We start from the raw sequence: 124,940 nt of genomic DNA on the forward strand, positions 1-124,940 counted from the left end.
TCGCAAAAGCATTGGAACGCTCCTTCAGGCAGTTATGGCCGCGAGAAAGTACACATTTTTCGGAAAATATCGATAAATTACACTGTGCTACAAAATTTAACTCAAAGTCAGTGGGTGGAAATTTCCTTTTAGAGATGAAAGCCCTTGGTGATTGTACTAAGAACGCAAAAGGAAATTTTCAGGATAGGTCAAGTTTCTGAGATATGGTTTGGCCAAAATATCCTTGAAAAAAAATTCAAGTCAAAATCCGGGGGCTCGATTTTCACCGCAGACATATGGTCTGGTGGACTTTTTGCTCAGTACAATCCCAAGAATCAGAAACTCCAGGCGCCCACTATCACTTTTTTCCTTTCATACCAATCGCCCCGGCCTAATCTACAGTCTTACGCTCGTTCTGACTGGAATGCGTTAAATGGAATCATACAGTGAGGGTTTCACTGATAAAAGTGCTCGTGGCACCTTTATCGACCTGTATAGCGGCGACGCGTAACTTACCTATCCCAATATTGGCCACCAGACGTTTAGGTTTAATATGTAAGGCGGGGTACTCCCGTCTTCTGCGGACTCGTCTCCCGCGTTTCTCGAACTCCTTCGGCAGCAATGGATGATACATATGGCTCGTTGACCACACTCCCAGCAGAACGAAATAGGATCATTCTGGCAACGGGCGGCCAAATGTACCTGAAGCCAAGATCCTACAAGGTGTAAAGGGAATGATTCCTCCTCGGCAGAAAGATTTCTAATGTGACGTACTACTGTTCTTTTCACCCTGTCAATCATGCCAAACGAGGCTAAGGTTCTGTCTTCCTTTTTCCCAGTGTTCGAGAGTGACATAGCCATTGCCGACAATTCATTTATTTCGACTCCAATGTTGCAACTCTTTAGATGACGTTTGTGCTTACCGACAAATCTGTTAATACGACCAGCAGAAATATAGTGAAGGGGTCAGCAGTGATGATTCTCCGGAACGTCCTTTCTGTTACCCGAAGATTAGAAGCCTTCATGATTGATGAAAATGCTGCTGCATATGGAGAAAATTGTAGGGGATGGTCTGACCCAAGAGAAACGACTTTTTGGGTCCTGAAACTTTTGGTGCAAAAACGCATATCATAACTTTTGAAACATTAGCGGGGTTCGTCAACATGAGGGTGGCTGTATAATATTAAGAAAGATCGTTAAGCAAGTCATGTTAAAGTTGTTTCCTTGCTATCGGGCATGTTCTGGCATTCACCTCTGCACCTCACGTGTATCGAACACACATAAAGCTGTTCTGCAACACACTTTACACCTAGTTGGGCTGCATTCCTCACACTGAAATTTTGATGGCGAGAGCTGAGTGAATCCTCATTTTTTAAAGAAAGTTATTGAAATCTTCTACAAAAAAACTGCATAGGACAAAAATTTTATTTGTTTTCTATGAGCATTTAAAAAAAATATTTAATTTTCTTAACAAAACATGATTTAAAACAAGTAAGAAAAGCGTTAAGTTCGGTCGGGCCGAACTTTTTATACCCTCCACCACAAATTTCAGCCATTTCGGTGGATTAATGTGGCCACAACCTTCAAAATACCGAAAATCGGAAGGTACCGTTCTATGGGGCTATATGATGGCGTGGACTTATACCTATAAATTTCTGGGGGAAAGTTTTATACGCCTAAAGAAGACTAAATACCAAATTTCAGCCATCTCGGTGTGATAATGAGGCTAAAACGTTCAAAATATCGAAAATCGGGAGATATTGTATTATGGGGGCTATATCAACACGTGGACCTATATAAACATTTTATGGTAGAAATGTTTCTTAGCCTCTGGAAACAAAAAATACAAAGTTACAACCGATTCTATGGTCAAATGGGTCTAGTACATTGAAAATATATTAAAATGACGCTTACTTCATAAAGGGGCCTTATGTGGGGCCTATACCAAAACGTGGACCTATATAACCCAACTTTGGTAGGAATGTTTTCTGGCCTCTGAAGACACAAAATACCAAATTACAACCAATTCTGTGGTCAAATGGGTCTAATACATTCAAAATATATTAAAATGACGCGTACTTTATATGGGGCCTTATATGGGGGCTATACCAAAACGTGGACCTATATAACCCAACTTTGGTAGGAATATTTTTTGGCCTCTGGAGACACAAAGTACCAAATTACAACCAATTCGGTGGTAAAATGGGCCAAATATCTTAAAAATTCCTTAAAACGACGACGCGTCACGCGTCATTTTGTATGGGGGCTATACGAAAGCGTGGACCTACATAGCCCGCTTTCAATACCAAAAGTCCTACGTAAATATAACATATTTTCCCAAAATTTCATCAACCTACGTCAATCCGTTCGGACGCTAGAGTGATTTCCACAGACGGACAGACGGACGGACATGGCTATATCGATGTAGAATTGCACGCTGATCAAGAATATATATACTTTGTGGGGTCTACAATGATTATTTCGAGTAGTTACAAACGTAGTGACAAACTTAATATACCCCCATCCTATGGTGGAGGGTATAACAAGGGTAGGCATTGTGACTCACAAGAGAGCCCATGTGCTCTAAGTGAGCGTAAATTTGTTATCGCTCACAGCCTGTGTAGATCAGCCAAGATCACCCATATACGTTAACGTGACTGCAACAACAACATATTTTCTCTTTATTCTCATCTGTCGTGGTTTGGCAAAGGAAAGACTCGCTTAGAGAGACCAATCCACAAACAATTTTGAGCACCACCGGTGTAGATGCTAACACGTTGTGAACAACAACAAATTTACGCTCATTTAGAGCACAAGAGAGACCCAAACATTTTCTCTGCCTCACTCTGATTTAAAAATGTAATTTTTCTTGAAGTACTAAATTCAACATGTACGCGCTCTTGTAAGCAGGCGTGCCAACTTGGTGGTTTTCCCGCTACTTGTGGTGATTTTTGACGTACAAAAACCACTGTTTAAGCAGGAATGTCAACTGTTTTAAGGTAAAAATCGCTACAGACCTATGGTGCGTATGTGGCTGTAGCGATTTTAACCTCGGGGCAGTTGACATCCCTGCTTGTAAGGAGTTCGTTTCTTTGTTTACGTCAGTTTCGTAAACAATCAAACAAATATCAGCCGTTGTTTAACAAAGGGACATTACTCTCCCAACAATTCTTTCTCATTTATTTTGGACACCAATGAAAGCGTACATACCCACACACGCATGTGTATTCGTTGATGCGCCAACACAGACTGATCAAAGTTCTTTCGTGAAATATGAATGCTCTTTTCACGTGAAATACAGAACAGCAATTGCTTTCACATGTGACGTGCATGTGTGATGTGAAATGGATACACGGTGAATTCCAGAACATGCCCGTATATTATTGCCTGCTTCCCTCTTCACACGATCACACTTACTGAGCCCGGTCATGAATATCAACTCCCCGTGAGTTTTGCCTCTCTGCCGTCGCAACTTAAAGGAGAGAGTGAGGAAACTTACGGAGAGAGTATATTCGTGATCGGGCTGACTATTTGGCTTATATTGTACCGCATGCAATATTTCCAAACAATTATTCCTTTTTTCTTTATTTTTACGGATAGATACGTATGTATAGTATATATGTACATTTATACACCTATATATTTTGTTTATGTAATACACTTCCTATACTTTTGTGATATGTTTTTTATTTATATGTATATTTAATCTACATGTTTTAGTATGTATATCTTATGTTTTTACACCTACTAAAGTAAATATTTATGTAATAAAAGCAACAAAAATAATCAAACATTTTTTTAAATATTTAAGAATTATTAAATATATACAAAACAACAATATTTATATAGTTTTTAATGTTATTAGCGTTTAAGTTATATATAATTTACAAATCTTATTTTACTTGGAAAACAATATGACCTCTCTTTTTATTAATAATATAATTATGTAAAAACATATATTTATTAACTATATAAAAAAGAAAAAACAAAATACAATTTCAAGCACAAACTTTAATACCTACATATATACAAAACGCTCAAACTTGAAAAAATCTTATTGAAGAACCTAAAAACACAATAGAAACTCCCATTTTAAGAATTGTAAAAACGAGAAAAACTTCATTTTTGTTAAGAAAAGGTTGAAAGGCAATGAAAATATAAGAATACAAAAAAGGCATAGAGTTTGTTGAACAATTGATTGATAATAAAACATTAAAAATGAATTTTGTTAAAGACCGTCTGTGATGTATTGAAAAATAAAAAAAAAAACAAAACAAATAAGCACATTTTTAATTAATAATAAAAATAAAAAACAACTTTCTTAAAATAAAATAAAAAAACAAACCTACAAACAAAAAATCGATTATATTTATTATTATGCATAAAATATTAGATTGTAAAAATCTCTTTTATTTCTTTAAATAATAAATGTTTAAATGTTTTGAAATTATTAAAATGTAAAACCCCAAAATATCCATATAACACACATAAACATGCGGCGAACATATTAAAAAAGAGGCCTCAAAGAAGAACACGGTTTTATTTCTTTACTTCCTAACAAAACACCAACTCGCTGGGGCAGATTACATGAAAAGTGTCCTGGGAAAAAGAATACAACTAGTTGAGATTACTTCCATAGAAAGGGGTTTGAATTGGAAAACATATTTAAATCCTCTTTGAGGGAATATTGAAAGGGTAACATATATAAAATTGATCGAATAATAATGTAATATAATTGTTTCTTCTTCTTCGTTTTAGATCATTAAATGCAAATAATAAAGAAAAAAACGTAACAAAATACCAGATTACCTTATTTTCGTAAAAACAAGTTTTATAACCTCAAAAAAAAAGAAGAATACAAAAACAAAAACTGCAAACTTTTGGAAAATTGTATTTTTATATTCAAAATTATACCATAAACATGAAGAAATTGTTAAAAAACAACAACAAATATTTGGTACATTTAATTTTTAAATGAAGACAAGAGAAATTTCTCTCTAAAAAACACTACTTAAATGAAAGCACTTACTACAAAGAATATACAATAAGAAAAACAGCAACAACAAAAACATAGTTCCACAAATATTACTCCGCGTCAATGCCACAAATTGAATAAATAAAAATCAACACTTACCTTCTCTTAGTAATAGCTACACATATTCTAAAAAGATATGAAGGGAGTTCCCATGAATTTTTAGCGAAAAATTTACTACCCATGGTATGTATAGCCATTACCAAGAGATTAGAAACAACAAACAAGGCGTTAAATAAAATATAATCAGCTTTTTTAGCTCAATTTTTAAATGTAACCAAAATATATTCAATCTAAAATCTGTAATCAAAACTTACTTAAAATAATTTTAACTTTTTGTTACTTCCTCTTCCTTCCTTACAAATTCTCCACATTTTGCGATAGCCAGCCAATCTCAATCCACAATAAGAAATAAAACAAAAAAACCAGCGTAGTAATAGAACCAAAGGTAAATGTTTTAACAAAAAAAGTTACATAAACAAATCTATAAACAGTAATAAAGAAATAAAGGAAACTATGTTAAAAAATTCATTGCTTTTTAAATTTTTGTAATATGCGGGTCAAGCAAACGGCAATCGAATATATACATAATCAGCCCTATTCTGAACATTCCCATGGGCGCTGTTTCCCACAGGAGCAAAATTTCCCATTCCCACGCTTTCCATATTCTCAACGACGTGGGAACAGCAAAAAACGTGAGAAGAAATTTCGAAATTAGTTACACTAAATTATTATAGCATACTTTTGGGTGGTTGTAATTTTGTTTTATATCGGGTGTTTTTTAGTAATATAAAAAATTGAATTGAAATAAAACACAAGAAAACAGAGCTCCGAAATACTCGCTCGAATTCTACTCGCGAGTGAAATTCGAGCGAGTTCGAGCGGGAGTACTCGCGCGAGTAGAAAAAATAAAACGAGTATACTCTATTTTTACTCGTCACTCGCGAAGCATATTTCAGACTTCCTCGTTTTTACTCGCGAGTGAAAAGTGTTTGCGAGTACGAGTACATGAAGAGTACGAGTTTTGCAAGAAAAAACGAGTGGGAGTGAAAATGCTCGAAATAGAATACGAGTTTACTCGAAGAATAAAATCGAGTAAAAAGGAATTGATAAATTTTTGGAAATATTTTTGTTTAGTGTTGGTGGTAAGTTAATGGGGGGCAAGTTGAGGGTGCGCAAGTTGGGGGGGGCAAGTTGAGGTCGGGGAAGTTGAGGGGGGTTAAGTTGAGGGCGGGGAAGTTGAGGGGGGGCAAGTTGAGGGTGCGCAAGTTGGGGGGGGGGGGGCAAGTTGAGGTCGGGGAAGTTGAGGGGGGCAAGTTGAGGGCGGGGAAGTTGAGGGGGGTTAAGTTGAGGGCGGGGAAGTTGAGGGGGGGCAAGTTGAGGGTGGGGAAGTTGAGGGGGGTTAAGTTGAGGGCGGGGAAGTTGAGGGGGGGCAAGTTGAGGGGGGGACAACTTGCCCCCCCTCAACTTTCCCGCCCTCAACTTGCCCCCCCTCAACTTCCCCGCCCTCAACTTAACCCCCCTCAACTTCCCCGACCGCAACTTAACCTCCCTCAACTTAACCCCCCTCAACTTGCCCACCCTCAACTTCCCCGCCCTCAACTTGCCCACCCTCAACATTCCCCCCCTCAACTTGCCCCCCCTCAACTTCCCCGCCCTCAACTTGCCCCCCCTCAACTTGCCCCCCTAAACTTGCCCCCCCTCAACTTGCCCCCCTCAACTTCCCCGCCTTCAACTTGCCCCCCTCAACTTAACCCCCCTCAACTTTCCCGCCCTCAACTTGCCCCCCCTCAACTTCCCCGCCCTCAACTTAACCCCCCTCAACTTCCCCGACCGCAACTTAACCTCCCTCAACTTAACCCCCCTCAACTTAACCCCCCTCAACTTCCCCGCCCTCAACTTGCCCACCCTCAAATTGCCCCCCCTCAACTTGCCCCCCCTCAACTTCCCCGCCCTCAACTTGCCCCCCCTCAACTTCCCCGCCCTCAACTTGCCCACCCTCAACTTGCCCCCCCCTCAACTTGCCCCCCCTCAACTTGCCCCCCCTCAACTTGCCCCCCCTCAACTTGCCCCCCCCTCAACTTGCCCCCCCTCAACTTGCCCCCCTCAACTTGCCCCCCTAAACTTGCCCCCCCTCAACTTGCCCCCCTCAACTTCCCCGCCTTCAACTTGCCCCCCTCAAATTAACCCCCCTCAACTTGCCCCCCCTCAACTTCCCCGCCCTCAACTTGCCCACCCTCAACTTGCCCCCCCTCAACTTAACCCCCCTCAACTTCCCCGCCCTCAACTTGCCCACCCTCAACTTGCCCCCCCCCCCCCCCCCCTCAACTTGCCCCCCCTCAACTTCCCCGCACTCAACTTCCCCCCATAAATTTCCCACCAGCATTACACAAAAAATTTTTCCAAAAATATATCAATTCATTTTTACTCGATTTTACTCTTCGAGTGAACTCGTACTCTATTCCGTGTATTTTCACTTCCACTCTTATTTTTAAAAACCGAGTACTCGCGAGTGCTCTCAAATAAAACAAAAGAGTGGAGAGTAAACTTCTTTTAAAACTCGCACTCTTCGAGTACTCCCACTCGCTGGTACTTTTCGCTCGCGAGTAAAAACGAGCAAATCGGACTTTTTACTCCCACTCTTCGAGTACTCCCACTCGCGAGTACTTTTCACTCGCGAGTAAAAACGAGCAAATCGGAGCTCTGCAAGAAAATCGTTTTAGTGTCCATCATTTTGGCTTTATTGGAAGAATAATTTTATGCCATTAATGTTTAAATATGATTTCGGGCATGTGGCTCGAATAAAGCCAATTCTAGAGGTCCAATTTTCAACCACTTTTTTCGAGCATATGGGGCCGTATGTCGGCAATAACGCCACGAATGTTGGCTTCCAATCCCCCTAACGTTTCTGATTTGTTGGCGTAGACGAGCGACTTCACATATCCCCAAAGAAAATAATCCAATTGTGTCAAATCACAAATGTCAAAAAAAAAAAAAATCACTCTTGGTGGCCAATTGACAGGTCCATTCCGCGAAATTATGCGCTCATCGAATGTTTCCTTCAATAAATCGATTGTGACGTGCGCTGTGTGGCATGTAGCGCCGTCTTGTTGGAACCGCAACTCATCCACATTCATGCCATCCAATTCGGGAACAAAATAGTCTGTTTTCATGGCTCTATTATTATTACCGGTCTCCATTAACGGTAACTGCCTCTCCAGCATTATTTCGGAAGAAGTATGGCCCAATGACTCCACCAGCCCATAGAGCACACCAAACAGTCAGTTTTTGTGGATGTAATGGTGTCTCAAGGGTCTTATGTGGATTCTCTTCACTCCAAATGCGGCAATTTTGCTTGTTGACGTTGCCCTTCAACCAAAAATGAACCTCATCACTGAACAAAATTTTGCGATGAAAATCAGCATCGAGATCAATCTCATTTTCGGTCCATACACCAAAATCACGACGCATTGCATGGTCTCGCGGCTTTAATTCTTGCACAAGCTGGATCTTGTAATGTCGCAAGCCAAGATCTTTGCGCAAAATCTTCCATAAAGTTGATCGATTCATTCGGGTCCTCTTCAACACTTTGCTCTACAACGGCAATTGTTTCTTCGGTGCGCATATAGAGTAAACGTAGTGCGAAAACGATCCATGGTTAACCGAATTAATTGCTCCGATGGACGATTATGTCGACCATAAAATGGACGGAGCTTGCGATAAACTTCGCGAACTGAACCATTATTTTCGAAATAAATTAATTTGCACGATTTTCAAGCGTTGTTCTTTTGTCAAGCTGTTTATGATGAAATGGCAAACCAAACTGAACATAAATGACATTAGAGTTGCCAGATGTGCCTATTTGCATTGAATTCACTGCTTTTTAATTAGGTAACTAAAAGGACAACGAACCAAATGCTGTGCAGTGTTAGTCCCGGTCCACACTAGAGTGAATTTCATTAAAAATTTTTTGAAATTAGGTGTTCTTAGGTTGAATTTCCCACTACAGTAATTTCATGATTTTACTCTTCTATGGAACTCGATCTATAGACGCATAATTTCATGTCAAAATTTCATTGAAATTACTCTAGTGTGGCCCGGGACTTAATAGAATCAACCATGACTCCTTTTCTCGTATTTCAATACATATGGTCTGTTCCAGAACTGCAAAAATCTACTAATTTTTACTATATTTTTCGATAATATTGTTACGAATGCAACTGATAGGTTTAAGTTAATTTAGTTTAATTTCCGTTAATTTAAAAATTTGAATTGTAACGTAACGTTTTATTACGCAGTCATTTTATTTAAGCAACAACAACTACCATGTAGAACTCTCTTCATCATTCTAGTCGTTACATTACCTTTTGTTAATGTTCTTTTATTTTGTTTTGCCATAATCATGTAATTATTGTTTAGTTTGTTACTTCTTTGCACTTGTTTGTTGTTGTTACGTCATTACTGTGCTTGTCGTCCAATTGTAGCTCTGTTCCTTTACGTGCAAGAATCTTCAAGTTTTACCACTTTTTACTCGAAAAGCGTTCCTTTACTTCAGACACTATACAATTCATATGGGAGCACTTTACAACTTTCACTACTTTTGCCGGTTTTACCATTTTCAAAAGTAAAGGAACAGACCATGTATTTCCCCATGTATGTATGTGAGTATGGTTGTTCGCTTAGTGCGAATGTGCGTCTGTGTGTTCGCTGCACAGATTCGAGGTGTTGCCATATGTGTTCTAGAGGACTCTAGAACAGGGAGATTTTGGGGTATAAATAGCAGTGGGAAAGGCAAAAGGGAGTGAGTTGTGCTTTAAGCGTTGAACTGAACAGATCGGTTAAAGAATTGCTGCGTGCTAACTAGAGACTAGCTGTGTGCTAAGTAATTAAAGTCGGTTCTGAATAAGTGTAATAAAGTAAGTAAAGCATTGTAGAAACGTAATCTAAAACGAACCCTGTTTTATTTGGTACAAATCGTATCGGGGAATAAAACAACGTCTACACGGACATTAGTTAAATCTAATTCCGTAACAATATAAAAAAATAAAAAATTGTAGATTCTTGCGGGTTCTGGAACAGGCATATAATATCGATTTGTCGCATCAAAAAACAAATGCTTTGTTTAACCCAAGAAAAACCGTCCTCGGAATGATGAAATTGTTTTTTCGATATTTTATGGATCAAGACGCTAAAATTACAACTGTTGTCGTAGTATATAATTTTCCATCATATAAGAATATGCAAAATCCGAAGTCTACTAATGACATATTTTACAGTACATTATGTATTTTTTTATTCAGCAAACACATGCCGATTTTTGGGCTGTTCCAGTACTGCAAGAGTCTACTAATTTTTACTATTTTTTCGATAACATAAAGGAAAAAATGTTTTCGTAGTAAAAATTAGTAGCTATTTGCAGGTTCTGGAACAGAGCATGTATGTACATATTTGCAATAATTTTGTCATTTAAAAGCGGGGTACACACGATCAGTTTTGATCGTCGATTTTTCGGAAATATCGATAAATTTCAAACCTTCCAGCAACCACAAAATATTTTGTAGTTGCCTGGTGACTGACAAAAATGAAAGGCCACACTGGCAAGCAACCGATTATTTAAGCAAAAATGACAGTCAAAACTGATCGTGTATACTCCACTTAAGACATCTAAAATATGAAGTTTCTTGAAACTTGTTTTTAAACTCCCACGCTGTTTGCTGGGGAGATTTTTTCCATAAAATAAACAAAATTCTCCCACAATTCAAGATAGAGAATGCATACTTTCCCAATTCGAACTTCACTCAGAATGAGGGGGAATGTTAAAAAAACTCCCACAACATTTTATTCAGAATACGAAAATGGGGGAAAAAATTCCTAACTCCCATGCGTATAGAATAGCGCTGTTGAGGAAAATTAGAAAAAACACATAATAGTACGTTTATATACAACCGGATTTAACAAACCGGCTGGGTTTTAAATGTCAATTCCATTGCTTATATTTCAAACGAATCCTTATAAAGAAGGTTATTGTTTGGATTTAGCGAACAGATTTATAGCGTTCCGGTTAATTTAAAGTTAAAAGTGATGATTGAATTTTAAGGAGGAGCTTCAAGTCATTAACTTTCCATGTGAAAATTATATTTTTAATGCCTCCAAATTAGTTTATTTTGCATTTTCAAATCCATCAGATAGTAAAGGCAGCGGCACATACGAGCCGTTGCGCGTTGCGTTTCAACAACCACATGAAAACTTCAAGAACAAACTTGGCATCACTTACATATTTTTCATGTGGTTGTTGTTTTCAACGCGTCGCACAACGGACCGTACGTATTTAGCCCATAAAAGAACACATGTAATAATGAACCTTAAGCGGGGTACACACGATCAGTTTTGCTCAAATAACCGTTTGCTTGCCAGTGTGGCGGCTAATTTTTTCAGTCATCAATCAACCACAAAATATTTTGTGGTTGCTGGACAGTTTGACATTTATCGATATTTCCGAAAAATCGACAGTCAAAACTGATCCTGTGTACCCCGCTTTATACATACAAGTAACACCACCAACGACATAAACCTGTACTCGGTACAGGTATAAGTCTTGTGCCAGACTATGAAAATTGTCATGAAAATGTTTTGAGGTTATGGGTAAGAAGGGAGAAAGGGAGCTCCTTCACCTCCGCTCTCTCCTAAAAGCTAAAAAATTTGCATGTGTTATTTTCAGTGTCTGGCACAAGAGTAATCCTCGTTCCAGTACTTTTTAATGACAAAAGTGTCAAAAGAGCAAACTGTCAAAAATTAGTTCCACATACACATTTTTCCAAAATGTGCTGGAACGGAAAAATGGCAGAAACGTCAAAAACTGGAACAAATGTCAAAGTCGGCGAATCAACCAATCAGAAGCTGACAAACAAACATTTTTGCTCGTCCAAATTTGTCGTGTAAAAAGTTTCTAAAGAGAAAGCTATTCAGCGCCATTTTTGTTCATAGAGAAGTGAACATTTTGCAACTTTTTGGTGTACTGGAACGTGTACGGGAATGTGTTAAATGTGTAAAAACTTTTTAGTTCTGGAACGAAGCTTGTAGATTGAAAAATATCGGCGCGCGCTTTTTACAGTCAAGTTGTCGGCGGCGAATTTTAGTCGTTTTGAGTCGATGTAATCGGCGGCGGCTGAACCCTTAAGCGGAGTACACACGATCAGTTTTGACTGTCAATTTTTCGCATTTATCGATAACTGTCCAACCGTCCAGCAACCACAAAATATTTTGTGGTTGCCTGATGAATGACAAAAATGAGCGGCCACACTGGCAAGCAACCGATTATTTGAGCAAAACTGACAGTCAAAACTGATCGTGTGTACCACGCTTTAAAAACGAGGAGAGGCAGCGCGTCGTCGATTTTAAAGCTGAGTACACATTGCCAGTTTTGAATGACAGCTTTGTTGGTGCTTGCTAGTGTGGCCGTTCATTTTTGTCATTCATCATGCAACCACAAAATGTTTTGTGGTTGCTGGACGGTTGGACAGTTATCGATAACTGCAAAATATCGACATTCAAAACTGACAATTGGTTTGTTCCAGTACTGCACATTTTTACTATTTTTTCGATAACATAAAGGAAAAATCGGTTATCGGAATAAAAATGTGTAGTACTGGAACAGACCAAATGTGTACTGCACTTAAATCGATCGATTCCACCTCTGAGCGCCAATCGTCAAATTTAACAAATTTAATTAAAAATAAAAATGCTCACCAAGGAAGATGTTGAAGGTTGGAATAAGGTGTTTGCCGATTGCCAGATAAAACAAAGTGATTTGACCCAGCCAACTGAAGGTTTTCTGATAAGGGCTTTGGTATGTTATATACGACGTTTTGGCTACAAAGTGGAACCACCATTTCCACTAAATAAATGTGACACAGTGGAAAATAATCGAGAGAATCGTTTATTTTTGATACGGCTGGCACGACAAATTGATCATTTCTTGAAAATAACCGATAAATCGTATTCCTTTACCTACTATGAGTTAATAAGGCCAAGTAAGTTAAGGTAAAATGTTTCCACTTCAGCACCCTAATCGACACTACTCCTTTCAGCTCCGAAAAAGACCTCTCACACCTTATACATTCTGTTGAATTACTTGTTCTATTACAACATGTATAAGGAGGAAGTGTTCAAGATGGCTCAAGAACCCATACAGAAATTCCACGAATTGAAGTCTTTAATCGAGCGTCAACATCGTGAAAATGAACGTAAGGCTGAGGAAACCGAAAGATTAAAAATGTCCATTGATGAATTGACCAAACAATTACCACACGTGCGTACAGAACATAGGGAGTTGTCTAAACGTAAGGCTAGCCAAGAAGAATCGCTACAAAAGCTAAAGGAGTCATGTGAAGAATTGGGTGAAAAATTAAAACATTTACGTGACCAAAAACGAAAACTGCAAAACAAAGTGGTGGCCGATGAGGAATCACGGGAGCTGCAAAAACAAATTGATAACCTCAAGGCCGATATTGCGAGGCACAAAGAAATGGCCGCTAGCAGTGAAAGTTCTTTGAGAGAACTGTCGAATAATGTTGATTTAATGATGCGTCTGAAACAAGAAATTGAAGTGGCCACAGATATTGTGCCTTTGCGTCTCATTGATCAGCTGAGAGAAAGCAATAAACAGTTGGATAAGGCAAAGGCCGATGAGCATGCAGCCCAAGAAAGGCGCACCATTCTCACAAATCAAGTGGAGGAGGAGCAACAAAACTATGAAGCGCTGGAACAGCAATGCATTACCAAGAAGCAACAATTTGAGGCCAAGGAGAAGTTACACAAAGAGAACCTGCAATCATTGCAGGAAATTTTAAAACAAAAGAATGACCATTTCGCCAAGTTGGACAAAGAGGACCATGCCTTGGACTGTCAAATTGAAGAACAAAAGGATATATCCGACTATCTTAAAGAAAATATTGGGGAGATTTTAGCAACATATGAAGATCGTGGCCATTTATAAGAAAAATGCATTTTGTTTTCTTTTTTGTTTATGTTATTTTTACTTACAAAAGAATCTACTAAAATTAAACTCTTAAAACAAATATGAAAATGTTTTTCTTTTTTTGTTGTGGGAAAATGATAAGCGTTTTACGTTTCCATAGCTTGCTTTTCCAAATGGGCCTTTAATTGTACACTGAAATCATCTTCAACATTATCATCATCCCAGTTGTCTTCCCAGACATTGACTTCATCCTCATCTTCGTTGACGGCATTGAAATCTATGGGACGCAAGTAGAAGTAAATTGGTAAATTGTGCGGTGAGGAACAATAATCGATTGTGTTGTATTTTATTGTCTACTTACCTTCTGCTGGAAACTCCTCAAATTCATCATCTTCTTCCAACAAACCCAAATCTCCTTTGGCGGTTTTCTCTTTATCGGCAGACATATTGTGGGATATTTCGATGAATTTTTTGTTTGTTAAATTGATTTTTGCAAAATGCCTTCCTGAAAGCGTTTTTATTCAGATTGTTTCTATTTTGTGACAGTTGTCAAATTTTGCCGTCTCACTCAGTGTTTTTTTCCTACAGAAATGTCAAATGTGCTGTTATTAGGGACCATGTGGAATGAAACACAATGCAATTAGTTGGGGAACGTAAAGTACGTATTGTGACTCAATGTTTACGTTAGTTTAAACGTTACAAATGGATTGTGAATGATTTTTAATGAGAGAAGCAATAAAAGGGAATTAATTAATCGTATATTTTGCAAAAAATTCAGAACAAAATTAACAAAAATCTTATAAAATGTAATAAATCTGCAGTACACTGTATTTCCCAAGGGGGTTTATATTTGATGATGGATGTGAGAGACGAACTGAAGGAGTCTCTATAGACGAGACGAAGGAATTTTTTTACAAGCCGAGTAGAAGTCAGTCTTTATGACGAGTAGAAGTGAGTCTTTATAGACAAGCTGAAGGAAGTCTTTATATACGAGGTGAAGGGAGTCTTTATAGACGAGTTGAAGGAGGTCTTTATATACGAGGTGAAGGAAGTCTTTATATACGAGGTGAAGGGAGTCTTTATAGACGACCTGAAGGGAGTTTTGGAAGGGAGACTTTATAGACCAGCTGAAGGGAACCTAGTTTTGTTAATGATCAAAAAACGGTCAGAAATATGAGTTGAAACAGTCTGGAAAAATACTTTATAGACGATGGTAAGTGTGTGTTTATAAAAAAACCGAAAGGGAGACTTTATATGTGGCTAGGAGACAGCTAAATTTATATTTGACGATCAGTAAGAAATTTTTATAGACGAGCAGAAGGGGACTTGACAAGATTACCTCAAGAGGGTCCGTATTGACGATCAGAAAGGAATCTTTATAGACCGCCAGAAGAAAGTCATAAAGCCGACAAAAAAAAATGGAGGCCTAAAAGAAGGCAATAAAAGTGTATTTATGGACGAGGTGATATGAGTCTATGTTGATCAACAGTAAGAAAACTTTATAGATGACAAAGAGGGAGTCTTTATACCCGGTATGTGACTAGATAGAAAACTGGGTGACTAGAATGAAAATTTTAAAACACATGAAGAAATTAGACGATTAAAATGATTTTCGTTCACAAGATGTTGTCATAGTAGTTTTTTTATTGACAAACTGAAGTGCTTCTCTATCAGATTGAAGAGTGCCTTTACCAGGATGATGTTTTTAAAACGACTAGAAGGGTAGTTTTAAAGCATCTTAAGAACGTTGTCTTTATAGAAGACGATGATTTCATTATTGTTGTTGTTGTAACAGTGTTTTGTTATTGTGTTTGTATGTTCGTTCTACTGTTCAATCTGGCTCTGGGTCTATCTCCAGTTCAAGAAAAGTGGCTATTTCGATGGGATGTAACCACAGATCCATTGGAGTTAGATGAGTAGGTATAACGGCGCAGTTGAATAGGTGCTTAGTATCGTGCGGGCCCATGCCGCATACTGGGCAGATGTCTTGCACGGTGCGATCATTTCCCGCCCTATAGGAATTTAGGCGACTGCAATATCCCGAGCGTAAATGAGCCAAAACTACTCTGGGTTGGTGGCCAGCAGATGGTGATTGGGATGGCTCTCACTGTAACACCCGAGCAAGTACTGCAACGATAGCATCTCATTATGTTACCGTACTGGAAGAATCTTTGCCTCCTTATATAGATGGTCCGATGAGATGATTTGAGGAGGCACTCTGTAGCTGTTCTCAGGGCGGCGTTCTGAAAAATTTGAATCTTATCCCACTGCGTGTCACATAAATTCGGGGATCAAACTGGCGCCGCATACCACACACCGACCTATCGCTTTATACGTGGTGAAGAAGGTTCTTTATCTGCAAGTGCTGCCGGCTAGGCACTTGAGGACCTTGTTCCTACATTTCAGTTTATCGCAGATAGGTGTGGCATGCGAGGACGACGTGAAAGTGGTGTCGAATGTGACCCCTATAAATTTGGGGCAGTTTGTGGTTGGAATTCTGCTACCATCGACCCTGATATTCAACTCTCTTCTATACTGTGCCGTCCATGTGGTGAACAGAGTGGCCGTCGATTTAGTGGTGGAAAACTGTATATTCCTCGCGTGGAAAGAATAGGGGTTCAGTCTCTCACAGATGTCATCAGGGTAGGTACCTGACGCCAGCATCGTAAAATCATCCGCATACGTTACGATCTCAGTGCCGTCTGGAGGGGGCGGAATACAGGAAAAGTAGAGGTTAGACAGTTCCGGAGATATCACCCCTACTTGGGGAACTCCCTGTTTCACTCTACGGGGCTTGGATTTCTTGGATTTTCTTGGATTTCTTCCTGAATTCCACATTCGACTGGCGACCACACAGCGAACAGCGTGGAGTGCTTGACAGTATCAAAGGCTTTTGATAAGTCAAGCTCCACCATCAATGTTCTATCACACGGCCGCTCCTGGTTGAGACCTCGACAAATATACATATGTGGAGATGGCGTGTAGAGCTGTTGTCGTGAGGTGCTGCTTACGTAATCCATGCTGATGATCGGCAACTTGATAGCCATTTCTAATGCTGGGGAGGACTAAGGCCTCAAGGGTCTTCGCTACAGGTGACAAAAGCGAAATCGGCCTGTACGATTCAACCTTGCTGGCATCCTTGCCTGGCTTCAGTAACGGGACCACCATGCCCATTTTCCAGACTTCGGGAACAATAAGGATGGCTAGCGACAGGTTGAGAACTTTAGTGAGATACTTCACTCCCGGCTCATCCAGCTGTTTCAACATTACCATGGAAATTCCGTCAGGGCCCAACGCTTTGGATGATTTAGCGTTCCTGATGGCATTCGCAACATCATCCATTGTAAACTGTGGTGGTTCATCCTCGGCAGGAAGAGATCTAATGCGACGTAACACTCTTCTCTTCGCCCTGTCACTCGCGGGGTGCTCGACAAACTGTCGTAGAAAAAACTTGCACACTTCTTCCGATCAGTCAGCGTAACGTCGTGACTGAGGTCCTGTCATCCCTCCTTCCGGGGTTCGAGAGTGATTTAACCGTTGCCCACAATTTACTTATACCGGCTCCAATGTTGCAACTCTTCAGATGATATAACCACTTGTTCCGCTTATGTTTGCCGACCAGCCTGTTAACTTCCAGTGTCAGCTCCCTAACTCTGGGGTCGTCGAGGTTGGTTCGACGAAGCTCATCACGCTCATTTGCTAATCCCGTCGCCTCTGCTGGAAAATTTGGTTATACTTCGGGTATTCGACCAGCAGGTATATGGCTAGCGGCTGCAGCATTGATGATGTCTCGGAACGTCATTTCCGCTACCCGAACATCAGAAGGATTGGGCAATTCTCTGAAGCGGTGATTAGTGAACTCTCTGAAACTCGGCCAATCAGCTTTCCCATGATTGACGCATACAGAGGTGATGAAATCGGGTGGTCTGCTGATGGAGACAATTATGGGGAGATGGTCTGATCCTAGGGAAATGACGGGTTGCCAGGTGACGTCATTTGTCGGACCAGGTGACACGATAGTTATGTCTGGCGAACTGTGTGGAATCCATGTTTTTTGTGACAAAAAACATTTTTGAACTATTGTTCTAAAAATAAGTTGAACATATTTCGTACTGTTAGACATCCTATTAAATATTTCGAATTCTAGCGAATTATTACAATTACGTATTCACATGTTGTCTACATGTAATGAAACCGTTGTTTAATTTTATTTTGTTGACAATTCCGTGTTTGTGGGTGTGTGGCGAACAATTGCTTTTAAGTCAATAAAATAATTTAAATTATTTATTAGCGGGTGGTTGATGCTACAGTAATAATTTAGAGCAAATTTTTGTGTTCTCTCTTATATATGTAGGTGTTAGGTTTATCTTTGTGTTTTCAACACATTCATATAAATATTTAGATTAACATAAAGATATGGCTAAGATATGACTCTTTGAAGTAGATTGAGGAAATTGGCTAAAATTGTGCATGGATGCTATTTTATATTGTTTTCTGGAGTTTGTATGATGTGAAAATAGGAATGGCAGCAGTAGTAATAAATTTTTACACCTTTTTATTTTATTTATTTCATATTTATACTTATAACTAAATTTCTAGGAAGTGAATCTATGACTGCAGAGGTCTTTTTATAAAAACTCACATTATATAGATATAAACAAATATATCTTGTCTTTGTTAAGATCCCAAAACTTCTGCAATCAGATGCCGATTGGTACAATTGGTTTAAAACCATTGACATTTTTTTAATAAGCTGCAAAGTTTTTTTAGGTCACTGTACCTTGATCGGAATAATGTGTGATCGTGTGCCCTTATCAATGAGAACGTTTTTATCACCTTAGTAAAGAAATCAATATACATACATTATTTATGTACATATACTCTGTAAATTTTAGCACTTTTGAGTAGCTTTTAATGACTAAGCAAAATCATAGAATTTCATGATATGACAATACTTTTTTCTATTTAAAACTATTGACGTGTGGAATTCCGCACTCCAAAACATAGATTGAAAACATATTCTAAAAGAAATGATAACGAAATGATTAGGCGGTCTGAAGGTCTTCATACACGAGCGAAAGTGATTATTTTTATATGATCAGATAGAAGCCTGTGTAGAGGAAAGAAAACATAAATGGAGTCTTTATACAATGAAAAATATTTTTTTCATCGACTAACTCTAGGCGTGGATTTTATAAAAAATATTTTTTTCATCGACTAGCTCTAGGCGTGGATTTTATAAAAAGTATTTTTTTCATCGACTAACTCCAGGCGTGGATTTTATAAAAAATATTTTTTTCATCGACTAGCTCTAGGCGTGGATTTTATAAAAAGTATTTTTTTCATCGACTAACTCTAGGCGTGGATTTTATAAAAAATATTTTTTTCATCGACTAGCTCTAGGCGTGGATTTTATAAAAAGTATTTTTTTCATCGACTAACTCTAGGCGTGGATTTTATAAAAAATATTTTTTTCATCGACTAACTCTAGGCGTGGATTTTATAAAAAATATTTTTTTTCATCGACTAACTCTAGGCGTGGATTTTATAAAAAATATTTTTTTCATCGACTAACTCTAGGCGTGGATTTTATAAAAAGTATTTTTTTCATCGACTAACTCTAGGCGTGGATTTTATAAAAAATATTTTTTTCATCGACTAGCTCTAGGCGTGGATTTTATAAAAAGTATTTTTTTCATCGACTAACTCTAGGCGTGGATTTTATAAAAAATATTTTTTTCATCGACTAACTCTAGGCGTGGATTTTATAAAAAATATTTTTTTCATCGACTAACTCTAGGCGTGGATTTTATAAAAAGTATTTTTTTCATCTACTAACTCTAGGCGTGGATTTTATAAAAAATATTTTTTTCATCGACTAACTCTAGGCGTGGATTTTATAAAAAAATATTTTTTTCATCGACTAACTCTAGGCGTGGATTTTATAAAAAAATATTTTTTTCATCGACTAACTCTAGGCGTGGATTTTATAAAAAATATTTTTTTCATCGACTAACTCTAGGCGTGGATTTTATAAAAAATATTTTTTTCATCGACTAACTCTAGGCGTGGATTTTATAAAAAATATTTTTTTCATCGACTAACTCTAGGCGTGGATTTTATAAAAAATATTTTTTTCATCGACTAACTCTAGGCGTGGATTTTATAAAAAATATTTTTTTCATCGACTAACTCTAGGCGTGGATTTTATAAAAAATATTTTTTTCATCGACTAACTCTAGGCGTGGATTTTATAAAAAATATTTTTTTCATCGACTAACTCTAGGCGTGGATTTTATAAAAAATATTTTTTTCATCGACTAACTCTAGGCGTGGATTTTATAAAAAATATTTTTTTCATCGACTAACTCTAGGCGTGGATTTTATAAAAAATATTTTTTTCATCGACTAACTCTAGGCGTGGATTTTATAAAAAATATTTTTTTCATCGACTAACTCTAGGCGTGGATTTTATAAAAAATATTTTTTTCATCGACTAACTCTAGGCGTGGATTTTATAAAAAATATTTTTTTCATCGACTAACTCTAGGCGTGGATTTTATAAAAAATATTTTTTTCATCGACTAACTCTAGGCGTGGATTTTATAAAAAATATTTTTTTCATCGACTAACTCTAGGCGTGGATTTTATAAAAAATATTTTTTTCATCGACTAACTCTAGGCGTGGATTTTATAAAAAATATTTTTTTCATCGACTAACTCTAGGCGTGGATTTTATAAAAAATATTTTTTTCATCGACTAACTCTAGGCGTGGATTTTATAAAAAATATTTTTTTCATCGACTAACTCTAGGCGTGGATTTTATAAAAAATATTTTTTTCATCGACTAACTCTAGGCGTGGATTTTATAACAAATATTTTTTTCATCGACTAACTCTAGGCGTGGATTTTATAAAAAATATTTTTTTCATCGACTAACTCTAGGCTTGGATTTTATAACAAATATTTTTTTCATCGACTAACTCTAGGCGTGGATTTTATAAAAAATATTTTTTTCATCGACTAACTCTAGGCTTGGATTTTATAAAAAATATTTTTTTCATCGAGGGATTTTTAGAAGTCAAATATATTTTTTACAAGTCTCTTTAAAGGTCGTTAGCCAGAAGGCGAATTTACGACCGTAATGTATTCTTTATAGACGACCAGACCTTTTGTTTGCGTTAAAAATTACCAATTACATGTGAAAATGGTTTCATATTCGTAAGTCATTTAAATGTAAGTACACTCAATTTTGCATTTCAGTAGTAGGAGGTACATTCAATCTGCAAATTGTTGACAATTCCGTGTTCGTGCATTGTTTTGTATTTGTTTAACAATTGTTTTTGTTAAGTCAATAAAATAAATTAAATTAATATTTATTTCAGCGGGTGGTTGGGTAGGTGCTATAGTAAAAAATTTGAGAAATATTTGTTTTGGTTTTGAAAAAAAAAAACAATAACATTAATATAAGGAGCACGTTTGAATTTTGTCGCTCATAGTATGATGATATTGCGCTCCTAACAAAAGAAATAATTTATTCATGTTTGTCTGTCGCTCATTGACAGCGAGAGTGGCAAAAAGTTGGACAGTTATCAGAAGCAAAACACTATCGCAGACCTTCTTAATCAAACAAAATTTCAAAATTTGCGAGAACACTCAATCTATCTGTAATCTCACAATGTCATTCATTCAGATACGATAAGTGCCTCAAGTGGTTGTAGTGTTGTCAACTTTAAAATTCGAAAAATATAAGAAATCCATGCTTAGAAAAAAATTTTGTTAAGAAATTCACGTTTCGAAAAAATATTTAAGAAATCCGGGCCAAAATACTCCTTAAGAAATCCGCGTTTTGAAAAAAATATTTGTTAACCCATTTCGAACTTGGTGTTCGATTTTTCGAACAGTAAAATCCATTTTTTTAATATTTAAGGATGAAAAAAGTAACATTTAAAAAAATATTTGAGAATATATATTAAAAACAATCTTCCCTGGTAAGCCCCCCCCCTTCCCTCTCGATGGTAGGGGTACATTTTTGAAACCTATATTTTTAAATACTATTTAAATTAATTTTAAAAATTTATAAAAAACATGCAATTTAAAAAGTAACCATTGGAAATTAATGCCAATATATGTAAACTTTTCACAAAGTATAAAGACCATGATTTACATGTGCAAGCGCGACTTTACATATTTGAAAAGTTGACTGTTCGAAATTTCGAACACTAGTTCTTATCCTATATGTCAGTGGCTATATCAAAACGTGGGAATGTACTGACAAATTAGGGGGAAACGTTGTTATAGAAGACTAAATACTAAATTTCAGCCATTTATGTAGGATAGTACGGCTAAAATCCTGAAAATCCCAAAAATCGAGAGGTATCGTTCTACTGAGGCTATATAAAACATGGCGAATGCTGACAAATTTCTGGAGGAAAGTTTAGTAGCCCCAAAGAAGACTAAATACATACAGTATCGGCCAAAACTAAAGCACCCCCTCAGTAAATTTTTTTGAAATGATAAATTTTTTATGAAAACTAAATTATAAATTTATTTTTTATTTTTCTTTTTATTTATTTATATCTTTATAATTGAAAAATACAAAAATAAGGAGATCAGAATTTAATAAACAAAAGTTAAAATTCAAAAAACATTTTAGGTCGCAAATATAAGCGGACAAAACTAAAGTACCCCCCATTTGAGGTACAGCAAAAACTATTGAAATAAATATTTCGTTCCTTATCCTCTACTCTGGATGACACAATCACATCTTTTAGGCATAACGGATACTAAATTATTAATTATTGCAGGCGAAATAATCGGTTTTCGGAAAATTTAGCTTAAATCCTCAAAATACTGAAAATCGGAAGTTACCGTTATATGGGGGCTACGCCCAAACGTGAACTCAGGTCCACGATTTTTGGTGAATATGTTTTGTGACCACTAGGAACCCTAAGTACCAAATTACACCTAATTTAGTAGGAAAATGTGGCTTAAATATCCGAAATACCGAAGATCGGAAGGTACCGCTATAAGGGGGCTATACCAAAACATTAGCCGATATTGTTCATATTCACCCAAAAAGGATGCTACAGCATTCTCTGGTCAAATACTAAATCCCTTAGGTTTAAAAATTAGCAAAAGAACGAATTGCAAAAGAGAGTTAGACGCCGGCTTATTCAGTCGACGACCAGCAAAAAACCTTCCGCCTTCATGTTTTACAGCGTCTTTGCAATATTTAGGATTTGCCCATTTGGTCCAAGCCTTTTTACCATTAGAATACTTTAAATTAAACATAGATTCATCGGAAAACAATTGAAATGGGTCTTGGCGAATGCCAGTCTGGCGCCTTCATTTTTAGTCGATATGAAAGTTTTTTTTTGCTGGTCGTCGACTGAATAAGCCGGCGTCTATCGTTCTTCTGCAATTCGTTCTTTTGCTAATTTTTAAACGTTAGCGTATTGTATTTGACTAGTGGATGCTGTGGCATCATTTTTGGATGAATATGAACAATATCGGCTAATGTTTTGGTATAGTCCCCTTATAGCGGTACCTTCCGATCTTCGGTATTTCGGATATTTAAGCCACATTTTCCAACTAAATTAGCTGTAATTTGGTACTTAGGGTTCTTAGTGGTCACAAAACATATTCACCAAAAATCGTGGACCTGGGTCCACGTTTGGGTATAGCCTCCATATAACGATACATTCCGATTTTCAGTATTTTGAGATTTAAGCTAAATTTTCCCAAAATCAATTATTTCGCCTGCAGTAATTAGTAATTTAGTATCTTCTATACCAAAAAGATGTGATTGTGTCATTCAGAATAGAGGATACGCAATGAAATATTGATTTCAATAGTTTTTGTTGTACCTCAAATTGGGGGGTGCTTTAGTTTTGTCCGCTTATATTTGCGACCTAAAATATTTTTTGAATTTTAACTTTTGTTTATTAAATTCTGAATTCCTTATTTTTGTATTTTCCAATTATAAAGATATAAATAAATAAAAAGAAAAATAAAATATAAATTTATAATTTAGTTTTTATAAAAAAATTATCATTTCAAAAAAATTTACTGGGGGGGTGCTTTAGTTTTGGCCGATACTGTATGTAATAATGAAGGTAAATCCCTGAAAACCCCGTTCTACTGTGGGTAATAAAAAAAATCGTTAAGAAATCCACGCTTCGAAAAAAATATTTTTTAAAAAATGCACGCTTCGAATTTTTTTTAAACAAATCAATGCTTCGAAAAATTATTTTTTAAACAAATCATATATCAAATATTTAAAAAAAAAGCACGCTTCGAAAATATGTTTTTTTAAAAAATCCTCGTTTCGAAAAAATATTTATTAAAAAATCTACGCGTCGAAAATGTGTTTTTTAAAAAATCCTCGTTTCGAAAATATATTTATTAAAAAATCCACGCTTCGAAAATATGTTTTTTAAAAAATCCTCGTTTCGAAAAAATATTTATTAAAAAATCTACGCTTCGAAAATATATTTATTAAAAAATCCACGCTTCGAAAATATGTTTTTTAAAAAATCCTCGTTTCGAAAAAATATTTATTAAAAAATCTACGCTTCGAAAATATATTTATTAAAAAATCCACGCTTCGAAAATATGTTTTTTAAAAAATCCTCGTTTCGAAAAAATATTTATTAAAAAATCCACGCTTCGAAAATATTTTTTTTTTAAAATCCTCGTTTCGAAAAAATATTTATTGAAAAATCCACGCTTCGAAAATATTTTTTTTTTAAAAAATCCAGGCTTCGAAAATATTTTTTTTTAAAAAATCCACGCTTCAAAAAAAAAAATTATAAAAAAATCCACGCTTCAAAAAAAAAAAATTATAAAAAAATCCACGCTTCAAAAAAAAAAAAAAAAAATATTAAAAATTCACGCTTCAAAAAAAAATTATTAAAAAATCCACGCTTTAAAAAAAATTATTAAAAACTCCACCAAAAACAATTATTAAAAAAACCACGCTTCAAAACAAAAAAAAAAAAATTAAAAAATTCACGCTTAAAAAAAATTATTAAAAAATCCAAGCTTCAAAAAAAAAAAAAAAATATAAAAACTCCACCATTGGAAAAAATACTTTTTATAAAATCCAAGCTTCGGAAAAAATACATTTTATAAAATCCACGCTTCAAATAATATTTTTTAAAAAACTTACGCTTCCAAAAATGCTTTTTAAAAACTCCACCCTTGGAAAAAATACTTTGTAAAAACTCAACCCTTAGAAAAAATACTTTTTAAAAAATCCAGGCTTCGGAAAAATACTTTTAAAAAAATTCACGCTTCGGAAAAATACTTTTTAAAAAATCCACGCTTCGAAATATATTTTTTAAAATATCCACGCTTGGAAAAAATACTTTTTAAAAAATCCAGGTTCGAAAAAATATTTTTTAAAAAATCCAAGCTACGAAAAAGTATTTTTTAAAAAATCCAGGCTTCGAAAAAACATTTTTAAAAAATCCACGATTGGAAAAAATATTTTTTAAAAAATCCACGCGTCGAGGAGATATTTTTTTTAAAAATCCACACGTCGAGGAGATAATTTTGTAAAAAATCCACATGTCGAGGATATATTTTTTAAAAAATCCACGCGTCGATGATATATTTTTTAAAAAATCCACGCGTCAAGGATTTATTTTTTAAAAAATCCACATGTCGAGGATATATTTTTTAAAAAATCCACGCGTCGAAGATTTATTTTTTAAAAAATACACACGTCGAGGAGATATTTTTTTTAAAAAATCCAGTCGTCAAGGTTATATTTTTTAAAAAAGCCACGTGTCGAGGCGATATTTTTTAAAAAATCCAAGCGTCGTGGATATATTTTTTAAAAGAGCCACGCGTCGAGGAGTTTTTTTTAAAAAATCCAAGCTTTGAACAAATAGTTTTTAAAAAATCCAAGCTTTGAAAAAATATTTTTTTAAAAAATCCAAGCTTTAAAAAAAATATTTTTTAAAAAATCCACGCTTTGGAAAAATATTTTTTTAAAAAATCCACGATTTGGAAAAATATTTTTTAAAAAATCCACGCTTCGAAAAAATATTTTTTAAAAAATCCACGCTTCGAAAAAATATTTTTTAAAAAATCCACGCTTTAAAGAAATATTTTTTAAAAATTCCACGCTTCCAAAAACTCTTTTTTTAATTCCACGCTTCGAAAAAATATTTTTTTAATTTCACGCTTCGAAAAAATATTTTTTAAATCCACGCTTCCAAAAACAATTTTTAAAAAATCCACGCTTCGAAAAAATATTTTTTAAATCCACGCTTCCAAAAACAATTTTTAAAAAATCCACGCTTCGAAAAAATATTTTTTAAAAAATCCACGCTCCGAAAAAATATTTTTTACAAAATCCACGCTTCGAAAAAATATTTTTTTAAAAAATCTACTTTTTAATAATCCACCCTTCGAAAAAATACTTTGTAAAAAATCTACTTTTTTAATAATCCACGCTTCGAAAAAAATACTTTTAAAAAACGAAAAAATACTTTTTAAAAAATCTACTTTTTTAATAATCCACGCTCCGAAAAAATACTTTTTAAAAAATCTACTTTCTTAATAATCCACCCTTGGAAAAAATGCTTTTAAAAAAATCCACGTTCGGAAAAATATTTTTTAAAAAATCCACGCTTCTAAAAAATATTTTGCAAAAAATCCACGCTCGGAAAAAATATTTTTTAAAAAATCCAGGCTTCGAAAAAATATTTTTTTTAAAAATCGACGCTTCAAAAAATATTTTTTTTTTTTAAAATGCACGCTTTGAAAACTATTTTTTTAAAAAATTCAGGCTTTGAAAAAATATTTTTTTGTTTTTTGAAATTTTGCCTGTTAGGGCGAAGATAATTTTTTTAATGATTTTATTAATTTTCTCGTTTTAGAGTTAAGCTTAATGATCTGAAATTATTTGCAAGTGAAAAAGGAAAGCCATGGACTCGAACCCACATAGTCACCAAATTACGTTACCTGGTTTCATTGGTGGTAAAGCAAATCTTCGGACGTATCGACTATGTAATGGCTTCTCTGTCCTAGAACTTATCGTTTTTCAAATGCAAATGTGTTTTTATACATTAACGGATGTTTGGCCGTTGTTTTTTGTTTTTAAATTCACGCTTTGAAAAATTTTTTTTTTTAAAAATACACGTTAAAAAAGTTTGTTTTTAAATAATCCACGCTTCGAAAAATATTTTTTAAAAAATCCACGCTTCGAAAAATATTTTTTAAAAAATCCACGCTACGAAAAAATATTTTTTAAAAAATCCACACTTCGAAAAATATTTTTTAAAAAATCCACGCTTCGAAAAAATATTTTTTAAAACATCCACGCTTCGAAAAAATATTTTTTAAAAAATCCACGCTTCGAAATATTTTTTTTTTTAAAATCCACGCTTCGAAAAAATATTTTTTAAAAAATCCACGCTTCGAAAAAATACTTTTTAAAAAATCTACTTTTTAATAATCCACCCTTCGAAAAAATACTTTGTAAAAAATCTACTTTTTTAATAATCCACGCTTCGAAAAAAATACTTTTAAAAAACGAAAAAATACTTTTTAAAAAATCTACTTTTTTAATAATCCACGCTCCGAAAAAATACTTTTTAAAAAATCTACTTTTTTAATAATCCACGCTCCGAAAAAATACTTTTTAAAAAATCTACTTTCTTAATAATCCACCCTTGGAAAAAATGCTTTTAAAAAAATCCACGTTTCGGAAAAATATTTTTTAAAAAATCCACGCTTCTAAAAAATATTTTGCAAAAAATCCACGCTCGGAAAAAATATTTTTTAAAAAATCCAGGCTTCGAAAAAATATTTTTTTAAAAATCGACGCTTCAAAAAATATTTTTTTTTTTTTAAATGCACGCTTTGAAAACTATTTTTTTAAAAAATTCAGGCTTTGAAAAAATATTTTTTTGTTTTTAAATTCACGCTTTGAAAAATTTTTTTTTTTTTAAAAATACACGTTAAAAAAGTATGTTTTTAAATAATCCACGCTTCGAAAAATATTTTTTAAAAAATCCACGCTTCGAAAAAATATTTTTTAAAAAATCCAAGTTTCGAAAAAATATTTTTTAAAAAATCCAAGTTTCGAAAAAATATTTTTTAAAAAATCCACGCTTCGAAAAAATATTTTTTAAAAAATCCACGCTTCGAAAAATATTTTTTAAAAAATCCACGCTTCGAAAAAATATTTTTTAAAAAATCCACGCTTCGAAAAAATATTTTTTAAAAAATCCACGCTTCGAAATATTTTTTTTTAAAAATCCACGCTTCGAAATATTTTTTTAAAAATCCACGCTTCGAAAAAATATTCTTAAAAAAATCCACGCTTCGAAAAAATACTCTTTAAAAAATCCACGCTTCGAAAAAAATTTTTTTAAGGAAAGCCGGCTCCAAAAAATTTTTTAAAAATCCACGCTTCAAAAATATACTTTTTTAAGAAACGGCTTCTTTACAAAATATTTTTTAAAAATCCATGCTTAGAGAAAATATTTTTTAAAAAATCCAGGTTAGAAAATTTTTTTTTTAAAAATCCAGGCTTCGAAAAAGTATTTTTTTTAAAAATCCAGGCTTCGAAAAAATATTTTTTAAAAAAATCCACGCTTAAAAGAAATATTTTTTTTTTTAAAAATCCACGCTTAAAAGAAATATTTTTTTAAAAAAATCTACGCTTAAAAGAAATATTTTTTTTAAAAAATTCACGCTTAAAAAATAATTTTTAAAAAATCTACGCTTCAAAACAATTTTTTTAAAGATCAATGCTTAAAAAAAATATTTTTAGACAAATCCACGCTTAGAAAAATATTTTTTTTTATAAATTCAAGTTTTGAAAAAAAACTTAAGAAAATCCAAGCTTCGAAAATATATATTTTTAAAAAATTCACTTGTCGAAAATATATTTTTTTAAAAAATTCACTTGTCGAAAATATATTTTTTAAAAAAAATCACGCTTTGAAAAAGTATTTTTTTAAAAAATCCAAGCATCGAAAAAATATTTTTTTAAAAAAATCCAAGCTTCGAAAAAATGTTGTTTAAAAAATCCACGCTTCGGATTTTTTTTAAAAATCAGAGATTCGGAAAAATATTTTTAAAAAAATCCACGCTTCGGAAAAATATTTTTAAAAAAGTCCACGCTTCGGAAAAATATGTTTAAAAAAGTCCACGCTTCGGAAAAATATTTTTAAAAAAGTCCACGCTTCGGAAAAATATTTTTAAAAAAGTCCACGCTTCGGAAAAATATTTTTTAAAAAATCCACGCTTCAAAAAAATGTTAAGGGTCAACGATTCAAAAAAATGTTAAGGGTCAACGCATCAAAAACTATTTTTTATAAAATTCAAGCTACGAAAAATTATTTTTCGAAAAAAATTTTGTTTAAAAAATCAACGCTTCAAAAAAATATTTTTTAAAAAATCCACGCTTCAAAAAATATTAAGGGTCAACGCTTCAAAAAAATATTTTTTAAAAAATCCACGCTTCAAAAAATATTAAGGGTCAACGCTTCAAAAAAATATTTTTTAAAAAATCCACGCTTCAAAAAAATGTTAAGGGTCAACGATTCAAAAAAATGTTAAGGGTCAACGCTTCAAAAACTATTTTGTATAAAATTCAAGCTACGAAAAATTATTTTTCGAAAAAATGTTTGTTTAACAAATCAACGATTCGGAAATTATTTTTTAAAAAATCCACGCTTCGGAAAATTATTTTTCGAAAAAATGTTTGTTTAAAAAATCCACGCTTCGGAAAAATATTTTTTAAAAATCCACGCTTAGGAAAAATATTTTTTTATAAATCCATGCTTCGAAAAAATAGTTTTTTAAAATACCACGCTTCGAAAAAAACACGCTTTTAAAAAATCCAGGCTTCAAAAAAGTATTTTTTAAAAAATCCACACTTCGAAAAAATATTTTTTAAAAAAATAATATTTTTTAAAAGTTCCACGAATTGAAAAAATTTTTCTTAAAAATCCACGCTTTGAAAAAAATATTCCTTAAAACATCAACGTTTCTAAAAAAAATATTTTTAATCTAATATTAGTGTTTATCTATTAAAACTCATTTTTTTTTTTGTAAAAAACGCTAAATGGACAACATTGAATGAGGTACCTATTTGGTATCCCTCCTATTAGTCTATTAGTGCTGTGCTGCTACTTTCACATAATCAATTTGTTGTTATTTTGTTATTGTTCTCATTTTGAAAAAAAGAGCTTGGTGTTTGATGTTCGTATAGTTAGTTCCACAGTGTGTCATGATCATTGGCCCTTAGCAGAGTAAATTTTTTGATCAAATAAACGTGAGTTAAAAAACGAAAACTGAAACCAAAACCAAAAAATAGAAATTAACGAGGGTGTAAAGTTTAGATTAATTAATTGGGTGGTGTCGTTATGCGTCTTTATTAAACAAATTGAAAACAAACAACAAGTGAATGAAGAACGTTGAAATTATAAAAATACCAACAAGTGGTCAATGGTGGTTAAAATAATAATACACAAATTAAAAAATAAAGCAAACATATTTTATGATTTATGATTCAAATTTGTTTCCATGATAATAGACGACGATTTAAAAACATAGAAAAGTTACATAATTGTGTGATAAAGAAAGTTTTTCAAATCTGTGTTTTAAAATCACCATTCAAAATTTAAAATAGAATTCCCAGCAAACACTTTTGAAAAATAAAACATGACCTTAAATCGATTTTAATAAAGAAAACAAAGACAACAATTTTCGATAAATAAAATATCGTAAGATTGTTGTACCGAAGCCTATATCAGGGAATATACTGTATATATAGTCATAATTTCAGTAACAAACAAATTCTAATTTATCTTCATTACCACTGTTTGTTGATATGTTGATATTGACGATGGAAAAAAATAACGTCAAATCAATTTTTGATTAAATATATGTGAATACGAGCATTTCTTATATGGCAGTTAATGCCATTTTTTAGTTGGTGTGTTATGTTATTGACTATCGTTGATAAATCAATAAAGTATGTACATGAAATGTCAAATACATTCATTTGTATGTATTCCAAATTTGCTAAAGATAACCACAATTCTAAATTAAAGGCGGAAATGTTTATAAATGCCCATAAAACACCTCTAGATATTCTCAATTAATGAACGTGCTTATAATAATTGTATTTTTAAAACTTAAAAAGTGTTAGTGTATTTGTAACAATAGAAAATCTTCCCAACCTGGCTCTGGCTGAAGGTAGTCATTATAAATGAGGAAAAGTAAAGCCTTAGAGACCAGCTGTATCAAGTCCAAAAATTTTACCGAGGAAAATTCTGAACCAGAACCAGGAGATTATATTATCTATCATAAGCAATTTTTTATAACTTATTATAAGGTGCAAACATTTTTCGACCGTAGATACTTCAATATACCGAAAATGGGCCTATACCAAAAAGTTGAACTATATTGAAACATTTTTTTACTGAGAACGTTTTGTGACTTCTGGGAATCTCAAATGCAAAATTACGGGTAGTTCCTTTAAACAATGTAGCTAAAACCCTCAAAATACTGAAAATCGGGAGGTACCGTTTTATGGGAGCTATATCAAAACATGGACCTATGTTCTCAAGTATTTGTGGACAAGTAACGTAACCATTGAGAACCTCAAATTTCAAATTACAGCTGGCTCGGTTAAAAGTTGTAGCTATAATCCTCAAAATACCGAACATCGGGATGTACTGCTATATGGGGCCTATTCCCAACCATGGACTTATCTTGGCGAGTTTTGGTGTACAAATTTCGTGACCACTTACTTACTTACTTAGTTGGCCCATTACAGAACATAGACCGAACTAAGAAAAGATCTCCATTCATCTCTGTTTTTCGCTTGACTTTTTGGAATACCGCGCCTTTTCATTTCTTCATCGACTTGTATGCTCCATTGAAGTTTAGGCCTCCCGATTCTGCGTGCACCGCCGTGTGGCATGTATTCATACGCCTTTTTAGCGGGTTCATCATCGCTCAATCCCATGATATGGCCTAGCTAAAGCAATCGTTGCATCTCGATACGTTTAACTATATTCATGTCTCTGTATAGCTCATATAGCTCGTGGTTCATACGACGTCGATATTCACCGTCAACGCAAATCGACCCGTAGATGTTTCGAAGAATTTTCCTCTCAAACACACCAAGCACTGCCTTATCTGCTTGCGCAAATACCCATGCTTCGGAGCCATACATTAGCACGGGTAGTATCAGCGTTTTGTATAGTGTTATTTTTGTTTGACGAGATGTGGCTTTGTTTTTAAATTGCTTACTTAGACCATAGTAGCATCTGTTGGCCAATACAATTCTTCTTCTTATTTCACAACTGATGTTGTTTGTTGTGTTTACGGAGGTGCCGAGGTAGACGAAGTCTTTTACTACCTCAATATTATAGGAACCAACTTCCACAGTCGGTCCGACCTCAATGGACGCATTGCGCGTCGACACCATCAACTTGGTCTTCTCACCGTTTACCGCCAGACCGGCTTTAGCAGATTCTCCTTCGACCTTTATAAAGGTATCAGTTACTTCTTTTACTGATCGGCCCATGATGTCTATATCATCAGCATAAGCAAGTAACATGTGACTATTGGTGTAGATTGTGCCACTTCTTTTGACGTTTACCTCTCGTATAACCTTTTCTAGCAGGATGTTGAAGAGGTCACACGAAAGGATGTCTCATTGTCTGAAACCTCTTTTGGTACCAAACTCTTCGGAGAGGTTCTTTCCTATTTTAACTGAGGACCTCGTGTCAGTTAAAGTCATTTTACAAAGCCGGAAGAGCTTTGCGGGGATACCAAATTCAGACATGGCTTGGAATACCTTGATCTTGGCCTTGGAATACCTTTGAACGCAGCGGGCTGTCGAAGGCTGCTTTATAATCGACAAAAAGGTGGTAGGTGTCGATCTGCATCTCTTGGGTCTTCTCCAGGATTTGCCGCAGGGTAAATATCTGGTCAATGGTGGACTTGCCATGTCTAAAGCTGCATTGGTATGGTCCAATTATCTCGTTGACCATAGGCTTTAGTCGTTCGCACAATATCCCTGACACGATCTTGTAGGCAATAGGAAGTAGACTTATGCCCCTATAGTTAGAACATACAGTCTTATCCCCTTTCTAATGGACGGGACACAGGATACTCAGGTTCCAATCGTCGGTTACTCGTTCTTCCTGCCAGATGGTGCTAACTAGCTGATGAATACACCTTATCAGCGTTTCGCCTCCGGTTTTGAACTGCTCGGCTGGTAAGCCATCGGCTCTTGCTGCCTTATTATTCTTCAGCCGATTTATTGCTGTCTTTACCTCATCTTGGCTGGGCGGTATACATTCAATACCATCTTCTGGGATTGGGACTGTGGTATCTTCGCCGTCTTCGCTGCTATTGGATACCAACAGCTTTGAAAAATGTTCTTTCCATATCTTAAGTACACTATCTGTATCAGTTACCAAATTACCTTGCTGGTCTCTACAGGAGGATGTGTCTGTACCAAAGTCATCAGTTTGATGCTTGACTCTTTGGTATAATTTTCGGACTTCATTCTGGCTCCTGTACATCTCGATTTTTTCCCACTCCCGCTTTTCCATTTCTATCTTTTTTCTGCGGAAAAGACGTTTCTCCTCTCTCCTTTTCTCCCTGTATTTCTCTCGTGCGCTACGTGTTGCTACGGATTGTAAAGTAGCCCTATATGCCGCATTTTTCTCTTCGGTGGCAGCACGACACTCCTTCCTGATCACACTATGGATTTCTTGGTGGAGGTCTCTGGTATCCAAGTATGGATTTTGCGGCTGTTTGCATGGAGTGGGCAATATTTTGCCATTGCGCTGATATGTTGTCGGGATGAGGAGTGCTTTGATTAAGCAATTGGGCTAGTTGAGTGGAATATGCTGTGGCTATCTGTTGTGATTGCAGCTTACCGATGTCTACCTTTCGTGGGTGCCACCGTGGTGCAATGGTATGCACGCCCGCCTTGCACACAGAAGGTCGGGGGTTCGATTCCCCGGCCAGGCAACATCAAACATTTTTCAACGGTGGCAAAATACCCCTCAGTAATGTTGGCGACATTTCCTGAGTATTTCAGCCTTGAAAAACTTCTCCATAAGTGGCGTCTTAAGACACGCCGTTCGGACTCGGCGATAAACAGTAGGTCCCATATCATTGAGCTAAATATGAATCGGGGTGCACTCATTGATATGAGAGAAGTCTCCCTTTTCCCGTATGGGATGTTGTGGAACAATGTTTTTTTTTAACTTTCGTGTTGTGCCTGTTCGTACCTTGTTTGCTACGTTTAAGCGGGTGCGTACCTTTGCTGCAACAAGGTAGTGGTCCGAATCCATGTTTGCGCCTCGGAACGATCGTACATCCAACACGCTCGATGAATGTGTTCCATCTATCACAACATTATCAATTTGGTTTCTTGTTTTCTGATCTGGAGACAGCCAGGTGCCCTTATGAATATCGAGATGATTAAATCTGGTACTGCTAACTACCATGTTTTTTTGCAGCTGCAAAGTCTATCAGCCTCATACCATTGTCAGATGTTTCACTGTGGAGGCTGAATTTCCCGACTGTTGGGCCAAAGATATTCTCCTTTCCAATTTTGGCATTAAAATCGCCTAGAATGATTTTAATGTCATGGGCAGGGCAACGGTCATATGTTTCTTCTAAGCGCTCGTAAAATATATCTTTGGTCTGTTTGTCCTTTTCTTCAGTGGGAGCATGACCGCAAATAAAGCTGATGTTGAAGAATTTAGCCTTAAATCGAATTGCAGCAAGTCTTTCATTCACATCATGCATTGTAAATTGTGGTGTTTCATCCTTTGATAGGACGTTGTAGTCTTCTCTTCGTCCTGTCACTATCAGGTTGCTCAACAAACTGTCGATAACTAACTTCTTCGGATTAGTGATCATGCGTAACGTCACCAAACATGACTGAGGTGCAATCTTCCTTCTTTCCAGGGTTCGAGAGTGACATAACCGTTGCACACCGTTGCAATTCTTCAGATGATTTAGCCACTTCTTCCGCTTATGCTCCCCGACCAATCTGTTAACTTCTTGTGTCAGCTCCTTGACTCTGGTGTCACTGGGGTTGGCTCGACGAAGCTCATCACGCTCACTTCGGGTATTCGACCAGCAGGTACGGCGAGCGGCTGCAGCAGCGATGATGTCACAGAACGTCCTTTCTGCTACCCGAACATCAGAAGGAATAAGCAGATCTCTGAAGCTTTGATTTTCTTTCTTTAAAATCCGTTCCTGTAGATATTTGGGTGCCAGATAAAATATTCTTTAAAAATCCACGACTGCGTTGTTTGAACACCAGAAAAAATATTCTTTAAAAATCCACGACTGCGTTGTTTGAACACCAGAAAAAATATTCTTTAAAAATCCACGACTGCGGTGTTGAATACCAGGAAAAAATATTCTTTAAAAATCCACGACTGCGGTGTTGAATGCCAGGAAAAAATATTCTTTAAAAATCCACGACTGCGGTGTTGAATACCAGGAAAAAATATTCTTTAAAAATCCACGCCTGTGGGTGCTTTGGCGCCAGGAAAACCATGATTTTATGTGTTTGGGCGCCAGAAAAAACATTCTTTAAAAATTCACGCCTGTGTGTATTTGGGCAGCAGGAAAAATATTTTGTAAAACCCACCAGAAAAAAATCTTCTGTAAAAATCCTCTCCTGTGGGTGTTTGGGCGCCAGAAAAAATATTCTGCAAAATTGCAGGCATGTTGGTGTTTGGGCGCCACAAAAAATATTCTTTAAAAATGCACACCTTCGGGTGTTTGGATACCAGTAAAAAATATTCCTTAAAAATACATGCCTGTGAGTGTTTTGGTTGCATCAAATAAATCTTTAAAAATCGGCGGTTTTGGAATCTCCATGTCACTCCAGGGGTGCTCAGTCAGCTTAACGTCGCCAAACGTGACTGATGTCCTCTCTTCCTTCTTTCAAGGGTTTGAGAGTGACTTTGAGATTTATTTATTCCGGCTGCAGCGTTGCAATTATTCAGATGATTTAGTCGCATGTTTCGCTTATGCTTACCGACAATCCAGTGTCAGCTCATTGACTCTGGGTTTAGTGGGGTTGGCACGACGAAACTCATCACACTAATTTGCTAATCCAGACGCCTCAGCTGGGAAGTTAGACCTCACTTCGGGTATTCGAACAGCAGATATATGGCGAACGGCTGCAATAGTGATGGAGTCTCAAAACGTCCTTTCTGCTACCCGAACATCAGAAGGAATAAGCAGATCTTTGAAGCGTTGATTAGTGAACTCTCTGAAACTAGGTCATTTAGCTTTCCCATGATAGATGAAAGTGCGGCGTTCAGAGGTGATCTGCTGATGTAAACAATTAGGGGGAGATGATCTAAGCCAAGTGAGACGACAGGTTGCCTGGTGGCGTCATTTCTCAGATCAGGTGACACGTTCGTTTTGTCTGGCAAACTGTGACACTCTCCGCTAATTCTGGCAGGGGCTGGGCAGGTCTTGTAATAAGAATGAGCGATGAAGCATCCACTAAAAAAAACCTATAAATACGGACCACATGGCGTTGCACCCAGAATTGGAAGGATAAGGCTTCGATGGAGTAAACGAGAAGAAGACGAATTATTATTATTTATTTTTATTCCGAATTGGGAACGAATATGAGCAAATAGAGGAGTGGAAATCATATCTTAGTTCGGCTTATGTTCTGTGTAGGGTATCGTTAGAAAAACATGTTTTTCTTCCCGGTGATTTCGACGAGTTAGATGTACTCCAATGTCTGCTACAACCACATGTGGGGCGTTATGTACGGCAAGTTGTACCTCTTCCATTGTGGTCACTGCATCGATGTCTTGTACCTCGATCATTGCCTTCGGTTTTCTTTCCTCTACTGTAGCTGCATCCTTTAGAGATAATTTTATTGCCTCATAGAACTTTTCTCGTTCTCCTCCTTTCTCCATCACCATGACGATTGTTCCCGTTTTGGTTTTGCTGATGGATGTTGTTGCAACATGTGCTTCCTCAGGTTTCACATTTTTTCTGATATTTTTTAAAACAGCATCTGGACGGTTCTTTGCGAATTTCTCTTGTGTTTTGACGTTTAAAGTGTTTGTGGGACTAAACACACATCATCAACCGCTTTTTTGGGCTTGCTCGCTTGTCGCTCATTTCGTGGTCATTTAATTGGCCTGGCTACGCACACAAGTGCTCATAAGGTCATGTTTCAACCCTCGCGAGGACCTTACTGCTTGCAAAGGCACCCTTGGGGTCAAAGAAGGGTAAAGATAACGGCTCTGAGTTGGGACCCACCAAGATGATGAACATTGAAACCCCCAAGGAGAACTTGCGTTTCGCAAGGGTTCTAGAACCAGGCGTACACCGGTGAACACGCCTACAGTAGCACCAGAACCAGTGGAATGTTCACAGAGCCACGAACAAACCTCACAACAAAATACAGGAGCACCACCAACAGCAGCACCTTTTAACTCCCCTAGGTCCCGGTCCACACTAGCGTGAATTTCATTAAAACACAAGTGCTCATAAGGTCATGTTTCAGCCCTCGCGAGGACCTTATTGTTTGCAAAGACACCCTCGGGGTCAAAGAAGGGCAACTGCCTAACGAGTAAAGATAACGGCTCTGAGTTGGGACCCACCAAAATGATGAACATTGAAACCCCCAAGGAGAACTTGCTTTTCGCAAGAGTTCTAGAACCAGGCGCACACCGGTGAACTCGCCTACAGTATCACCAGAACCAGTCGAATATTCACTGAGCCACGAACAAACCTCACAACAAAATACAGAAGCACCACCAACAGCAGCACCTTATAACTCCCCGAAGTCCCGGTCCACACTAGCGTGAATTTTATTAAAAAATATCATAAGTTATGCGTTTCTAGATCGAGTTCCATAGTAGAGTAAAATCATGAAATTGCTGCAGTGAGGAATTCGATCTTAGAATGCCTAAAATCATGAAATTTCTTAATAAAATTCACGCCAGTGGACCAGGGCTAAGCAAGAGTTCGTTTTCCAAATGAGCATCGGCGGAGGAAGTCCTCGGAAAGTGCCACATTGTCCTGCGGAAAATTAAAGGGGCAATTAGCAAACAACGGAACATCAGCAGAGACGTCCAAAATGGAGTATAGGAACTAGACGAACCACTAGACGTAATCTATGATTGTCGACGAAATTGGAAAGCAGCTGGAAAGAACGGCAAGATAGCAAGCCCAAAAACGGTTGATGATATGTGTTTGGTCCCACCAACATCTCAAACATCACATCACAAGAAAAGCGCTCCTAGCCCCGTTGAGACTAATCCGGAGAAGAAGCACAAAAAGGAAGCAGCAGAAGTCCGCCAAGAAGTGGTACCGGGTATATCCCAAACAGCAGACAAATCTAAATGACAAACTGTAGTCAAAAAGTAGAAACCGTCCTACTCTGATGTTTTAAAAAATATCAGGCAAAATGTGAAACCTGAGGAAGCAGATGTTGTAATAAGATCCATCACCTGGTGATGGAGAAGGGATGAGAACGATAAAAGTTCTGTGAGGCAATAAAATAACCTCTGAAGGATGCAGCCACTGTAGAAGAAAGACAGACTGATGGCAATGATCTAGGTACAACCTCGCGAAGACCTCACTGCTTGCAAAGGCACCCTCGGGGTCAAAGAAGAGCAACTGTCTCACGAGTAAAGATAATGGCTCTGAGTTGAAACCCTCAAGGAGAACTTGTATTTCGCAAGAGTTCTACAACCAGGCGCACTCCGGTGAACTCGCCTACAGTAGCACCAGAACCAGGGGAATGTTCACAGAGCCATGAACATACTTCAGAAAAAAATACAGGAGCACCACCAACAGCAGCACCTTATAACTCCCCTAAGTCCCGGTCCACACTAGCGTGAATTTTATTAAAAAAATATCATAGTTATCCGTTTCTAGATCGAGTTCCATAGTAGAGTAAAATCATGAAATTGCTGCAGTGGGGCATTCAATCTAAGAACGCCTAAATTCATGGACCGGGACTAAGCAGGAGTTCGTTTTCCAACTGAGAGCATCGGAGGAGGAAGCCCTCGCAAAGTGCCACATTGTCCTACGGAAAATGAGAGAGGCAATTAGCAAACACCGGAACATCAGCAGAGACGTCCAAAATGGAGTATAGGAACTAGACGAACTACTAGACGTAGTCTATGATTATCGGCGAAATTGGAAAGCAGCTGAAAAGAACGGCAAGCTAGCAAGCCCAAAAAACGGTTGATGACGTGAAAACAAGAAAAGCGCGCCTAGCCCCGTTGAGACTAATCCGGAGAAGAAGGACAAAAATAAAATGATCTCTGAAGGATGCAACCACAGTAGAAGAAAGACAGACCGAAGGCAATGATCTAGGTACAAGACATCGATGCAGTGACCACCGTGGAAGAGGTAAACTTGCCGTACATAACGTCACACAAGTGGCTGCTGTAGCAGACATTGGAGTACGTCTAACTCGTCCAAATTACCGGGAACAAAGACGTGCTTTCTTAACGATACCTGTATACGAAGTTAACAAAGGTGGCACTTTACAGAACATAATCGAAACTAAGATACGATTTTCTTATGTGCTCCTTTTCGTTCCCAATTACAAACAACGGAACATCAGCAGAGACGCCCAGAATGGATTATAGGAACTAGACGAACTACTAGACGTAATCTATGATTGTCGGCGAAATTGGAAAGCACCTGAAAAGAACGGCAAGCTAGCAAGTCCAAAAAGCGGTTGATGACGTGTGTTCAGTCCCACCAACATCTCAAACATCACATCACAGGAAAAGCGCGCCTAGCCCCGTTGAAACTAATCCGGAGAAGAAGCACAAAAATAAAGCAGCAGAAGTCCGCCAAGAAGTGGTGTCGGGTATAACCCAAACAGCAGACAAATCTAAATGACAAACTGTAGTTAAAATGTAGAAAAATAGACCAACGAACCGTCCTACTCTGATGTTTTAAAAAATATCAAGCAAAATGTGAAACCTGAGGAAGCAGATGTTGCAATAAGATCCATCAGCAAAACCAAAACCTCCTGGTGATGGAGAAAGGATGAGAACCAGAAAAGTTCTGTGAGACAATAAATTGATCTCTGAAGGATGCAGCCACAGTAGGAGAAAGACAGACTGAAGACAATGATCTAGGTACAACCTCGAGAAGACCTCACTGCTTGCAAAGGCACCCTCGGGGTCAAAGAAGGGCAACTGTCTCACGAGTAAAGATAATGGCTCTGAGTTGAAATCCTCAAGGAGAACTTGTATTTCGCAAGAGTTCTAGAACCAGGCGCACAACGGTGAACTCGCCTACAGTAGCACCAGAACCAGTGGAATGTTCACAGAGCCATGAACAAACCTTAGAACAAAATACAGGAGCACGAACAACAGCAGCACCTTATAACTCCCCTAAGTCCCGGTCCACACTAGCGTGAATTTCATTAGAAAAATATCATAAGTTATGCGTTTCTAGATCGAGTTCCATAGTAGAGTAAAATCATGAAATTGGTGCAGTGGGGCATTCAATCTAAGAACGCCTAAATTCATGGACCGGGACTAAGCAGGAGTTCGTTTTCCAAATGAGAGCATCGGAGGAGGAAGCTCTCGCAAAGTGCCACATTGTCCTACGGAAAATGAGAGAGGCAATTAGCAAACAACGGAACATCAGCAGAGACGTCCAAAATGGAGTATAGGAATAAGACGAACCACTAGACGTAATCTATGATTATGGGCGAAATTGGAAAGCAGCTGAAAAGAACGGCAAGCTAACAAGCCCAAAAAACGGTTGATGACGTGAAAACAAGAAAAGCGCGCCTAACCTTGTTGAGACTAATCCGGAGAAGAAGCACAAAAAGAAAGCATCAGAAGTCCGCCAAGAAGTGGTGCCGGGTATATCCCAAACAGCAGACAAATCTAAATGGCAAACTGTAGTCAAAAAGTAGAAAAAGAGACCAAAGAACCGTCCTTTTCTGATGTTTTAAAAAATATCAGGCAAATTGTGAAACCTGAGGAAGCAGATGTTGCAATAAGATCCATCAGCAAAACCAAAACCTCCTGGTGATGGAGAGAGGATGAGAACGAGAAAAGTTCTGTGAGGCAATAAATTGATCTCTGAAGAATGCAGCCACAGTAGAAGAAAGACAGACCGAAGGCAATGATCTAGGTACAAGACATCGATGCAGTGACCACCGTGGAAGAGGTAAACTTGCCACACATAACGTCACACAAGTGGCTGCTGTAGCAGACATTGGAATACATCTAACTCGTCCAAATCACCGGGAACAAAGACGTGCTTTCTTAACGATACCCGTATACGAAGTTAACAAAGGTGGCACTTTACAGAACATAATCGAAACTAAGATAAGATTTCGTCTATGTGCTCCTTTTCGTTCCCAATTACAAACAACGGAACATCAGCAGAGACGCCCAGAATGGATTATAGGAACTAGACGAACTACTAGACGTAATCTTTGATTGTCGGCGAAATTGGAGAGCACCTGAAAAGAACGGCAAGCTAGCAAGTCCAAAAAGCGGTTGATGACGTGTGTTTAGTCCCACCAATATCTCAAACATCACATCACAAGAAAAGCGCGCCTACCCCCGTTGAGACTGATCCGGAGAAGAAGCACAAAAAGAAAGCAGCAGAAGTCCTCCAAGAAGTGGTGCCGGGTATATCCCAAACAGCAGACAAATCTAAATGGCAAACTGTAGTCAAAAAGTGAAAAAAAGGACCAAAGAACCGTCCTATTCTGATGTTTTAAAAAATATCAGGCAAAATGTGAAACCTGAGGAAGCAGATGTTGCAATAAGATCCATCAGCAAAACCAAAACCTCCTGGTGATGGAGAAAGGATGAGAACGAGAAAAGTTCTGTGAGGCAATAAATTGATCTCTGAAGAATGCAGCCACAGTAGAAGAAAGACAGACCGAAGGCAATGATCTAGGTACAAGACATCGATGCAGTGACCACCGTGGAAGAGGTAAACTTGCCATACATAACGTCACACAAGTGGCTGCTGTAGCAGACATTGTGAATAAAGTTGACGTCTTGTTGGTAGAGCCACATAAATAATCCAACAGGAACATCAACGAGCAGAGTGGGCTGTATTTTGATATTAATTATTCCTCATAGCCAATGAGGAATAATTTGCGGTGAAATGAGGAGAGAAGTAAAACACAAGAGTTAGTTTTTTTCAATAGACGTTATAAAGCGTTATTCAATTTATTAAATATAAAAACGTTAGAGACGAGAAGAGATGCTTACCAGTCGGTTAGTGCAAGAGAAGTGATTTTTATTGAAAGAGAAGAGTTCTGGTAAAGCAAAGATAAAAACATAGAGCAAAGAGGAGATGTGAAATAAGTACAATTCAGTAACGTTAAATATAGAATGACTTCAAGATATAATTATATGTGGTCTACATTAAGAGGGTTCAAATATAATCTAACTTCTAGCACATTTTGCAATGGTTTAAACGAAGTTTGAACACATTGGAATACATCTTACTCGTCCAAATTACCGGGAACAAAGACGTGCTTTCTTAACGATACCCGTATACGAAGTTAACAAAGGTGGAACATAATCTAAACTAAGATAGAACATAATCTAAACTAAGATTTCCTCTATGTGCTCCTTTTTCGTTCCCAATTAGGAATTAAAATAAATAATAATTAGTCTTCTACTTCTATACTCCATCGAAGTCTCATTCTACCAATTCTGCGGGTACCGCCAAAAAGTAACTACGTATTTCTGGTGACATAACCATATTAAAATATTGGGTTCGTATGTCGATTTGTTTGCTGGGTAACTTTGCTTATCCATTTTTATCCTTCTAACTCGTAACATAACCTCGTTAGTCTCTTTTCCCTTTTTACAGAAAAACTATGTTTATATGTATATTCTCAAGTGTATGTATGCTGATAACCGTAATAGATTGTTCAGCGTTGATTTAATGATATAATTTATTTAAGTTTTTTTTTAACAATTTATGACTTACAAACATTTTCCTCCATCTATTCCCTTTTAGTAACCATGGCTGCGGAAGTACCCAGAATTGCTGATCTTGCTTCGGTACTAGAACCCCATTTGAATGGTGGTAAATTGGTGTCATATACAAGTCGTTATCTCACCAAACCTGGTGATAATTATGGCAGTGTAATGTTGGCGCTGACGGCAAATATTGAGAAGCCTTCAGGTGAAACTGAAGATATTCCTTTGATTGCAAAATTGCCACCCATTACAAATGATTTATTCTGGCAAATGTTTCAACCTGAGCGTACCTGTCTAACGGAAAATGCTGTTTACAAATATTTAAGTTCCGCCTTACGTGATATACAATTGGAAGCTGGTATTCCCGAGACGGAAATTTTTGATGGTTTTCCAAAATACTATGGCAGCAGGATTTCTCTCAATCCCGATGCGGAGAAAGTTGATCGTGATGCCCTTTTGTTGCAGGAGAATTTACAAACATCTGGGTTTAAGGCTGGAAATCGCCAGGTATTTTTCAATTTGGAACAAACCAAATTTATTCTTTTGGAATTGGCCAAGTTCCATGCCTTGCCCATAGCCTTGAGACTCAAGAAACCGGAGTTTTTCGATAAATATATTAGACCATATTTCCACAGATTTAATATGAATAATATGCCACAAGAAATGAAGGAGACAATGGATTCGGTAAGGTTTTGTTGGTTGGTACTGCTTGGAATTTCGGATAAAATTACAACCTGATTTCCCTCTTATTTTGTCTTTAGGATCTCTACAAGGAAATTGCCATTGCCACCGACAACAATGAGAACTACATTAACCGTTTCAAGGAACTGATGAAGGAATATGATGAATTTCTATCCCAACCAGATGCCAAAGATGATTTATACACCACAATTTCCCATTGTGATTTATGGATCAATAATTTAATGTTGAAATATGGTTTGTAGTTTATCCCATATCCACCTGAAGTTATTTTAATAAGATTGTTTCCATTTTTATTTCAGATGAAAATGGTGTTGCCACAAAAGTTAAATTTGTTGATTTCCAAATTGCCCAATATGAAAGTGTGGCCCATGACATTATCTTCTTGTTATTCTCCAGTGTGGAAGTTCCCGTATTGGAGGAACATATGGATGAATTTTTAATATTGTATTATAATGCCTTTATTGATTGCTTGAAATCCGTGAATGTGCCCACAGAGCAGTATTCGTTATTGGGGTAAGTAAGAAAAGAAATCGCATGGAACAATGATCGTGGATTTTTTAAAGAATATTTTTTGAGCAGCTCTCAAACCAACAATCGTGGATTTTTGAAAGAATTTTTTGAGAAGCTCTCAAACCAATAATCGTGGATTTTTTATAATTTAATTTTGAGCAGCTCTCAAACAATAATCGTGTATTTTTAAAGAATATTTTGGAGGCATTAATAGGCTAATACTCGTGGATTTTTTAAATAATGGTTTTAAGGGGACGAACAGACCGAATATATATTTTATGAGCGCCTAGAAGAAACATATGACCGTTGTCCTGCCCATGACATTAAAATTATTCTAGGCGATTTTAATGCCAAAATTGGAAAGGAAAATATCTTTGGCCCAACAGTCGGAAAATTCAGTCTCCACAATGAAACATCTGACAATGGCATGGGGCTGATAAACTTCGCAGCGGCAAAAACATGGTAGTTAGCAGCACCAGATTTAAACATCTCGACATCCATAAGGGCACCTGGTTGTCTCCAAATCAGAAAACAAGAAATCAAATTGATCACGTTGTGATAGATGGAAGACACTCATCGAGCGTGTTGGATGTGCGTTCGTTCCGAGGAGCAAACATAGACTCGGACCACTACCTTGTTGCAGCAAAGGTACGCACCCGGTTAAACGTAGCCATACTTGGATACCAAACACCTCAACCAAGGAATCCATGGTATGATCAGGGGTGTTGTGCTGCTAGCGAAGAGAAAAATGCGGCATATAGGGCTACTTTACAATCCGTAGCAACACGTAGCGCACGAGAAAGGTATCGGGAGAAAAGGAGAGGGGAGAAACGTCTTTTCCGCAGGAAAAAGAGAGAGTTGGAAAAACGGGAGTGTGAAAAAATCGAGTTGTACAGGAGCCAGAATGTAGTCCGAAAATTCTACCAAATAGTGAAGCATCAAACTGATGGCTTTGGTACAGGCATCTCTTCCTGAGAGACCAGCAAGGTAATCTGGTAACTGATACAGATAGTGTGTTCAGGATATGGAAAGAGATTTTTTCAAACCTGTTGGTATCCAGCGAATACGACGAAGATACCACAGATCCAATCCCAGAAGATGGTATTGAATGTATACCACCCAGCCAAGAGGAGGTAAAGTCAGCAATAAACCGGCTGAAGAATAATAAGGCAGCAGGAGCTGATGGCTTACCAGCCGAGATGTTCAATACCGGAGGCGACACGCTGATAAGGTGTATTCATCAGCTAGTTAGCACCATCTGGCAGGAAGAACGAGTACCCGACGATTGTAACCTGAGTATCCTGTGCCCCGTCCATAAGAAAGGGGATAAGACTGTATGCTCTAACTATAAGGGCATAAGTCTACTCCCGATTGCCTATAAGATCGTGTCAGGGATATTGTGCAAACGACTAAAGCCTATGGTCAACGAGATAATTGGGCCATACCAATGCGGCTTTAGACCTGGCAAGTCCACCATTGACCAGATATTTACCCTGCGGTAAATCTTGGAGAAGACCCAAGAGATGCAGATCGACACCTATCACCTTTTTGTCGATTATAAAGCAGCCTTCGACAGCCCGCTACGTTCAAAGGTATTCCAAGCAATGCCGGAATTTGGTATCCCCGCAAAGCTTATTCGGCTTTGTAAAATGACTCTAACTGACACAAGATCTTCAGTTAAAATAGGAAAGAGTTTTCAGAGGTTTCAGGCAAGGAGACAGCCTTTCGTGTGATCTTTTCAAAACAAACGGCAAACGTCAAAAGAAGTGACACAATCTACACCAATAGCCACATGTTACTTGCTTATGCTGATGATATAGACATCATGGGACGATCAGTAAAAGAAGTAACTGATAACTTTATGAAGGTCAAAGGAGAATCTGCCAAAGTGGGTCTGGCGGTAAACGGCGAGAAGACCAAGTTGATGGTGTTAAAGTTGGTTCCTATAATTTTGAGGTAGTAAAAGACTTCGTATACCTCGTCACCGCCGTAAACACAACAAACGACACCAGTTGTGAAATAAAAAGACGAATTGTATTGGCCAACAGATGTTACTTTTGCTTAAGTAAGCACTTCAAAAACAAAGCCACAACTCGTCAAACAAAAATAACTCTTTACAAAACACTGATACTACCCGTGCCGTGGTTCCGAAGCCTGGGTACTTGCGCAAGCAGATAAGGCAGTGCTAGGCGTGTTTGAGAGAAAAATTATTCGAAAGATCTACAGATCGATCTTCGTTGACATCAATATAGTTAAACGTATCGAGATGCAGCGATTGCGTTGGCTAGGCCATATAATAAGAATGAGCGATGATGAACCCGCTAAAAAGGCGTATAAATTCGAGCCACATGGCAGTGCACGCAGAATTGGCAGGCCCAAGAATAGATGGTGCAAACAAGTGGAAGATGACAAGGCGCGGTATTCCAGAAAGGGAAGCACTACAGAGAGAGAATTGGAGATCTTTTCTTAGTTCGGTCTATGGAACAAATGTTCTGTAATGGGCCAGCTAAGTAAGTAAGTTTTAAGGGGCTATCAGGCCAATACTCGTGGATTTTTAAAATAATATTTTTGAGGAGCTTTCTGTCGAATTGTTTAAATTATTTTTTTAAAAAGCGTTCTATTCAAATTTTTAAATAATATCCTGAGGAGCTGATTCTTTTTTATTTGTTTTTAAGAAATATTTATAACCTTCTTTATTTCCAGTTTCATGAAGGAAATTCACCGCAGTGCTCCCGTTGAAATTTGTCATGCCACATTTATGACTAAAATTTTGTTAGCCGATAACAGCACAATGCCGGATGATTACAAAGATATGGACATGAATGTAATGAGCAAAAATGTTGGTGGAAAGAAAATCAAAGAGAAGATTATTGAGATTATACGCTTGGCTGAAAAATTCAAGCTCTTATATAAAGACTAAAATCATTAGTTTTAATTATGACGCAATAAAGTTTTAATTATAAGTAAACAAAATGTAAAACAAAATAGTAAAATTTTTGTAAAAGTAAAGTGCAACAAGTAAAAGACAATAATTGTAATGATATTTAATTGTTAGTGTATGCGAAAACCAAAATTAAACAGACAGAACTAATATTATTTACTGATGAATTTGTAATAATTGGTAAGGAAATTAGTTTTATACACTAACCACTCCACAAAAGTTTGCCTTTAACAAATATCGATGATTCATTATTCCAAATTCGAAAGGCAAATTCAAAATTGCTGGGTCACAACCGTACAATATAGTAAATACAATAATTTGTCTAAAATTAGAAATCCGAATTATCAGATTCTGGTTATTGAAAACAAAAATATAATTAAAATGTAATTTGATGAAATATCCAAAAGAAACATATAAAATTTGGTATTTTTGAAACCTAATGCAGTTAATGGCCATTGCAACACCATGGAATACACAAGAACTAAAATTCATCCCTCACTTGTAGTAATTACCACATTATTGCTAATTCATTGTTTGGAATTATCATTTGGTAAAGAGGTAAGATGATCGATCATTGGACCCAAAACCAATATATAATTTCACCTTTTTCCCCCGCAACAGGGACAATGCTATCAATTGGTTTTCTTTAATAACTCTTGGACAGATAATCGCCCAGACTTCGTTGTGAACATGACTTTCGATGAACAGGGTAGTGTTCATTCGGAAACAACAGTTAATCGCGAAATAGCTTATCCAGTTTCTAAATTTCGCATTATAGTTCGAGAGGATAAGAAACCATCTACCACCATGTATAATGTCACCTCAAGAATATGCGATCTAGTTGCCATGTTTAGTAAGGCCCCAATAATTAAGCAGGCTTATATATCGGCCATGAAGCAAAGTAATATGTCATTTGATTGCCCTCTGAAGCCTGGATATTATGTCATGGGTAATATGCGTCTTGGTAGCCGTAATCCAGTTATATCATTTCTCTATCGTCCCAAAGTTAGCTATACCATATTGGGTGGTATGTATGAGGAGTTAAAGAACAAGAGCCTGCTACCCTTGACAACATATAAAATGAATGTGAAAATTATTAAGAAATCGTGTAAAGAAGAATAAAAGGTTATTATGTATTAGATTGATTTTTGTGTGAATGATAAATAAATTATGGTTTTGGGATTGCAATTAAACTACCGATAAATTTCTATAGCTAATCTTTATAAATATAAATGAAATGTCGTTCGTTGGTAATGGCATCAGTTGAGAACGGCTGGACCTATTTGGAAAATTATTTTTGTGAAATGTTCGCCATAACAAAGGAAATTTAACCACGCCCACTTTTTCAATTTTTATACCCTCCACGTCGGAATGTTCGTCGGAGACCCTATAAAGTGCATATATTATTGATCAGCATAAAATTCTATGTCGATTTCACCATGTCCGTCTGTCTGTTGAAATCAAGATACAGCTCGCAATTTTAAAGATAGAGAGTCAATATTTGGTACAAAAGTTTTTATTATTGGCAGGATGGTTGGTATTGAAAATGGGATATATCGGTCCACGTTTTGATATTGCCCCCATAGAACGGTACCTCCCGATTTTCGGTATTTTTAAGGTTTCAGCTTCATTATCCTACCAAAATGGCTGAAATTAGGTATTTAGTTATCGTTGGGCTTTCCACCTGAAATTTGTTGGTATAAGTCCATGCATTCATATAGCCCCCATAGAGCGGTACTTCCCGATTTTCGGTATTTTGAAGGTTTTAGTTCATTATCTCACGGAAATGGCTGAAATTTGGTACTTAGTCTTCGTTTGGGGTATACAACTTTCCCCCAGAATTTGGTATGTATAGGTCCACGCCTTCATATAGCCCCCATAGAGCGGTACCTCCCGATTTTCGGTATTTTGAAGGTTTTAGCTTCATTATTTCATCGAAATGGCTGAAATTTGGTACTTAGTCTTCGTTGGTGGTAAACAACTTTCCCCCAGAATTTGGTATGTATAGGTCCACGCCTTCATATATCCCCCATAGAACGGTACCTCCCGATTTTCGGTATTTTGAAGGTTTTAGCTTCATTATCTCACCGAATTGGCTGAAATTTGGTACTTAGTCTTGGTTTGGGGTATACAACTTTCCCCCAGAATTTGGTTTATATTGGTCCACGCCTTCATATAGCCCCCATAGAGCGGTACCTCCCGATTTTCGGTATTTTGAAGGTTTTAGCTTCATTATCTCACCGAAATGGCTGAAATTTGGTACTTAGTCTTCGTTTGGGGTATACAACTTTCCCCCAGAATTTGGTATATATAGGTCCACGCCTTCATATAGCCCCCATAGAGCGGTACCTCCCGATTTTCGGTATTTTGAAGGTTTTAGCTTCATTATCTCACCGAAATGGCTGAAATTTGGTACTTAGTCTTCGTTTGGGGTATACAACTTTCCCCCAGAATTTGGTATGTATAGGTCCACGCCTTCATATAGCCCCCGTAGAGCGGTACCTCCCGATTTTCGGTATTTTGAAGGTTTTAGCTTCATTATCTCATCGAAATAGCTGAAATTTGGTACTTAGTCTTCGTTGGGGGTAAAAAACTTTCCCCTAGAATTTGGTATGTATAGGTCCACGCATTCATATAGCTCCCATAGAACGGTACCTCCCGATTTTCGGTATTTTGAAGGTTTTAGCTTCATTATCACACCGAAATGGTTGAAATTTGGTACTTAGTCTTCGTTGGGGGTAAACAACTTTCCCCCAGAATTTGGTATGTATAGGTCTACGCATTCATATAGCTCCCATAGAACGGTACCTCCCGATTTTCGGTATTTTGTAGGGTTTAGCTTCATTATTCCACCGAAATGGCTGAAATTCGGTACTTAGTCTTGGGGTTATAATATTTCCCCAGAATTTTGTCTATGTAGGTCCACGCCTTCAATAGCCCCCGTAGCCCCCCCCCGTACCACCTGATTTTAATTATTTTGAAGGTCTCACCTAAATGGCTGAAATTTGGTAGTTAGTCTTCGTTGAGGGTACAAAGCGCCTTTATATAGCCCCCACAGTGCGGTTCCTTCATATTTTTGGTTTTTTGGAAGTTAGACACATTATTTTACCGAAACCATTTTTACCATTTTACTTCCATTCAATTCGTGGTGGAGGGTATAACAAGTTCGGCCCGACCGAACTTAACGACGTTCTTACTTGTTAATTTTAATCTTTTCTACAAAAGCTACTGAACTGATTTTCCTGAAATTGTTGCGGAATGTACAGGGATGGCCCCCCGGTGAAAATAGGCTACACATTTAGTTTCGGAATGGGCGGGGTACTTCCCCTATACCCTATTTTTTAAAGAAGTTATTTTTAAAATAATTACGAATGTATCGGTATGGAAATTAATTTGCGAGACAATTGTGTTTGTGTCTCTGACCTTACCTACTTTTTTAGGAACCAAAGACTTGTCCATGCCCACTTTTTAGAATATGTTACATTTACAAAACTACTGAACCGATTTTCCTAAAATTTTCCGGGAATGTACAGGGATGGCGTCCGGTGAAAATAGGATGCATATTTTCTTAAAATTTCGAAGGGGGCGTGGTACTTCCCTTTGCAATATTTAAAAACAACTTTATGAATAAAAATCAAATGCCGTCATAACCCAACTTAGGTTTTATGGAAAGAAAATATTACCGCGCCCACTTTTTTAAATATTCATTTTAATTTAAAGTTTTTCTGCAAAAACTACTGCATCGATTTTCCTAAAAATGTACAGGGCAAACAGGCTACATATTTTATTGAATCCCATAGGGGGCGGGGTACTTTCACTAGGCGGTATTTTAAAAAACAAGTAAAAAAGTGTCAGCCGGCAAAGCCGACCGATATATACCCTCAGCCAATGTGAAGCGAAAATTTTACCTCTAGACAGATCCAATGTATTTAAGGCCTCTTCAGAATTTTGTGGCCCTTTTTGGACATTTGAACTTGCCGACAAAAATGTGGATTAGGAATTAACTACACTAAGACACAAATGTTGAACTTTTGTAGGGCAGGTACCCTTAGGGAGGACCGATATGGGCCATTTTAGAAGTTAAACTAAATTTTCATGAAATATTAGGAGATCCAAAGTTTGGACCAAATTGGTTGCCCCATTCAAGTGATATCGTCCTGGCATTTTAGTGACATTTTTTAAATATTGGGGAAAAGTACCGAAAGTTGTGGACCGGTATTGTCCATGAAACTAAGTTTGGATTGGATATGACGAAGACCAAATGTTGGACCAAATCGGTTGAACAGTTTGAGAGTTATCGTGTTCTCCGACCGCCACATATGGTGACATAGGGTTTTTTTTATACCTTTTGGTCTGTTTTCTCAAGAAATATGGACTTGCCCCTGAAAAAAACTTTTACCGTCGTAATGGAGGTAGCGAATGCAAATCGCATCAACAAAAATCAAAGTGATTCGAGAGCAGGTCTTAAGGTGAAATTATCCGAAATTTTGTGTGAGAGGTACCAGAAGGAATAGACAAATATAGTGCATATTCGAACCTGACCTATATCTGGTAGATATATTAGGATGTGCAAAGTATGGGTTACATCGGTCACTCCCTTCAAGAGTTACCGCGCGCAAATTTTTTCCGAACATTTTTGAAGTTTTGTGGGGGAGGTACCTGAAGGAGTGACCGATATAGCCCATCTTCGAATTTAAACTATGTTTTGATAAAATATTACGAAGGCCAAATTTTGGACTGAATCGACAGTTCCGTTCGAGAGTTATCATGCGCTCCAACCACTACACAAGGTGTCATAGGGGCTTTTTGCACCTTTCCGGCTATTTTCTCAGGTAGTATGAACTTGCCCCTGATAAAACTTGTACCGTCGTATGGGGGGAAGTGAATACAAGTTGCTGCAACAAAAATCAAAGGGAATCGAGAAGAGGTCCTAAACTGAACTTATCCGACATTTTGTGTGGGAGGTACCCGAAGTAGTGGGCCGATTGAGTAAATATTGGAACCTCATCTAAGTCTGGTAGAAATTTCACGATGTGCAAAGTATGGACCAAATCGGTTACTCCCTTCAATAGTTATCGTGCCCACAAATTTTCCGAACATTTTGGAACATTTGTGGGGAAGGTACCGGAAGGAGTGGGACGATATAGCTCATCTTCGAACTTAAACTAAGTTTGGACAAAATTTGAAACGAATCGATTCATCCGTTCGAGAGTTATCGTGCGCATCAACCAGACAGACAGACGGACGGACATTGTTAATCAACTCCAAATTGTCTGAAACACATTTCATCCAAACATACTTGGGGTCTAAAACCATTATTTCTATGATCCACATATTAGCCGTATGAAAGTGTATACATATACCCCTTCTAAGGGTATAAAAACGCTATATTAGCAAAAAAATACGCATATATCGGTTTAAAAATTTACGGATTAATCTACAATTAAGGTACTTCTTTGGGGCCTAAAGACCCGCCCATGCCTGTTTTATTGTTTAAATATATTATATGTATCTCTAAAGTCCATAAAAATTTGTCATTAAAACTCATTACGACGGGCCAGCAACGCGGACCGGGGTCTGCTTTTACCAATAAAACATAAAAGTTAAAATATATAATATAAAAAATAAAAAAAGATATAAACTCTAAAATATAACATTTTGACATTTGACATTTTGGGGTTTTAGATGTACATCTGTTTGTTCTATTCTGGCAAAATGAAGACTATGTACAAAAACAAAAGTATATTTTTAGGCATATTTCAATTTTGTGTTATGTTTCAAAATTTAATAATAGCTATTTACTATGTAATACCCTGATATATAGGGTAAACAAACGCATATTAAGCAAATATCACGGCTTACCACAATTTTAAGAGCGGGAGCAGCTTCCCGGGCTACCAAATTTACTTCTTATATTCCTCCAGTGTAATTTATGTGACATTTGCTGAATATTTTTTGTCATCTAAAACTAAAACTGTAACAGGTGTATGTATATGTAATAATAGTTTCTTTAAGGATATAAACTTCGTAACCCAATATAACTTATTACTTAGCTGGCTCATTACAGAACATTTGTTCCATAGACCGAACTAAGAAAAGATCTCCAATTCTCTCTGTTTAGTGCTTCGCTTTCTGGAATACCGGGCATTGTCATCTCTTCATCCACTTGTTTGCGCCATCTATTCTTTGGCGTGCCAATTCTGCGTGCACCGCCATGTGGCTCGAATTTATACCCCTTTTTAGCGGGTTCATCATCGCTCATTCTTATTATATGACCTAGCCAACGCAATCGCTGCATCTCGATACGTTTAACTATATTGATGGTTCATACGACGTCGATATTCACCGTCAACGCAGATCGGTCCGTAGATCTTTCGAAGAATTTTTCTCTCAAACACTGCCTTATCTGCTTGCGCAAGTACCCAGGCTTCGGAACCATACATCAGCACGGGTAGTATCAGTGTCTTGTAAAGCGGCTTTGTTTTTGAAGTGCTTACTTAAGCCAAAGTAGCATTTGCTGGTCAATACAATTCTTCTTTTTATTTCACAACTGATGTTGCTTGTTGTGTTTACGGCGGTGCCGAAGTATACGAAGTCTTTTACTACCTCAAAATTATAGGAACCAACTTCAACAGTTGGTCCGATCTCAATGGACGCGTCGACACCATAAAATTGGTCTTCTCGCCGTTTACCGCCAGACCCACTTTAGCAGATTCTCCTTCGACCTTCATAAAGATATCGGTTACTTCTTTTACTGATCGTCCCATGATGTCTATATCATCAGCATAAGCAAGTAACATGTGGCTATTGGTGTAGATTGTGCCACTTCTTTTGACGTTTGCCTCTCATATAACCTTTTCTAGCAGGATGTTGAAAAGGTCACATGACATTTGCTCTCCTTTGTGTGCTCTTTCGTTGCGTTGGGGTCGCGTGTGTGTGAATTGCCGAAAAACTTCGTAACTTTAACAATATCAAAGCACGACATTGGTCTAAAGCCGCATTGGTATGGTCCAATAATTTCGTTCGCACAATATCCCTGACACTATCTTGAAGGCAATAGGGATCATAAAGTCTTATCTCCTTTCTTATGGACGGGACACAGGATGCTCAGGTTCCAATCGTCGGGTACGCATTCTTCCTGCCAGATGGAGCTAACTAGCTGATGCATACACCTTATCAGCGTGTCGCCTCCGGATTTGAACAGCTCGGCTGGTAGGCCATCGACTCATGCTGCCTTATTATTCTTCAGCCGGTTTATTGCTGTTTTTACCTCATCTTGGCCGGGCGGTATACATTCAATATCATATTCTGGGATTGGATCTGTGGTATCTTCGTTGTCTTCGCTAATATTGGATACCAGCGATTTGGAAAAATGTTCTTTCCATATCCCGAGTACACTATCTGTACCCGTTACCAAATTACCTTGCTGTTCTCTACAGGAGGATGTGCCAGTGCCAGTGCCAAAGCCATCAGTTTGATGTTTCACTCTTTGGTAGAATTTTCGGAATTAATTCTGACTCCTGTAGATCTCGATTTTTTCACACTCCCGCTTTTCCATTTCTCTCTTTTTCTTGCGGAAAAGACGTTTGTCTTCTCTCCTTTTCTCCCGATATCTCTCTCGTGCGCTACGCGTTGCTACTGATTGTAAGGTAGCTCTATATGCCGCATTTTTCTCTTCGGTAGCAGCACGACACTTCTGGTCATACCATGAATTCCTTTGTGGAGGTCTCTGGAATCCAAGTACTGATTTTGCGGCTGTTTGCATGGAGTGGGCAATGTTTTGCCATTGTCCTGATATGTTATCGGGACGAGGAGTGCTTGATTAAGCAATTGGGCTAGTTGAGTGGAATATACTGTGGCTATCTGTTGTGATTGCAGCTTACCGATGTCCAACTTCCGTGTTGTGTCTGTTCGCACTTTGTTTGCTACCTTTAATCTGGTACGTACCTTTGCTGCAACAAGGTAGTGGTCCGAGTCTATGTTTGCACCTCGGAACAATCGTACATCCAACACGCTTGATGAATGTCTTCCATATATCACAACGTGATCAATTTGATTTCTTGTTCTTTAATCTGGCGAGAGCCAGGTGCCCTTATGAATATCGGTATGCTTAACTACCATGTTTCTTGCTGCTGCAAAGTCTATCAGCCTCATACCATTGTCAGATGTTTCACTGTGGAGACTGAATTTCCCGACTGTGGGGCCAAAGATATTCTCCTTTCCAATTTTGGCATTAAAATCGCCTAGAATGATTTTAATGTCATAGGCAGGGCAACGGTCATATGTTTCTTCTAAGCGCTCGTAAAATATATCTTTCGTCTGTTCGTCCTTGTCTTCAGTGGGAGCATGAACGCAAATACAGCTGATGTTGAAGAATTTAGCTTTTAATCGAATTGCAGCAAGTCTTTCATTCACTAGGGTGAAGCTGGAGACCAGATGTTTATACCTCCGACTAACTACAAATCCGCAACCAAACTCATGCTTTACGTCATGGCAGCTATAATACAGTGCGTCACTTTTAGGTGTTGTTGTGACGCCTTTCCCAATCCATCGTATTTCCTGTATGGCAGTAATAGCGGCCTTGTACTTTTCAAGTACGTCTGCCAATGCGAAGACTGCACCTTCTCTATAAAGAGTGCGAACATTCTAGGTGCAGATTCGCAGATCACGGTCCTTAAAACGTTTGTGGGGTTCGTCAACTTTCTTTCGTTTTTTCATAGTAGGCTGTTTTTTTTTCTAGGCGAGGGTTATTAACCCGACGCCCAAACCCAAGTTTTTAACGTTCTTATGGGTGAACGCGCGGCACATGTTAGCTCACTACCATTAACGGGTGTTAAAGGCAGTTCCCCGGGTGACACCACGGGGAGGTCAGTATCCACTTGAGATGAAAGAGGGACAAAGATAAATCCTGGGCTTTGCCATGTTAAAACCGGTCACGACTGTTCCTTGGTATCTTCCATCCCCTACATCACTCATATCGAGACTATACTGTATTTATATTAAACTAGCTAATGCCCGCAACTTCGTATGCGGAAAGGGAATAAAATATATGTAAAGGGTGTTTTTTTAAGCCCGATAGAACTTGAAATTGTAAAAAATAACACAAAAAATTAAATTGTAATCAAAATTTTTTTTATTCGAAAGATCAATACGTGAGATTAACATTTGAAAATGATTTCGGGCATATGGGCACCGCGGCTGTTCTTGACGAAGTGCATTCTGGACGTCCAAATTTTGGCCACTTTTTCGAGCACTGCTGGCCGTATGTCACGAATAACACGAACAATGCTGGCCTCCAAGGCATCAATTGTTGCTGGTTTATCAGCATAAACCAGTGACTTCACGTAGCCCCACAGGAAATAATCGAGAGGTGTCAAATCGCACGACCTTGGAGGCCAATTGACAGTTCCACTTCTCGAAATCAACTTATCGCCAAATTTTAATTTCAATAAGTCGATGGTTGCGTTCGCCGTATGGCACGTAGCGCCATTCTGTTGAAACCACATCTCCTCCGGATCAATGTCATCAATTTTTTCAAACAAAAAATCATTGATCATGGTGCGGTAACGATCTCCATTGACCGTAACACGAGCTCAGGCCTCATTTTTGAAGAAATAAGGTCCGATGATGCCACCAGCGTGAAAACCGCACCATACGTTGCATTTTTCTGGATGTAGTGGAGTCGGTAGGGTCTCTTGTGGATTGGTCTCACTCCATATGCGGCAATTTTGCTTATTAACAAACCCGTTAAGCCAAAAATGCGCCTCATCGCTGAACACAATTTTGCGATAAAACAACGTCTATAAGTTGCGCGAATCGACGTCTGATTTTCAAAGTAAATTTGGATACTTTCGTAGCGTTGTTCAAACGTGAGTCTATTCATGATGATTTGTCAGAGTATACTGAAACAAATAAAAAAAAGTTTCATCAAAATTTAATTTTTTGTGTTACTTTTTACAATTTAAAGTTCTATCTAGCTTAAAAAAACACACTGCATTTTATGTTTATCTGTTTTATTATTTAATATTTATATATTTTAAATTTTATATTTTGAGAAAGGCGTGGATTCAAGCAAGAACCCATTTAAATAAGCGTGTGTTTATACTCCACTTAGAATGTCTAATGTCTCCCTGATATTAATGCCACATTAATTTATGAAGCCCTATAAGTGTCCATTTGGTTAATTTGCATTCAATTTCAAGTGTTTGTTGCTATTTGTAGAAAAATTGTAACAGTTAGGGGGGTAACTTTTTATTTATAACTTAATGAGATGTCACAATAAATGTTTCTTCATTAGAATATGATTTATTTTTAGTTTGCAAACATGTAACACAGTGGGACGATATAATCAAAAATGTTTATACAATTCGGCCCATGCTGATATATGTCTCGAAGAAATAATACTGGACCTACAAATGTTGAGAAAAAAAGTTTCCTTATATCAAATAAATTTTTTTCTGAAAAAAAGATTTTTTCGAGTCAAAATATTCTTTGAGAAAATGAGCGATGAATAGCCTCTTTAACTTGCAAATACCATTGTAGATTTTTATCTTTTGTTTTTTTGAAAATATTTTATAAACAAATTTTTATTTATTTTTTATTTTTTTATTTGTTACAATTACATTTGATAACAGAATACATTTAATTGTGAATTCTGTTTAAGTATCTCTTATTTCGTTTTTATTATTGCCGCCGCGTAGCAGCAAGTCGTTGGACTTTTATGAACTCTGTCTCCGTCTGTCATACTCTAAGTTACAATTGATTAACAACAATCTCAGCTGTAAGTTTGTTGCCATGAATGAGGGAATGAATGAATTAACGTCATCGGAAAATAAGAAGAAGAGCAATGCATTTCAATAAAATGCGATAATGATTTAACATTATTTTTCTTTTGAATGTAATTGTTATTGCCATAATTAATATTGTTTACAAAGTAAGTGACCCGAAACTATCAGAGCTTTCTGAATTATGATTGCATGTAAGGCTTAAAATACTCATATTTACAAAAATTAAGATTTTTTGGAATAACATATGAGTTGATCGACATTTTTTAAGATCATTGACTATTTTGGAATGCTATCCTTCATTTGGTCTTTGATCATCGTAGTTTTCGTCTTCCCCTATCAGCATATCCAGGCTCGCTTTGTAAGCTGAGTTTGCCGGTATATAAAATTTTCACACTCACATATCACACCTTTATTTTATTAAATTACATTATCTCATTAAATTACAAATATTTCACATTTATTTCCCTTGGCTGCCAAAATACACAGTTCAATCATTTTCAAGTTTACTTAGTTGAGAATAACAAAACACATTTCCTTTTTTTCTGGCAGACAGCTAGCTGACATTTAAGATTGACGACAATAACATCACTTTTATTTTTGCACTAAAAACTAATGCAACAAAAGAAAAACCTAGAAAATTCATAACATGCAATATTTTAATCAATTATTTTAGTGTTGTTGTTGTTGCCGTTGTCATTAATACATCATTCGTCGATTTCATTAATTTCGAACACTTTCTTTATATTCTTTATATACATTAAGTATATAGATTAAGTATTAAGCCTTCGTCGTTATACATTTTATGGTCTCATAATTGTTGTTGTTATAGTCTGCTCTTTTGACCTTTTTATGTTCTCATTCTGAGGGTAGTAATCACATTTTCTTGGTATTTTTCACTGCACCTGACTATCAAGGGGGTTCTGACTCTGAAGTTGTTTGCAAACAACGTTCCACAGCAATTGGAAACAATTCAAAATGAGCATTTTATAGTTTTGAATTGCAAATGAATTTTATTTTGGTGTGACAGATATTTAAAAGAAGGGAAAAATAATCGAAAATGACAGTTATAAGAGAAAGAGGACTTGTTCCCACGCTTACCAGCTCAATGGTACTTGATTTTTCCGAGAGTAGCACGTACTCATTCGACAGCGGTACAGAAAGTCCTGGTGAGATGACAATGCAGCATCAACGAGCAAAATGAAGCATAGCCTAAGAGGCATTGAAAGACGTTTTTTATAGGCTCAAAGCTGTTGTTTCACAAAGAAGCACGGCGAGCCTCCAGCTTTTCGCTGTGGACATTGAAATCCCAACCCCATGTCAGCCATGAAGCAGCTCGAGTGAAGTAGTACGTGGTAAACACGCTTTATTCGTAGAAGAAAAGTATTCACTTTGACGACAAACACCTTGCAAGCTTTGAATATCAAACCGTGATCCTCAAGAACGAATCTAAAGAAATTAAGTCGACTGCGCTTAACCTGAAATATGGGGAAGCTCAAGCAGCGATGATTGTTGCCGATACAACAAGCGTGAATACCAGCCAAATCCAAATACAATCCCGCGACGGCCGGTTCTATGTACCGGATTGACCCGAAGAAGCATCATCTCACACCAGTTACACCAGCAAGTGCATGTTCGTGTTTATCTTTATGTTGGGTCTCGCGCTATTCACCCAATATCAGGCCATAGTTGGAAGGGATGACCGCCTGGCCCAACATAATTCTGATGCGCATCATAAGCAATGACAGTTAACCCCTGGAAATGACAAGAGAAGCGTGGCAATGTCTGAGCAAACAGGATCAGAGGAAAATGTCATAGTTCACCTGACATATTCATCGTGTCACCTGGTCTGACGAATGACGGCAACCCGTAATTTCCCTTGGGTCGTACCATCTCCCTTCTCTCATCTTCATTAATAGACCACCCGACTTCATAACCTCAGAACGCCGCACTTTCATTAACCATGGAAAAGCTAATTGGCAAGGATTTATTGAATTCACTAACCAAAGCTTCAGAGTAGAGAGGAATTTCGAGACATCGTCACAGCTGCAGGCGCTCGTCATATTCCTGAAATAATACCTAATTTCCCAGCAGAGGCGACGGGATTAGCAAATGAGCGTGATGAGCTTCGCCACAAGAATCCTACTGACCCCAGAGTCAGAGAACTGACAGTGGAAGTCAATTGGTTAGTCGGTGTACACAAGCGGAAAAGGGTTGCTAGAGCATCTGAAGTGTTGCAACGTTGGAACTTGTTGTAGTAATTTGTGGACAACGGTTAAGGCGCTATCGAACCCTGGTAAGAAGGATGATCGGATATCTGTCATGTTTAACGGCGTGGCTATGACAGATCCGACGGGGTGCTCAGGATTTTTTGCCGACAATTCATCGAGCACCCCGAAAGCGACCGGGCGAAGAGAAGTGTTCTACGTCTCTTGCGATCTCTTCTAGCCGAGGAGGAACCACCACAATTTGCGAGGCCCAAAATCAAAGCGCTTCAACCTGACGGAATTTCAAAGGGGATGTCCGGGAGTCGAGTATTAAACTAAGGTCCTCAACCTATCGCTAGCCGCCCAAATAGTTCCCGAAACCTCGAAGACGGGCAGGGTGGTGCCGCTGCTGAAACCTGGAAAGGATGCCACCAAAGGTGAATCATACAGGCCGATCTCACTTCTATCATCAGTAGCAGAGGTACTCTAGGCGTTGCTCCTCCCCAGTTTCAGAGAGTATTATCCAGTTGAGGATCATCAACACGGTTTCCGGAAGCAGCATAGTACCACAACAGCACTGCCCGCCATTTCCACATAAATTATCCGAGGACTCAGTCAGGACAAACCGTTCCACATAATAGTGATGGTAGCATTGGATCTGACCAAAGCTTTTGATACGGTCAGCCATGCGAGGCTGTTCGAGGATGTGGAGAATACCACCCTCCGGATATCTATCATGTGTAAGGGCGTGGGTATGGCAGATCCGTGTTTTTTTTGCTCACAATTTATCGAGCACCCCGATAGCGACCGGGCGAAGATAAGTGTTCTACTTCTCTTGCGGTCTCTTCTAGCCGAGGAGGAACCACCACAATTCACGAGGCCCAAGATCAAAGCGCTTCAACCTGACGGAATTTCAAAGTTGATGATAAAACATATGGCTGATCCGGGAGTCGAGTATTAAAGTAAGGTCCTCAACCTATCGCTAGCCGCCCTAATAGTTCCCGAAGCCTCGAAGATGGGCCGGGTGGTCCCGCTGCTGAAATCTGGAAAGGATGCCAGCAAAGGTGCATCATATTGGCCGATCTCACCTCTATTACCAGTAGCAGAGATACTCGAGGTTTTGCTCCTCCCCAGCTTTGTCATCCAATTGCGGATTATAAACACGGGTTCCGGAAGCAGCATAGTACCACAACAGCACTGTCCGCCTTTTCCACATATATTAGCCGAGGACTCAGTCAGGACAAACCGTGCCACATAATAGTGATGGTAGCATTGGATCTGACCAATGCTTTTGATACGGTCAGCCATGCTAGGCTGTTCGAGGATATCGAGAATACTACCCTCCGGGCTAGTTTGAAACATTACGTCAGCTACTAAAACGTGTGGACGCCAGTCATACGTATAATTTACAAATAAGAATTCCAAAGGAGGGCTGATATCTTTGGAACTGTTTAACCTCTCCCTTTCTGCAATTCCACGGGCTCCCTAAGGCATTGAGATAGTAACGTACGCGGGTGAATGTACGCTCATGGCATCAGGTGAAACCATTGACAAAATTTGTGTCAGGCTAAATGCTTATCTCGGTGATCTTGTTGAATTCTTCCATCCGAGAAATATGAAAATATCCGCCATCAAGTCAACGGTTGAATGTATGAATGTACAGATCAATGGGTCAATAATTCCGACAAGGTATGACCTGTGGGGTTACATACGATAGCTTATATAAGTTGACCGCGCATGCCACAGCTATCTGCGATAAGATCAGTTGTGGGAAAAAGATCGTCAGGTCCTTAGCCGTCAGTACGGGTAAAGAAACCTTGTAAACCACATGCAACGCAATGGGTCGATCTGTGCTAAGCAATGTGACGCCAATATGGTTTGCAAACCTAAGTGATACGTAATGGAGATACATGAACACTTGTTACACTGCAACCCTGAGCACTCCAAGAGTATGTCTCCTTATGACTTCGGTGGATGACCTTGCCGGTGTTCAGTATATCCTTGGAGGCTAAAGGCAAAATCAGCAAAATCACAATCCCGCTCAAGAAAATATCTTCATAATCTTGAGGGAAAGAAGTTGAATGGTACAAAAGATAACCTCTAGATATTGAGGCATACAATGTAGATCGCGCATCATACATGACAGGTTGGTCGCCTCAATTCCTACTGGGCCAGGATCATAACATCTGCTCATCTATGCAACTGCCCAAGCCAAACTAACTCCTTTAATTTCTCGTTCATTAAGAAGTAATCCTATTCGAGTGACGTCATTGCTGAACTTGCATTTGGGAGCAAAGTCTGATCAATAAAATAACAAGTAAGAAAATATCAGTCAGCTGTACCGACCGAGATATACTCTCACCCACGCACCTAAAGAAAGAAGAAAACACAATACCTCTGACGTCTATAGGGTTTTTTTGATTTTTTGGGCAAATTTTCTTAGGTAGAAAGAACCCCCCCCAAAATAAAAGAATTGTACGGTCGTAAATAGGACCGCTTACTCAATATGTTGCCAAAAATGTAAAAACGATCCCAGGTGTTCCTTAAGTTGCACTCTTTCCACACTTTGTGTGGTACTCAAAAGGTACTCGAATGAAGGGTCGATGTTGTCAATATTCGGACATAATCCGATTCTATAAGAAATAATACGGTATACAACGTTTGGACCAAACCGGTTTCTCCCTATGAGGGTTATTATCTTACGTACAACCCAGTATGGTTGGTGCCGGCAGGTCTTTTTGGGGCTTTTGGACCATTATCTTAAGAAGTGTGGACTTGTCCCCGAAAAAATTGCAAACAGAACTTTTTGCAAAAAAATTTCAAAACTATCTGAGACGATCGTATGCAATGTTATGACTAATTCGGTTACTCCCTTCGAGATTGATCGTGCGCACCATATGCGAACATTTTTTAACTTTTGTGGGGGAGGTATCGGATGGAGTGCCAGATGAAAAGGTGCAGTGTGTCTGTCGTGCGGGCCTGTGACACATGCTGGGCAGATATTTTGAGCGTTGTCATCGATCTTTGCCCTATAGGAATTCAGACGGCTGCACCATCTCTAGCCTAGTTGAGCCAAAACTACCCTGGTTTATCGTGACAGCTGACACTCCTCAGCTGCGACAGATGGGGATGTTTGTGTGTGGCATCTGCGTCTGCATCCGTGTGAATACTACTTAACCTAAGGCTTGTTGATTGTCTCTTACAACGTTGGACCTCTGTCTCTCTAGATCATAAAGATCCCTCCTGGCATGCCTGGTTGGGGGTCTTATCCGTTTGGTGATTCGAATGGATCTCACAATAGCATGTACTTCAACGAAAGCATGCCATTCATTATGTTGCTGTACTGGAAGAATCTTTGACCCCTCATGTATTTCTCAGGGCGGTGTTCTGACAGGTTTGAATATTTTTCCATCGCCTTGAACTTATATTCGCTGACCAAACTGGCGCCGCATCAATCCCACGGCAGCGGGTTCTTTCGTACCGGATTGACCCGGAACAACACAAAATCATCGTTCCGGCCAGCGGCTGCTACCTCAGTATACATATGTTTGTATTTGTTTCGTTTTTCTGTGTTGGGAGCAGCATATCCCGGAATGCCTGCTCCGAATTTTTTTGGTCCGTGCCGGGACGGAGGGAAAGCCAGGACCAATATATCTGTGCTCAGTTTGTCACATCCGCATCTTCACCCACATCCAACCTCTGGTGAGATGCAACAGATGTCAGGAGTGGGTGCATCTAAGGGGTTGCTCTGGACTTGTCCACGTGAGGGACTACGACAGGGACTATGTTGCTGGGGACTGCGTGAACGCTGTCCCCAGTGAGTTGTCGTCGGATTACGAAACTCCCTCGTCGTCTGACTACGAAACTCCCCCGCATTCCCCTCGACAACAACCTCACACGCAGCCTTTAACACCAGACGTTGTTTCCCAATCCCAGAGAATGCATCCTTTTTGCAATTTAATTGCAATGGACTCCGAGGTAAGATCGATGAAATAGTGGACTTTATGAATCGGAAGAAGATCAAGGTCGCGTCGGTGGAGGAAACCATGCTGAACGACCACAGCTCAGTACGTTGTGATGGTTACAACATAATAAGGAAGGATCGCACCAGATGTGGAGGTGGGGGATTAGCTTTCCTTATGCACCAGTCTGTTCAATACAGACCTATCTCGCTTGAGCCTGCCTCTAATGACCCGTGGGCATGTATGGGGGTAGCAGTCAGGTGTGGAACTGCCGAGATAGAGTTGCTGAACGTATACATCCCGCCGAAAAATAGCTGTATCTCAGATTATAAGCCTGACATTAGCCCGCTTTTGGAAGGTCATAATCGTCTGGTCCTGGGGGACTTTAATGCGCATCATGGGATGTGGCATTCGGCCCTCGGAAACGACCAGAGAGGTACAGCGCTGGCTGAGCAGATTGACAGCTCTACGTTTTGCACGGTCAATGAGGACGCCCCTACCAGAATTAGAGGAGCGTGTCACAGTTCGCCAGATATAACCATCGTGTCACCTGGTCTGACAAATGACGTAACCTGGCAACCCATCATTTCCCTTGGATCAGACCATCTCCCCATAATTGTCTCCATCAGCAGACCACCCGATTTCATCACCTCTGAACGCCGCACATTCGTCAATCATGGGAAAGCTGATTGGCCGAGTTTCAGACAGTTCACCAATCACCGCTTCAGAGAATTGCCCAATCCTTCTGATGTACGGGTAGCGGAAAGGACGTTCCGAGACATCATCAATGCTGCAGCCGCTCGTCATATACATATGTACCTGCTGGTCGAATACCCGAAGTAAGACTAAATTTCCCAGCAGAGGCGACGGGATTAGCAAATGAGCGTGATTAGCTTCGTCGAACCAACCCCGACGACCCCAGAGTCAGGGAGCTGACACTGGAAGGCGAACATAAGCGGAACAAGTGGTTAAATCGTCTGAAGAGTTGCAACATTGGAGCCGGTATAAGTAAATTGTGGACAACGGTTAAGTCACTCTCGTACCCCGGAAGGAGGGATGACAGGACCTCAGTCACGTTTGGCGACGTTACGCTGACTGACCCGGAAAGGTGTGCAAGTTACTTCAATCGAATGTTTGTCGAGCACCTCGAGAGTGACAGGGCGAAGAGAAGAGTGTTCCTTCCGAGGATGTACCACCACAGTTTACAGTGGATGATGTTGCGAATGCCATCAGGAACGCTAAATCATCCAAAGCGCTGAGCCCTGACGTAATTTCCATGGTAATGTTGGAACAGCTGGATGAGCCGGGAGTAGAGTATCTCACTAAAGTTCTCAACCTGTCGCTAGCCACCCTTATTGTTCCCGAAGTCTGGAAAATGGGCAGGGTGGTCCCGCTACTGAAGCCAGGCAAGGATGCCAGCAAAGGTGAATCGTACAGGCCGATTTCGCTTTTGTAACCTGTAGCGAAGACCCCTGAGGCCTTAGTCCTCCCCAGCATTAGAAATAGCTATCAAGTTGCCGATCATCAACATGAATTCTGTAGCAGCACAGCACAAAAGCGCTGAACGCCATCTCCACACATATATGTCGAGGACTCAACCAGGAGCGGCCGTGTGATAGAACAGTGATGGTGGCGCTTGACTTATCAAAAGCCTTTGATACTGTCAAGCACTCCACGCTATTCGAGGACATTGAGCAGACAACCCTCCTGCCAAGTCTGAAACGTTGGATAATCAACTATATGTGTGGTCGCCAGTCGTACGTGGAATTCAGGAACAAGAAATCCAAGCCCCGTAGAGTGAAACAGGGAGTTCCCCAAGGAGGGGTGACATCTCCGGAACTGTTTAACCTCTACCTTTACTGTATACCGCCCCCTCCAGACGGCATTGAGATCGTAACGTATGCGGATGATTGTACGATCCTGGTGTCAGATACCTACCCTGATGACATCTGTGAGAGACTGAACTCCTTTTTAACCTATCTTACCACCTTTTTCCACGCGAGCAATATGCAGATATCCGCCACTAAATCGACGGCCACTCTGTTCACCACATGGACGCGCAGTATAGAAGAGAGTTGAATATCAGGGTCGATGATAGCAGAATTCCGACCTCAAACTGCCCCAAAATTCTAGGGGTCACATTCGACACCACTTTCACGTCGTCCGCGCATGCCACAGCTATCTGTGATAAACTGAAATGTAGGAACAAGGTCCTCAAGTCCCTAGCCGGCAGCACTTGGGGTGCAGATAAAGAAACCTTGTTGGCCACGTATAAAGCGATAGGTCGGTCTGTGGTAAGCTATGCGGCGCCAGTTTGGTCCCCGAATTTATGTGATACGGAGTGGGATAAGATTCAAATTTGTCAGAACGCCGCCCTGAGAACAGCAACAGGGTGCCTCCTCAAATCTACAGTGGACCATCTACATGAGGAGGCAAAGATTCTTCCAGTACGACAACATAATGAGATGCTATCGTTGCAGTACTTGTACGGGTGTTACCGTGAGAGCCATCCCAATCTCCATCTGCTGGCCACCGATACACCCAGGCATATTAAGAAGGATATTCATGCTCTAGAGACGACGGTCCAACAATATAGGAGAAAACTTCTAGATCAACAGGCATATCAGGCAAGTTTGAACAGCATTCACATGGACACAGTTGCTAAGACCATAAGCAATTATTGTGTGAATGCAGTCATCGGAGCACATCCCCCATCTATCGCAGCTGAAGAGCGTCAGCTACCACGACAAACCAGATTAGTTTTGGCTCAATTACGCTAGGGATATTGCAGCCGCCTAAATTCCTATTGGGCGGGAATCGATCGCACCGTGCAAGACATCTGCCTAGTATGCGGAATGGGCCCACACAATACTAAGCACCTATTCAACTGCCCCGGAGCCTACTCATCTGACTCCAGTGGATCTGTGGTTAAATCCCATCGAAGTAGCCAACTTCCTGGAACTGGAGATAGACCCAGAGCCAGATTGAACAGGAGAACGAATTTACAAACATAATAATAAAACACTGTTACAACAACAACAACAAACTGGCGCCGCATAGCTTACCATATACCGACCTATCGCGTTATATGTTTTTTTTTTTATCTGTACCCTAAATGCTGCCGGCTAGCTACTTCTGACCCTGGAGAGGACAAAAGCCTCAAGGGTCTATTTCTTATGGCCGATTCCGATGGTGTGTCTTAAGGCAGAGCAGTATTTTGGCAATCGTGTAAATTGTGATGTTGACTGGTCTGGAAATCGAAATCGGGCATTCAGGCTGTGATTATCATTGCACAACGATTCTATCATTCCCCAAAATGTCACCCTTTGTTTTGTTTATTGTAATACAAAAAAAAAAATGCAAATAAACAGTTTAGTGATAAGAATGTAAAAATAATGACACAATAACCAATACAAAAATAAGAAAACAACAACAACATACACACAATTCACACACATGTTGAACAAAATAAAAAATTAAAAAAAAAAAAACAAAACAACTTTTTTAAAATGAAAACAATATTATGCACTTCATGTCAGAGCTTATTGCAACAAATTACTAAATAATCTAAACATTTGGAAGAAAAATTGAAGGGCAAGGTTATGATGGCCTTCTAAAAATTAGACACTGGAATATTAAACTGTATCAAAAATAACAAAACTGTTTAAAACCAACATAGAATGCATTTAACCAATTTTTGATCAAAATCAGTAAATTTAATTTTATTTCACTTCATTAAATGATTGATTATTCAAAATACAGGTGTATCCAGCTTTGGTTTAATGTTTCCCCTATGCATAGCTAATAACTGAACTGATCATCAATATTCATTATGTTTTAAGTTATTCGGAGCTGAATTTCAAGTCGCATAAATGCTACAATTTGTGTATTGTTGTCACTGCTACTGCTAAGCGTCTCCTACTCTAGTATACAACGGATTACTATTACCGCTTTTATATTCGTTCATCCACTGACCAAAACAACAGGTTGTGAATGAAATTTGTTTTTATTAAATCTTCTGCAAATTTGAGTTAAAAAACGAATTATTCAAAATGAAATTGCTTTGGAATTTCATTAATTTTTTATAGTTCAAGTTTTTTATATCATGTGAAGATTTGAAACCATTCCGCAAACATAAATTTTTAAAGAATAATTTTTCAGGGACCTTTGAACCAATAAACGTGAATTTTTAAGGAATATTTTTGAGGGACCTTTGGAGCAATAAACGTGGATATTTTAAAAGAATATTTTTAAGGACATTTGGAGCAATAAACGTGGATTTTTTAAAGAATATTTTAAGGGACCTTTGGAGCAATAAACGTGGATTTTTTAAAGATTATTTTAAGGGACCTTTGGAGCAATAAACGTGGATTTTTTAAAGATTATTTTAAGGGACCTTTGGAGCAATAAACGTGGATTTTTTAAAGATTATTTTTTACAAGACCTTTGGAGCAATAAACGTGGATTTTTTAAAGATTATTTTTTACAAGACCTTTGGAAGCAGTAAACGTGGATTTTTTAAAGAATATTTTTTAAGGGACCTTTGGAGCAATAAACGTGGATTTTTTAAAGAATATTTTTTAAGGGACCTTTGGAGCAATAAACGTGGATTTTTTAAAGAATATTTTTTAAGGGACCTTTGGAGCAATAAACGTGGATTTTTTAAAGAATATTTTTTAAGGGACCTTTGGAGCAATGAATGTGGATTTTTTAAAAAATATTTTTAAGAGACCTTTGGTGCAATAAACGTGGATTTTTTAAAGAATATTTTTTAAGGGACCTTTGGAGCAATAAACGTGGATTTTTTAAAGAATATTTTTAAGGGACCTTTGGAGCAGTAAACGTGGATTTTTTAAAGAATATTTTTTAAGGGACCTTTGGAGCAATAAACGTGGATTTTTTAAAGAATATTTTTTAAGGGACCTTTGGAGCACTAAACGTGGATTTTTTAAAGAATATTTTTTAAGGGACCTTTGGAGCAATAAACGTGGATTTTTTAAAGAATGTTTTTTAAGGGACCTTTGGAGCAATAAACGTGGATTTTTTAAAGAATATTTTTAAGGGACCTTTGGAGCAGTAAACGTGGATTTTTTAAAGAATATTTTTAAGGGACCTTTGGAGCAATAAACGTGGATTTTTTAAAGAATATTTTTTAAGGGACCTTTGGAGCAATAAACGTGGATTTTTTAAAGAATATTTTTTAAGGGACCTTTGGAGCACTAAACGTGGATTTTTTAAAGAATATTTTTTAAGGGACCTTTGGAGCAATAAACGTGGATTTTTTAAAGAATGTTTTTTAAGGGACCTTTGGAGCAATAAACGTGGATTTTTTAAAGAATATTTTTAAGGGACCTTTGGAGCAGTAAACGTGGATTTTTTAAAGAATATTTTTAAGGGACCTTTGGAGCAATAAACGTGGATTTTTTAAAGAATATTTTTTAAGGGACCTTTGGAGCAATAAACGTGGATTTTTTAAAGAATATTTTTTAAGGGACCTTTGGAGCACTAAACGTGGATTTTTTAAAGAATATTTTTTAAGGGACCTTTGGAGCAATAAACGTGGATTTTTTAAAGGATATTTTTTAAGGGACCTTTGGAGCAATAAACGTGGTTTTTTTAAAGAATATTTTTTAAGGGACCTTTGGAGCAATAAACGTGGATTTTTTAAAGAATATTTTTTAAGGGACCTTTTGAGCAATAAACGTGGATTTTTTAAAGAATATTTTTAAGGGACCTTTGGAGCAATAAACGTGGATTTTTTAAAGAATATTTTTTTAAGGGACCTTTGGAGCAATAAACGTTGATTTTTTAAAGAATATTTTTAAGGGACCTTTGGAGCAATAAACGTGGATTTTTTAAAGAATATTTTTTAAGGGACCTTTGGAGCAATAAACGTGGATTTTTTAAAGAATATTTTTAAGGGACCTTTGGAGCAATAAACGTGGATTTTTTAAAGAATATTTTTAAGGGACCTTTGGAGCAATAAACGTGGATTTTTTAAAGAATATTTTTAAGGGACCTTTGGAGCAATAAACGTGGATTTTTTAAAGAATGTTTTTTAAGGGACCTTTGGAGCAATAAACGTGGATTTTTTAAAGAATATTTTTTAAGGGACCTTTGGATCAATAAACGTGGATTTTTTAAAGAATATTTGTTAAGGGTTCTTTGGAACAATAAACGTGGATTTTTTAAAGAATATTTGTTAAGGGTTCTTTGGAACAATAAACGTGGTTTTTTAAAGAATATTTGTTAAGGGTTCTTTGGAACAATAAACGTGGATTTTTTAAAGAATATTTGTTAAGGGTTCTTTGGAACAATAAACGTGGTTTTTTTAAAGAATATTTGTTAAGGGTTCTTTGGAACAATAAACGTGGTTTTTTTAAAGAATATTTGTTAAGGGTTCTTTGGAACAATAAACGTGGATTTTTTAAATAATATTTGTTAAGGGTTCTTTGGAACAATAATATTTTTTAAGGGACCTTTGGAGCAATAAACGTGGATTTTTTAAAGAATATTTGGATTTGGATCAATAAACGTGGATTTTTTAAAGAATATTTGGATTTGGATCAATAAACGTGGATTTTTTAAAGAATATTTGGATTTGGATCAATAAACGTGGATTTTTTAAAGAATATTTGTTAAGGGTTCTTTGGAACAATAAACGTGGATTTTTTAAATAATATTTGTTAAGGGTTCTTTGGAACAATAAACGTGGATTTTTTAAATAATATTTGTTAAGGGTTCTTTGGAACAATAAACGTGGATTTTTTAAATAATATTTGTTAAGGGTTCTTTGGAACAATAAACGTGGATTTTTTAAATAATATTTGTTAAGGGTTCTTTGGAACAATAATATTTTTTAAGGGACCTTTGGAGCAATAAACGTGGATTTTTTAAAGAATATTTGGATTTGGATTTTTTAAAGAATATTTTTTAAGGGACCTTTGGATCAATAAACGTGGATTTTTTAAAGAATATTTTTTAAGGGACCTTTGGAACAATAAACGTGGATTTTTTAAAGAATATTTGTTAAGGGTTCTTTGGAACAATAAACGTGGATTTTTTAAAGAATATTTGTTAAGGGTTCTTTGGAACAATAAACGTGGATTTTTTAAAGAATATTTGTTAAGGGTTCTTTGGAACAATAATATTTTTTAAGGGACCTTTGGAGCAATAAACGTGGATTTTTTAAAGAATATTTGGATTTGGATCAATAAACGTGGATTTTTTAAAGAATATTTTTAAGGGACCTTTGGAGCAATAAACGTGGATTTTTTAAAGAATATTTGTTAAGGGTTCTTTGGAACAATAAACGTGGATTTTTTAAAGAATATTTGTTAAGGGTTCTTTGGAACAATAAACGTGGATTTTTTAAAGAATATTTGTTAAGGGTTCTTTGGAACAATAATATTTTTTAAGGGACCTTTGGAGCAATAAACGTGGATTTTTCAAAGAATATTTGGATTTGGATCAATAAACGTGGATTTTTTAAAGAATATTTGGATTTGGATCAATAAACGTGGATTTTTTAAAGAATATTTGTTAAGGGTTCTTTGGAACAATAAACGTGGATTTTTTAAAGAATATTTGTTAAGGGTTCTTTGGAACAATAAACGTGGATTTTTTAAAGAATATTTGTTAAGGGTTCTTTGGAACAATAAACGTGGATTTTTTTAAATAATATTTGTTAAGGGTTCTTTGGAACAATAATATTTTTTAAGGGACCTTTGGAGCAATAAACGTGGATTTTTTAAAGAATATTTGGATTTGGATTTTTTAAAGAATATTTTTTAAGGGACCTTAGGATCAATAAACGTGGATTTTTTAAAGAATATTTTTTAAGGGACCTTTGGAACAATAAACGTGGATTTTTTAAAGAATATTTGTTAAGGGTTCTTTGGAACAATAAACGTGGATTTTTTAAATAATATTTGTTAAGGGTTCTTTGGAACAATAATATTTTTTAAGGGACCTTTGGAGCAATAAACGTGGATTTTTTAAAGAATATTTGGATTTGGATTTTTTAAAGAATATTTTTTAAGGGACCTTTGGATCAATAAACGTGGATTTTTTAAAGAATATTTTTTAAGGGACCTTTGGAACAATAAACTTGGATTTTTTAAAGAATATTTGTTAAGGGTTCTTTGGAACAATAAACGTGGATTTTTTAAAGAATATTTGTTAAGGGTTCTTTGGAACAATAAACGTGGATTTTTTAAAGAATATTTGTTAAGGGTTCTTTGGAACAATAATATTTTTTAAGGGACCTTTGGAGCAATAAACGTGGATTTTTTAAAGAATATTTGGATTTGGATCAATAAACGTGGATTTTTTAAAGAATATTTTTAAGGGACCTTTGGAGCAATAAACGTGGATTTTTTAAAGAATATTTTTAAGGGACCTTTGGAGCAATAAACGTGGATTTTTTAAAGAATATTTTTAAGGGACCTTTGGAGCAATAAACGTGGATTTTTTAAAGAATATTTTTAAGGGACCTTTGGAGCAATAAACGTGGATTTTTTAAAGAATATTTTTAAGGGACCTTTGGAGCAATAAACGTGGATTTTTTAAAGAATATTTTTAAGGGACCTTTGGAGCAATAAACGTGGATTTTTTAAAGAATATTTTTAAGGGACCTTTGGAGCAATAAACGTGGATTTTTTAAAGAATATTTTTTAAGGGACCTTTGGAACAATAAACTTGGATTTTTTAAAGAATATTTGTTAAGGGTTCTTTGGAACAATAAACGTGGATTTTTTAAAGAATATTTGTTAAGGGTTCTTTGGAACAATAAACGTGGATTTTTTAAAGAATATTTGTTAAGGGTTCTTTGGAACAATAATATTTTTTAAGGGACCTTTGTAGCAATAAACGTGGATTTTTTAAAGAATATTTGGATTTGGATCAATAAACGTGGATTTTTTAAAGAATATTTTTAAGGGACCTTTGGAGCAATAAACGTGGATTTTTTAAAGAATATTTGGATTTGGATCAATAAACGTGGATTTTTTAAAGAATATTTTTAAGGGACCTTTGGAGCAATAAACGTGGATTTTTTAAAGATTATTTTTAAGGGACCTTTGGAGCAATAAACGTGGATTTTTTAAAGAATATTTGGATTTGGATCAATAAACGTGGATTTTTTAAAGAATATTTTTAAGGGACCTTTGGAGCAATAAACGTGGATTTTTTAAAGAATATTTTTAAGGGACCTTTGGAGCAATAAACGTGGATTTTTTAAAGAATATTTTTAAGGGACCTTTGGAGCAATAAACGTGGATTTTTTAAAGAATATTTTTAAGGGACCTTTGGAGCAATAAACGTGGATTTTTTAAAGAATATTTTTATGGGACCTTTGGAGCAATAAACGTGGATTTTTTAAAGAATATTTTTAAGGGACCTTTGGAGCAATAAACGTGGATTTTTTAAAGAATATTTTTATGGGACCTTTGGAGCAATAAACGTGGATTTTTTAAAGAATATTTTTAAGGGACCTTTGGAGCAATAAACGTGGATTTTTTAAAGAATATTTTTAAGGGACCTTTGGAGCAATAAACGTGGATTTTTTAAAGAATATTTTTAAGGGACCTTTGGAGCAATAAACGTGGATTTTTTAAAGAATATTTTTAAGGGACCTTTGGAGCAATAAACGTGGATTTTTTAAAGAATATTTTTAAGGGACCTTTGGAGCAATAAACGTGGATTTTTTAAAGAATATTTTTAAGGGACCTTTGGAGCAATAAACGTGGATTTTTTAAAGAATATTTTTAAGGGACCTTTGGAGCAATAAACGTGGATTTTTTAAAGAATATTTTTAAGGGACCTTTGGAGCAATAAACGTGGATTTTTTAAAGAATATTTGGATTTGGATTTTTTAAAGAATATTTTTTAAGGGACCTTAGGATCAATAAACGTGGATTTTTTAAAGAATATTTTTTAAGGGACCTTTGGAACAATAAACGTGGATTTTTTAAAGAATATTTGTTAAGGGTTCTTTGGAACAATAAACGTGGATTTTTTAAATAATATTTGTTAAGGGTTCTTTGGAACAATAAACGTGGATTTTTTAAAGAATATTTGGATTTGGATTTTTTAAAGAATATTTTTTAAGGGACCTTTGGATCAATAAACGTGGATTTTTTAAAGAATATTTGGATTTGGATTTTTTAAAGAATATTTTTTAAGGGACCTTTGGATCAATAAACGTGGATTTTTTAAAGAATATTTGGATTTGGATTTTTTAAAGAATATTTTTTAAGGGACCTTTGGATCAATAAACGTGGATTTTTTAAAGAATATTTGGATTTGGATTTTTTAAAGAATATTTTTTAAGGGACCTTTGGAGCAATAAACGTGGATTTTTTAAAGAATATTTGGATTTGGATTTTTTAAAGAATATTTTTTAAGGGACCTTTGGATCAATAAACGTGGATTTTTTAAAGAATATTTTTTAAGGGACCTTTGGAACAATAAACTTGGATTTTTTAAAGAATATTTGTTAAGGGTTCTTTGGAACAATAAACGTGGATTTTTTAAAGAATATTTGTTAAGGGTTCTTTGGAACAATAAACGTGGATTTTTTAAAGAATATTTGTTAAGGGTTCTTTGGAACAATAATATTTTTTAAGGGACCTTTGGAGCAATAAACGTGGATTTTTTAAAGAATATTTGGATTTGGATCAATAAACGTGGATTTTTTAAAGAATATTTTTAAGGGACCTTTGGAGCAATAAACGTGGATTTTTTAAAGAATATTTTTAAGGGACCTTTGGAGCAATAAACGTGGATTTTTTAAAGAATATTTTTAAGGGACCTTTGGAGCAATAAACGTGGATTTTTTAAAGAATATTTTTAAGGGACCTTTGGAGCAATAAACGTGGATTTTTTAAAGAATATTTTTAAGGGACCTTTGGAGCAATAAACGTGGATTTTTTAAAGAATATTTTTAAGGGACCTTTGGAGCAATAAACGTGGATTTTTTAAAGAATATTTTTTAAGGGACCTTTGGAACAATAAACTTGGATTTTTTAAAGAATATTTGTTAAGGGTTCTTTGGAACAATAAACGTGGATTTTTTAAAGAATATTTGTTAAGGGTTCTTTGGAACAATAAACGTGGATTTTTTAAAGAATATTTGTTAAGGGTTCTTTGGAACAATAAACGTGGATTTTTTAAAGAATATTTGTTAAGGGTTCTTTGGAACAATAATATTTTTTAAGGGACCTTTGTAGCAATAAACGTGGATTTTTTAAAGAATATTTGGATTTGGATCAATAAACGTGGATTTTTTAAAGAATATTTTTAAGGGACCTTTGGAGCAATAAACGTGGATTTTTTAAAGAATATTTGGATTTGGATTTTTTAAAGAATATTTTTTAAGGGACCTTAGGATCAATAAACGTGGATTTTTTAAAGAATATTTTTTAAGGGACCTTTGGAACAATAAACGTGGATTTTTTAAAGAATATTTGTTAAGGGTTCTTTGGAACAATAAACGTGGATTTTTTAAATAATATTTGTTAAGGGTTCTTTGGAACAAAAATATTTTTTAAGGGACCTATGGAGCAATAAACGTGGATTTTTTAAAGAATATTTGGATTTGGATTTTTTAAAGAATATTTTTTAAGGGACCTTTGGATCAATAAACGTGGATTTTTTAAAGAATATTTTTTAAGGGACCTTTGGAACAATAAACTTGGATTTTTTAAAGAATATTTGTTAAGGGTTCTTTGGAACAATAAACGTGGATTTTTTAAAGAATATTTGTTAAGGGTTCTTTGGAACAATAATATTTTTTAAGGGACCTTTGGAGCAATAAACGTGGATTTTTTAAAGAATATTTGGATTTGGATCAATAAACGTGGATTTTTTAAAGAATATTTTTAAGGGACCTTTGGAGCAATAAACGTGGATTTTTTAAAGAATATTTTTAAGGGACCTTTGGAGCAATAAACGTGGATTTTTTAAAGAATATTTTTAAGGGACCTTTGGAGCAATAAACGTGGATTTTTTAAAGAATATTTTTAAGGGACCTTTGGAGCAATAAACGTGGATTTTTTAAAGAATATTTTTAAGGGACCTTTGGAGCAATAAACGTGGATTTTTTAAAGAATATTTTTAAGGGACCTTTGGAGCAATAAACGTGGATTTTTTAAAGAATATTTTTTAAGGGACCTTTGGAACAATAAACTTGGATTTTTTAAAGAATATTTGTTAAGGGTTCTTTGGAACAATAAACGTGGATTTTTTAAAGAATATTTGTTAAGGGTTCTTTGGAACAATAATATTTTTTAAGGGACCTTTGTAGCAATAAACGTGGATTTTTTAAAGAATATTTGGATTTGGATCAATAAACGTGGATTTTTTAAAGAATATTTTTAAGGGACCTTTGGAGCAATAAACGTGGATTTTTTAAAGAATATTTGGATTTGGATCAATAAACGTGGATTTTTTAAAGAATATTTTTAAGGGACCTTTGGAGCAATAAACGTGGATTTTTTAAAGAATATTTTTAAGGGACCTTTGGAGCAATAAACGTGGATTTTTTAAAGAATATTTGGATTTGGATCAATAAACGTGGATTTTTTAAAGAATATTTTTAAGGGACCTTTGGAGCAATAAACGTGGATTTTTTAAAGAATATTTTTAAGGGACCTTTGGAGCAATAAACGTGGATTTTTTAAAGAATATTTTTAAGGGACCTTTGGAGCAATAAACGTGGATTTTTTAAAGAATATTTTTAAGGGACCTTTGGAGCAATAAACGTGGATTTTTTAAAGAATATTTTTAAGGGACCTTTGGAGCAATAAACGTGGATTTTTTAAAGAATATTTTTAAGGGACCTTTGGAGCAATAAACGTGGATTTTTTAAAGAATATTTTTAAGGGACCTTTGGAGCAATAAACGTGGATTTTTTAAAGAATATTTTTAAGGGACCTTTGGAGCAATAAACGTGGATTTTTTAAAGAATATTTTTAAGGGACCTTTGGAGCAATAAACGTGGATTTTTTAAAGAATATTTTTAAGGGACCTTTGGAGCAATAAACGTGGATTTTTTAAAGAATATTTTTAAGGGACCTTTGGAGCAATAAACGTGGATTTTTTAAAGAATATTTTTAAGGGACCTTTGGAGCAATAAACGTGGATTTTTTAAAGAATATTTTTAAGGGACCTTTGGAGCAATAAACGTGGATTTTTTAAAGAATATTTTTAAGGGACCTTTGGAGCAATAAACGTGGATTTTTTAAAGAATATTTGGATTTGGATCAATAAACGTGGATTTTTTAAAGAATATTTTTAAGGGACCTTTGGAGCAATAAACGTGGATTTTTTAAAGAATATTTTTAAGGGACCTTTGGAGCAATAAACGTGGATTTTTTAAAGAATATTTTTAAGGGACCTTTGGAGCAATAAACGTGGATTTTTTAAAGAATATTTTTAAGGGACCTTTGGAGCAATAAACGTGGATTTTTTAAAGAATATTTTTAAGGGACCTTTGGAGCAATAAACGTGGATTTTTTAAAGAATATTTTTAAGGGACCTTTGGAGCAATAAACGTGGATTTTTTAAAGAATATTTTTAAGGGACCTTTGGAGCAATAAACGTGGATTTTTTAAAGAATATTTTTAAGGGACCTTTGGAGCAATAAACGTGGATTTTTTAAAGAATATTTTTAAGGGACCTTTGGAGCAATAAACGTGGATTTTTTAAAGAATATTTTTAAGGGACCTTTGGAGCAATAAACGTGGATTTTTTAAAGAATATTTTTAAGGGACCTTTGGAGCAATAAACGTGGATTTTTTAAAGAATATTTTTAAGGGACCTTTGGAGCAATAAACGTGGATTTTTTAAAGAATATTTTTAAGGGACCTTTGGAGCAATAAACGTGGATTTTTTAAAGAATATTTTTAAGGGACCTTTGGAGCAATAAACGTGGATTTTTTAAAGAATATTTTTAAGGGACCTTTGGAGCAATAAACGTGGATTTTTTAAAGAATATTTTTAAGGGACCTTTGGAGCAATAAACGTGGATTTTTTAAAGAATATTTTTAAGGGACCTTTGGAGCAATAAACGTGGATTTTTTAAAGAATATTTTTAAGGGACCTTTGGAGCAATAAACGTGGATTTTTTAAAGAATATTTTTAAGGGACCTTTGGAGCAATAAACGTGGATTTTTTAAAGAATATTTTTAAGGGACCTTTGGAGCAATAAACGTGGATTTTTTAAAGAATATTTTTAAGGGACCTTTGGAGCAATAAACGTGGATTTTTTAAAGAATATTTTTAAGGGACCTTTGGAGCAATAAACGTGGATTTTTTAAAGAATATTTTTAAGGGACCTTTGGAGCAATAAACGTGGATTTTTTAAAGAATATTTTTAAGGGACCTTTGGAGCAATAAACGTGGATTTTTTAAAGAATATTTTTAAGGGACCTTTGGAGCAATAAACGTGGATTTTTTAAAGAATATTTTTAAGGGACCTTTGGAGCAATAAACGTGGATTTTTTAAAGAATATTTTTAAGGGACCTTTGGAGCAATAAACGTGGATTTTTTAAAGAATATTTTTAAGGGACCTTTGGAGCAATAAACGTGGATTTTTTAAAGAATATTTTTAAGGGACCTTTGGAGCAATAAACGTGGATTTTTTAAAGAATATTTTTAAGGGACCTTTGGAGCAATAAACGTGGATTTTTTAAAGAATATTTGGATTTGGATCAATAAACGTGGATTTTTTAAAGAATATTTTTAAGGGACCTTTGGAGCAATAAACGTGGATTTTTTAAAGAATATTTTTAAGGGACCTTTGGAGCAATAAACGTGGATTTTTTAAAGAATATTTTTAAGGGACCTTTGGAGCAATAAACGTGGATTTTTTAAAGAATATTTTTAAGGGACCTTTGGAGCAATAAACGTGGATTTTTTAAAGAATATTTTTAAGGGACCTTTGGAGCAATAAACGTGGATTTTTTAAAGAATATTTTTAAGGGACCTTTGGAGCAATAAACGTGGATTTTTTAAAGAATATTTTTAAGGGACCTTTGGAGCAATAAACGTGGATTTTTTAAAGAATATTTTTAAGGGACCTTTGGAGCAATAAACGTGGATTTTTTAAAGAATATTTTTAAGGGACCTTTGGAGCAATAAACGTGGATTTTTTAAAGAATATTTTTAAGGGACCTTTGGAGCAATAAACGTGGATTTTTTAAAGAATATTTTTAAGGGACCTTTGGAGCAATAAACGTGGATTTTTTAAAGAATATTTTTAAGGGACCTTTGGAGCAATAAACGTGGATTTTTTAAAGAATATTTTTAAGGGACCTTTGGAGCAATAAACGTGGATTTTTTAAAGAATATTTGGATTTGGATCAATAAACGTGGATTTTTTAAAGAATATTTTTAAGGGACCTTTGGAGCAATAAACGTGGATTTTTTAAAGAATATTTTTAAGGGACCTTTGGAGCAATAAACGTGGATTTTTTAAAGAATATTTGGATTTGGATCAATAAACGTGGATTTTTTAAAGAATATTTTTAAGGGACCTTTGGAGCAATAAACGTGGATTTTTTAAAGAATATTTTTAAGGGACCTTTGGAGCAATAAACGTGGATTTTTTAAAGAATATTTTTAAGGGACCTTTGGAGCAATAAACGTGGATTTTTTAAAGAATATTTTTAAGGGACCTTTGGAGCAATAAACGTGGATTTTTTAAAGAATATTTTTAAGGGACCTTTGGAGCAATAAACGTGGATTTTTTAAAGAATATTTTTAAGGGACCTTTGGAGCAATAAACGTGGATTTTTTAAAGAATATTTTTAAGGGACCTTTGGAGCAATAAACGTGGATTTTTTAAAGAATATTTTTAAGGGACCTTTGGAGCAATAAACGTGGATTTTTTAAAGAATATTTTTAAGGGACCTTTGGAGCAATAAACGTGGATTTTTTAAAGAATATTTTTAAGGGACCTTTGGAGCAATAAACGTGGATTTTTTAAAGAATATTTTTAAGGGACCTTTGGAGCAATAAACGTGGATTTTTTAAAGAATATTTTTAAGGGACCTTTGGAGCAATAAACGTGGATTTTTTAAAGAATATTTTTAAGGGACCTTTGGAGCAATAAACGTGGATTTTTTAAAGAATATTTGGATTTGGATCAATAAACGTGGATTTTTTAAAGAATATTTTTAAGGGACCTTTGGAGCAATAAACGTGGATTTTTTAAAGAATATTTTTAAGGGACCTTTGGAGCAATAAACGTGGATTTTTTAAAGAATATTTTTAAGGGACCTTTGGAGCAATAAACGTGGATTTTTTAAAGAATATTTTTAAGGGACCTTTGGAGCAATAAACGTGGATTTTTTAAAGAATATTTTTAAGGGACCTTTGGAGCAATAAACGTGGATTTTTTAAAGAATATTTTTAAGGGACCTTTGGAGCAATAAACGTGGATTTTTTAAAGAATATTTTTAAGGGACCTTTGGAGCAATAAACGTGGATTTTTTAAAGAATATTTTTAAGGGACCTTTGGAGCAATAAACGTGGATTTTTTAAAGAATATTTTTAAGGGACCTTTGGAGCAATAAACGTGGATTTTTTAAAGAATATTTTTAAGGGACCTTTGGAGCAATAAACGTGGATTTTTTAAAGAATATTTTTAAGGGACCTTTGGAGCAATAAACGTGGATTTTTTAAAGAATATTTTTAAGGGACCTTTGGAGCAATAAACGTGGATTTTTTAAAGAATATTTTTAAGGGACCTTTGGAGCAATAAACGTGGATTTTTTAAAGAATATTTTTAAGGGACCTTTGGAGCAATAAACGTGGATTTTTTAAAGAATATTTTTAAGGGACCTTTGGAGCAATAAACGTGGATTTTTTAAAGAATATTTTTAAGGGACCTTTGGAGCAATAAACGTGGATTTTTTAAAGAATATTTTTAAGGGACCTTTGGAGCAATAAACGTGGATTTTTTAAAGAATATTTTTTAAGGGACCTTTGGAGCAATAAACGTGGATTTTTTAAAGAATATTTTTAAGGGACCTTTGGAGCAATAAACGTGGATTTTTTAAAGAATATTTTTAAGGGACCTTTGGAGCAATAAACGTGGATTTTTTAAAGAATATTTTTTAAGGGACCTTTGGAGCAATAAACGTGGATTTTTTAAAGAATATTTTTAAGGGACCTTTGGAGCAATAAACGTGGATTTTTTAAAGAATATTTTTAAGGGACCTTTGGAGCAATGAACGTGGATTTTTTAAAGAATATTTTTAAGGGACCTTTGGAGCAATGAACGTGGATTTTTTAAAGAATATTTTTAAGGGACCTTTGGAGCAATGAACGTGGATTTTTTAAAGATTATTTTTAAGGGACCTTTGGAGCAATGAACGTGGATTTTTTAAAGAATATTTTTAAGGGACCTTTGGAGCAATGAACGTGGATTTTTTAAAGAATATTTTTAAGGGACCTTTGGAGCAATGAACGTGGATTTTTTAAGGGACCTTTGGAGCAATCAACGTGGATTTTTTACAGAATATTTTTTAAGGGACCTTTGGAGCAATAAACTTGGATTTTTTAAAGAATATTTTTAAGGGACCTTCGGAGCAATAAACGTGGATTTTTTAAAGAATATTTTTTAAAGGGGCATTTGGAGCAATAAACGTGGATTTTTTAAAGAATATTTTTTAAAGGGGCATTTGGAGCAATAAACGTGGATTTTTTAAAGAATATTTTTTAAAGGGGCATTTGGAGCAATAAACGTGGATTTTTTAAAGAATATTTTTTAAAGGGGCATTTGGAGCAATAAACGTGGATTTTTTAAAGAATATTTTTTAAAGGGGCATTTGGAGCAATAAACGTGGATTTTTTAAAGAATATTTTTTAAAGGGGCATTTGGAGCAATAAACGTGGATTTTTTAAAGAATATTTTTTAAAGGGGCATTTGGAGCAATAAACGTGGATTTTTTAAAGAATATTTTTTAAGGGGGCATTTGGAGCAATAAACGTGGATTTTTTAAAGAATATTTTTTAAAGGGGCATTTGGAGCAATAAACGTGGATTTTTTAAAGAATATTTTTTAAAGGGGCATTTGGAGCAATAAACGTGGATTTTTTAAAGAATATTTTTTAAAGGGGCATTTGGAGCAATAAACGTGGATTTTTTAAAGAATATTTTTTAAAGGGGCATTTGGAGCAATAAACGTGGATTTTTTAAAGAATATTTTTTAAAGGGGCATTTGGAGCAATAAACGTGGATTTTTTAAAGAATATTTTTTAAAGGGGCATTTGGAGCAATAAACGTGGATTTTTTAAAGAATATTTTTTAAAGGGGCATTTGGAGCAATAAACGTGGATTTTTTAAAGAATATTTTTTAAAGGGGCATTTGGAGCAATAAACGTGGATTTTTTAAAGAATATTTTTTAAAGGGGCATTTGGAGCAATAAACGTGGATTTTTTAAAGAATATTTTTGAAGAGTTTCAGCTCTAAATATTTTTTTACTTATTTTAGGTCTGATTTATTTAACCATATCTCGTATCCAGAAGTGATATCACGAATATTATTGGATCAATGATCGACATGGACTTTGTTTGTTGTCGCATTGATGTTACACTCAACTGTAACAAGAAGAAAAAATAAGGAACAATTGCCTTTTATAAAAAGAAAAACACAATGAACGATAAAGGAGGTTATTTACACTTGTTGTTGTCGTTGTTATTGTATGTTTGAGGTTTATCTTGTAAATGTGTTTGGGGATTTCTACAGCGTTCTTGGTTACAGGGAGCGGGTTAGAATATAACATTTGAATTTCGAGAGATTATCCATATTTAGAATGCCAATCTAATTCTTTGCCTGTCTGAGCGTAATCTCTTTTGCGTAGTAATTTTTCGGTGGAATTTTCCGTACCCTGACATGATGATGATACGTCACTTGTGCAATGAAATCACACTGGACACGCGTTTGTTAAGTGATCACCGATCATCATCACAATCAACCAGCCAACCGACCAGCCAAAGCAGTCACTCGCCCAGCTGCGCTAATGATGAACGATTTCGCTTTCATTTTATTTAATTATTTTTTTTTTCTTTTTTCTGTTGGCAAAAATTATGGATGAATGATCGGCTGGCCCCAAAAATTTGCTTCTTCTACCAGCGAGCACACGCTCTCGTACATATACATGTGTATATGTACATATGTATATGATATGTATTCTACGAAAAAATTACTTACGTATCTGTTCTAGGTAATGTCGAGTCGATGCTCGACTTGTTTGGTAGATATTTTAACGATTTGTTTATATTGTATAATATTTTTATTTATTATTTGTTGTTTTGTTTTTGTCGCATGGTTCTGCTAACAATGACAATTTTACTTCCTCCGTATCTTCCCACCCCACACCTAGTGCGGATAATGGTGTTGTGGGATTTGCTTCTATCAGATTTGTTTTTTTTTCATTCTAAAACAAATACTCATTGCTTAATTTTTTGCTACTTAATTGTGGGAGGTTTAACAAAAATTTATAGTATTCAATGTTGTTCTTCATGTTCACAGTGGGGGAACATACAAATGTTGAATTATAACAAAAAGGTTCATATTTTTACTCTTTATCGGACTCTTAATTGCTAACTGGTGTCATATTCCACTTAGATATTATTGTGAATTTTTCTCAGTGCTTGACATTTAATTTGCCCCACTGTATAGCTTTTTTTGGCTAAATGAAAAGTTAATTTGTTAACATGGCAAACAAATAGTTGGCGTGTGACAAAAATAACAAATTTAATTTATCTCTCAAACAATGTCGACAATGAAATAAGTGAAACATACCGTGGGTGGTGGGAAAGACTTTGGCGGTACCCTATAACAAAAACATACACAAACACGAACTATAGCTCGTCGTCTGTAGAGACGACCTTAAGTTTGTCTATAGAGACGACTATTATCTCGCCTTTAGACAACTTTTAGCTTTACCTCGTCTATATTGAACTTTCAGCCTTAGCTCGTCTATAAAAAACTATAGAGTCGACCTTTAGCTCGTCTACAGAGACGACCTTTAGCTAGTCTACAGAGACGACCTTTAGCTCGTCTATAGAGACGACCTTTAGCTCGTCTATAGAGACGACCCTTAACTCGTCTATAGAGACGACCTTTAGCTCGTCTATAGAGACGACCTTTAGCTCGTCTATAGAGACGACCTTTAGCTCGTCTATAGAGACGACCTTTAGCTCGTCTATAGGGACGACCTTTAGCTCGTCTATAGGGACGACCTTTAGCTCGTCTATAGAGACGACCTTTAGCTCGTCTATAGAGACGACCTTTAGCTCGTCTATAGAGACGACCTTTAGCTCGTCTATAGAGACGACCTTTAGCTCGTCTATAGAGACGACCTTTAGCTCGTCTATAGAGACGACCTTTAGCTCGTCTATAGAGACGACCTTTAGCTCGTCTATAGAGACGAACTTTAGCTCGTCTATAGAGACGACCTTAAGCTCGTCTATAGAGACGACCTTAAGCTCGTCTATACAGACGACCTTAATCTCGTCTATAGAGACGACCTTTAGCTCGTCTATAGAGACGACCTTTAGCTCGTCAATAGAGACGACCTTAAGCTCGTCTATAGAGACGACCTTAAGCTCGTCTATAGAGACGACCTTAAGCTCGTCAATAGAGACGACCTTTAGCTCGTCTATAGAGACGACCTTTAGCTCGTCAATAGAGACGACCTTTAGCTCGTCTATAGAGACGACCTTTAGCTCGTCTATAGAGACGACCTTTAGCTCGTCAATAGAGACGACCTTTAGCTCGTCTATAGAGACCACCTTTAGCTCGTCTATAGAGACGACCATTGGGTCGTCTATAGAGACGACCTTTAATTCGTCTACAGAGACGACCTTTAGCTCGTCTATAGAGACGACCTTAAGCTCGTCTATACAGACGACCTTAATCTCGTCTATAGAGACGACCTTTAGCTCGTCTATAGAGACGACCTTTAGCTCGTCTATAGAGACGACCTTAAGCTCGTCTATAGAGACGACCTTAAGCTCGTCTATAGAGACGACCTTAAGCTCGTCAATAGAGACGACCTTTAGCTCGTCTATAGAGACGACCTTTAGCTCGTCAATAGAGACGACCTTTAGCTCGTCTATAGAGACGACCTTTAGCTCGTCTATAGAGACGACCTTTAGCTCGTCAATAGAGACGACCTTTAGCTCGTCTATAGAGACCACCTTTAGCTCGTCTATAGAGACGACCATTGGGTCGTCTATAGAGACGACCTTTAATTCGTCTACAGAGACGACCTTTAGCTCGTCTATAGAGACCACCTTTAGCTCGTCTATAGAGACGACCATTGGGTCGTCTATAGAGACGACCTTTAATTCGTCTATAGAGACGACCTTTAATTCGTCTATAGAGACGACCTTAAGCTCGTCTATAGAGACGACCTTAAGCTCGTCTATAGAGACGACCTTAAGCTCGTCTATAGAGACGACCTTAAGCTCGTCTATAGAGACGACCTTAAGCTCGTCTATAGAGACGACCTTAAGCTCGTCTATAGAGACGACCTTAAGCTCGTCTATAGAGACGACCTTAAGCTCGTCTATAGAGACGACCTTAAGCTCGTCTATAGAGACGACCTTAAGCTCGTCTATAGAGACGACCTTAAGCTCGTCTATAGAGACGACCTTAAGCTCGTCTATAGAGACGACCTTAAGCTCGTCTATAGAGACGACCTTAAGCTCGTCTATAGAGACGACCTTAAGCTCGTCTATAGAGACGACCTTATGCTCGTCTATAGAGACGACCTTAAGCTCGTCTATAGAGACGACCTTATGCTCGTCTATAGAGACGACCTTAAGCTCGTCTATAGAGACGACCTTAAGCTCGTCTATAGAGACGACCTTAAGCTCGTCTATAGAGACGACCTTAAGCTCGTCTATAGAGACGACCTTAAGCTCGTCTATAGAGACGACCTTAAGCTCGTCTATAGAGACGACCTTAAGCTCGTCTATAGAGACGACCTTAAGCTCGTCTATAGAGACGACCTTAAGCTCGTCTATAGAGACGACCTTAAGCTCGTCTATAGAGACGACCTTAAGCTCGTCTATAGAGACGACCTTAAGCTCGTCTATAGAGACGACCTTAAGCTCGTCTATAGAGACGACCTTAAGCTCGTCTATAGAGACGACCTTAAGCTCGTCTATAGAGACGACCTTAAGCTCGTCTATAGAGACGACCTTAAGCTCGTCTATAGAGACGACCTTAAGCTCGTCTATAGAGACGACCTTTAGCTCTTCTATAGAGACGACCTTTAGCTCGTCTATAGAGATGACCTTTAGCTCGTCTATAGAGACGACCTTTAGCTCGTCTATAGAGACGACCTTTAGATCGTCTATAGAGACGACCTTTAGCTCGTCTATAGAGACGACCTTTAGCCCTTAATTGCATGATTTTTTCTTTCTTGGCGAAATTAATGGAGGTGATAGATTTCAAGCTCCTAATTACGGAAAAAATAGTTAAAAATTTTTAGTATGTATTTTTAGTATAATCTAAACAAAATACGAAATTTTTCAAAATATTTCGTCATGTAATATTTTCTATACTTTACGAATTTTTCTTCAAGTATTATTTTAAAAAAATCATAAACCCTCTTTACTAACGGTATTTCAACTCATTATCACTTTTAAATCTCCAGAATTTTTAATATAAAAAAAATAAAATAAATATTAAATAATATTTTTTGACGTTTTATTTTCAAACAGCGGATTTTTATCTTTAGGCTCATTTTACTGTTAGTTACAGTTGCTCTTTTGAACAGTTATATATTTTTTTCTATGCAGTGGACCTTAAAAAGATACCTTGACACGATAAACATAGAATAAACTTGTCCTTTTATATATTTTTTTGGGATTTAATGAAATGATGGAAATTTCCATCTATATGCAAAGAAGGGTTAGCTCGTCTATAGAGATGACCTTTAGCTCGTCTATAGAGACGACCTTTAGCTCGTCTATAGAGATGACCTTTAGCTCGTCTATAGAGACGACCTTTAGCTCGTCTATAGAGACGACCTTTAGCTCGTCTATAGAGACGACCTTTAGCTCGTCTATAGAGACGACCTTTAGCTCGTCTATAGAGACGACCTTTAGCTCGTCTATAGAGACGACCTTTAGCTCGTCTATAGAGACGACCTTTAGCTCGTCTATAGATATGACCCTTAGCTCGTCTATAGAGACGACCTTAAGCTCGTCTATAGAGACGACCTTAAGCTCGTCTATAGAGACGACCTTAAGCTCGTCTATAGAGACGACCTTAAGCTCTTCTATAGAGACGACCTTTAGCTCGTCTATAGAGACGACATTTAGCCTGTCTATAGAGACGACATTTAGCTCGTCTATGGAGACGACCTTTAGCTCGTCTATAGAGACGACCTTTAGCTCGTCTATGGAGGCGACCTTTAGCTCGTCTATAGAGACGATCTTTAGCTCGTCTATGGAGACGACCTTTAGCTCGTCTTTAGAGACGACCTTTAGCTCGTCTATAGAGACGACCTTTAGCGCGTCTATAGAGGCGACCTTTAGCTCGTCTATGGAGACGACCTTTAGCTCGTCTATGGAGACGACCTTTAGCTCGTCTATAGAGACGACCTTTAGCTCGTCTATAGAGACGACCGTTAGCTCGTCTATAGAGGCGACCTTTAGCTCGTCTATAGAGACGACCTTTAGCTCGTCTATAGAGACGACCTTTAGCTCGTCTATAGAGATAAACTTTAGGTCTTCTATAGGCACTACCTCATTTCTTTATATTATTTTTTGTTAATAATTATTAAAAACAAGTTAAAAAGTATCAGTCGGCTTTGCCGACAGAGATATACCCTCAGCCTGTGCAAATTAAAACACTTTTTTTCACAAAAAACTTATGTGAACCGACAAAAATGTTGATTAGGATTAAAGTTCAAAAATTTTGCTGAAAAGGTACTTAAAGGAATGGACCGACATAGACCATGGGGTGCCATAGGGGGTTTTTTACCCTTCGGGCTGTTTTCTCAAGAAGTATGGACTTGCCCCTGAAACAACTTTTACCATCGTAATTGGGGCAGCGAATGTAAGTTGCTTCAACAAAAATCAAAGTGATTCAATAGCAGGTCTTAAAGTGAACTTATCCAAAATGTTGTGTGGGAGGTACGGGATGGAGTGGACAAATATAGTCCATATGCGAACCTGATCTATATCTGGTAGATATTATGAGAATGTGTAAAGTATGGACCAAATCGGTCACTCCCATCAAGAGTTATCGTGCCCACAATTTTTCCGAATATTTTTGAACTTTTGTGGGGTAGGTACCTGAAGGAGTGGACCGATATGGCTTATCTACGAACTTAAACTAAGTTTGGAAACAATATTACGAAGGCCAAATTTTGGCCGGAACCGGCATTTCCGTTCGAGAATTATCTTGCGGTTGCACCCATGAACATGGTGTCATAGGGTTTGTTTTTCAACTTTCAGGCTATTTTTTCAGGAAGTATGGACTTGCCCCTGAGGAAACTTGTACCTTCGTATAGGGGACAATGAATACAAGATTGTACAACAAAAACCAAGGCGATTCGAGAGCAGGTCCTAAACTGAACTTTTCCGAAATTTTGTGTGGGAGGTACTGGAAGGAGTTTACCGATTGAGTCCATATTGGAACCTCATCTAAGTCTGGTAGAAATTTCATAATGTGCAAAGTATGGACCAAATCGGTTACTCCCTTCAAGAGTTGTCGTACGCACAAATTTTCCGAACATTTTCGAACTTCTGTGGGGGAGGTACCGGAAGGAGTGGACCGATATAATCCATCTTTGAACTTGAAATATGCTTGGACAAAATATTACGAAGGCCAAATTTTAAACCAAATCGGTTGATCCGTTCGAGAGTTATCTTGCGCACCAACCACTACACACGGTGTCATAGGGTTTTTTGTAACTTTCAGGCTATTTTCTCAGGAAGTATGGACTTGCCCCTAATGAAACTTACAGCGTCGTATAGAGGACAGCGAATACAACTTGCTTAAACAAAAATCAAAGCGATTCGAGACCAGGTCCTAAACTGAACTTTTCCGAAATTTTGTGTGGGAGGTACCCGAAGGAGTGGACCGATTGAGTCCATATTGGAACCTGATCTAAGTTTGGTAGAAATTACACGATGTGGAAAGTATGGAACAAATCGGTTATTCCCTACAAGAGTTATCGTGCGCACAAGTTTTGCGACAATTTTTGAACATTTGTGGGGGAGGTACCTGAAGGAGTGGACCTATTTGGCCCATCTTCGAACTTAAATCGAATCTGGACAAAATATTTCGATACCCAAAATTTGAACCGAATCGATTGATCCGTTCGAGAGTTATCGTGCGCACCAGCCAGACAGACCGACAGACAGACAGACAGACAGACGGACGGACATTGCTAGATCTACTCAAAATTGTCTGAAACGAATATCGTACAAACATACTTGGGGTCTAAAACCATTATTTTCATGAGGCACATTTTTGGTCGTATCAAAGTGTAAATACCCTCTTTAGCCTAAAGGCTGAGGGTATAATAAACAATTTTATTACACATCTTAAGTGAATAAACCTCACATAGAAATGGAATTGTGAAAAATCCGGTTGAAGTCTCACAAAAGACCGTGCATGCGTTCAGCACATGACATGATTGTGCATATTTTTGCGTGTAGCTTTAATTTTTTATAGCGATTGGTTAATAGGCTGAATCATCCAAGCATCCATTCAACGACCACAGGATGGCAGAAGTTCATTCACTTTGGTTTTCAGTTTAAATAAAATTCGCACAAGAAATGTGTGTTTGAAATGCAGAATATTTAAACGCATTTTTTTCATTCACGAGAGACCGGAATAAAACAAAACAAACCGGAGAAGGAAAACGTGTAACCCCATAAGACCTGATAACCTAATTTCCTATTGAAAACAACTTCCCCTTTTGTTTTATTGTCGATTAAGTTATTGGGTTGTAGAACTTTTATTCCAAGTTCAGATTTTACACGAATAAATGAAGGCAGGCAACTGCATTTTTGTTTATTTAACGTTCGCATTTATTTATTATACATTCATATGTACGTTTGTTGTTACTTTTATTTGTTTATAGATAAGTTTATTTGTCTTTTAACCCGGAGGTTTGTTTATTTAATTTTGTTACTGTGCTTACAACAAAATTGAATTCTAAACCGCTGACATTTGGTTATTACACTGGATTACAAAGGTGTGATGACAACCCTACACAAACCTCAAAAATATATTTTAAAACCAAGTTTATAGATTGGATAGTCCTTCTAGGATTATTCACTATTATGAGTCCGCTGATACATATTTATAAGTACCTACAATAATTATCCCAAAATTAAGTTCATTTCCCCCGATACCATTTGTTTTTGTAAATATGCATATTTTTTTTTAATTAATCGGTTTGTTTATTTCCTAAGGTGACAGTTCATTGCTTCGCATGAACGTTTCCCAAATATTCCTTTGCTTTTGTTGTTTGCTGTGGAGTTTTTTTTTTTTTTGCAGCCATAATTTCTAGAAGAGTGAGTGTGAATATGAATCCGTTGATGATGATAACGTAAATATGAAAAATTCAAATAATACCACATTCAATAAAAATAGACAAAATAACATTAAAATAATAATAAAAATAATGCAAAAGTGATAAGAGAGTCGTTCTGACTTGCCTGGAGATTAAATGGTTTGCCGACATTGACGTCATAAAGCAAATTAAATTAATTCAAAACTCTATTTAAACTGTAATAAATTAAACTGCGAGAGACAAAAAGTAAAAATATTTGTTTATTTTTATCAGTTGCTTCCTTATTTTGTGCAATTCTTATACGAGGGATGTATTAATAATTTAATAAATTATTTTAAAAAAAAAATAATAAATAATTGATTGATAATAAACTAAATAAAATTTGTATTCTGTTTATGGGGCCAGAAATTTTCAGTCCATGTGTTGCCTATTTCCAAACATTGAAAAGATCATCTCATGCTAAGGCAACTTTTCTATATACAATTTTGAAATAGATAGCTGCAAGGCAAACCCGATCGTTAATGTCGCCAAGTCCTTCAAATCACTTGGCAACACCTTACAAAGCCGCATTTATATACTATTTTCAAATTTACCACATTTTTTTTTACTCTCCATACCACACCTCGTAAATTTTGTGTGTGGGTTTTTTTATTTATTATAAAATTGAACGAAACAATTTCTATTGCCCTCTAATACAAATGAAGAAATTCTTTTAATTCGTTGTGGCGACATTGAGTCTGGTGTTGAATTTTTTTTTTCAATTTTTTTCGGTAATTTATGTCTGTTTTTTATACATGTTTATTTTCGAATTTTTGGTGGGTAGATTATAAAACAAATTTTGAAAAAAAAAATAATACACATTTTGGTAGTTACTTGGTTATATTGTGGATGATTGTTTTGCTTTTTTGCGTATTTAGTTTCTTATCACAATGATTGACTATTAAATTATCTTCATGAAATCATACGATTTAAAGAAATACATTGTTATTTGTTTTGTAAAAACACGCTTTTATTTATTGGCTATTCTGAATTATATAGGTTTCTTTAAGTATCAGACATTATAAATTTTAATTTTAATGATTTTGCATTAGTTAACAATTGTGTGATGGCGCCAAGTTATAGACATAGTAACAAAATGTGGTCACTTTTAAACAACGAGGGTTGCTTAAAGAGTTTGGGAAATATATAATATTATATATTATATTATAGGCGAGCTAAAGGTCGTTTTTATAGACGAGCTAAAGGTCGTCTTTATAGACGAGCTAAAGGTCGTCTTTATAGACGAGCTAAAGGTCGTCTTTATAGACGAGCTAAAGGTCGTCTCTGTAGACGAGCTAGGTCGTGTTTATTGACGAGCTAAAGGTCGTCTTTATAGACGAGCTAAAGGTCGTCTTTATAGACGAGCTAAAGGTCGTCTTTATAGACGAGCTAAAGGTCGTCTTTATAGACGAGCTAAAGGTCGTCTTTATAGACGAGCTAAAGGTCGTCTTTATAGACGAGCTAAAGGTCGTCTCTATAGACGAGCTAAAGGTCGTCTTTATAGACGAGCTAAAGGTCGTCTTTATAGACGAGCTAAAGGTCGTCTTTATAGACGAGCTAAAGGTCGTCTCTGTAGACGAGCTAGATGTCGTCTCTATAGACGAGCTAGATGTCGTCTCTATAGACGAGCTAAAGGTCGTGTTTATTGACGAGCTAAAGGTCGTCTTTATAGACGAGGTAAAGGTCGTCTTTATAGACGAGCTAAAGGTCGTCTTTATAGACGAGCTAAAGGTCGTCTTTATAGACGAGCTAAAGGTCGTCTTTATAGACGAGCTAAAGGTTGTCTTTATAGACGAGCTAAAGGTCGTCGAGCTAAAGGTCGTCTCTATAGACGAGCTAAAGGTCGTCTTTATAGACGAGCTAAAGGTCGTCTTTATAGACGAGCTAAAGGTCGTCTTTATAGACGAGCTAAAGGTCGTCTTTATAGACGAGCTAAAGGTCGTCTTTATAGACGAGCTAAAGGTCGTCTTTATAGACGAGCTAAAGGTCGTCTTTATAGACGAGCTAAAGGTTGTCTTTATAGACGAGCTAAAGGTCGTCGAGCTAAAGGTCGTCTCTATAGACGAGCTAAAGGTCGTCTTTATAGACGAGCTAAAGGTCGTCTCTATAGACGAGCTAAAGGTCGTCTCTATAGACGAGCTAAAGGTCGTCTCTATAGACGAGCTAAAGGTCGTCTCTATAGACGAGCTAAAGGTCGTCTTTATAGACGAGCTAAAGGTCGTCTCTATAGACGAGCTAAAGGTCGTCTCTATAGACGAGCTAAAGGTCGTATTTATAGACGAGCTAAAGGTCGTCTCTATAGACGAGCTAAAGGTCGTCTCTATAGACGATCTAAAGGTCGTCTTTATAGACGAGTTAAAGGTCGTCTTTATAGACGAGCTAAAGGTCGTCTTTATAGACGAGCTAAAGGTCGTCTTTATAGACGAGCTAAAGGTCGTCTTTATAGACGAGCTAAAGGTTGTCTTTATAGACGAGCTAAAGGTCGTCGAGCTAAAGGTCGTCTCTATAGACGAGCTAAAGGTCGTCTTTATAGACGAGCTAAAGGTCGTCTTTATAGACGAGCTAAAGGTCGTCTTTATAGACGAGCTAAAGGTTGTCTTTATAGACGAGCTAAAGGTCGTCTTTATAGACGAGCTAAAGGTCGTCTTTATAGACGAGCTAAAGGTCGTCTCTATAGACGAGCTAAAGGTCGTCTCTATAGACGAGCTAAAGGTCGTCTCTATAGACGAGCTAAAGGTCGTCTTTATAGACGAGCTAAAGGTCGTCTCTATAGACGAGCTAAAGGTCGTCTCTATAGACGAGCTAAAGGTCGTATTTATAGACGAGCTAAAGGTCGTCTCTATAGACGAGCTAAAGGTCGTCTCTATAGACGATCTAAAGGTCGTCTTTATAGACGAGTTAAAGGTCGTCTTTATAGACGAGCTAAAGGTCGTCTCTATAGACGAGCTAAAGGTCGTCTCTATAGACGAGCTAAAGGTCGTATTTATAGACGAGCTAAAGGTATCTTTATAGACGTCTTTATAGACGAGCTAAAGGTCGTCTTTATAGACGAGCTAAAGGTCGTCTTTATAGACGAGCTAAAGGTTGTCTTTATAGACGAGCTAAAGGTCGTCTTTATAGACGAGCTAAAGGTCGTCGAGCTAAAGGTCGTCTCTATAGACGAGCTAAAGGTCGTCTCTATAGACGAGCTAAAGGTCGTCTCTATAGCCGAGCTAAAGGTCGTCTCTATAGACGAGCTAAAGGTCGTCTCTATAGACGAGCTAAAGGTCGTCTCTATAGACGAGCTAAAGGTCGTCTCTATAGACGAGCTAAAGGTCGTCTCTATAGACGAGCTAAATGTCGTCTCTATAGACGAGCTAAAGGTCGTCTCTATAGACGAGCTAAAGGTCGTCTCTATAGACGAGCTAAAGGTCGTCTCTATAGACGAGCTAAAGGTCGTCTCTATAGACGAGCTAAAGGTCGTCTCTATAGACGAGCTAAAGGTCGTCTCTATAGACGAGCTAAAGGTCGTCTCTATAGACGAGCTAAAGGTCGTCTTTATAGACGAGCTAAAGGTCATCTTTATAGACGAGCTAAAGTTTATAGACGAGCTAAAGGTCGTCTCTATAGACGAGCTAAAGGTCGTCTCTATAGACGAGCTAAAGGTCGTCTCTATAGACGAGCTAAAGGTCGTCTCTATAGACGAGCTAAAGGTCGTCTCTATAGACGAGCTAAAGGTCGTCTCTATAGACGAGCTAAAGGTCGTCTCTATAGACGAGCTAAAGGTCGTCTCTATAGACGAGCTAAAGGTCGTCTCTATAGACGAGCTAAAGGTCGTCTTTATAGATGAGCTAAAGGTCGCCTTTATAGACGAGCTAAAGGTCGTCTTTATAGACGAGCTAAAGGTCGCCTTTATAGACGAGCTAAATGTCGCCTTTATAGACGAGCTAAAGGTCGTCTTTATAGACGAGCTAAAGGTCGTCTTTATAGACGAGCTAAAGGTCGTCTTTATAGACGAGCTAAAGGTCGTCCTTATAGACGAACTAAAGGTCGTCTTTATAGACGAGCTAAAGGTCGTCTTTATAGACGAGCTAAAGGTCGTCTTTATAGACGAGCTAAAGGTCGTCTTTATAGACGAGCTAAAGGTCGTCTTTATAGACGAGCTAAAGGTCGTCTTTATAGACGAGCTAAAGGTCGTCTTTATAGACGAGCTAAAGGTCGTCTTTATAGACGAGCTAAAGGTCGTCTTTATAGACGAGCTAAAGGTCGTCTTTATAGACGAGCTAAAGGTCGTCTTTATAGACGAGCTAAAGGTCGTCTTTATAGACGAGCATAGACGAGCTAAAGGTCGCCTTTATAGACGAGCTAAAGGTCGTCTCTATAGACGAGCTAAAGGTCGTCTCTATAGACGAGCTAAAGGTCGTCTCTATAGACGAGCTAAAGGTCGTCTCTATAGACGAGCTAAAGGTCGTCTCTATAGACGAGCTAAAGGTCGTCTCTATAGACGAGCTAAAGGTCGTCTCTATAGACGAGCTAAAGGTCGTCTCTATAGACGAGCTAAAGGTCGTCTCTATAGACGAGCTATAGGTCGTCTCTATAGACGAGCTATAGGTCGTCTCTATAGACGAGCTAAAGGTCGTCTCTATAGGCGAGCTAAAGGTCGTCTCTATAGGCGAGCTAAAGGTCGTCTTTATAGACGAGTTTCAGGTCTTCTAATTTTGATTGCATGTTGGATATCTTGTGAGAGGGAAAACAGATATCAAGCGCATTATGTAACAGTCTGTTTCTGTAAAATTCTACGCGAACGAATTCGTTCGAGTTCCTACCAAGCTTAGGTTTCTGAGAAATTGTTTCGAAGTGGTCAAAAATATGGCCACACAAAAATGCGGTAATTCGAACGAATTCGTTCGCATAGAATTTTGCAGAAACTGGCTGTAAGTCTTCAACTTGTCGTGAGGTGTTTCATTATTTTATACATTACAATTGTGACAGTAGAGGCGACAGAGGACATCTTTGCTTAACTACTAAACTATCCCAGAAGGGACAAGGAAGACTTCTTTCATATAAATGGGTGCACGCCGTTTCATATTAGGTCAATGATATGGGACCTACTGTTTATCACCGCGTGTCCTAAGATACCTCTTGTAGAGAAGTTGTACATGGCTGAAATACTCAGAAAATGTCGGGGTATTTTGCCACCGTTGAAAATTTTAGGTTGCCTGCCCAGACAATCGAACCCAAGAGCTTCAGCGTAGATAGCAGGTGTGCATACTATTGAACCACATTGGCTCCAAATCTCCATAACATTTCATATACACTCCGGTTCATCTGAATAGAACCAGCCAATATTTGTCTACAAATACCGTTATATCTGACGAAAGGAGAGGAATTGTAAATTATATTTTTGTGGACATGTAGAGTATATAGTAGCCGATATTTTCAATACCTAACATGTTTCACATATGCGTTATAACGGTACTTTTTACTCGCTTTATGAAAAAATGCCAAAATATTAGCATTTTTGAATGGTTCACCAGGATAGAACCACCCTAAGAATTTACACAAATCCTTTGTTAGATGTGGTAAACTTTAACATGATGTGTGTTGACATGAAGCGTTCGGCGGTGGAATTTTCTTTATTGTTTGGGCCTGTAGATGTCCACAGCCAATGAAACTGGGTAGAACCCATCGATTTGCATTCACTTTCCTGAGATAAAATATCAAATTTTGGATTGGAAAGGTAGAATTTTGAATTATTTTTACCATATTTCATCTGTTTCGGACTCATAAACCTATCAAATGTGACTTTTTTGTAATTTTATTGTAGTATAGAAAATTTTGAACATAATTCAGTATAAAATTTTGTCTTTATAAATTGTTTCTACCGATTTCTTCATAAAAATATTTTTTGGAGCTCTAAGCCTCTATTTTCATCAAATTTCAAGACCCTAATACAAATTTTTGCACAATATTTGTTGGCAATCAACACAAGCGGCATTTATTTATAATTATAAATAGTTTTTTGTTAAAGTTTGCCACATCTAACAAAGGATTTGTGTAAATTCTTAGGGTGGTTCTATCCTGGTGAACCATTAAAAAATGCTAATATTTTGACATTTTTTCATAAAGCGAGTAGAAAGTACCGTTATAACGCATATGTGAAACATGTTAGGTATTGAAAATATCGGCTACTATATACTCTACATGTCCACAAAATTATAATTTACAATTCCTCTCCTTTCGTCAGATATAACGGTATTTGTAGACAAATATTGGTTGGTTCTATTCAGATGAACCGGAGTGTATATGGTTTTTGGTTCAAATGGAAAAAATGTAGGGGTATGAGTTCAAAAAACATTTTTTTTTGCTCGTACATTGCTGCCCAGCAACAATTTGGATCCGTTAGTCATTATGTAAACCATTACAAAGTAATGTAAACAAAAATAACTACTTATATTACTCCGTACTAAGTTATGAGAGCGTGTTTGTCCGATACAAATCCTAGTGTTTTGTGTTCCACGCTCACAGTCTTCACGCGAGTTTTTTGTTAAAAAAAAAAAAAAAACAGTTGGTGGTGCATATGTAAGCGTTTAAACAACCCTTAATGTTCGTACGCGTGACATAGTGTGTTCGGCTACAAGTCAGAAGTTCGCATGATCAAATCCAGCAGAGAGCGAAATAAAATATGACGAGTGTTGAAATTGAAAACAAATTCCACCTCAACTCTTCTAAAAATAGATTTTTTTTTAGCTTATTTTTCAACTTCTAGTGGCCACAGAATAACTAGCAAATCAATGCGACATGCCCTTGTTAAAATAATGGGTTAGTAGGGAGTTTTGTAATTAGTTAAGACTAGTTAGGATTTTTTTGATTGGTCTTGTTATTCAGATTATTTACTGGGGTATTCCCTCTTTGCTCAATGTTTCCCATATGTCATTTGGTCTGATGGTGTCGAACCATTTCATTAAATCGATGAACAGTAGATACATTTATGAAGTGTAGGGTTTGGCTGGTATACTACACAGATTCTACTTCAGCTGAAGCCAGCTTGTTAATCTGCCAGATTGTTTTCTACTTGCATTTGAATTCTTTCTTGCATTATGGCTGCCAGCATCTTGTACGACGGTCACTCGAAAACCACATTTATTGTCCAATCGATAAAAACACTTTACAAGTTCTTTGTAGTGGCTAAACAAGTAATCCTACAAAAAATTTTGAAAATCGGGTCAGATTTAAATATTAGCTATATAAAAGGCCCATGGAAACTTTGAGGCCCCAGTGGCACGTGTTACCATATTCCGATTGAGCTCAAACTTTGGCAATCTTAATTTTTAACAAAACTAAACATTTTAGGAGGGTGTCGCATAAAAAAATCCGACATCGATTTTTTAAAACCACTCTAATACACTCTTGCCGTGATTATCCACGTCGAAAATTATGAAAACTTGTCGGACGAATATTTTCCATTTTTTTGCAAAGTGATTTCTTCACCACCCAAAAAAATGTCAAATGACAGCTGGCGACACTGTGTGTTGCCTAGGTCAGAAGATTTTCTATAATTGTTACAATCTTTCAAATCGTATATTTTTGGATAACTTTACAATGATGTCATTCTTCCACGTTGGAGGCAATCTTTCTTACTCCCAAGTTGATGTGATGCGTTATAAAATTAAGATATTAAAGATTAAAGATAATCTCCTGATTTTTTTCTCTGATTTTTATGAGAGTTGTCAATTCTCAGATTGTTTGTCTGGGAACTAGGGATATTTTATTTATTTTGATAGGACTTGCGGTTTCCAAGTAAAATCGTGAAAACCTAAAAAACCCTAAAATTTTCAACTTGAATCGCGATTTATTTAAAAAGCGCTCCGGCGGTTGTTTTGTTTTTCGATTTTTCTCATCTATGAACAATGTAGTTCCAGAATCCGCAAAAATTTCCCAGGTGTGAGTACCCTTCATTTAAATCTAGTGAATGCGCACCGTGCGTAGTCGATTATTGACTGAACGAAAATCCGATAATCGGATCCCTCATCGACTGTAGAAAAACGGAGACGACTTTTAGTCGTAGTTGACCATTAGTTGTAGTTGACCTTTAATCGTAGTCGACTACAAGACGTAGTTGACTATTGGATATGTTAAAACCGCACAATCGACATACCAATAGAAATTGTTTTGACCGCACCAAAGGAAACGGTCGATTATAAGCAGTTTTCGGTTGTCAATGAAAAATCGAAAGTCGACTTTAGAAGCACTCCTAAAAATCGAGTTTATAGTTTTTGGCGAAAACCGAAAACCGATTATTGCATTTCACTATGTATCCCTACCAGGAACTCAATTGTTTTCATAATGATTTGCAAATAACTCTGCTTTATACTGATCTGATATTTTGGGTTTTACCTGATTCATGCTCATAGTTGCCTTCCAGGGACTGTAATTACTTTTTTAGAAGTAGATAAGTCTCTAAGGTAATTGATCATATTCCTACTTCCTTTAATCACAGAATTTAAATATCTGAAAGCTCCTAAAAATTCTTAAAAAATACTGTCCAATCCCTTTATATTTTTTTCGCTGGAAAAATCTAGATTTAATTTCCAAACATAAAATTCTCACATTAATTTTCTACTGCAAATTTAAATTCAATCTTTTAATTTGTTCAATTCATTCATTCTATTTCCATTTCTCACGTATTATTTGTCTGTTAATAAGACAATTAGCTGTGTGAATTTGACAATGTGCAAATTGAATAAACCAAAACAAATTTATTTGAATAGGCACACAACATTTGGACAAATGCTTTTGTATTGCATAATTTTTATTTATGTTTATATGGTTTTTATTCACACCAAAAGCAACAGTTGAATAAATGAAATAAAAAAACAACAACCACACCAACTTCCATGCGAGCGCGTTTTCTAATATTAATAATAATAAGAAATTGGACTAATCCAAAAAGCGGCCAGCGGCGTTTAGAGTCCAAAATTCTCTAATTGGGAACAAAATTTGATAAGAAATTTTTAGCACGCGTCATATTTTTGTTTTGAAATAGAGAAACGTCTCTTAATATACTCAGCGTGAGGCTATGCATTTTTATGGAATAATATTAAAGGGTATGGAAAGGATGAAATTTGTTTTTGGAACAGCCTACAATTATAGCAACGAGATCGAGAAAAATCGTTGATCACTTTGAACCTTAGCTGCAATTAATGTGAAATTGTTTCTAATTATACCACCTGACAATGTTTTCCATAATTCAAAAATCAATTATTGCATAGCACTCCATTTTTAATTAACATTATAAATCAATCAGTCTTACTTTGTTTCTAAATATAAAAATAATTTAATTTAAATCGGCCTCTGTTGTTGGTATTTTTGTTTTTGTTTTCGTTTTTTATTATGATTTTATGACTAGCGGTTGCCGCTTTTGATTTGAACACGTTTTACCGGCATAATTTAAATTATTTGAATAAACCAAACGAACCATCGAATGAGCGGACGAACATTGACGTATGGGTGTGATAAGCATTTGTGCATTTGTCTCGGTGTGCGGTAGACGCGCACACTTCGCTTTAGTTTTTATCTGCGATAAAAAAAATCGAGCCACATTCTTCTTCATTTCATGGTAGCAAACTTTGGCATCTGTTCACGTTTTTGGCGAATGGCTTCAAATGTTTATAGAACTCATAGGTCTATTCCAACCACTTGTTTTGTGGGTTCAATCAACAAGCCTTTTGGGTGCTGGTGGCGTGTGTGAACTTGTTTTGTCAGCAGGGCCATAAAAAACAACAGCAATATACTTGTTGTACATAATAAGCTTTTTATGATAAACATTAAAATGTTACTTCGTTTTCGCTCATTAACTTGATTAGATTTGTTATATTTTTTTGCGACTTGGAGACAGCAACAACAGGGGCAAAATTAACAGAAAGATCTTCGTTTACACTTTTTGTGTTTTGGTAACACTGGGAAAGAAATGTTAGTTTTTTTTAAGGATCCATCGAAAACAAACAGTCCGAAATCGCAACGAATCAGAGCGAAATTTATATGAAGAGGTTGACAGATTTCGCACCGAAACCTCGGAGGGCATCTTTGGCTTAGGAATTTGGAGCGAAAAACAAAAAACAAGCGAAAAAGTATCAGTCGACTTTGCAGACAGAGATATACATACCATCAGCTTATGTGAATTGAAACTTTCATCTACGGACGGATCGAATGTATTTAGGGTCTTTTCAGTATTTTTCCAGTATCTTTTGGACAATTGAAATTGTCGACAAAAATGTGGGTTAGGATTAAAGTTCAAAAGTGTTGCGGAGGAGGTACTTGAAGGAATGAACCTACATTGTCCATTATGGAAGTGGATCTTTTTTTGGGAGTCATATCTTTTCGATGGATATATGTAGCTTCCACTAGTCATTTCAGTGGCTCAGCGTATAACTTTTGGACCAATCAGGAAACAGGACCACAAAGAACAGCATCGGTATACATTTCCAAAGGCTTTTCGAATAGACCCTAAACTGAACTTAGACACAAATGGTGAAGTTTTGTGGGGGAGGTGCCCTAAAGAGAGTGCCGATATGGGCCAATTTAGAAGTTAAACTAAATTTGGACAACATATTGGGAGATTCAAAGTTTGGACCAAATGGGCTGTCCCGTTCAAGAGATATCATATATACCATTTTAGTGACATTTTTTAAATATTGGGGGAAATTACCGGAAGTTGTGGATCGGTATTGCTCATCTTCGAACTGAAACTTCTTCTTTATTTGCCTATTCGATTTTCGAATGTTGACGACCAAAATGCAAATATAAGTATAATATTACAATAGTTTGAATTATTAAATATTGTTTATAATATCGGCAAAAGTCTCTCTGTTTCTAGCTTCGCTTAGCAGGTTTATGACGTCACGTATGCCGGTCCATTCTTGGATGTTGTTGATCCACAGAAGTTGTTTCCTCCCTCTTGTCGGCCTTCCTTCAAAGTTTACACGGATAATACTTTGCAGCAGTTTGTATTTTTGATTTCTCATAACGTGTCCCAAGTATGATGTTTTTCGTCTCTTTATGTTATTCAACAGCTCTTTTTCTCTGTGTAATCTTCTAAGAACTTCATTATTTGTTATGAAGTGTGTCCACGATATTTTTAGGATGCGTCGATATGTCCACATCTCAAAGTCTTCGAGTTTTTTCATATCTACGGATTTTAAGGTCCATGTTTCCACGCCATATAATAGGACAGGCCATACATATGTTTTAATATATCTTATTTTAGTTTTTAAGTTTACATTATGGCTTGTAAAGACTTTTTTATATTTAAAGAATGTGTATCTAGCCATTTCAATCCTGCAGGCTATTTCTTTAGAAATGTCCCATTCGTTGTTGATTATAACTCCCAGATATTTAAAGCTTTGGACTCTTTCCACATTTATTTCATTAATTTTTAATGGGGCCGCATTAGTATATGTATGGCGTTTACTGATGACCATGTATTTCGTTTTGTTGATATTAATTTTAAGACCGTATTTTTCGCTGCAAGTGGTCAGCCTGTTGACGAGTTCTTGAAGTCCTGACATATTATCAGCTATAAGAGTGGTGTCATCGGCATACCTTATGTTGTTAATGAACGTTCCATTTACATATATTCCTTTCCGGATATCATTTATTGATTCTTTGAATATTCGTTCAGCGTATATATTGAAAAGTAGAGGGGACAGGACACAACCTTGTCTAACACCTCTAGAAATATTAATATTTTCAGTCAGTTCGCCATTGACGTTGACTTGCGCTGTTTGGTGCCAGTACAAACCAGGGTTTCGGAGTCGAGGTATTTTAGGCTCGACTCCGACTCCGACTCCAGACGAGTTTTTTTCACGACTCCGGCTCCGACTCCGACTCCGGGTCGACTCCGAGTGTGAAATCCTATACCACTAAAAATGAATAAAATGTTCACAAATTTTTAACTTTTTCCTATATTTTGGCCCATATAGGCTAATGTGTTAGTTTTCCTTAGAAAGGACATTCCTTGGAATACATTCGAACATATCAATATTGTTTCTGCCGAATCTTACATTGAAATGTAGCAAAGTTAGAAAATTTTTGTCGGGTTTCCTCTTTTGTACGAGTATATTCTGGACGGATTTCTTTCGCGTGAGAAAATCTTTAAGCCTTCAAAATATTTGAAAATGGTGGGGCAATACAAATCGTAACGACTACATGCAATAAAATCTATAAGCAATTTACGATTTAGTGTGCTTAGCCTTAAAAGGAGACCAATTGTAAAGCTCAGTAAAAGCCATTTTCATGATTTTTTCCGAGAATTTTTTCTTCATCTAAAAGAGAAAAATATTACGATGTTTTGAGGTCGTCTACGAAACCCTATTTTTATTAAAGCATTTTGCATTGCAAATTCTAGCTCCAGTTGTCATATATTTTCGGAAATATTTTTCCGCTCGACTTAAAAATTTGACCATATATTCTATGCTATATATACTTTCTACTTTTTTTGAAATTTATAAGTAGGGATCACCCCTTAAACTAAAATTCAGCGCTTACATTTTAAACTTTGGTGTGGAGTGGATAATTTTATTGAAATATTTGAGATATATTGTGTACACCACCCAGCACGAACACAGATGGATGTTTTCTGGAACTGAAAAATTAGCACACGATGAGATTTCGTACATGAAAATATTCTACAAAAATGTTGCTAGGAAATTTTTATGTAGTGTCGGTCCACTAGGACAATTGTATCGATATTAACATTGTATCGATATTATCATGTTTTCATTGTCCTTTATCATTTTTACCCGATCCTTTCACAAGGAAACTCTATGATTATGTATTTCATTGAATTTCGTATATGCTATTGATTGTGTAGAAAACTCGGATACACATGAACTATATCTGTTCCTGGCGGAGTGATCCGGTTAATTGAATGTCTACATCTAAAGCCCTCATTGAGTATATAATGAATCCTAGGCGAAAGACTCGCCGTTTGTCAGACTTCTGTGTTATGGCAGGATGAATCTGCCGTTGACCAACAATGAATTTATGATGCCCTAATTCAGAAGCGTCACCATCCGAATTTCATATATAGTTAATAGATTTTGCTAAATTTGCCGAAATACATAAACATTTACTTTTTTGAGAAAGTAACGGGTAAAACTGATAAAGGACAATGAAAACGTGACAATATCGAGTTCTTGGATATGGGAAACCTACATATAATTTTCGGTGGAACTTGTGAGAAGACCAGTAAGACTTCTGACAAAAGAAGTTAAAGGTCCAATCTTAATTCTATTGTCATAGAACTTTACTTTTGTTTGCAAAAATGTAAAGAATAAATTGGATCAACAAAATAAGGAAGAATAGACTACACTTCGGAGGATAGTAAATATCCTGTGAATTGTTCTTTAACTTAGTATAATATACCGTTTGCATATGTGTTTTCTTATACCTTTCTTTTAAAATAAATAATGATTTTAAAAATAAAAATTTTCTTGTTCCAAATTTAATGTTATATTTCTATAACGTGGAAAAAATTTTTGCCCGGAGTCGGAGTCGAGTTATTTTTTTCGACTCAGACTCCGACTCCGACTCCAGCAAAATTGCTCGACTCCGACTCGTAGACTCCGACTCCGAAACCCTGGTACAAACTATTTATGCATTCAAGCTCCTTGCCTTCTACTCCAATGGACAATAAAATCTCTATCATTTTGTCATGTTGGACCGTGTCAAATGCTTTTTCATAATCAATAAAGCATATGAACACGTCCTTCTGCGAATTTCGGCATTTTTGAACTAACGCTTGTAAGGCGAATAAAGCTTCGCGGGTTCCCATCCCATCTTTAAAACCAAACTGGGTGGTCCCCATTGCATTTTCACATTTCCGGTAAATTCTGGAGTGAATAATCTTTAAAAATATTTTGAGTGCGTGGCTCATTAGACTAATTAATCGATAGTCATTACACAATTTTGGACGAGTTTTCTTAGGAATGTTTATAAAAATGGATGTGAGCCAATCTTTGGGATATTTACTAGTTTCGTAAACATAATTAAAAAGTTTCGTCAGAAGGTTAATGTTTTCACCATCAATTAACTTCAACAATTCGGAAGGAATCTCGTCTGGTCCACATGCTTTTTTATCTTTTAGCGCCTTTACTGCTGTTTCAACCTCCGATCTTGTGATAGATGTCCCAGATAATTGTTGATCTACCGGCCTTTCGTAGATGGACCGATTTTCGTCAGTAAAAAGGATTTTTATATACTTGCTCCATATGTTTTTCTTGTCTATAGTATCCAAAACAGGTTCATTATGTTCATTGTATAGAACTTTAGGTATTCCTCTGTTGTATATTCCAGCAGCTTCCTTAATTTTTTTTATGAAGATTGAAGTCATCATGTAATTGTTGCAATTTCTCTATTTCTCTGCATTGATCATTAAGATATTCATGTTTGGCATGGCGTATATTAATCTGTATTTCTCTATTTATTTCGTAGTACAGTTCGTAATTCGTATTCTTATATTTTCGCCGTTCTTCCATTAAGTCCAGTATTTGTTTTGTCATTCAATCTTTTCTTTGTGGCTTTTCTGTATAGGACAGATTATTGTCAGCAATAGTTTTAATGGCGCATTTTATGGATTCCCAAATATTTTCTACATTTTCATTGTTGACTGAGGTTAGTTCGTGGCTTAAAAGTTGTTTCACATTGGCTCGAACTGTTTGATCCTGTAGTTTCTGTATATCAATCTTTTTCTTTTGTTTGGTCCGCTTAGCATATGCAGAAATTTTAATTCGTAATTTAGACATTAATAGGTTATGATCCGATGGCACGTCCGCCCCCGGGTATGTCGACGTCTTTTTTATGCTTGAGCTAAAGCGCTTGTTTATAAGAATATAATCGATCTGATTTCTAATAACATTGTCATTTCTGTCAAGTGGCGATTTCCATGTATAAAGACGTCTTGCAGGCAAGCTAAACAAGGTGTTAGTTATTATCATTTTGTATTCTTGACCGAATTGTACAAGTCTGTCACCTCTTTCGTTTCTTGATCCTAAACCGTATTGACCCGTAATTCCAGGAACCATGTGTTTTCCCACTTTCGCATTAAAATCACCTTGGATAATGGTAATTTCGTGAGATTTTGTTAATCTTAGTAAGTCGTTGATTTCTTCATAAAAGTTTTATATTTCATCTTTGCTTTTGTCAGCAGTGGGAGCATATACTTGAATTATATTTATTTTTACTGGTTTTGTGTCGAGTTGTATAAACATAGTTCGGTCCGATTTCGGTATGTAATCTGTTACGAATCTTGCTATACTTTCCTTCATGATTATTCCTACTCCATTCCTATGGTTTCTATCCAGATTTCCAGAATAAAAGATTTTCATGTTTTGCGAAGTGAAATCTCCACTATCAGGCCACCAAGTTTCGCACACTCCTAGTATATCTATATTCAGTTTTTTCATTTCAGATATTGTGTTTGCTAATTTGCCAGATTCATATAGACTTCGTATATTCCATGTTCCAATATTTAAAGTATTTATTGTTTTACCTCCGGGGATTCTTAGCACCCTCTCGTTTCCGGAGAATGAGGGCCGTATATTGTTGTTCATATTCATAGATGCATGGTTTACAAGGGATCTTACTTCAGTGGTTTCCCGTTGCCTTCTGAAGGGTTTAAAGTTTTCCGTGTACAAATTCAGCCGCTCCAATGGAGTACAGACGCTGTTTGCTGCCGCCAATTTTTGGTCAGACGCTGCCATTTTCCCTTTGTTTTTTGGTTCGCCCCGCATATTTTATTTTTGCGGTACCCATCATATCTGATGAGCGTTCCCCTATCCACCACCTGGGGAGGCGTCCGATGGGAGAAAAAAGTGGAAAAAAAACTCCGCACGGAGAACTGAAACTAAATTTGGACAAAATATAACGAAGGCCAAAGGCTCTCCAGTCACTACATATGGTGCCATAAGGCTTTTTTGGAGGCAGCGAATACAAGTTGCTTTAACAACAAGTAAGAAAATATCAGTCGGCCGTGCTGACGGAGACATACCCTCAAGCACTTAAAAAAAAAACAAGTAAAGAAGTATCAGTCGGCTTGGCCAACAGAGATATACCCTCAGCCTCGGACTTAAAGAAAAGAAGTAACACACAATACTTCTGACGTCTATATAATACGATGTATTACGATCGTTTTTTCTATTCGAGTTTTATCTAACGATTACCCAGTTTAGTTGGTGCCGGCATGCTTTTTTGGAGCTTTTGGGTCATTATCTCAAGAAGGACTTGCCTCCAAAAAAACATGTACCGTCGAAATGGGGTAAGCGAATACAAGTTGTTATAATAAAAACCAGGGGATTCGAAGTCCAAATTTTGGACCGATTCGGTTGATCCGTTCGAGAGTTATCGTGCGCTCCAGCCACTACACATGGTGCCATAGGGGTATTTTAAACCTTTCGGACTATTTTCTAAGGAAGTATGCACTTTCCCTTGAAAAAACGTGTACTGTCGTAATGGGGGCAGCCTCTAAACCTGATCTGGTGGTGGCCTGCATAGCTCTTCCAACTCTTCCCAGGGTCGGTTCCAACCCTACCACCAAGCACACGGGGATGCACAATTAAAAGGGGGATCTAACAAAAGAAACATACACAAATACAACACAAACACTACACACACATGTGACCAGGGAACTTGCTGGTTTGTTCCCCCACTCTGCCCACCCAACCTTGACCCTTGGTTCCGGGTATCATTCATTTTAAGGGCCCCTTATTCCACCTACACTTACCTTACATTAACATACCTCCCTACTTCCCTCTCTCATTAATAATCTAGCAAATTATGGACCCAATCGGCAGATCCGTTTGAGAGTTATTTTACGCTCCAACCACTACAAAGGGTGTCATGGGGGTATGTTTTCGCACCTTTCAGGCTATTTTCACAGGAAGTATGGATTTGCCCCTGATGAACCTTATACCGTCGTATGGGGGCAGTGAATACAACTTTCTACAACAGAAATCAAAGCTATTCGAGAGCAGGTCCTAAACTGAAGTTTTCCGAAATTTGTGGAGGAGTAATGCGCAATCAAGTTGACTTGTCACTCGGACTCGTTCTTTATACCGACAATTGTCCTGAGTGTAATTTGATGTGTCCTCTTCCTCATACAGACCGAAGGGAAATACCCGTGTCCGTAGAGGAATTGCGTTAGATAGTAATTAACGTCTCCTTGTTTCCTTTCCCACCTATGTTCTTACGCGTAGGATAATTTTCACAGTTCACATGCCAAAAGTTTCGCTGTCCCATCTTTCCTGCCATTTGATAAGAGTGTCATTCCCTATTTGAGCAAGGTATGCAGCTACATTTTGGGAACTTTTTGCTACGTAGATATTTAATAGGTCATTCTACCGTTAAGTCGAGGGCAGGGTTGCAGTTCCCGAAACTGTTCGGTTCTCTGAATTGTTAATCACATTTTTGGCTCTGTGCTTTGTGTAGAGACTCCGGGTCAGTCGCATCCGTAAACTGCAATAGTATTGGAGAGTAGCCACCCCCCCCCCCCACACCTCATAGTCGTCATCAATTTACTGTTTTTGAAAATTTTCTTGCTTGACTTGTTGTCTGAACTATGTCTTTTTTACCTTTGTTTGCATCCACCCAAACGTATTTCCTCGAGTGTAAATTGACTTATTTTCCTTATCATTTATGATGCTTGCCAAAATATCCGGCATCATTATAACCCACACTCTGCTAAGCTTAAATAATATTTAACGATTGATAACAGCAAAGTGTCAACATAATTCAGGTAATCACATCAACCAACAAAAATAAAGTTAAATAGCAATTGTATGGCCTGGTACCAGAATTGGCAACAAAAAAAAATCAACATGATTCCAACAAAACTCCAATATGCGCACCCCAAAATTCGCGGACACAAGAGTTAGCAAAATATAAAAAAATCCTGATGACCACATAAATGAGTTCATTGCTTCCCCATAAAGGTTTCGGCTTCAAATGTTTTTTTCGCAAATTTTAAAATTTGAAATTCTAATTTCAAATTCCAAATTTACATTAAAATTCGATTTTATTTCATAGGGAAATGATTCCACACACAAAAGCAAGTTAAATAAAACACTGTAAAAACATGTTTCATTCATTAAAATTTTAATATTCCGGCAAGAAATGGCGCCTAAATTTATTTCGCATGAGAAATTGTTGCTGCCTCTTTTTTTATTATCACATTATTTTGTTTGTATTTAGAAAAAGAATACATGTTTTACGTTTTTCCGATCAGTGTCTGCACGTGATGTCTCATTTAAATAAATATTCAGGAAAAATGAAGTAGCGAAATTTTTTTGATGATCATGACCTTTGGGTTATCTTGATTGAGTACACACATTATTTATAGTTAGTTGTTGAATGGGATTTGTCAAATATTCTTTTTATTAATTTTTTTAATTACATTCTCATATGGTTCAAGGGCGATTTAATGAAATTGTTGATATTATACTAGACGTTTAAAATAAGCTTAAACGTTGAACTTTCTACACTACTATCACATTTCAAATAATGTTGTTGTCAAACTAGTTTTCTTATTATTGCTTTAAAAAATAAAACACAAATAATAATTACTATAGAAAAAGGAATCATTTTGAAAGAAAATCTCAAAATAGATGAGCAAATTTTCATCCTACCGTTTAAGGTATGACTTAACTTTGGCAATATTTATACCCTCAGCATTTATGCTATGGAGGGTATATACACTTTCATACGGGCAAAATGTGCCTCATTGAAATAATGGTTTTAGACCAGAAGTATGTTCGGACGAAATGTGTTGCAGACAATTTGGAGTTGATATAGCCATGTCCGTCCGTTTGTCTGTCTGTCTGGCTGGCTGGAGCGTACGATAACTCTCGAACGGATCAACCGATTTGGTCCAAAATTTGGCTATCGTAATATTTTGTCCAAACTTAGTTTAATTTCGTAGATGGGTTATATCGGTCCACTCCTTCCGGTAGCTCCCCCACAAAACTTCGGAAATCTTCGGAAAATTTGTACGCACGATAACTCTTAAAGGAAGTAACCGATTTGATCCATACTTTGGGTATCGTGAAATTTCTACCAGACTTAGATGAGGTTTCAATATGGACTCAATCGGTCCACTACCTCGGGTACCTCCCACACAAAATTTCGGAAAAGTTCAGTTTAGGACCTGCTCTCGAATCGAATGTTGTAGCAACTTGTATTCACTGCCCTCCATACGACGCTATAAGTTTCATCAGGGGCAAGTCAATACTTCCTGAGAAAATAGCCCGAAAGCTACGAAACCCCCCTATGACACCGTGTGTAGTGGTTGTATTCACTGCCCTCCATACGACGCTATAAGTTTCATCAGGGCAAGTCAATACTTCCTGAGAAAATAGCCTGAAAACTACGAAACCCCCATATGACACCGTGTGTAGTCGTTGGAGCGCAAGATAACTCTTGAACGGATCTGCCGATTGGGTCCAAAATTTGGCCTTCGTAATATTTTTTGTCCAAACTTAGTTTAAGTTCGAAGATAAGCCATATCAGTCCACTCCTTCAGGTACCCCCCCCCCCAAGAGTTCACAAAAGTTCGGAAAAATTGTGCGCATGATAACTCTTGATGGTAGTGAACGATTTGGTCTATACTTTACACATCCCAATATATCTACCAAATATATATCAGGTTCGAATATGGACAACATTTCTCCATCCCTGGGTACTTCCCACACAAAATTTTGGATATGTTCACTTTAAGAACTGCTCTGAATCACTTTGATTTTTGTTGAAGCTACTTTCATTCACTGCCTCAATTACGACGCTATAAGTTTCATCAGGGGCAAGTCCATACTTCTTGAGAAAACAGCCCAAAAAGTGTAAAAACCCTCTATGGCACCATGTAGTGGCTGAAGAGCACGACAACTCCCGAAAAAATACTGAGTTGATCCACACTTTGCATATCGTAATATTTCTTCGAATATTAGATGAAATTCGAAGGTGGCGCTTGAAGGTCCACTCCTTCCGGTACCTCCCCTATCAAAGTTCGATAATATTAGCTAAAATAGTACACGCGATATCTCATAAACAGAGCCAACCGGTTAAGGGTCTGTGCGAGGATCCCTTGAAATTTGTTACCTAGTGGTCCTGTTTACAGCGATATCATGTTTTTCGTAGACAAGTACATGCTTTCTGATATAATGGTCCAAAACCTCTGAATTATGTGGTGACCAACTGAAACGACAGGTGGTCGCAATATCTATCGAGGGGAATGACACCCAAAATAAGACCTACTTTCAAAATGGAATATGTCCGTTCATTCCTTTAGATACCTTCCCGGCAAATCTTTTTGAGTTTCTATCCAAATCCATATTTTGCCGGTTCATACGCCCAAAATTTTCAAAACCCCTTAAATATATACGTTTTTGGAAAAAGTGTTTCAATTCACACATGCTGAAGGTATATCTCTGTCGGCAAAGCCGACTGATCCTTTTTTACTTGTTTAACTTCCAGTGACCATAAAATAACTAGTTATTCTAGTGGTCATAGAATAACTAGCTATTCAGTGCGATATGTCCTTGTTAAAATAATGGGTTAGTAGGGGGTTTTGTAAGTAGTTTCGGCTCCATAGGCCAAACTAAGAAAAGATCTCAATTTCTCTCTATTTGTTGCTTCACACTCTGGAATACCGCGCCTTTTCATCTCATCATCCACTTGTTTGCGCCATCTATTCTTTGGCCTGCCAAGCTGTCCGTATTTATACGCCTTTTTAGCGATTTCATCATCGCAATCGCTGCATCACGATATGATGCCGTTGTATAGCAGATACAGCTCGTGGTTCATGCGACGTCGATATTCACCGTCAACGCAGATTGGTCCGTAGATCTTTCGAAGAATTTTTCTCTCAAACACACCAAACACTGCCGTGTCTGCTTGCGCAAGTACCCAGGCTTTGGAGCCATACATCAGCAGGGGTAGTATCAGTGTTTTGTAGAGCGTTATTTTTGTTTGACGAGATGTGGCTTTGTTTTTAAACTGCCAAAGTAGCATCTGTTGGCCAATACAATTCTTCTTTTTATTTCACAACTGATGTCGTTTGTTGTGTTTACGGAGGTGCCGAGGTAGACGAAGTCTTTTACTACCTCAATATTATAGGAACCAACTTCCATAGTCGATCCAAGCTCAATGGACGCATTGCGTGTCGACACCATCAACTTGGTCTTCTCGCCGTTTATCGCCAGACCCACTTTAGCAGATGCTCCTTCGACCTTCGTAAAGGTATCAGTTACTTCTTTTACTGATCGGCCCATGATGTCTATATCATCAGCATAAGCAAGTAACATGTGGCTATTGGTGTAGATTGTGCCACTTCTTTTGACGTTTGCCTCTCGTATAACCTTTTCCAGCAGGATGTTGAAGAGATCACACGAAAGGCTGTCTGAAACCTCTTTTGGTACCAAACTCTTCGGAGAGGTTCTTTCCTATTTTAACTGAGGACCTCTTGTCAGTTAAGGTCATTTTACAAAGCCGGATGAGCTTTGAGGAGATACCAAATTCAGACATGGCTTGGAATACCTTTGAACGCAGCGGGCTGTCGACAAAAATGTGGTAGGTGTCGATCTGCATCTCTTGGGTCTTCTCCAGGATTTGCCGCAGGATAAATATCTGGTCAATGGTGGACTTGCCAGGTCTAAAGCCGCATTGGCATGGTCCAATTATTTCGTTGACCATAGGCTTTAGTCGTTCGCACAATATCCCTGACACGATATTGTAGGCAATAGGGAGTAGACTATAGTTAGAGCATACAGTCTTATCTCCCTTCTTGTGGACGGGACACTGGATACTCAGGTTCCAATCGTCGGGTACTCGTTCTTCCTGCCAGATGGTGCTAACTAGCTGATGAATACACCTTATCAGCGTGTCGCCTGCGGTTTTGAGCAGCTCGGCTGGTAAGCCATCGGCTCCTGCTGCCTTAATATTCTTCAGCCGATTTATTGCTGTCTTTACCTCATCTTGGCTGGGCGGTATACATTCAGTAACATCTTCTGGGATTGGATCTGTGGTATCTTCGCCGTTTTCCGTACAATCGGATACTAACAGTTTTGAAAAATTTGAATTAATTCTCTTTCGAGTTGAGCTATTTAGACCTAATAGGTACATTGAAAAATTAGGAATCCACCGAAGTCCCACACATTCAACCACTATGCTACGTTTCACGGGTGGTTAGACCGATCATCAGGCATATTGAATGGTGTTTTTTAGTGGGTGGACGAAGGCTAAGCTTGGAGACTAGCATTTATATCACAAATCATTCGAATTTTGTATATTCGAATTATTTATTTATTTTAATGTTATAGGCCGTTTATATATAACAAGGTTAACCCAGTGGGTCTGGGTTTCAAATGTCATTTCCATTGTATATACTTCAAATAAATCCTCATAAAGAAGGTTAACCCTGCAAAAAACTATAATATAAACGCCGTATTAGTCATTTAATTCCAAACCTTTCCTATAGTCCGACTTGGCTGGTAACCCTATTTTTCAATGCTTTATTACAAATACTAAGGCAGCTTTTTTCCACCTTTATTTTATTTGTTCTTCTGTATCAGAAGATTTTGATCATCAATATTTGTCATCGGAATGACAAGTTGATGGTGGCTTAGAACGCTAAGACGCCTGCAACCGTGTCACTTGGTTGTTGGGGTCCCAGGTTTGAATCCCAGCCTGGCTCATGCTGAAATCATTTTTTTGTTTTGCCTTATTAAGGCGAAGGTCATTTTTAGAGTGATGAAAAAGAAGATTGAAAAATGTTCTTTCCATATCCTGAGTACACTATCTGTATCAGTTACCAACTTACCTTGCTGGTCTCTACAGGAGGATGTGCCTGTACCAAAGCCATCAGTTTGATGCTTGACTCTTTGGTAGAATTTTCGGACTTCATTCTGGCTCCTGTACATCTCGATTTTTTCACACTCCCGCTTTTCCATCTCTCTCTTTTTCCTGCGGAAAAGACGTTTCTCCTCTCTCCTTTTCTCCCTGTATCACTCCCGTGCGCTACGCGTTGCTATGGATTGTAAAGTTGCCCTATATGCCGCATTTTTCTCTTCGTTGGCAGCACGACACTCCTGGTCATACAATGGATTCCTTGGTGGAGGTCTCTGGTATCCAAGTATGGATTTTGCGGCTGTTTGCATGGAGTGGGCAATGCTTTGCCATTGCGCTGATATGTTATCGGAATGAGAAGTGCTTTGATTAAGCAATTGGGCTAGTTGCGTGGAATATGCTGTGGCTATCTGGATGCCCTTTGATCGGCCATTTGTATTCTTCTCTTTGTTCTGCCGGGAAGAACCCCTTGGGAAACCAGCATTCTTCGCGTCGTTTCATCAATATAGCTCAGCGAAGCTCCAGTATCTATCAAGGAGTTAACGTGTATTCCTTCAACGGTGACAGGAACGAAATACCGACTGATTGGTCCAGATACCGGTGAAACTATTTTTTTGGTTTCCTTCGTCGTGCAGTTGCAATCACGGGAGAATACATCATCCCGTCCACAATGAGAGCAGAATAATACCGGTGTCTGCCGACATTGCCAACGAGTGTGGCCAGGATTTTTGCATCGCCAACAGTGCGTGTGACGGGAGTAGGGGATGTCTGTTACCTGGAGCAAGTGAGCGGTGTGGGGCCTTTCAAGGCGAGCTTCGTCCCGCTTTATCAACTCAAAGTCATCGGTTAGGCTCATCAATTCATCCAATGTTGTGAAGTCGTGACGGCGTACGTAATGTCGGTACTCGGATCGTAGGCCGTCGTATATACGATCCAGATGGTTCATGGATTTTATCTGCGGATGACGTCGTGAAATCGTTAGCATAGTAATTATGTAATCTTTTGCCTTTTCTTTGTTCTGTTGCCGACGATTGTAAAATGTGTGTTCAATTATACTCAGGTGACGTTTGGATAGGAAGAACTTTTCAGCTTCGGCACGGAAGTCGATCCAAGTTTTGATTTCGTCCCGCTTCACTCGGTACCACTTTAAAGCATTCCCCTCCAAAGTCGTCAGCAGCGATGGGAGTAGGCGATCGTAGGTGATGCTATGGCACTCGGCTAATTCTTCAAAGTGCTCGAGGAAGTCAAGAAGGTCGTGGTCGCCGGAAAATTTAAGTGACCAACGATGTATGATGTTCATCACCTCGGCATCGGACATTGTTGTCGTAGTGGGAACCGCTATCGATGTTTCGTGTTGATATTCGGGCACAGAAGCCTTCACCTCGTTTTCCAGTTCGCGCAATAAGTTCTCAGCTGATGCGCGCGTACGTTTCTTCCTGATGTGCTGGCTGAGTGGTTTTCGAAGATGATCCACGGTATATCCTTCGGTTTCAAGTCCAGCCTTTTTACTTTGTTGAACTAACTGCTCCCGCTTCAGCAAATATATCCAGCTAAGCGATTCTGGACTTAAGAAATCATTCACATCCAAATTTCCTCCTCTATTATTCGCGGAACTCGACGAATCCTCGCTGGCGATTGGTTTAGTTTTTTCGCTTTTCGTATTTTCGTCGGGTCCCTGCTCGGGCGCCATTTATAACGGGTGGTTTTATCTAGGGCTGAGGTAGGCTCAGTCGCTGCCAGGGTCGGCCTAAGGTTCCACAAACCTTAAGTAAAACACGAGTGTTCACAAGTTTAATCTTTATTGTGAACTCTTGGTGTTTGATGAACGAATAACATATGTGTGTGTGGAGAGTGGATGCAATATTAGTTATTATTATCGGCAGTGGCTCGGTAATCGTTCGGCTCGACTCTACAAGACTCGGGTTGCTGTCGGCTCGGGGCAATCGGGTGGCTTTCAGCTCGGGAGTTGTCGGATGTGGCTCGGGTCTACAAGACTCGGGTTGCTGTCGGCTGTGGGCAATCGGTAACTTTCGGTTCGGCAGTGGTGGACTCGGTTCTACAAGACTCGGGTTGCTGTCGGCTCGGGGCAATCGGTAACTTTCGGCTTGGCAGTGGTGGACTCGGCTCTACAAGACTCGGGTTGCTGTCGGCTCGGGGCAATCGGTACCTTTCGGCTCGGCAATGGTGGACTCGGCTCTGGGCAATCGGGCGGCTGTCAGCTCGGCAGTTGTCGGTTGTGGTTCGGTAATGCTTTCGGGTGGTTGTCGGCTCGGCGGTCGTCGGGTGTATGACTCGACTCGATGGCATTCGGGTTGCTGTGGGGGAAATAGGTCGGTAAATATTTAGGAGCTGGCTATGAGCATTGAGCTGGCTATGAGCGTTGAGCTGGCTATGAGCGTCGAGCTGGCTATGAGCGTTGAGCTTGCTAAGAGCTGGGAGCTTGCTAAGAGCGGTGAGCTTGCTAAGAGCTTGGAGCTTGCTAAGAGTCTGGAGCTTGCTAAGAGCTTGGAGCTTACTATGAGCTTCGAGCTTGCTAAGAGTCTGGAGCTTGCTAAGAGCTTGGAGCTTACTAAGAGCTTGGAGCTTGCTAAGAGCTTGGAGCTTGCTAAGAGACTGGAGCTTGCTTAGAAACTGGAGCTTGCTAAGAGACTTGGAGCTTGCTTAGAGACTGGAGCTTGCTAAGAGACTTGGAGCTTACTAGGAGCGTGTTCCAATCGTAGCTAACGAGTAACGAGACTGCGGACGAGCCACACGTCTTGTCGTACTTTGTCGGCTGGTGATCGACGACTTCGGTGAATAAACCCAGAATACATATTCGGCTAGTTACACGAAGTGACTGAGAATTATTATAAACGGTGGTTATCGTTAATTACCCCCAAGTTAAATTTGTCCACTATACTGACTGTGAAGTGGTGGTTGATGGTAATGGATGCATGTAGAAATACATATATGAAACGGTCACGTTACAAGCTGCAAAGTCTATCAGCCTCATACCATTGTCAGATGTTTCACTGTGGAGACTGAATTTCCCGACTGTTGGGCCAAAGATATTCTCCTTTCCAAGTTTTTAATGTCATGGGCAGGGCAACGGTCATATGTTTCTTCTAAGCGCTCGTAAAATATATCTTTGGTCTGTTCGTCCTTTTCTTCAGTGGGAGCATGAGTGGCTTAATCGCGACACACCGCCGAAGGTATGTGTTCACTCGAGATGAAAAAAACCAAGAAGAAAAGCTGGACTTTGCAATTTTATCTCAATCTCGATTTATTGGTATCAATCAGCCCGTATATCAACCAGTACCTGTCAGATTTATCAAATAGTGTAGTATTCGAACTGTCGACTTTAGTTGAAAAGTTATGAAAGGGTTGATTGACTCAAATGCATTAGAATATCAAAACAAAACTTCGAAAATGTTCTACACACAAGTTTTCCCATACACAATGTGGGGCACAAGTTATTGTTACATTTATTATCTATTCAATTAAAATATAATCCAAAAAAAAATATCAATTTAATTCTCAAGGTTTCATTAACCTTGAAAACTGACACCTTTCCACAATAGACTTTATCACTTAGAGGCACTCACGCACCCATACCTCAATCACCCATAATATTCAAGAATCAGTAATCACCTAACACAAAAGCCCCTTAAGAATTCTGAATGTCCAAAAAAGCATGTCAACCAAACAAAGTGGTCAAGTGGTTCTAAAGCCAAAATAGAAAATTGATTCTAAAATTATGATGAATAACTTTGTTAATGTTCTACGACGACACTTTCAGTTTCAGACATTTCAAAATAAATTGAATTTAATAAATGTTGAGTATTATTATGTGTTTTTTTCTGTTCTTTTTTATTTTATTTATTCTTATCATGTCACATTCATTAAACAAAAATAAAAACAACAACAGCAGCAACAATTAAAATGTGAAATTAATAATACAACAAAGTAGTGGCAAATTATCAGTGATATCACATTACTTGAGAGACGGACGACTTGAGAACAGCAACAGAGGTTCGTTCCATAGTGGTTGGTTGCTTGGTTCGTTGTTGATTTTCTCAGGCTACATAGACCAGTGAGTTGAGTGAGTGGCCAGCCAGCCCAAAGTTGTGTTGTTGCTACTATTGTTGCTGGCAACAAAACTTGACCCAATTTACTTTTTTCATTGTTTTGTATTTTCTGTGTTCTGAATTCAAAATATAAGATTAAGTAACACTTTAGATTGTAAGATTAATTAGGCCTCTGTCAATTTTGTTGACGAGAAGTCTATGTAGGAGTATATTTATGTGCGAGTGACAAGTTGTATCAATAAATCGCACACAAGGGTGGAACCTTTGTAAAAGTTTAATTAATATTTATTAAAATTAGTATAATTTTATAGACACAACAATATAAAGACAGATTTAGCTAAGGGTCCAATGAAAATGATATGAACATTTTTTTCAAACTTGTTTAATTTTTCCCATAACACGTATTAATACATATTTTGATTTACATATATTTTATTTTTCCTCAAAAACCACTGAGTTTTTAAAACTTGATCGTGCCTATTGAATCGAAAAATATGTTCATGTTCCAATATGTAATCCAGTTTACCTAATGGGGATGATAAAGAACATGTTGTATCTTTCTCCCAATTACTAAAACTCGATTTCCCATTCCATTTAGGTATTTTTCTCTAATAGAAATTTCTAGTAAGAAATTATTGTGCTGGTCAGTTTTTTATGTTTCAAAACACAACTAGAATTTTCCACACGTTATCTTTTCACTCATATCTAACGTTATCATAATTTACTGTGTTTTCAAAAAAACGTAGAAAACTCGTCTATTTTGACTATGGAATTTTCCACAACAGAGTGAAAAAGATTTTGGTTTATTTTTACCATAATTTATGTCAAAAAACATTTCCATGACAATCAGCTGTTATGTGAAAACAAAAGAAAGAAAACAAAAACGTCATTAGAACAGGTTTCCCTTGTAATGCATTCTTAATGGATGTTCATGGGGGATTAGTGTGAGTCACCCTTGGTGTTGTTAGTCTGTAGAATGGGCACAACAGGTAGCTGGAGGCCAGTCATAGGTTTTTTAACAACCTGTCGAATTATAATCGTCAAAAATAAAAATAATTTGGCCGGTTGTTTTAATGCGGATTGGGTATTTATCTTTTTCTACTGGGTCTTAAAGCGTTTGATGGTTTTGGGTAGTAATTTAAAAGCAACAGATAGATGTCTACTGAATCAACGATCAGTCCATGAGCAAGAAATGGATGAACCGATTTTACGCAACCTGTTGCTGGTTACAGGCGTCAGAATCAACGCAAGACGAGCTGGAATGACACGCGATGTTATTTTATAAAAGGGATTTCACTCCTCTCAGTGATGTGAGGGAAAGGAAACTTCATTTCCTCTCTACACCATTCTGTTTCGATAATCTCAGTCTTACAATTGGTGAAAGCTGTTTTCAATTGAACATTATTGCTCATTAAATCCTGCACAAGGAAGTATTTGGTGTTTGGTTATTTTGTAGACCAATGGAGCTCATTTTTCATGACAACGCGATTCAACACACGATGCTGGAAACTGATGAACTTGGGTGGGGTGACCTTTATCTTCGAATATTTGCGAATATAACATGTCTTGTATCAATGAGTGCATGACGATTTATATTTGACCTATGATATGGGGCCAGCTTTTTATAGGCGAGTCCGAACGGTGTGTCTTACGGCACCACTTGTATAGGGATTTTTCATGGCTGAAATACTCAGAAAATGTAATCCGACATTATGTTGAGGAGCTTTGCCACCGCCGAAAATTTTGATGTTCTGGTCAGGGATTGAACCGCAGATCTTCTGAGTGTAAGGCGGAGGTGCTTACCATTGCACCACGGTGGTTCCAAATTTCAAACATTTCACTTGGATGCATTTTATGACTACGAAAACCCCATATGTCTAAATTACGCCAAAAAATGTTTCTAAAATGTCTTCAATCGGGCGGTACTTTTTATATCAAAGTGCGGACACCTCAAATGTCAAATTACATGTAGTTCGGTCAAAAGTTATTTACTCCCAAAAAACAAGTAAGAACGGCGTTAAGTTCGGCCTGGCCGAACTTGTTATACCCTCCACCACAAATTGTATTGAAGTAAAATGGAATAATTAATTTCCTTTTGTGTATGAAGAAGACTTAATACTAAATTTCAGCAATTTCGGAAAAACAATGTGAGGCATCGTTCTATGGGGGCTATTTCAAAACGTCGATCTATACCGACAAATTTCTGATGGAAAGTTTTTAGACTCAAAGAAGACTAAATACCTATTTTCCTATATTCCGGTAAGAGAATGTGGCTAAAACTTAAAAAATACAGAAAATAAAGCAGTACGCTTTTGTGGGGATATAGGAAGACGTGGACCTATACTGATAATACTCTTCTGGAATATTTTATAACTCTTGGAAGAATTTCAGCCATTTCGGTGGGATATTGACGTCACAATCTTCAGTATTACGAGAATCGGGAGGTACCGTTCTAAGGGGACTATATCGAAACGTGGACCTATATCGACGAATTTTAATCGAAAATGATGCAATATGAAAACGTGGACCTGTACAGACAAATTTCTGGCAAACCGTTAATATCACATTGAAGACTAAATTCCAAATTTCAGCCATTTTGGTGGAATATTGAAGTCACAACCTTCAAAATAGGGAAAATCGGGAGGTACCTTTTCATGGGGGCTATATGAAGGCGTGGACCTATGCCGACAAATTGAAAGGGGAAGTTTGAGTGCCCCCAACGAAGTCTAAATACCAAATTTCAGCCATTTCGGTGGAATATTGAGGCCACAACGTTCAAAATACCGAAAATCGGGAAATACCGTTCTATGGGGGCTATATGAAGGCATGGACCGATACCGACAAAGTTCTGGGGGAAAGTTTTATACCACCAGCGTAGACTAAGTACAAAATTTCAGCCATTTTGGTAGGATAATGAAGCTAAAACCTTCAAAATACCGAAAATCGGGAGGTACAATTCTATGGGGGCTATATGAAGGTGTGGACCGATACCGATAAAATTCTGGGGGAAAGTTTTATACCCCTAAAGAAGACTACGTACCAAATTTCAGCCATTTTGGTAGGGTAATGAAGCTAAAACCTTAAAAGTGCCGAAATCAGGAGGTACCGTCCTATGCGGGCTATGTGAAGGTGTGGACCGATACCGATAAAATTCTGGGTGAAAGTTTTATACCCCTAAAGAAGACTACGTTCCAAATTTCAGCCATTTCGGTAGGATAATGAAGCTAAAACCTTAAAAATACCGAAAATCGGGAGGTACCGTTCTATGGGGGCTATATCAAAACGTGGACCGATACATCCCATTTTCAATACCAACCATCCTGCAAGTAATAAAAACTTCTGTACCAAATTTTGACTCTCTATCTTTAAAATTGATTTCAACAGACAGACAGACGGACATGGTTAAATCGACATAGAATTTTATGCTGATCAATAATATATATACTTTAGAGGGTCTCCTACGAATATTTCGATGTGTTACAAACGGAATGACAAATTTAAGTATCAGTAGGCTTTGCCGACAGAGATATACCCTCAGCCTGTGTGGATTGATATACTCTTTCCCAAAAAAACGTATGTATTTATGGGGTTTTCAAAATTTTGGGCGTATGAACCGACAAAAGTATGGATAGGATTAAAGCTCAAAAATTTGCTTGGATATCGATTGATAGGACTTTTTTATCATACTAGCCGACGAAAAACATAATATCGCTGTATACAGGGCCACAATGAAAACCTTCGTTAAAAATGTCCAAAGGATCCTAGAACAGAAACATTTGTGTGGGTGGTATCACAAGGATTGGACTGATAGGGCCCACATTGGAACATAAACTAAGTTTCGACAATATTTAGAGATTCAAAGTTTGGACCAAATCGGTTGCTACGTCTATGAGAAATCGTGCCTACCATTTTAGCGAATATTTTCTAACTTTTGTGGGGGAGGTATAGGAAGGAGCAGACCTATAAGCACCACCTTCGAATTTAATCTAATATTCGGAGAAATATTATAATATCCAAAGTGTGTACGAACGCAGTATTCGTTTCGAGCTCTCCAGGCACTACATATGGTGCCATAGGGTTTTTATACCCTCAGCCTTTAGGCTATGGAGGGTATATACACTTTGATACGATGAAAATGTGCCTCATCGAAATAATGGTTTTAGACCCCAAGTATGTTTGGACGAAATGTGTTTCAGACAATTTGGAGTCGATCCAGCCATGTCCGTCCGTCTGTCTGTCTGTCTGTCTGTCCTGCTGGCTGGAGCGCACGATAACTCTCGAACGGATGAACCGATTCGGTTCAAATTTTGGGTTTCGTAATATTTTGCCCAAACTTAGTTTAAGTTCGAAGATGGGCTATATCGGTCCACTCCTTCCGGTACCTCCCCCACAAAAGTTCGAAAATGTTCGGAAAATTTGTGCGCACGATAACTCTTGAAGGGAGTAACCGATTTGGTCCATACTTTGTATAGCGTAAACTTTCTACCAGGGTAATATGAGGTTCCAATATGGTCTCAATAGGTCCACTCCTTCGGGTACCTCCCACACAACATTTCGGAAAAGTTCAGTTTAGGGCCATCTCTCGAATCGCTTTGATTTTTGTTTTAGAAACTTGTATTCACTGCCCTCCATACGACGGTACAAGTACCATCAGGGGCAAGTCCATACTTCCTGAGAAAATAGCATGAAAGTTGCAAAAAATCCCTATGACACCGTGTGAGGGGTTGGAGCTCAAGATAACTCTCGAACGGATCTGCCGACTCGGTCCAAAATATGGCCTTAGTAATATTTTGTCCAAACATAGTTTAAGTTTGAAGATAAGCCATATCGGTCCACTCATTCAGGTACCTCCCACACAAAAGTTTAAAAATGTTCGGAAAAATTGTTCGTACGGTAACTATTGAAGGGAGTGGCCGAATTGGTCTATACTTTACACATCCTAATATATCTACCAGATATGGATCAGGTTCAAATATGGACTATATTTGTCCACTCCATCCGGTACCACCCACACAAAATTTCGGATAAGTTCACTTTAAGACCTCATATCGAATCAATTAATTTTTGTTGAAGCAACTTGCATTCGCTGCCTCAATTACGATGGTAAAAGGTTTTTTAGGGGCAAGTCCATACTTCTTGATCAAACAGCCCGAAGAGTGTAAAAACCCCCTATGGCACCATATGTTGTGGCTGCCATTCCTCTTGGTATCTCCTTCGCATATCTTTTGATCTTTAATCCTAATCAACATTTTTGTCGGTTCAAACGCCCAAAATTTTTAAACCCCCTAAATACACACATATTTTTGGGAAAAAATTGTTTCCATACACACAGGCTGAGGGTATATCTCTGTCGGCAAAGCCGACTGATACTTTTTTTACTTGTTTTTACAACTTTCGGGCTACTTTCTCAAGAAGTATGGACTTCCCCCTGAAAAGACTTTTACTGTCGTAATTGAGGCAGCTAATGCAAGGTGCTTGAACAAAAATCAAAGTGATTCGAGAGCAGGTCTTAAAGTGAATGGATCCAAAATTTTGGGTGGGATGTATCCGAAGAAGTGGACAAATGTAGTCTATATTTGAACCTGATCTATATCTGTTAGATATATTAGAATGTGTAAAGAATGGACCAAATCGGTCACTTCCATCAAGAGTTATCGTGCGCACAATTTTTCCGAACATTTTTGAGCTTTTGTGGGGGAGGTGCCGGAAGGAGTGGACCGATATAACACATCTTCGAACTTAAACTAAATTTGGACAAAATATTACGAAAGCCAAATTTTGTACCGAATCGGTTGATCCATTCGAGAGTTATTGTGCGCTCCAGCCAGACAGACAGGCAGACGGAAGGACATTGCTCAATCGACTCCACATTGTCTGAAACACATTTCGTCCAAACATACTTGAGGGTATAAAAACATAGGGGGTTATTCTGAAAGAAAATTCCCTGTGAGTTTTTGTCTTTTCGCCGTTTCAACTTAAGGAAGAAAGTGAAAAAATTCACGGGGAATTATCGTTCAGAATAACCCAAATTATACGTGGGTCGATATAACCCATATTCAAATTTGACCTGCCTATAGAAAATACACTCGGATGCAAGTATATAACGCTCATTTATTGTGAACGCTAGAGTGATTACAATAGATGGATATGGCTAGATCGATTCATAATTTTATCCTGATCACGAATATATAGGGACGCAAATGATTATTTTAAAGCGTTACAAACGGAACAACGTTAATGTGCTTGTGACTCGAATCATTTCTTTTGTTTGCGTTCATTGGTTGACAACCTTTCCAGAGATACGAAAAGTACCTTGTAGGTTTTTAGCTTGTGAGGTAACTTGACAGTGGTATCTATCCGGATCTCAGCCTTTTGATAACATGCAAAGGAGCTAAAAGGTTTGGAGTCCTGACATGTGTTTGATTGGCCTTTTTTGTGGAGAAGGGACATTTTGGCTAAAACCACACTCCCAGAAATAGAGTTATCGAAAGTACCCGTTGGAGTACCTATATGGAGAGTAGCGGCTATTGACGTTACCTGTCTATTTCACGTATTTTTAAGTTTTTAGGCACTCATTCCAACCGAATTAGCTGTAGCGGTTTTTCTATGGATAGGAAACTTTAGTGAACCCCTTTTGGTTTTTATTCAAAGTCAATAGTGAACAACTTATGAATATCCCTCCTCGGATGATGTCTATAAAAATCATGGAATTAGCAGAAACCCCTTGATTTTAGATCAACTGATTTTATAGACTTGAGAACCACAAGATTTGGGTTTGCTTATTATACCCTCAGCCTTTAGGCTAAAGAGGGTATATACACTTTGATACGACCAAAAATGTGCCTCATCGAAATAATGGTTTTAGACCCCAAGTATGTTTGTACGATATCCGTTTCAGACAATTTTGAGTAGATCTAGCAATGTCCGTCCGTCTGTCTATCTGTCTGGCTGGCTGGAGCGCACGATAACTCTCGAACGGATCCACCGCTCCGGTCCAAACTTTGGCTTTCGCAATATTTTGTCCAAACTTAGTTTAATTTCGAAGGTGGGATATATCGGTCCGCTCCTTCCGGTATCTCCCCTACAAAAGTTCGAAAACGTTCGGAAAATTTGTGCGTACGATAACTCTTGAAGGAAGTATCCGATTTTGACCATATTTTGCACATAGGGAAATGTTTACCAGACTTAGACGAGTTTCCAATTTGGACTCTATCGGGTCACTCTTTCGGGTACTTCCCAAACAAAATTTCAGATGTGTTTTGTTGTAACAACTTACATTCACTGCCCCACATACGACGGTACAAG

The 124,940-nt window shown here is 37.2% G+C and overlaps 4 protein-coding genes and 1 long non-coding RNA gene across 5 annotated transcripts; 3 read left to right on the plus strand and 2 right to left on the minus strand.

Moving 5' to 3' along the window:
• The first annotated feature begins 12,602 nt into the window (after positions 1-12,602).
• Nuf2 lies at positions 12,603-14,088 on the plus strand. Its single transcript, XM_073971224.1, has 2 exons — positions 12,603-13,041; positions 13,099-14,088. The coding sequence occupies exons 1-2, from the start codon at positions 12,750-12,752 to the stop codon at positions 14,004-14,006; spliced, it is 1,200 nt and encodes a 399-aa protein (XP_073827325.1). The 5' UTR covers positions 12,603-12,749; the 3' UTR covers positions 14,007-14,088.
• Positions 14,017-14,554, minus strand: Sem1 (Suppressor of exocyst mutations 1). Its single transcript, XM_073971225.1, has 2 exons — positions 14,350-14,554; positions 14,017-14,265 (listed from the first exon to the last, which is right to left on the minus strand). Exons 1-2 carry the CDS (start codon positions 14,432-14,434, stop codon positions 14,135-14,137), a joined length of 216 nt encoding a protein of 71 aa, XP_073827326.1. The 5' UTR covers positions 14,435-14,554; the 3' UTR covers positions 14,017-14,134.
• Positions 14,555-30,131: 15,577 nt separating this feature from the next.
• Positions 30,132-47,561, plus strand: LOC141395406 (uncharacterized). Its single transcript, XM_073971221.1, has 5 exons — positions 30,132-30,292; positions 43,027-43,673; positions 43,751-43,925; positions 43,991-44,204; positions 46,905-47,561. Exons 2-5 carry the CDS (start codon positions 43,032-43,034, stop codon positions 47,119-47,121), a joined length of 1,248 nt encoding a protein of 415 aa, XP_073827322.1. The 5' UTR covers positions 30,132-30,292; positions 43,027-43,031; the 3' UTR covers positions 47,122-47,561.
• A 26-nt stretch (positions 47,562-47,587) lies between these two features.
• On the plus strand, positions 47,588-48,264 carry ovm (oven mitt). Its single transcript, XM_073965491.1, has 2 exons — positions 47,588-47,700; positions 47,764-48,264. Exons 1-2 carry the CDS (start codon positions 47,608-47,610, stop codon positions 48,262-48,264), a joined length of 594 nt encoding a protein of 197 aa, XP_073821592.1. The 5' UTR covers positions 47,588-47,607.
• Positions 48,265-56,252: 7,988 nt separating this feature from the next.
• LOC141395410 (uncharacterized) lies at positions 56,253-58,870 on the minus strand. The gene is made up of 2 exons (XR_012410619.1): positions 57,765-58,870; positions 56,253-57,044 (listed from the first exon to the last, which is right to left on the minus strand). It is a non-coding gene; the product is annotated as an uncharacterized lncRNA (long non-coding RNA).
• Between the last annotated feature and the right edge of the window lie 66,070 nt (positions 58,871-124,940).

Source organism: Musca autumnalis, unplaced genomic scaffold, assembly GCF_047663935.1.
Source record: "Musca autumnalis isolate F117 unplaced genomic scaffold, ASM4766393v1 scaffold_2, whole genome shotgun sequence".
NCBI classification, from domain to species: Eukaryota; Metazoa; Arthropoda; class Insecta; order Diptera; family Muscidae; genus Musca; species Musca autumnalis.

Bases quoted from the DNA above. Each gene is read 5' to 3' on its own strand.
- LOC141395406 (XM_073971221.1), top strand. From the start codon at position 43,032: ATGGCTGCGGAAGTACCCAGAATTGCTGATCTTGCTTCGGTACTAGAA. The intron at 43,926-43,990 runs GTTTGTAGTTTA...TTTTTATTTCAG, and splicing joins TAATTTAATGTTGAAATATG to ATGAAAATGGTGTTGCCACA. The intron at 44,205-46,904 runs GTAAGTAAGAAA...CTTTATTTCCAG, and splicing joins GAGCAGTATTCGTTATTGGG to TTTCATGAAGGAAATTCACC.
- Nuf2 (XM_073971224.1), top strand. From the start codon at position 12,750: ATGCTCACCAAGGAAGATGTTGAAGGTTGGAATAAGGTGTTTGCCGAT. The intron at 13,042-13,098 runs GTAAGTTAAGGT...TACTCCTTTCAG, and splicing joins CTATGAGTTAATAAGGCCAA to CTCCGAAAAAGACCTCTCAC.
- Sem1 (XM_073971225.1), bottom strand. From the start codon at position 14,434: ATGTCTGCCGATAAAGAGAAAACCGCCAAAGGAGATTTGGGTTTGTTG. The intron at 14,266-14,349 runs GTAAGTAGACAA...TGCGTCCCATAG, and splicing joins TGAGGAGTTTCCAGCAGAAG to ATTTCAATGCCGTCAACGAA.
- ovm (XM_073965491.1), top strand. From the start codon at position 47,608: ATGGAATACACAAGAACTAAAATTCATCCCTCACTTGTAGTAATTACC. The intron at 47,701-47,763 runs GTAAGATGATCG...CCCCCGCAACAG, and splicing joins AATTATCATTTGGTAAAGAG to GGACAATGCTATCAATTGGT.